Genomic DNA, 121896 nt, shown 5'->3' with positions numbered 1-121896 from the left:
TCTCTCCCTGGTGAGAGTGTGTGATTTTCTCTCCTCTTTTGTGAGAGTTGGTTTGGATTCATCGATAAAAGCTTTCGGGAATTGCATTTGTGGTTGATAGCTCAAACGGAGTTTTTGAAAAAGATGGTGAACACAGAGCAACGATCTATACATGTACCATCGTCAATTTCAACATCGCTTATTTGTCTCATCTTGGCTATGAAGACAGACATGTTAATTTTTTCTATGTTTGTTCGATTCGATCATTCTTGTAGATGCCGTATGGCTATTATTTAATGAATTATTTTCTTTTCTTCAAAAAAAAAAGAAGCACTGGCTAGTAATTGTAACTCCATAACATAAGTCATATTTACAGTTGTAAGAATTTAAAACATTGCTGCTTCTCGTCCTACGATTCTCTTTCTCTCCTCTGATGGCAGATTTTAACTTCGGCTAAAAATTATTACTCCCTCCGTTTCAAAATACATGTCCACTTTAGAAAAAAAAATTGTTTCAAAATTTTTGTCCACTTCAACTTTCAATGTAAATTTATATTTCCAAGATCAACTCTCCTTCACATATTACTAATTTATATTTCCAAGATCAACTCTCCTTCACATATTACTAATTTATATTTCCAAGATCAACCATACACCACATATTATGTTCAATTAATGACCTAATGCACCACTTTTTTCTCACATCCACTTTTTTTAAACTATGCGATTTTTTTAAAGTGAACATGTAATTTGAAACGGAGGGAGTAATATATAATATTACAAAGAGAAAATATAAAAATTATGTTACGTACGTAAACAAACTTAGTTTAAATTTTATATTTTCTTGTATAAGTATAGTCAACCTACCATTGTTGTCTGACTATATTCGTTGAACATAAGAAATCTTAAAAAAATCTATATTACCTACTTGTTATCATATTTAAATTATATATTTTACTATTCATAATAATTTCAAATATGAATAACATATTATTTTAGAATATAGTTAAGTAATACCCGTCAATATCATCGAATCATTCACTTAAAAATTCAACAAATTTCACATTCAAATTAGATAATCAATTTTAACCGACCCAGATGTTGTTATTTAATACAGTTTGAGAGCATATATTGTCTCAAAATCATTAGCTAACCGGAATACATTAGATAAAATTTACTTAAATCGGTCAAAAATGGTATATTTCAATAATCTTACTCTGATTTATTGATATATATATATATATATATATATATATATATATATATATATATATCTTACTTTATTAGGTTGGGTCTTGTTCTCTAATAGTGTGTCAGGACAGGGGTCGTTTGACTATATTTTAAGGGTTTAGAGACGCGGATATTTTAAAAAATGAATTTTTTATGGGGTGTCCATGGACACACAATAATCACTAACTTTCATGAGAATACTACCAATCAAATGAAGCCATTTTCATGAGAATTTGTGCTTAACATGTGCCCATGGACACACACCAGAAAAACTGTTTAAAAACAAATTGAACCGAGCACTTGAAATATAGATCTAACGCTCTTTCCTGACACGGTTGCCAGGAAACATGATCATGTTGTGTTGTGTCGGAAGGTCTACCATGAGCTATTTGAGTTACCTGGATATGTTGAATTCAGGTATGCCAACAAGATCTCGCGTATGTATGTAGTTTGTATATATTTTGGGTAGTTTCATAGCTTATAAGTATGTTGTTAACTTCCACACCACTTGTTTGATTAATTGTGAAAGAGAGGATACATTAGATAATCTTGCTTCCAGGGAATTCTAGCTGAGAGTAAGGCTTATAATCCACTAATTTAACTTTACTTTGTTTTATTAACGACAACTATAGCTGCTAAATTTATCAAAAAGAGAGGAGTCCCTTGTTTATCTGCTACATGGTGGAACATCTGTAATTGAGTTGGATAAAATTAGTCGAAATCAATGGTTCAATTCTTGTGCAATAAAATCTCAATTAGTTAATAATAATAATAAATTATATATTTAGTTGAGTCCGACTATAGGAGATATCATATATTTTAATGTGCAGTAGGGTTTTTTTTTTTTTTTTTTAGAATAAGCAGAGTCCGGCAGGTTGATGAGATAACAAAAGATGTGATGTGATTTAACCCTCTTAATATTTCACAACAGAACAAACTATCAATGTCAACGTGTGTACGTGACAACAAAACCATAAGTGATGACCAGTTACTATAATCGTATAATACATCTCACCTAATATATTTTCTTCTACATTGTAATAATAAATATATTGTATATCTGTTAATATCCTCTGCTGGGTTGGTTTCTGATACTGTACTTTCTAATAAGCAGCAGCCAATTGACCAACATCACCGGATCAAGGGTGGCCTGATTTGTTGAGCAAAAGCCTTCTGGTATATTAGTATATCTTCCCGCTATGGATATATTCTCGTGATGTTTTGGTTTTTTAGTTCTAGTTGCTATATTGTGTGTTTATTAGAATATGAAGGTGTCTGGTTTATCATATATTCGGAGGCAAAACCAGAATTTTACTGAAGTTGTGCCATATTGCATTTTTTAGTTTCTGAATTGTGGAAGGAAACTAAGTTACAAATGTAGATTTTTAGGAGGGTACTTTTCACATAATGATAAATTTTTATTTATACTAATAATTTCATAAACAGTGTTCTGTTCTCTTAAGCTCTTGATTGTTGATTCAAATCAAGCCTCACAAGTCTGTATCTTCTTACTACTGTTGATTGATGATCAGATGATGTTAAACATTCAAAAATATGAACTTCAAAAAAAGGGTTGACTTTAGAGAGCTGAAAAAATTGGCTGTTCAGTGAATTGATGGATATCCAATATACAGTCTGTAACATCTGTTATATGCAACTTTGCATGTATGTGTATTATCTTAAATTGACATTAGAGATTTCCACATATAACGGTGTTTAATTTCCTCCATTTCCAGCTGATGTATTTGTGAACACAAATTACTCAATTCTTGATAAGAAGTTGATCAAATGAAATTTCCGCAGCACATATGCATGAAGAGATTCTTCCCTTTAGGTTATTACATGGTTATGCTGCTATTGATTATCACAACATTCAATTCATGGGGTGTCGCAGACACGGATAGTTTAGAATTGGATATTGGGTTACTGAGTAAGCAATTGCTAGTACTGGCAAAAGAAGAAGACTTCTTTGGATGGTTGAAAAGGATTCGAAGGAGGATACATGAGTACCCAGAGCTTGCATTTGAAGAGTACAAAACGAGTCAGCTAATCAGATCAGAACTTGATTCTCTTGGAATTCAATACACCTGGCCAGTGGCCAAAACGGGAGTGGTTGCTTCTATAGGCTCTGGGAAACCCCCTATCTTCTCTCTTCGAGCTGACATGGATGCTCTTCCTATTCAGGTCTTCTTCTCTACAAAATAAATATGCATACATGTTCGTGAGTCGTGACTTCACATGTATAAGGGGAAGACACTGGGGTGTAAGCAGTAAGCCAATGCTTTCGATGCATGTTAATCAACACAATTACTAATACTTATGAAATGCTAGAAAAATTAGAAAGCATGATGATAAAAGAAAAGTATGGCCGTTTGGTAAAAAGCTTGCTTAGGTCAATTGGGTCCATTGTCATTTTGTCAGTTTCCAGTCTTTGAAGTCACATTATGCCAAGGTCTTGATTATGAGGATGGCAGTGGAGATTGGTTGATTTTGGTGTTCCTCTTACCCAGGGTTTGAGGTGGGTAACAGAGTGGATCGTGCCTAAGCTCTGGATAGTTTACCTTTTACTGAGAATTGTACTCATAAACCATAACTTATCAAGATCGATCCTTTCTAATCTCCAAATTCATTGTAACGTACATATTAAAGAGGAATCTTGTGAAAGAGAGTATAGCATGTCTATGTGGTTAATGTTAGTTGTGCTTTAGTAGTGGAGGAATATGATTATTAACAAATAATAAGAAGATCATGCATCTTCTCTCTTCTTCCTAGTTTCAGTCATGTGATAATGCCGGCAATTTTAAAATTTTTTTTACTCTTGTGAAATTGAAAAGGGTCTGCATTTCTGTTTCTTTTTTAGTCCAATTGTTTCTTGTTAGTTTTATAAAACAAATCTTACATTTACTCCAGGAATTAGTTGTTTTTGTTTTTGTTGACAAGTCCAGGAATTAGTTGAGTGGGAGCATAAGAGTAAAATTGATGGCAGAATGCATGCTTGTGGGCATGATGCTCACACAACAATGTTGCTAGGTGCAGCCAAGTTGCTCCAACTCAAACAAGATAAATTAAAGGTAAACATTATTATATAATCATTTGACACTTGGATGATTTTCGGTAAGTTTTATTGCTCATAAATTATTTAAGGGCTCGGTGAAACTGGTATTTCAACCTGCTGAAGAGGGCCGTGGTGGAGCTTACCATATGATAAAAGAAGGTGCTTTAGATGGGTCTCAGGCAATTTTTGGCTTACATATTGACCCATCCATGCCTACTGGCACAATTGGTTCCAGGCCCGGTCCGTTTTTGGCCGGCGCCGGCAGGTTCATAGCCAGTATTAGAGGAGAAGGTGGGCATGCAGCAAGCCCCCACAGAACTAAAGATCCAGTTCTGGCTGCATCTATGGCTATCCTTGCACTTCAACAGATAGTCTCTCGCCAAACTGATCCATTGGAGGCCATGGTATCTATCCTTTCATAGCAGATAGCAATACATTCCGTGAATTATATATATATATATGTGTGTGTGTGTGTGTGTGTGTGAACTTACTAATATCTTGCTTTGTTGACTAAGTCTAACGGTACTGATTTTTATTTTGCATATAGGTGGTCTCTGTTGGGTTCATTGATGGTGGTCAAGCAGGAAATGTGATACCGGAGATTGTGAAATTTGGAGGAACATATCGAAGCATGAGTACTGATGGTTTTGCCTATGCTCAGCTAAGAATCAGAGAGGTAATTCTTTGAAAACTAGAAAGACACAGTACATGTAATAAATAAAATGTGTACTCCAGATTTACAACAGTTCCATACTTCAATCCTAGCCATAAAAAGAAAAAGAAAGAAGCCGGTACGAATCATTTTAGCAACAGTTCTGAAATTACATATCCGACATCAAGACTAAATATTTCTTCAATCTAATTCTTCATACTAAAAAATATAGCAAGAGTAGGAGAGATAAACATGGGCTATAATTAATATTGTTTGGTCTATCAAGTTCTGGTTGAGCAATTCCTAGCTAGGCACCCATGATCGCGTTATATGTGTTTAGGTAGTACTAATATAAACTTGTTCCCGACAGATTATAGAGATGCAAGCCTCTGTGCATCAGTGTACTGCTGTTGTGGACTTCATGTTGGAAACAATGAGGCCTTATCCGGTGACAGTTAATGACGAACAGATGTATGAACATGCAAAGAGTGTCGGAGAACATTTGCTTGGAGAAACCAATGTGCATCTGGTTACAGGGAGTATGGGGGCAGAAGATTTCAGCTTCTATACCCAGAAGATGGCAGGTGCCTTTTTTGACATCGGGATACAGAATGAAACCTTAAAATCTGGTGGTCTGCACACGCCTCGCTTGATTATAGACGAGGATGTACTTCCCATTGGAGCAGCTCTCCATGCTGCAGTTGCAATGGCTTACTTGGATGCTCATGTTGGGAGGCAATCAAAATCTTAGAAGTTAGACAGATGTATCAACTAGTAAGAATGGTGTAAAGAAAAAGCAGAATGAGAACCAAGTAGTGTATACCTGAAGATAGAAAGAATTGGAATCTCATGTGCGAAAAGATTGTTGGATTTACGAGATATCATTTAAATAAATTAAATCATTTCGAAGAGAAACAAAATTACTATAATAATTAGATTAATAATTTAAAAGTTTTTTACAGCAACTGTAATGACTTATAAGCCTAAGCCTAGAAGGTGGAATTAAAAGTCGGCCAAACATCCATCGTCTTAAATTTTTTAGTTTATTGACACAAAGTAAAATATTAATAAGATAAGAAAAAGAGAAAAGATCCTGATAATTCTAAGAGAAAAGAGTCAAAAGACACATTCACTTGGAGTTGGAACTTGGAACTCCATCATGCGGAAGCCAAGGCTGTTGTGTTATCTACTGTTGTTGCTGACAGTGTCTCTGTCGGAATCAAATTCATGGGTTGGTGCTACCGAGTCAGAATCGGAGATTGGGTTAGTGAGTCAGCAGCTTCTTGACTCGGCCAAAAACGAGAACTTCTTCGGGTGGCTAAAAAGGGTAAGGAGGAGGTTGCATGAGTACCCAGAGCTTTCTTTTGAAGAACATGAGACGAGTCAACTCATCAGATCGGAGCTTGACTCGATTGGAGTTGACTACAATTGGCCAGTTGCCAAGACAGGGCTCATAGCTTCTATTGGCTCTGGTGGGCCCCCTTTCTTCTCTCTTCGAGCTGACATGGATGCCCTTCCTATTCAGGTTTTTTTTTGCTTACATAGCACTATTTGACATGATGCCCTCTTCTGTTTACATGTCTTGTAAGAAAAAGAATACTCCGTGAATCCCAAATTTTGTTTCAAATTTTTTTCCAAACGACGTGGTACAGGTCCGTGATGCTTAGTATGACCGGAACTAATCATACATTTAACAATTTTTGGGATGGCTAGCATTTTCTACCAGAAAATATCCATGTGTACCACATTTTATTCCTATATTATGGTGCTCTTTATTATTGGTATATAAAATATGATATTGTTTCTCGGAAAAAAAATATAATTTTACAATTTAATTTCAATTTCTTTTCTTGCATAAAATTTTATTCCAAAAAAATATATAATTTATGTAGCTGGATTATGATGTCTTCTAAAATGCGTGTCAAAAAGGAGTGAGGTTCTGAATAGTTGGCGCTAAAATATTTCAGTTTAAAATTTAATTTTGGATTGTCTGTATATCTCAGTGTAAACTGTGCAAATGATTTATCACAAACTTAGTTGAACCTATATTTCTCGGTAAAGTTAGAAGCCGGTAGAATTTTTTAATTTGTACTTATTTGAAAAGTTATGTACTATTGTACTGTATGTGAGAGTTGGTTCTTTGGTACCTGACGAATATATCCTGTAGCTGTGGCTAGAAATGAGTGTATATGAATATATGAAAGTTGCAGGATGATGGTCTTTAAACCAAATCTGTGTCGATACACCTATTTGAAATTTGAAGGATGATGGTCCAAAACCAAATATGTTGAAAGTTGTTACTAACATTGTGGGAAGTTTGAGAATGTAAGAACTATTACGGATACTAACCTTGAAATATATAACTTAATTCTGTAGATAGAAATTGCTTATAATCTTTAAAAGTTGGTCATACCTTGTATTAGTTAAATTATAGATAGCAGCAACTTTGGAAGCATATGATGAAATATTAAGCTGTAACCTAAATCAAAAACTTTAATTACATTACTCAAAAAGCATTCCCTTCTATATGTGGCACTTTCTGTCCAGAGATAAGTGTGCATAATAGTCAGAGAAAGCGGGGAGAACTACCCCTCCAAGAGTTCATTTCTACCGAACATGGTTGACTGAATCCTAAAAAAGTGATAACAATATGAGTAATCAGAAAGATTTTACATATTTCTTTTGCTTCTTGTTCTGGCGCCTTTCATAGCGCTCTTCAGAAAGAAAGTTAATTTACTTATGTAGCAATATTTGCATTTGAAAGGAATTGGTGGAATGGGAACACAAAAGCAAAATTAATGGTAAAATGCATGCTTGTGGACATGATGCACATGTTACAATGCTGCTTGGAGCTGCTAAACTACTTAATGACAGAAGAGCTGAGTTAAAGGTAAGCTTAAGGTCCAACTTATGTCATCAAGGACAAGTCATGATTTCAGAAGCAGAACTTGTAGTTCGTATATGATCTCTCATATTTTTGTTTGATGACACTATTGTTTGTAATTATACTGAAGGGAACTGTTAATCTTGTCTTCCAACCTGGGGAAGAGGGCCGTGCCGGTGCTTATCATATGCTACAAGAGAGTAATGTGGACAAATTACAGGCCATATTTGGATTGCATGTTTGGCCAGATTTGCCCACTGGTACAATTGGTTCAAAACCTGGTCCCCTTCTTGCTGGCTCAGCCAGGTTTTCTGCTGTAATTCAGGGGATTGGCGGACATGCAGCTGCACCCCACGAAACTATAGATCCAACGCTGGCCGCTGCCTTGTCAATCATTGCACTCCAACAGATTGTTTCACGAGAGACAGATCCTCTGGAGGCCCGGGTACTTTGTTAAAATTTTCGCAATTTTACATGGATTTAGTCATTTGCATTTTCTTTCATGTTCCCTTAGATGAGGGTGACAGAGTCGATGAAAATAAAACTAGTTATTGGAGGCTATAATGAGACTGTTACATAATTATGTGCATCTGCACTTGAGTAATATTTTTTTCTGATACCATTTAATGAATGTAACCCTTATTTAGGTTGTCTCAGTCACTTTCATGGAAGGTGGAAACACTGGAAATGTAATCCCCGAGAAAGTGAGATTTGGTGGCTCCTATCGTAGCACAACATTAGAAGGTTTACTCTTCCTTCAACAAAGAATCAAAGAGGTACAATATTGTTTAAAATATATTATATAACAATGTTTTATTCCCTAGATGTTTGTATAATTATATATTTGAAACATCAATTTTGAATATCTAAACACAGAAAAATTAGATATATCAAACCAGAATAAGTGAGCTATCTAGCTCCCACCTGCATGATTATGAGCAGCGTTCCTTCCTTGATGCTTATAATGCATCCTGTTATGAACAATCGGAAAATTAGGATTCTAAACCTACAAACTCTATATCACTGTTTGATTGCCTTGAAATTGGTGAAAAACTTGCAGAAAGGTTACTAGAGCCTAGAAGCGAACTCTGGGAGGAATCACTAAGCAAAAGCTAGAAAGTTTGCTAGAAGTAAGGAAACACTTATCACAAATTCTCGCACTCTTGAGTAGGAAGAAAGCTCATATACAAGTGAAAAACTTACCTTAAATGTGTTGAACATCTCTGTATGAAGGCAAGGGAAAGTTAGTCGCTTCATGCTGATGTTATCTTGGCAATTGTCAGTTGTCATTCACACTTAAAATTAAAAAGAAAAATAGTTACCAGCTCGTACTGCAAGATTCAAATGTTTGCATGAATGGCTTTTGGGCAACCTATTAGGCCATGGATTCGTGTACTTTAAGTCACCGTATGCCATGCCTTTTATGGTTTTTTACTGTACACAAATTTTCTTTTCCTGAATTTCTTGCTCCTCACCTATTAATTCATCTGCTAAAATTTCCTCATAAAATTTGTGTTTGCAACTAGTGGTTAGCATGACATCTCTTATTGGGAAGGCACAAATTCTTATCTCGCAAGTTGCTTGTGAATGATTATATAATATTCTTTTGGGACGAACTCGTGGTCTTATATCTACTAATTATGCATATTGCTCTAATAAATGAGACATTCTACTGCATTCTCATCTGTGATTGAACCACACCACACTCACCACACTTCTGCTATTGAACAGGTAATTGAGGCACAAGCAGCTGTACACAGATGTACTGGAGTGGTAGATTTTATGAGCGGTGGTAGCGTAAGATTTTACCCTCCTACAATTAACGATGAAGGTCTGTACGGACATGCAAAGAGGGTGGGCGAAATTTTGCTTGGAAAAAGTAAAGTGCACGAGGTTTCTATGACTATGGCAGCGGAAGATTTCAGCTTCTTTTCTCAAAAGATGCCAGCTGCATTTTTCTTTGTTGGTATAAGAAATGAGACTCTCAACTCAGATAAGCCACTCCATTCTCCGAAATTTGTACTTGATGAGGATGTCCTGCCTATAGGAGCAGCTCTGCACGCCATTGTTGCAATCTCTTACTTGGATGACCATGCTGTCAAAGCTCTCTAGGCACCGAAACCATTTTATCATAACTTTGCACATGAACCTGCAGGGATTTACTCTATACATTGTGTAACTCAACAGTAAATATTCATTGATGAAAACTCCCTACATCATTTATACACAGCAACAAAAAGGTATTAGACCTGGGTAGATTTTTTGTTTTTTATTTTAGAATATAAACTGTTTGGCAACAGTTCTCTTTTCTAAGAAGGGAAAATCTGTAATATCAATTTTCTTTGAATTTCACACTAGAAATATTATACTTGAACTTGGTAACATGTAGTGTACTATTATGTCAAAAAAATAAAGTAGTGTATTTAGCTCCATATATCGAAATGGAATATACATTGTTTGAAGTCTGAAAATAGTTTAGACATTTTTCTAGATATCTCTGATTTATTTAAAAATTAACGATTAATTTTTTATTAAATTTTAAAAAATATCTTACCGATTTATTGATTGAGTACATTTTTAATTTGACTAAAAATCTCTAATTTGCTCCTATCAATTTAAGGTGTATTCTGTTGGATGATGGATGATTTACGTTCTTAATATATCAGCTTTCCTGTCAAAAAAAAATCTCTATTCTGTTGGATGATGGATGAAATACGTTCTTTTTTTTTTTGAAATAGTCGTACTTGCATTAATCAAATCGCCTCTAGGGCAAGGTTACAGATAATAAATTCAGGAGCAGCGTATAACCATTCCTGAGGACCTGACATAGAATAAGCAGCCTTTGTTAACTCATGGGCTACACTATTCGCAGATCGATTTACAAAGACAACTAACACATCCTCAAAGTGTTTAAGTAATTCCCTACAATCCTCCACATGAGTGTCAAAAATTGACTTGCCTTGGCCAGCTCGAATTGCATCTATCAGTACCTTAGAGTCTGACTCAAAAATGCACTTGTTGTGCCTCCACGTTTTCATCCAGGATAATGCTTCTTTGAGGCTCAAAGCTTCGGCTTCCCTTGCATATGCCCGTCCTCTGACTACTGTAGTTCGTGCACGAACAAACCTACCTTCCTCATCTCTGACCACACACCCTGCGCCTATCCATTCATTCCCTTGCCTGCAAGAAGCATCGATATTAACCTTTAGCCAACCAGCGGGTGGTTTAGACCATTGTCGTTGCTGCACCTGTACTCCTCCTGTACGTCGCTCCCCTTGCTCCAACGCCTTTCTCCAATCTGTCAACATGTTTACAGCCAGTGATTTTATGCCAAATGTTGACATATTATTTCTTTCCCACACCCATTTGTTCCGGCGAAACCATAAGCACCAGCATAACAGTCCTATTAGCAGACCTTGTTCTTTGCTTGCAGATTGTAGCGCTCTCTTCAACACACACAACACTGAGTCCCCTTCTTCTGTGTGAATAACGTTCTGAAGTCGTAGCATCTCCCAGATTTCTTTTGCAAATGTACACTCAAACAACACATGAACTGCAGTTTCTGAATTTATTTGGCACCAACCACATCTTGTATCTACATTCACGTGCTTACTCTGCGTCTGATTAACAATAGTAATCCTTTGGTTACTAAGTTAATGAAAGCAAGGTATTACCCAAACTCTGATTTTCTTGGTGCGAAAATGGGTAGTAACCCGAGCTATGTTTGGCGTAGTATACTGGAAGCACAAGAAGTGATAAAGAAAGGAACCCGTAGACGAATTGGAAATGGAGACGATACAATGGTGTGGAAAGATCCTTGGTTGCCCTGTTTCGAAAATGAGAATTTAACGACCACAATGCCAGAGGAGTTACAATATACAAAGGTGAAATCTGATGGATGAGCATGGGAGTAAATGGGACGAAGATGTGTTGAATGATTTGTGTAATGATCGTGACAAGAGGCTAATAAAGCAGATTCCTATTCCTATACGCAGCAGAAGTGATTCCTGGTATTGGATACTAGATGATAAGGGTGAATTTTCGGTTAAAAGTTGTTAGAGCAACTCCAAGGCATTAGACCTCTTAGGTAAAAGTGTTTATGTGGCATCTATGTCGCACATTTTAGATAATAGGTAAAAATTCTAGTCTCCAACCATTACCCCTTAGCAAAAAAATATAGATAACTAAAATTGGGGTAGCTAGAGCACGATTGGATAGCCCGGTGGTTAAGGGCTTATCCTCTGTTGGCCCAGGTTCTGGGTTCGACTCTGGCTCACTTCGAGATTGTCTAAGAACAGATACTCAATTGTAAGGCTTATAAGCCATATTAGTCAAAAAAAAAAAAAAAATTGGGGTAGCTACATTTGTAAAACCTCTAAAGGTATTATGTATAATTTTAGATAATATAATTATACATAACACCATTGGAGTGAACTTAGAACCTCTTAGCTATAATTTTAGATGATTATCTATATATCATATTATAGCTAACAAATATACATAACACCCTTGGAGATGCTCTTATCGATGTATTCAGGGAGAAGCTGAATGTACTGAGAAAGCTTTCTGGAGAAGGATTTGGAGAATGGAATTACCAGGGAAGGTTGTTAACTTAATATGGCGAGCGGCGCGAGATGTTTTACCTACAACAGTAGAAATACGTTCTTAATATATCAGTTTTTCTGTCAAAAAAAAATCTCTGATTATTCAAAAAATCTCTGATACATTATCAGTACATCAACTGATTAGTTTCGATTCTCGACGTTTGCATCATCAGTTTATCAGGTATAAAAATGATTATTTTTTTTTTCTTTTGTATGTTGATGCATTCTTTATACTAGGTATTTTTGCCCGCGCTTAGCGTGCTCTAGGTGCATCCATTAAGATTTTGCTTTTTTTTTTCTTTTTAATTGTTTTGTTGTTTTGTTGTTATATATTTTTTATATTGTTTTGTTGTTCTGTTGTTTTGTTGTTATTGTTTTGGAAATTAGTTACACCAAAACCCTATATATATGTTAAGAGAATATTTTTATAAAATTTCTAAATATTTTATTTAATCAATTATAAATTTTCTATTACTTAAATTTATTTTATTTATAAATGACATGGGTCAAATTAAATTACTAAATTACTATTTTATTATTAATATGAATAAATATTATATACGTCATCAAAATATTATTTTATCAAAAATAATAATTATTTTCATGTGAAACATTGAAAAAAGAAATTAATTTTTATAAAATTCTATTAAGCATTATTTTATTTATCTACATGTCTATTCAAAGAAAAGCTCAAACATTCTACCACACTTGAAAAATCACTTTTTTGGACTGAATAAAATTACAATATACAATTAATAGAATTAATACAAATATTCTCTTAAATGATGATATCAAATAAATTACAAACTCCCTGACCAAAAAAAAGTAAATTACAAGCTCAATTTTATTTTAAATGAAATAATATAGCTCTCTTTCTCCATGTCTCGATCTATTTTTCTCTTTTGCTAAGTGGCAGTAGCTACTTTATATTTAGTCATTCAGGTTCTTTTACTGTCATCAGATCAAGTTATTGCTGATGCAGCCACTTAAGATTTTCCGAGATAATAATAAAATTCTGATAGCTTACCCAGAAAAAAGTCACTGACATTCATATCAATGTTACCCAGAAAAAAGTCACTGACATTCATATCAATGGTGTGGGTCTGGACCAAGCAAATCCATTCATCCATATGAATTTCTATAATTAGAAGATTTTCTGTCTTTGTTGGTTCCATTAGGCAATCACCTTCATGTAACATTAGTGAGATGCACCATATAATCAGATAACATTAACACACGTAACAGAATGTCTTCGTGCAAAGCTAATCTAGGAATACTGAGGTCAAACTGCTAATATCTACTCCAAGCAATCTTGTATAGCTCAATCCAGAGGAATTACACGACCATCATTATGGTATTACTTCTCTCTTCTTTCATTTTGTCAACAACATTTTTCTAAACTTGTCATTAGATTTCAGCTGCTCGTCTGCAACTTCCCCGACCACATCAAGTTTTGTGTTGATGTTGCTAGTATAACTAAGTGGCCTGACATTCCTTGGAGCTGCAAAAGTATTTTTGCTCTTCATCTGCACCTCTTTTCCTCTGAACCCTTGATCAAGATGAAGATGAGGACCTTGTGTGACCGAAACCTGATGTGGTCAAAGTAAAGTACTACAGAATACATTTGACTTTGTCCAGAACAAACGTTGTCTAAAGGTTGTAGGATAATGTTCAAGTTAAAATTCTATATTGGAATGGTTATTTGCACCATAAAAAAATGAAATTGATGAGTTGGGAGTATAAGACGATACCTACTTATGCATCTGCCTGCAGAATGAAATCATGTTGACCGAATTACTCAGAATATAGCTACCTGTGCTTAATCAGAATGAACAAAACTATAATTTTTATTTAAAGAGATATTGTGTAATAATCAATCGAAACAATAGTAACCGATCATGAGGATAGGAGAATACCAACCTGTGGACGGCAATAAGATTCAAGAAATTTGGAGAAGAGAAGATTATTATCAGTTTCAAATTAAATTGAAATCTAGATCTTGTTAAACAAGATAAATGATTTGAAATACCGGATAAAAACTTATTTGTAGTGATTAATATCACATTTTTCTCTGAAACAGAATTAAGAAAAAACAAAAAACAGAACATACAGGTCAGTAGTCTATCCAGGCTTGAAGTCGGATACCCGCCAGTAAGGAGTACTGACCACACCTAGAAAATAAAAACACAATTCTCTGTTCTATGAAATACAACATCCGTAAATGATGATCAACAAAAACCAATAACAATTTGATTGTGCTGATGTCTTCCAAGTAGTACTGATGTCTTCTCCAAAGTCGAAGAAGAAAACAATGGAACATCTATTTATTAGATAATACCAAAGTTAAATGTCATAAAACAATAAAGAAAGTCTTACAAAAAAAATAAAAAGAACCGGAAAATTACTAAAAAGCAGTGCTCACTGAAATATCGTTGTAAAATAAAGAAGGTAATACCCCTAGCAAATTAAACTCCCAGCCAAGCTGCAATACCCCGGAACAATGCAGAAGCCATGTTCAATTTTCCTGCTGAGAACAGAGCTAACTTCTGGTATCAGTGAATTTATCTTGTATTTTAGCTAACTTCTATCGAGAATATACCATGGTGCATATTTAATTACTAAAGTATCATATCTATTACAAACTGGATTTTAGGTGACCAATTTCAAAATAAAAATGACCTGCATACCAGAGTGATGATTATGAACCATAACACTTGAAGAAGAAAATGGCTGTTGACAACAGGATGTGCTTCTGTCTACTGCGTACACATGGAATGTTGATGCTTTTAGTACCTGATTCATGTAGTCGTGTCAAAACACCAGGTTGAGGTGAAAGGAGAACCTGGAGATTCAGACATGTTGTGAGGTGCATAAATCTTCATGCTTTGCGAAGAGAATTGCTTCTCCTCATCATTGATCCCCGGAACGTTAGAGTGCTACTTGGAGTCCTACACTCTTAAGTGAACATGATGATTGAAATTAGTATCGGATCATATAAGATAAAAGAATGATAGACTACTAACCGGAAGTGTTCGGAGACACGTGAGTTCCACCATTAGTATACGGATAAGTCACATAAGCTGCAAATGAAAAGGAGAAGTGAAATTTTTTTTTAGTTATATGGTATAATTTGAGTATAATACTGCGTAGAGGTAAATGACACCTTCTTCTGTTCCTGTAATATTTTTGTTTGTGTTGCCAGTTTCGTCGCAAATTTCAGTGCCAACAGTTTTTCAACACTTGACCTCTACTTGTGCGTCTAGAGCGGTAGATGATATAAACACCGTGAAATTTGGCAGTGTACATGATCCTTCATACTAACCTTAAAAAAATTACCAACTAATGGCGCTTTGCGAGGAGCAAGGAGAGGTTCTTGAGAATTTATCATATTGTTGATACCTGGTCCACGACCTCGTTGCTTGGAAGCTGAACAATCGCACATATATTTGTCAAGAACAACAGACTATGCACATATATTTGTCAAAGCTCTCTAGGCACTATTGGATAAATCTCAGAAACCATTTTATCATAACTTTGCACATGAACCTGCAGGGATTTACTCTATACATTGTGTAACTCAACAGTAAATATTCATTGATGAAAACTCCCTACATCATTTATACACAGCAACAAAAAGGTGTTAGACCTGGGTAGATTTTTTGTTTTTTATTTTCGAATATAAACTGTTTGGCAACAGTTCTCTTTTCTAAGAAGGGAAAATCTGTAATATCAATTTTCTTTGAATTTCACACTAGAAATATTATACTTGAACTTGGTAACATGTAGTGTATTATTATGTCAAAAAAATAAAGTAGTGTATTTAGCTCCATATATCGAAATGGAATATACATTGTTTGAAGTCTGAAAATAGTTTAGACATTTTTCTAGATATCTCTGATTTATTTAAAAATTAACGATTATTTTTTTATTAAATTTTAAAAAATATCTTACCGATTTATTGATTGAGTACATTTTTAATTTGACTAAAAATCTCTAATTTGCTCCTATCAATTTAAGGTGTATTCAGTTGGATGATGGATGATTTACGTTCTTAATATATCAGCTTTCCTGTCAAAAAAAAAATCTCTATTCTGTTGGATGATGGATGATTTACGTTCTTAATATATCAGTTTTTTTGTCAAAAAAAAATCTCTGATTATTCAAAAAATCTCCGATATATTATCAGTACATCAACCGATTAGTTTCGATTCTCGACATTTGCATCATCAGTTTATCAGGTATAAAAATGATTATTTTTTTTTTCTTTTGTATGTTGATGCATTCTTTATATATCACATTCAATATGCTTTATCTGTGATCTATTCAACGACAGTCCATATCTGTGCATTAAATGCCAGATGACCATGCCTAAAATTATACTCCTACCACGGAGGGCAGCAAGATTTCTTTGCGTCGGTGCTGCTAATTGCGCAAAAAATACGGCATCTTAGAGGTGGAATTTCGGTAACAATCGTAAATAAAATAAACAAAAGTTGTGACAAAATTGTTCATTTTAATATATATTTTTCTGACTATAAATAAGTTATCAAACCTAAACTGTAAGAATATTATCTATTAATATATTAAAATTATATATTGATAGTATCAAATCGTAGAAAGCATGAAATATTCCAATTTTCTATATAGATATATACAGAAAATTTAAACGATGAACTACGCTCATCAAAATGTGTCATAATTGTGGGGTTAACATACATGAATTCTTTTTAATGTTAATGCAAGTTAGGGATAATTAATGCAAGTAATGCATGCACATGGTGTACGAATATAAAATACAAGTTTCAGTACCGATACACGGAATTACCGATACCCCCGGATATTAAAATCCAAATCCCCATAAGCTCACCTAATAAGAAAACTAACAATAGTACTAATAAGTTTTTTGAATCTAAATTATTGATATTCAATTTTTATCAGTAAAAGTCATTTAAAAATTAACTATCATGCATAATTTACATCACTCTGTCCTAAATTTTAAAATTAAAAATAAATATGTATATTACTAGTAGACATAGTTGCAGAAATCAGAAATCGAAACAATTCAACCGACCAACTGATTGAGATTGAGGATTTACTAGGATTTATCATAGATTTTTTGCGATAAATCAAAAAAAAATAGTTATATTATTAAATTAATAAAATATTTTTTAAAAATTAATAGATGATTTTTAAATAAATCCGGATCTAATCCCATAATCGAAACAAGAGTTTAAGAAATAAACAGTGTTATAATGAGAAGATGATTCCCTAGACTCTGCCACAAAAATCTCTGAACTAGACAACCTGACATACTAATTAAGCTCCTCTATCATTCCTGTTATTATGGATCTTCCTCACCCTAATTCTCATCAACCACACCACATACACCACTCTTTCCATCACTCATTCTTCACCAAGAAACAACTCACACATTCCTCTCTTTTTCTCTTCTTTCTCCTCGTTATTACTTCTATTTTTATTTTCTCACCTTCGCATTCTCTAACTAGTTTCGCTTTCTTTTCCCGAATCTTACCAAGAAACCAGAACTACTCTGGTTCCAATGATGCCGTAAATAATAATGATTATACGTGTGATTATTCGAATGGGAATTGGGTTCGGGACGAAAATTATTCTAACCGGTTGTACACGGAGGAATGTCCTTTCCTTGATCCAGGTTTTCGATGTCGGAGAAATGGACGATCAGACGTGGACTATCTTAACTGGCGGTGGCAGCCTAAAGGATGTCATCTTCCTAGGTACTACTCCATCTCCATCCGTTTTGAAATATAGGTCGTTTGACTTTTTGACACACACATCAAGAATCTGCATTACTATAATTAATCATATATATGAACTTGAAATGATTATTTAGGTTTATTTGAACCTAGGCGTTATCTTCTCTTACAGCTTCATGTCAATGTGTTTCATTAGCGTAATCTTCGGACTGTTAAAAGATTTGATGTTAATTTCAAATGAAAAAGAATTTACTCGTTTGTTACAAAATGCTGATATTTCTGGATGGAGCTGTTTTAGTTGAGAATGAGAGTAGATCGCTAGCATTAAACATATGTTTTAAGTACATCTACAAGAAGTATCACAGTAATTAATAAAGGTAATACTGTGACACCCAAAACATATCATCACAACGTGATTTTGCAGTCTAGGTATATCCATCCAAATTTTAATTCATATTTTTAGCATCAAATACGTACTTTCATGTGAATAAGTTCACCACATTTTTAGATTCGACTTATTAGGGTGATTATCACTTTTGTCTTATCTGTTTTGGTTAAATCTAAAGCCATGTGAATAACGGTATACAGTTCGCTACGTTTATACTTTGGATTCGACTTCTTAGAATGATTATCACTTTTGTCTTTTCTATTTTGGCTAAATCTAAAACCACGTGAATAACGTCGCTACGTTTATCTTTTGGATTCGACTTATTAAGTTGATTATCACTTTTGTCTTATCTGTTTTGCTAAATCTAAAGCCTTCATAATTATCCCCGCTATAACTTACTAAAGATCTGGAGTGTATAATGGAAATTACAGTTAACGTATTATAATATTATATCATATTTAATTTATAGCTAGTGAACTAACTTTTAATCATTTCAATCTTTTTTTCATTATTTGACACATATTATAATTTTCTTTATAAAATATAGTTTTATAATATATTTTTAAATAAATTTTACTTCTGAATATAAGTTTAAACATTAAATTTATTTAAAAGATTATATGTTCTAAAACAATTTATAAAATGATATTTTGTGAAAGACATAAAATACATGTCGATCTTCTCTCACATATATATACTATTCAAGAAAACGAAGGGAGAATACAACATTCTATTATTCAATTCCTCATTTATTCCCCTTTTAGTAATTTCTACTGAACAGTTGACCGGAAGATAATTTTGGCCTTTTGAATAGGAAAAGATATACAATTTTCGAGCATATGAAAAAAATTATTGAAGGAATAGTAATTTAAATGAAATGTTTGGTCAGTCTACGTGACTCTCGCTTTTATATAATTTGTTTATCACATGTTATTTACACCTAAATTGTCATATAAATTTGAAAAAAAAAAAAGAGGAAAGAAAAGAATTAACAATCTCATTATTCAGACTTCGCGTTGATGCAACTACAATTTTTGTCCAGATTCAACGCGACTGATTTTCTGGAGAGGAGTCGAAATGGACGTATAGTATTTGCTGGTGACTCCATTGGTAGGAACCAATGGGAATCTCTAATATGCATGCTCGCACAAGGAGTTTCAAACATTTCAACAATATATGAAGAACATGGAATCCCTATAAGCAAACACAAAGGCTTTCTCTCAATGCGATTTCAAGACTACAACCTGACAGTAGAGTACTACCGCGAACCATTCCTGGTAGTTATCGGACACTTACCTAAAAACGCGCCAGAGGGGGTCCGAGGCTTCATCAAGGTTGACAAGCTTCACTGGTTTAGTACCAGATGGACTACAGCTGATGTTCTTGTATTCAATACAGGACACTGGTGGAATGAAGACAAAACTGTAAAGATGTATGCATTTGTTTCTTTCTATTTCTCATATCGACAAAGTTATTATCATAAAGTTATGGACTGTGAAAAGAAAGAATTTGCCCTTACAGCTTTCATAAATTTCCAGGGGATTCTATTTTGGAGAAAATGAGAGTATTAACATGACAATGGATATCACGGAAGCATTTCAGAGGTCCATAGAAACATGGAAATCATGGGTGATGCGGAGTTTAGATCCTGAAGCCAGCCACGTCTTCTTCAGGAGCTATTCCCCGGTCCATTACAGGTAAATCACAAATAAGTGCTAATTGTTTACCTTAACATTGAAATGTATAACAATAAGCTTAACATTTAGATCCACATTAAGTTTCATTTCTTGAATATATCAATTAGTGTGCTGCTCATGACCTCATTCCAAATCCTTTAACAAGAGAACAGAACAGAACAGAACAGAAAAGTAGGAAACAGAATTGAAAGGAACCTGAGAAAATTTCTCCTCCCGTGAAAAAAACCTGGGTGCATGACTTAAATAGAGTTCACAAGCTTTCTATTCTTTTCTTCTCATTTTGGAACTCAGGACCCCAGTGTTAATACCATTGCTTGCCTCCACCAAGAATAACATAACATCATGTCTGTAAATTAAACACTGCATGCTGAGTTCAGCGGCACAGACTTTAAAGATGGATGATTCTGCTTAAACAAAGTTTTTTTTTTTTTTGTGCAGGGATGGAACATGGAATGAAGGAGGTCATTGTGATAGTAATACCTCACCGGAAACAAACTACTCAAAACTGGAACCTGAGACATCAAATAATCTGTTTGTTTCCAATGTAATCAAACAGATAGAAAACAAAAGGAGAAAGGCATACTTCCTAAATATCACATATCTGACAGAGTTGAGGAACGATGGTCACCCTTCCTTCCATCGTGAACCAGGCACTCCAGTTGATGCACCACAGGATTGCAGCCATTGGTGCTTACCTGGAATACCAGACACTTGGAATCAAATTATTTATGCTCATCTTCTGTCAAAGGGCTTTAGAACCAACCTAAAGTGAATAGAAATTAGTGTCAGAGGAACCTCGTTAATTTTATGGCTCTTAAGGTTTTTTGTTCCTTCATGATGAATCATTTGGAACTCCACCCAGGTTCACCATAGTGGTTTCCGTATGTTCTTCAGGCTTTTAAGCTGCCTGAAGAAATCTACCCTTTCTGATCCATGTATACAGAATCTGTGCAACAGACAACTCATAGCACCTATAGAGATTCATTTTTGAAAGCATAGACAAGAAAACCACAGCAGAAGAACGAACCAATGCTGGCTTATATCTTTAACTGTTGCCAACATTTTTGCATTGTCGACTGCAGTAAACTACAGGATATGAAGACTCGGATTTTGTTTTATATTAGTCAAGACAAAGAGAGAAGTCGCATCAAGGAACTTACATTTTTTGTGGATAGAGATCTTGCTAAGATTGGTGAATGTATAGATGATAGTCTAGTTATCTTGTGATAGAATCTACAAGGGATATGCCATGAAAGTTCGTCCAAATTCTAATGAATGTTCAAAACTCATTTCATTAACGGATCTTAGACTAGACTCTCTATTCATGTGTGTTTACAACTGGGAACTCTATTTGTTGGAGAAATTAGTGAGAATGATAAAAATACCAAATTAAAAAAGCCCCTCATTATAAAACCACAAACAGATGATCATAACACCACCAGGATCTCTCAGGACTTAGAATGGACTAATAACCCAAAAAAAATTACTTACGAAAATTATGATAGACAGGTAAAGGTTAATAATGTTATGATAAAAGACAGAGCATTGAATTTAATACACGTGCAGGTTTTTATACAGGTGGCCAATTTATATAGATAACGCTGGCAATTTATATATATAAGAATTGATGATTATAGAACTTCAGTTTTAACTCAGTACCATAATTTAGAACATAGAGCAACTACTTCTCCCATTAAAGACCCTGTCTTGATGTTTTGCTGAACCCACTCCTCTTTCTTTCAAAGATATGTCAGAAAACCATTAGAGCCATCTAGAACCGTAATTGACACTCTTTACTCTGCAAGAGCAAAATCATGGTAGTTTACGGAAGGTGTACTTCTAACAATGCTGTTCCTGATCATTTGTAGTAGTATTCACTGGTTTGCTGCTGGTTCAGGGGGTCCCCTAGCTATTGGCATCCCGCCATCATCAAAACGAGCTCTGGGTTTTGCATGGTCAACAAAAATAACACGCCCATTCAATTGCTGCAAGTGATAATGTGTCAGTCCTGTTTAAATAGGAAACTTAAATCTGGAGGCAAATGTAATCACAACCTTCCCATTCATTTCTGTAACAGCTTTGTCAGCTTCATCCTCTGATGCAAACGTAACAAATCCAAAGCCCTTTGATCGGTCAGAAACTCTATCAATTACAACTTTAGCTGATATGTAAAGCAAAAAATGTCACCAAAATACACTTTTTAGACAAAAAAATGCACACAAGTAATACTAAAGCTTAGCGCACCTTCAACTACTTGACCATACTGAGAAAATGCCTCTGATAATCCGTTGTCTGTGGTATAGAATGATAGTCCTGAAAGAAAAAGTAGATCTACATGAAGCCCATCCACAAAGTAAAAAGCTACTGAAACTCTAATTAACCATAACGAATGAAGATGCATAATAACGTGCATATCCTTTACAACTTGTGAATTAGCGAATCAAAAAAGAAAACAGGTTTTTAATTAAGCATAATTTACGCATGATGAGACAATATAAAATGCCTTTATTATCATACACTTCTAAATCGCGCTATAGTGATTGGACATGAGTATCTCGTAATTTTATAGAACATAACAATCCCCGTAGTTTGCTGACCATGTTCTATATCTACTCGCAACCTATTCAAGATATACAACTGAGTAAGTTTTAACTGTGGAATAAGCAACAACTTGTTAGTTGTTTCATCTAACAAACTAACAACACAATGTAGAAGAAACCACAAGCCAACGAAACACTCTTCGGTAATAACCATGACCAGCCTCAAAATTGTGCAACCAACACACTCAAATTCTAACGAACTCAATTCACAATTGTTAGAAAATGGAAAGTTTAAAGCATATTTTTTTAATATGTTCTTGATGTAATTTCCGGGACATTTTCTTAGTGAAATCCATTGAGAAATAGAGTTGAATACAGTGGCTTGAAAGAGCTTGAAATGAGAATGTGATTCATTTAATCTGGACAAATGAATCTGGTCAGTATATCTGATAGATACAGATTCATTGAACCTGGACAAATGAATCTGGTCAATATATCTGACAGATACTGATTCATTGAACCTGGACAAATGAATCTGGTCAGTATATCTGACAGATACAGATTCATTGAACCTGGACAAATGAATCTGGTCAGAATGTCTGACAGATACAGATTCATTGAACCTGGACAAATGAATCTGGTCAGAATGTCTGACAGATACAGATTCATTGAACCTGGACAGATGAATCTGGACAGTGTGTTGGTGGCTTGGTCTCACTATAAATAGTGAGCCTCGACACTTGAGTTGGAGCACGGGAAAAAAAAACACCATTCTCATTCTTCTCTCTTACTCTCTCACCCTCTGCTCCGATATATACACATATACATAATGTTCTCGGGCGAACTGAGGTGTTGATCGCTGTTGATCGTACTCGTGTCTGTGAGCGGTTCGGTCTGTGCTGTTTTATCCTGGGAGCGATATTGCGACTACCCATCACAGCGTAGTGGGGCAATAATCACTTCAAGAACAGTCTAGTCTTCATCGAAGGGCTAGGCGACTCAGCTGTTCTTTATACTAATTCTAGTGACGGTGTAAGGTGCGCCTTTCTCTTCTTTTCTCGTAATTTATCAGTCACTGATTATTGTATATACGATCTTCGTGCATGCTATATTGTTGTGGTTTCGTTGGCCTACTCTTGTTTATATAATATAACTGCTCTATACATTGTTGCTGTGATTTTCACTGTGACTCCCTACAATCTTGAAGTGATTATCTGTTATATTGTGTAGTAAGCAAGATGGTTAATGAGATTGCGGATTCTGTTGTTGGTGGTGGTGCTGGTTCTGGGTCTGGTGTTACTAGTAACATCGATTGGACTACGTATCGTTTTCCACAGCCCATTGATTTATCAGGTATTCCTGATAAATTCGGTGGGGGAGTTTCTTTTTCTCGCTGGCAGAAAAAGATGAAACTGTGGCTTACGGTTAAGGGTCTATGGCCGGTGTTGCAGTATGAGAAACCAGTTGTGGTACAGGAAAAGGCTGAAACCCTTAAGGCCTATGCTATGTGGGAGGAAAAGGATGGGGTGGCTAGGGCTGCTATTCTAGCAGCCTTAACGAACATTCTGTTCGATGTTTACTCATCTGACTCCTACACTGCTAAGACCTTGTGGGAGAAACTTGATCAGACACACAATACTGACTCGCAAGGGTTGGAAAAGTATTCTGTGGCTAAGTTCCTGGACTTCAAACTGGTGGATACAAAATCCATGACTGAGCAGGTGCATGAGTTTGAGACGTTGGTGCATGCTTTGAAGGAGTCCGGAATGGACCTTCCTGAAAAGTTTTTGGTTATGTCTGTGATTGAAAAACTCCCTAAGTCTTGGGAAGAGTTTGCACTCTCCCTGAAAAGGCAGAAGGGAGAGATCACTTGGACTAGCCTGATGCTGGACATCTCTGTGCAGGAGCAGCACAAGTCCAAACAGGGACATGTGATGCCAACTGAATCTGGTAGCTCGAAGGTCAATGTAGTGACTGTGGGACAGAAAAGAAAGTCTGTCGCTAAGAAGGTGAACACTAAGCCCAAAACTGACAAGGGCAAGGCTAAGAAATCAAAGGCCAACAAACCATGTTGGTCTTGTGGACAGGTTGGTCATTGGAGTAAGGACTGTCCTGTAAAGAAAGCAAAGAAAGCTGAGGTGGTAGCACAAGCAAATACTGTGCTTGGAACCACTGATGGGCCTGTGCTTAACATGGTTGTTGGTGAGGCTGTTGCTTCTGAAACCAATGACGGGTATGTTAAGTACAACCCTGAACTATTTTCCACTTATCTGTCTAATGAGTGGTTGATTGATACGGGAGCTAATGTGCACATTTGTGCTGATATTACTCTGTTTGTATCTTATCAACAGGCTCATGGGATGACAGTGACGATGGGGAATGCTAGTGCGGCTCAAGTTTGTGGAATAGGAAACGTGGACCTGAAGTTTGCTTCAGGGCGTGTTCTATCCCTTACTAGAGTTCATCATGTTCCCGAGATTCGTAGAAATATTATTAGTGGAAGTTGTTTAGTTAAAAATGGCTTTGAACTTTCTTTAAAGTGTAATAAAGTAGTTATTACTCAGACTGGTGTGTTTTTTGGCAAGGGCTACTTGTCAGACGGCTTGTTTTTAATAAATGTGGAGCCTGTTTTAGGCGGTTTTATTAATGATATTGCTTCTCCTTCTGTTAATAATATTGAATCATCCGATCTGTGGCACTCTAGGCTTGGTCATTTAAATTTTGGTGCTCTAAAGAATATGATGAACTTAGAGTTGATTCCAAAGCATGCCATTGATAAGAAAACTAAATGTCAAGTATGTGTGACAGCTAAACTAACAAGGAAACCTTTTCATAGTGTTGTTAGGGATTCTGACTTGTTAGATTTAGTACACTCAGACATATGTGAATTTGGTGGTGTGTTGACTAAGGAACACTGTAGATATTTCATTACCTTTATAGATGATTGTAGTAGATATTGTTATGTTTATTTGCTTAAACATAAAGATGAAGCACTTGAAAAATTCATTAGATTTAAAACTGAAGTTGAAACACAAACTGGTAAAGTACTTAAACGTTTGAGATCTGATAGAGGTGGTGAATATACGGGAAACACCTTTAATGAATTTTGCAAGAGCAATGGTATAATTCATGAGGTGACTCCACCATATACACCTGAGTCTAATGGGGTGGCAGAACGAAAGAACAGAACTTTTAAAGATATGATTAACAGTATGTTGATTAATTCGGGGTTGCCTAAGTACATGTGGGGGGAGGCTCTGAATACGGCTTGCCATATTCTGAATAGAGTCCCTCTAAAACATATGGACAAGACACCTTACGAATTATGGAAAGGCAGGAAAACTAGTCTAAAGTATCTTCGTGTGTGGGGGTGCCTTGCTAAGGTACTTGTCCCTGAACAGAAGAGAAAGAAACTAGGGCCGAAAACTGTTGATTGTATCTTTCTGGGCTATCTCGAAACCACTACAGCTATGAGATTTTTAGTATTAAAATCTGACATAGATGGTATAGTGGCAAACACGATAGTTGAGTTTCGTGATGCAACATTCTTTGAGGATGTCTTCCCTATGAAGACTGGTATACCTCAAAGTTCTTCTAGTGTTGATCCTACTCACACATCTAGTTCTATTCCCGATCATGTGGAAAAGATGACAAATGTGGGGGCAGATCCTACTAGTAGCTCTACTCCTAATGAAGTTGAGGAACCTAGAAGGAGCAAGCGTGCAAAGGTAGTTAAGGACTTTGGAAGTGATTTTATCACTTACAATGTCGAAGACGAACCTTTGACTTTCCGACAAGCCATGGATTCTTCGGAATCTAGGCACTGGAAAGGCGCTGTGAAGAGTGAAATTGACTCTATTGTTTCTAACGGAACATGGGAGTTGGTTGACCTCCCTCCTGGGTGTTCTACTATAGGATGTAGGTGGATCTTCAAAAGGAAGATGAAACCAGATGGCTCAATAGATAAGTATAAAGCCAGATTGGTTGCTAAGGGTTTTAGGCAAAGAGAAGGTATTGACTACTTCGATACATACTCTCCTGTTGCAAGATTGACAACGATCCGAATGCTTGTAGCATTGGCTTCCGTACATGGTCTTATCATCCATCAAATGGATGTAAAGACAGCTTTTCTTCATGGTGATCTTGAAGAAGAGATTTATATGGATCAGCCTGAGGGATTTGTTGCATCTGGCAATGAGAGCAAAGTATGTAAGTTAGTCAAATCCATCTACGGCTTGAAACAAGCACCTAGAGACTGGCACAAAAAGTTTGATGACACTGTTTTGACTTTTGATTTTATAGTTAATGATAATGACAAGTGTGTCTACTATAAGGTTAAAGGAAATGAACATATTGTGTTGTGCTTGTATGTGGATGATATACTACTGTTTGGAACCAATATTGAGATTATTAACGAGACAAAGAATTTCTTGAAAAAACACTTTGAAATGAAGGACATGGGTGAGGCGAATGTGATTCTTGGACTCAAGTTGACTCAGTCAACTGAGGGAATAACCTTGTCACAATCTCATTATATAGAGAAATCTATACTTGAGAAGTATGGTTATTCAAATTGTAGAATTGCTAGTACACCATATGATCCAAAAGTTGCTCTTATCAAGAATGCTTCAGGTGTACCTGTGTCTCAGTTAAGATATTCTCAGATTATTGGTAGTTTGCAATATCTTGCTAATGGTACTAGACCAGATATAACATATTCTGTGTCTAAGTTAGCAAGATATACAAGCTGTCCAAACAGAACTCATTGGGATGCTCTAGATAGAGTACTTAGATATCTGAAAGGCACCATATATCTTGGGTTGCACTACAGGAGATATCCGAGTGTGCTTGAGGGATATAGTGATGCAAGTTGGATAGCTAAGAAGTCTGGTTCCAATGGAGTGACTGGATATCTGTTTACCCTTGCGGGTGGAGCAGTATCCTGGAAGTCGACTAGACAGACTATAGTAACTCGGTCTACGTTTGAGGCCGAGTTGTGTGCATTGGATGCCACGGGTACGGAGGCTGAATGGTTGCATGGACTCATGTCTGTGTTACCTGTAGTAAGTCGTCCGCTACCGGCAATTTCTGTTCATTGTGATAGCCGTACAACTATCGACAAGATCAGAAGTGTCAAGTATAATGCTAAAACAAAGAGACACATCCAAGTTAGACTTAAGTCTATAAGGGGTTTGGTGTCTGATCGGACTATTGCTATTGAGTTCATTGGAACTCAAGATAACATAGCTGATCCACTGACTAAAGGGCTTGAGCATGCTGTTGTCCTTAAGTCAAGGTTGGGGATGGGACTGATAACCCATCATGATTCATCTACAGCGGGAACCCAATACATCTGAGAGGAGATCCCTCAAAGTGTATTCAATGTGGTAAACAAGCTGTAAGGGTGGATCGGTAGTACCTTTAACTACAATGTAGATACTCATGCATCTGAGTCTATCCCCTGCAAACCTAAAAGGTACTGACACTGCAAGTATAGCAAGAGTTTTAGAACTCTGAATGGGGTCAAGTCATTTGACGAGATGGTTGCAGTACATCTCTGGAGATGCCCAGCTAAGCGAATGTAATTGTGAGGTCGCAATTAGAGGAAAGGGTTATTCCTTGAAACATTCGACGAACAGGATCGAGACACGACCATTAATGTCTCAAAGCCGTAGATCGGCACCATAGCCTTTGACTTGTCGTCGTCTATGGAGTGTGGTTACACCCAACGGATAGAGATTCAAGGTGAAACAATCCATCTATATCCGGTAGCCATCGAAGTAGGGGACTTAGGAGGGTTCAAACCCGGAAGGGTACCTACTCTGAAAAACAAGTCATGATGAGGACTAATATGCATATCTATATGGATTTGTGGGGGATTGTTAGAAAATGGAAAGTTTAAAGCATATTTTTTTAATATGTTCTTGATGTAATTTCCGGGACATTTTCTTAGTGAAATCCATTGAGAAATAGAGTTGAATACAGTGGCTTGAAAGAGCTTGAAATGAGAATGTGATTCATTTAATCTGGACAAATGAATCTGGTCAGTATATCTGATAGATACAGATTCATTGAACCTGGACAAATGAATCTGGTCAATATATCTGACAGATACTGATTCATTGAACCTGGACAAATGAATCTGGTCAGTATATCTGACAGATACAGATTCATTGAACCTGGACAAATGAATCTGGTCAGAATGTCTGACAGATACAGATTCATTGAACCTGGACAAATGAATCTGGTCAGAATGTCTGACAGATACAGATTCATTGAACCTGGACAGATGAATCTGGACAGTGTGTTGGTGGCTTGGTCTCACTATAAATAGTGAGCCTCGACACTTGAGTTGGAGCACGGGAAAAAAAAACACCATTCTCATTCTTCTCTCTTACTCTCTCACCCTCTGCTCCGATATATACACATATACATAATGTTCTCGGGCGAACTGAGGTGTTGATCGCTGTTGATCGTACTCGTGTCTGTGAGCGGTTCGGTCTGTGCTGTTTTATCCTGGGAGCGATATTGCGACTACCCATCACAGCGTAGTGGGGCAATAATCACTTCAAGAACAGTCTAGTCTTCATCGAAGGGCTAGGCGACTCAGCTGTTCTTTATACTAATTCTAGTGACGGTGTAAGGTGCGCCTTTCTCTTCTTTTCTCGTAATTTATCAGTCACTGATTATTGTATATACGATCTTCGTGCATGCTATATTGTTGTGGTTTCGTTGGCCTACTCTTGTTTATATAATATAACTGCTCTATACATTGTTGCTGTGATTTTCACTGTGACTCCCTACAACAATTACAATATTTAAATTTGAAAAGAAAACATTAAAATTGTGAACAAGGAAAGTGCTTTAGATAAAATTAAAACAATTAAAACATTTAAATATATAAATTTGAAAAGAAAACATTTAAAGTGCTTTAGATAAAATTAAAACAATTTAAAGAAGTCGTTTTAGTTTTGTAATAACTATGGTGTTAAACATCGTACAAATTAATTAACATAAGGAGTTAAAGAAATGAATAGGTACCTCCGACGAAAAGCTTGGAAGCAATACCTCGGCGAGAAATGAAAAGGGGGGCGTTGCTTGAGTTAGGGTTTAAGTATGTAATAAAAGTGCCTGTGTTCTTTAATCTGCCCGATGCCGACAGTCTTTTCATCATCAACGCCGCCGCCATCAAATTGATCAAAACGAACTGAGCTCTGTTTGGTTTTGGTTGGGGCGGGGCGGGGCTAGTTTACACAATTTTTCACATGATTTAAGCGTTATATTTAAACAAATCATTATACTCTTGTTTAACTTAAAATTCTAAAATAGAAATATTATCACTTTATATCAAATCAAATAATAAAAATAAAAGAAATTAGAATTTTTGTTATATAAAAAATTAACTTTCATACACATGCATTTATTAGAAAGTTATAATTATAGAAATATGAGTTTCAAAATCTGACAAATCTAGTAACACCTTTTTATTTTTGTTGTTATTATTGTGATTGGTCCTTTTGGTAAGTGCTGTAATCATTCTTATTTTTCACATTTTTTTCATTTTTGTTTACATATTTTCTTAAATTTCGTGTTCAAAAAAAAAAATATATATATATATATATATATATATAAACACTTAAATAGAATGAGAGAGTATAATCAATTATTTTTAATATATTCAATATCAATATTGATACCATCTATTCTTATTAATAAAAATAAATATTGATGATCTCAGGTGAGTTCTTAGTAATTTAATTTAATTATACAAAGAGTCGTTGATAGTAAATTATCAAGAGATATTAACAGATGGTTTTTTTCTTTTTTCTTGCTATCCCAAAACTTTCTCGTGTAAAAGAATATATCCGAATATAATAGCTGATGTGATGAGTTTCTTTTATTTAACAGAGTTTAGCATCTAACTCCACGACAAACACAAATAATTTGAAATACGTAGAGAATAAAATTTGAATGTTCAATAAAAAAAATACCCATAAGAGGGTAGCCATTTTTTTTCCCATTCACCTATTTTGAAAAAATACAATATATAAAAAACATAACGAGTTCATACAAATAATGAAATAATAAAACTATTTAAAATGATAGAGGAAAAGAGTCAACAAGCTCGTAATTAAAAAGAAAAATTATGAATATATTATAATTTTTAAAGGACGAGGAAGGTGAAATCGAAAATTCATTTAAAACAAGTCATTTAAAAAATTTAACCGAGATCTCCTTGATGAAATATCTAATAAAATAATACATTACAAATAATAAATATCATAAAAATAACTGAATGCTATAATTTCAATAAATATTTAAAATATAAATAAGAAAAAACAAATTGGAATATAATGTATTCAGAGTATCAAGCGATTGAAGTCTTGAAGATGATTATGTATTTCACATAAATAAATAAATTTATACACATCTAGTTGAATGATTCTTTCTTCAATCATAAAGCGAACCAGCTATCATTCTTGCACAAGCGAGTTTCCTACTTACAAAACTCCACTTATTCATCACCGATCTACTTACATATATTCATACATATAATATATATAATATATTTACACACACACGGCCCCTTTGTTCTGTTGGACTCTCCCGACATGGCGATGACTATCGAAGGTACTAATTGATATACACATGTATATGTTATGACTTGAACTCTTGTGTAATTCTGTTGTATTTAATTTTAGTATCAAGATAATTCTGCCTAGTTATTAATTTGAAGAATATTGGGTAATTTGATGTTAGAATAGTAGTAATAAAAGTGGTGTACCAGTAAATTGATGTCATCATGTTTGTTTGATGTTTGATTGAGGCTCAATTGAGCTCTACAATAGGGTTTTTGAGTACTTCTTTATCCCTAGAATTTGAGTTTTGCAGTTGGGTTGGGGTCGAGATAAAGTTACTGTAATTGGGGTTTGATAACATTACTCTGTGCGTATAAGTTATGGGTGATGCAGGATATCAGAATTGAGAATTACCGTGATTGATAACAAGTTTTCTGCTCACCATACAGTATTTACTGTTTTGTTATGTGATAGCAGCATAATTTGGTAAATTGCATATTGGGGAATATACTATTGTGCCATGTTTTTGCTGAAGTACAAGCTCTTTAGGGTGTGGGCCTTGTGGTTCTCGGTGCTTGGTCAAATAGGAGTCGGTATTTAGTGATAAATTGACTTGGAACATATATAATGATAAATCCGGTTTAACACTTGCAAAACAGTGATCCGTGCATGTGCCTTTGCATAGTCAACTGGAAATGTTATGATGTCATGTTTTTCATGCATCATCTTTTGGGTTACCGGTTACGGTTGTGATTTTAAGTGCACCAGCTGGTAGCTCTAAGAATGTAGAAGCTTGTTTAGGGTTGCTCAGTTTGAAAGTTTTCTGGATGGAGTTTTTTACCTTCTTATAAGGTTTGATTTATAACACCATCTATATTGGATGACTAATTAGTATCCTTAGGAAGTGCCTTTATTTGAAAAGATTTGTAAGACAAACACAAGTGTACAAATGCACTTTTTGACTAGTCATGACAGTTCATGCATAAAGATGAAGCAATAATGTTACTTAGGCCAAGGAAGTTTCTCATATCGCATGAGGTTACAATGCTGACTTGATTATCTGAACTAATCTTAATGGTGTGCGCAACGTCTGTTTTCGTTCATTTCTTATGAACATAATTTAAAACATCCAAGCAAGTTTACAATAAAGTTCTTGTAAATTAGGATAAATCAAAAGGAATGTACCGATGTTAATATGCTTTAATCTTGTTAGCTTCTCATACAACCTAGTCTAAGTAGTTATATACAAACTGGTTATTTTTTAATGTTGGACACTACCAGTTTAGGTTATTAACTTCTGTACTTATGGTGTTAGACATAGTTGCATTATTGGTACTGGTACATGACTGTGTATTTAATATTTTTGACAAATTTATTGTGCATATTTGATACTGACTATCTTATGTCCTGGTGTGTTGGTTTGTGTAACTCCTCGATGATGCTCCGTTGCCACCTACAGTGTAAGTTTGTTATCCTAGATTGGTTGGTTCTTTCTGCTTTAGTTTTATCATGAACTCTGAATAGTACTTTTATGCAGGCTGGCTGGACTTGCTTTTATGTTTTCATCCAGCATACTCCTGCAGATATTGGTAAGTTTTTAGCATAGTGGCAGGTGCATGTCTCTTTATTTCCATTTGGTAATTAAATTTGACACTGCGACAACTGTGGTTCTTTCATGAAAAAGAATATAGTTATTCTAATGCTACTGCTTCCCTCTCCAACAAAGGAATGAGCTTATTGATTTTCAGTTGTAAAAGTTCATGTTCTTTAGAAGTTAGTCAACAGAATGACTGGGTATTTTCTATTACCTTAAGAACTTAGTTATCAAGAATGCTATTGATTTGTGAATTGGAGAACTTCAGCTTGGAACATTCCAGCTATTGACTAAATATGCCCTCAACCTGGTTTTAGTCCAAATCTCATTTCCTAATGTTGAAACAAGTAATGGCATGCCCGTTTTCCGCCATAATAATGCATTATTTTTATTACTTGATTTGCTAAGCTGCCCTACCATATTTGTTCTAGATCCTATTATCATTCCCCCATACAGACACACCATGCTTGCTGTATACAGTTGGTAACTCTTTTTTCCATGTCAATGAACAAATCATTTGTTTTTGTTATTTGAAAACATATGCCCACCCTTTTGTCTTTGACAAGGCTTCCTCGTGTAAAAAGGGTGAGGTGGTATGCTTGGGGAAAGATCTTCTTGGTAAATAACAAAGCATTTTTAATTACCGAGACTGTTACAAGAGTAAAACCAGTAGGAAGGTGTAGGAGTTCGTCCACCAAAATGCAAGTCCCCATATATGGTAGGGTTATAGAGAAAAAGGAAAAAGTAATACAAAGCAAAGCACTGATCTTCCTCCTCCCTCCCAAATTTTAAGAATTTTTTTTTTTTTTGACAGAAAATTTTAAGAAAAAATAAAATAACGTAAAAAATAAAATAACGTGTATGAGCTGGGAGAAATTGTTGGGCCTGCTAAGCAAGCCTAACTCTACAATAGTACGATATTGTCCGCTTTGGTCCTAGCCCGCACGGCTTTGTTTTTGGGCACTACCCAAAAGGCCTCGTTCTAATTGGAGTTGTTCTGGCGGCTTATATTCTAGCTTTCTGCCCCTCCCACAACCGATGTGGGACAACTCCTAACAATCTCCCCCTTCACACATCGGGCTCGACACCTGTCGAATTCTGCCTCCAGTTGTGCGATCGGGCTCCCCCTTAAACCCATACTGGAAGTCCGTCTGGCTATCTCGCTCCCCCTGGGCCCAAACTGGAATGACCCACCTACCTTTATCCTTAAGCCCATTCTGGGTAGCCCATCTGCCTCTTCCCAGGCCCATTCTGGAGCCCACTTGAGATTGTTACCGACCGTTCTAACCTCGCTCTGATACCACTTGTTGGGCCTGCTAAGCGAGCCTAACTCCACAATAGTACGATATTGCCCGCTTTGGTCCTAGCCCGCACGGCTTTGTTTTTGGGCACTACCCAAAAGGCCTCGTTCTAATTGGAGTTGTTCTAGCGGCTTATATTCTAGCTTTCTGCCCCTCCCACAACCGATGTGGGACAACTCCTAACAGAAATTGCTTTTAAGCTGTACTATAGGAACTTCAGGTCCTCTGATCTTCAACTATTGTAGTTTTGAAGACTTAATATTATAATGCATTCATATTTATGAGCCCCTTTTTTGAATCTTACAGGCTTGTGCATTGTACAGCAACTGGTGGCCAATGCTATCTGGTAAGTGTAGTTATCGAATGTTGTTTTTGTTGCACTTACAACTGAGAATGTGTGAAAGGATTAATGATGCTTATTGATGTCTCATTGCAGCTCTAGTGTATATTTTGGTGCCAATGCCTTGTATGTTCTTTGGGGGTGGGTCCACTCAATTTCTAACTAGTCGAGATGGTGGGGGGTAAGTCTTTCAATACTTTTGCTTCATTGACAAATTATATTCTTTAAAGATGTGAAATCTAGTATATTTCTATCATATATATATATATATATATATATGTCAGTCGAAGATTATTATTTTGTTAAAATATGAGATCATGATTTAGTAACAAGAGTAAAGAAGTGTGTGAACTTTTCTGAAATGTGTGTTGGATATAGATAGCTAACAAGTCAATTCCTCCATCTCCGACGACACAATGGAAGCTCGTAAAAAAATCCATTTATTTCGAGGGTGGTGTCATTTACTGATCATATTAGTGACTTTAGTGTATACAGCGCCTCCGTTTGCCCTTTAATATGTCTCGCATGGACATTGGCTTCTGTGCAACGAGATGGTGAAATTTGCATTTTTGGTGTATGTTTCTAGATGTGTGATTGATCCCAATTATATCAGAGTTTCAGTATATGCTAATCCTATTATTTCATCTGTCGTCATGTAGTGATCCAAGAGTTGTCTAGTGTAACCCAAAAAAATGTCTGGCAGGATTGGTAGATGTTAACTTGCAGTTCATATAAGTCTTTTCTCTTATCTTATCAACATGTCTGAGTGATGTAATTTTCTTCTCTTTGTTGGATTATGTTATGGCAGATGGGTTGATGCAGCCAAGTTTTTAACAGGGGCATCGACAGTGGGAAGTATGGCTATTCCCATTATTCTTAGGCATGCAGGGTTAATTGAAACTGGGGCTATGTTAATCGAATTCACGTCATTTCTCATTTTTGTTTGCACCGTTTTGTGTTTTCATCGTGCGAGCCTTGATGATGAGTGGTGAGCTGGGCTCAGTTCCAAAGAGTGATGCTAATCTTGTAACACTATCCATTTTATTGTGTTTTCTTAGCATAGTAGATGTAAAATGATAACATATTCGAGACAAATACAATAGAAATAACAATGAACATTTTCGACCATGTAAAGAAAGCTCTACTATTTTTTCCTTCACATTGTTTTTAAGACATGTCCAGCGAGTTTGTTTAGGAATTGACTTGTTGGGAATGTTTGTTTGGTTCCAGTTATGCAAGTTACACTACTCAAATGAGAAAATTTAGATGCACATCATATCCATGTATTTTCATATTAATGTGACTTTGGATTCTCTTTTTTTTTTTTACATTTACAAAAAGTAGTCAAACCTCTGTAAAAATTTACAGCGTAAGAATTGTATTTTGTAAAATGTTGAACACACCTAAAACCAATATGTAATAACTTTTATATTTGAAAATATTATCAATAATATTTTCTGAATATTAGAATTACTTTTTAATTTATAGTAAATCCAATTCAAGCACAAGAATCGGAAATAATAATTATTTAATATATTTTTCGTAAGTATGTCATTGTATAACTAATTCTATATGTTAGTCTTACTGCATTTACATTGAATAAATATGGAGGAAATTACTCATATAATAAAACATATTATAAATATAAATTTTAATAAATTAATAATTATTTTTTCACAATCAACAAATAAAACAAAAATAAACAATTTAAGAATTGAAATAATTTATTTATAACTCAAAAAGTTTGTACAAACTTCGCCTGTTAAAGTCAAAGTCTTCGAAAAGAAAAGTTAAAGTTGAGCGGAGTAAAAAGTATCATATCATGGACACTTCGGTTAATTTATAAAAACGATGTTTAAATTTACTTATAAATAAGAAATATTATTTATTTTATTTTGAATAATTTTTATAATATTTATAAATTATTAGATATAGAATTAATAATATAATCGTAGATTATTTCCAAAATATTTTTTATATTTTTATAAAATTAAATTTTTAAAAAATAATTAATCGAAAAACTAGAACCTTTAATTAACTTATAGGTAGGCTGCACCACCTATATTTAGTTATTATTTACAGTCACACTTCAGAGTTTAGACCAAGCTTTTGAGTCATTTTAAGCTTGTAAATATGTTGTGATAGAATCATGAGAAACAATGAGTTATATGCAATTTGCACTTTTTATGTTTAGACATAATGCACATTCCATCTAATAGTTTTGGAAAATACATTTTGCAGTTCTAGACTTACACTTTGCACTCTTTCCGTTAATTTCTGCCGTTACTGTTAACTTTTGCAGGGGCATTTTGAGAAATTTAATTATATTTAATTAAAATCAGACCTTTTTTAAATTTTCTAACCATCCAAACGATATTTTTCGAAAAACTTAAAGAACGAAAGTTGTAGGGAATAAAAAAATCTTCTTATAACTATAAGGTTCAAAATTTTCGTAACTTTTTTTTATAATTATTCTAAAAAAATTCAAAAGTTAGAAATCTTGTAAAAATGAACAATCGTTTTTAAATAATTATTTAAATCTTGAACCTTATTGTTCTAAAAAGATCTTTTTATTCTCTACAACTTTCGTTCTTTAAGTTTTTCCGAAAAATATCGTTTAGATAGTCAGAAAATTTAAATAAAGGTCTGATTTTAATTAAATATAATTAAATTTCCCAAAATGCCCCTGCAAAAGTTAACGGTAACGGCAGAAATTAACGGAAAGGGTGCAAAGTGTCTACATGTTAAAAGTCTGAAGCTGCAAAATGAATTTTCCAAAACTATTAAGTGCAATCTGCATTATATCCAAATATAAAAAGTGCCAATTGCATATAACTCTAGAAACAAGGGTCATGTTCTAGAGAGAACCACTAACCATAGAACCATAGAACCACAATTTTTTAAAATTAAAAAATATATAATATATTTGTTACATAGCCAAGGGCACTATAGACCCAAAATATTTAGGATAAAAATCATCGCTCAATTTTGATTTGATTGACAACTTTCCAAAATTCACCAGCGCTACTACATCAGCAGCATCGAATCATTCTCGAATCATCAAATCTTCAGCATCTTCGAATCAAGCTTCTCTATAGAGGTGAGAACAGTTTTATACATATACATACATACACTCGTCGATGAACTAACGAAACCATTGATTATACTTGCAGTGCACGAAGAACAGTGCAAACGAAGATTGTGCGATAACAACACAATGGATAAGATTAAGACTAGATGTTTTACCAAAACTTGTTGGTGTTCGATTGAAAGTCTTATCACAAAGCTAAAGTTACGAGTGGGGATATTGAGGTTCACATGCTGAACCTCTGTCTAGAGGAAGTCGTATCCACCATGTTTTCAAGTGTGTTGTCGGAGGTGATTAAAAACAATTATCGTGGAATGAGTATTGATGTTGATATGAAAAAGAATGTTGTACAGTAGAGAGCGTTCGAATTGAATTGTTATTACAAATATAAAATTCCACCATAACTGAAGTGGCACATAAAATTCCACCTTAACTGAACTGCTACATAAAGGTTCATATGCAGAACCTCTGTATATGGGAAGTCAAATCCAACAAGATTACAATTTGGTTGTTTGAAATGACTGAGAATAGTTATGGTGGAAGGAGTGTTTGTGTGAATTGGGGAAAAAGTGGCACAAACAGTAAAGTTCATAGTACGAACCTCTATCTATTGGAAGTCAACACCAACAAGTTTTGGTGTTGATATGAAAAAGAAGGTTGTAATGTAGAGAGCGTTCAATTTGAAGTGTTAATACAATTCTAAAATTCTGAAGCGGCACATAAAGGTTCATATGCTGAACCTCTGTATATAGGAAGTCAAATCCAACAAGATTACAATTTGGTTGTTTGAAATGACTGAGCATACTTATGGTGGGATGAGTATTTGTGTGGAATTGGAAAGAAGTGGTACAAACATTGAAGTTCATATGCTGAACCTCTGTATATAAGAAGTCAAATCCACCAAGTTTACAATTTGGTTGTTCGAAATAACTAAGCATAGTTATGATGGATTGATTATTTGTGTTCATTGGGAAAAAAATGGTACATTACAGATCATCTGAATGAAATATCATCACCAAAGTTAAATTTCCGATGTGAAACTTACAAGTTTCTATTAGCTACCTTTATTAATTTTTGTATCTTCGATCTTGTGAATCAAAGATATAGTGGGATGATTATGTTTGGAGATTTTTATTTTATTCCTCATTACCTAATCGTGGTACAAGGGGTCATGTTCCTCTTAGAAACCTTGGTCCATGAACCCTTTAAATCTTCAAGTATTAATAAGGGTTCCGTAGCAGAACCTTTGTGTATATGCACTTTAAAAAAGGGTTCTGTAGCAGAACCTTTGTGTATATCCACTTTAAAAAAGGGTGCTGTAGCAGAACCTTTGTGTATATTCACTATAAAAAAGGGTTCTGTAGCAGAACCTTTGTGTATATTCACTTTAAAAAATGGTTCTCTAGCAGAACCTTTGTGTATATTCACTTTAAAAAAGAAATCAAGTAAAGGTAAAATTAAAGTACACTGAGATTATAAAATGTGAAGAGGAAATGTGTAAGAATAATAGAGCTGCCAAGATTAGAGGAGTTCATTTTGTAAGAATTATAGTACGAGAGGTTATTGTAGCTGAAGGTCCATCGACCGTTAAGTTCTAATGCAGAACCTCAAAGTCCTGATGTATAAAAATATAGTTGTCATGTAGAAAAGTCCCAATATACAAAAGTCCCTGTATAGTAACCAGTTGGACAATTCTTGAGAATTATCTTAGCCTCACATTCACACTTAAGAGTATTAGTCTTTTTACGTTTAATCGTTTTCTCCTCAAACCTTCCGGCGCTACTACACTCTACATATTTATGTGTCATGACTCCACCTTTGTATTTTGCAGAGTTCTTACGTACAACAAACTCGCATAGTCGTCCATATTCAGTATAAAATTCAAATGCAGCTTCAACATCTGGAAACATCTGATTAACATATGGCTTGGATTTCTTATCACATTTCGGTATCCAATATTCTTCTCCGTCAGGTGATGTGTACTTGTACGAATCCACATAAATATCTTCATTGAGCTCATTAGTCTCCCATGGAATGCTGAGTAGCAGATTGTGATCCGTTATTTTCAACAGATACAATGTAAGATAAACACGTAGATTGTCAAAATATATAAGAATTGGTGTGCAGCAGCAGAACCTAAAATAAAGAGACGTGAGTATACATTCGTGTTTCTTCATGAACGCCCTCCATTGAGTACCAAATGAAAGAACACAGGATGCGGTGTATGGAAAAATATGAAAAACAATATGAAAGTAATACATACAACTAAGTTGTAATTGTTGTTTATGATTGATTTTGATTGATTTTCAATAAATGACAATATATGTAAAATTACACTACTATCTTTATAATTGATTGTACATATTTTATACTGATTGTCATATTATTTTTAAAGATTCTCTACGTTAATCTTGAGCCATTAAATCCAAATGAATCCAACGATTGAGAATTGGTTCTATGGTTCTATTTTAAGCCTTGGTTCTCTCTAGAGCGCGATCCCTGGAGACAATTATACTAGAAAGTTAAAAAGCATTAGATACCTTCAATATTCTACCGGCCAAACTCAGCTTCAGGACAAAGCATCTCCCTGTCTCCTTGTAACTTGTAAGTACTATTAAACTGTGTCTCTCTATCTTAGCATCTGCACAAACCCATGTCTATATATATATCCTCTGTCCACCCTCTCTATCTTTCTTGAAGATTCATGAGAAGCAAAGGGCGGAGCTAAAAGAAAGAAAGATGGCTTCTTTCTCTCTGCACTCATGTCTTCCATCATCATCAATTCACACCTTGAAGCCCAACTCACAAAAAGCTTTGATTTTTATTAGCCCAACACATGTTTCTTTCTTGAAAAACAACTCAAAGCTTAGACTTGTCACTTCCTGTTCTGCAAAGGATGACTCTGCTTCCTTCCCTGCTGGAGATAACATCCCAAGGTCCAATTTCCCTTAAAATAAACATTTTTTTAGTTGGAAATTTATGTAATTGTGATTATTGTAGAGTTTGTAATTCAATTTATGCTTACTTGTGGGACTTGTGTCTGCTTTATTATCACTTATGGTTCAAAAAGAAAATTATTGAAGAATTAATTTGGTCAAGCTTTGTACATTTTAGGGGTAATTTAGTTCTTGATGTGAAGTGCTGTTTTTGATTGAATTTTATTAGTTATTACAATTGAATTTTTCTTGTTTTTGTCATCCTGAAGATGTACTGATTTTCTTATTGACAACAGCTTAATATGTAACTTATACTTTTGTGTGTATGTGGCATAACACCAATACCAGAGGTAAAATTGCTAATGTTTGTAACACACTTTATTTATTAGGCTCAGGTTTTGCGGCTTAAGATATTTGTGTTCTGGATTATATTAGACAAGGAAAGTAAGCTGTGTGGGGAAATATTTTCCCAACTTTTTGAGATTTAAAATTTTTATCTCAGCGTCCTTGGTCTTTTGCCTTTGACTAACTTATGTATGCAATCAACATAAGAAACTGGTAAAATATTTTATGCCAAACATACAAGGCTACTCGGGAAGCTATGATTTATCAGCATTTAATTCTGTTGTAATTATATGGAGGCTTGTGAAGATAATGTTGATGTGTTGCTGGTCTAAATTTTGATTTATGGTGAGATTTTGGGTGAATAATTTGCAGTACTGATGGCATGTGATTTATGATATTTAAAGTACTAGATTCTAGTTTGTTGACACCCAGTGGTATTGCTTCTAGTACCATGGTTGCGAGGATTGTTCTCAATTCTTTGTGGTTCTGAAACGTTCTGTTCTTATAACTGACCTCAAGTTGAATTTTTCAGCAATTTTTGCATAATAGAAGGGCCGGAAACTGTTCAAGATTTTGTTCAGATGCAAACACAGGAAATCCAAGACAACATAAGGAGTAGGCGCAATAAAATATTTCTTCTCATGGAAGAGGTATCACCAAGCCAGTTTGTGCTCTGTATCAGGGACACTTGTTTACTTGCCGAAGCATTCATTTTACTGTTGTATTCTTTTTGTTGAAACTTTTCTCACTCTTGATCAAATGTTGCACTAGGTCCGAAGGTTACGAGTACAACAACGCACCAAACGTTTAAAAGCATTTGACAGTGATAGCATGGAGGAGAATGAGATGCCTGACATTACATCAACTATTCCCTTCCTCTCTCGTATGGTAATTTATAAGTGATCTTTAAAGACATTTCCATTATTTTTACTCTTGGCTTTTGTGAAGATGTGAAAAGTTGTTCTGTTTGCAATGATTTATCTGTCACTGGAATTATTATTAAACCATATGCACAATGATGACCCATGGCACACAAAGGATTCAACTTATTTTCAATTTAACTAAAATACAACTGTAAAGTTTGAAAAACTCCATTTACACATTTTCATAAGCAGTTAAAAATATGCTCGCATTGTTAGGTGGAGCCATTTATATTAGGCTGGAGTTATTTTCTTTCTTCTATAACTACTACAGTAGCATTTTATTTCTACCTCTGACAATTTTAATATTTGTAGCAACTAAAGCTCACATTTACTTAACTACCAGTAGCATTTTATTTCTTCCTGACAATTTTAGTATTTGCATCAACTAAAGCTCATATAAACAAGCATCACTGATATTTTAAGTACTGCACAGTGCTTGAACACACTGTGCTGGAATATATCTGTGGATTTCTTTTAATCAAATTTAGGAAGTGCTTGTAGTATGCCACATTGAAGATGAATAAATGTGTCATTCAATATTTTAGGATAGCTGGTTCGTTTCTGTTTTTCGTTATTTAGGTAAATTATCTCAGCTAACAGCTGCATGTCAATATTTTGCTGTCCCTTGTATATGTTTATGACCTCTCATTTCAAACAGTCAAATTTCTATTATCTTTTGCTTCTTTCTCATAGCTTTTTTAACTTGTTGTAGACGCCAACTACATTGAAGCAGCTCTACCTGACAAGCTTTGCATTTGTATCTGGAATCATCGTCTTTGGGGGTCTTCTCGCACCAGTTGTAAGTTTATTATGCTAAAAAGGCGTTTTTAATGCACGTTTCAGACTGTAGCTTAAGAGACCATCTTTCGAGAGCTTTAGGCCTTGGGCAATCTACTATGTTTGTCAGTGTCAAGTGGGATAAAACATTCTTTTGGTAGTCTTGCATCCTCTTGCATACCATTGTTGATTGGGGGTTGATGTTGCTTATGGTGAATGGTAATGGACATAACTTGCACGTAGTAACCAGCCAGTAAGTGAGGTTAAACTGTTATCATATTCTAAGGTATCCGTACTAATGGTCTCTTATTTGTGATCCATCGACAAAGTGTTTAAAAAGGCAACACATTGTTCACACTATTGGCCCATAGCATAATTACTATATATATCTGTCTTTTTCTCTTGTAGCTAAGTATCATAGTAATTTCTGAACTTGAGGAAGTGGCAGCTGGCAGAATATACCACTTGGCTTATTAGCGTCCGTGTTTATTATTTGTTTAATCATGGTCAAACTTTGTTTGGATTGTACTTGTGAAGTTTTATTTGTTAGTGGCAATTAAGAGTTGGGGGAAAAATCATAATTTAAAATTGTTTTTTAAATGCCAAAAAAAACTTGTATAACTGACATAGAACCAAGAACTCGTTGCTCCAACAAAAAATGTTTCTTGTTTCTATAAGCGACAGAATGTGCTTCACTCTGCCTGACAAGCAAAGCATATCAAAAGAAAGAAAAGACCTTATATGGTTATAATAGCTTTTCATATAGATGTTGCAGTAATTGACATTTAAGTGACAGGTTTGGATTCCAGAAATGCTTTTAGCGTGTAATCCTCTAATGAATATTGTTTTGTATGGTAATAAGTCTAACTACATTCACGGAAACAGATGCAAGAAATAATTTATGCACTAATGATCCTATCTTTCTGTTGAAGTAGGAGTACTATAATTTGTGCCATTGCAGCATTGTTGATTATTGTTTTAGTATGATGTACTGTAATTGTATCAGTAATAAAATAATGTATGCAATATCCTACTACACATTGGTGATCACTTTCACATACCACTTCTGATGGCAGCTTGAACTAAAATTGGGTATTGGCGGCACGTTGTATGAAGACTTCATCCGCAATATGCACTTACCTATGCAGTTGAGGTACTGATAAAACCCTGACCCCCTCAGGGAATAAAATATATGTTTTTAACATGTAAGAGCAAGTCCAATGGTGTGCTATATCTTGTTCTATATCTATTTTATGGAACAAAAACCAAAATTCACTACTCCAATGGTGTTCTATATCTTGTGCTAAAATAGAACAATGCTATAGTATGTTCTAGATATAGAACAAAAGATAAATGGAGTTATAATTGACACCACACCAAAAAGTGAATATAGTGGGATCCTTGGCGTAAAATGAGGTGGGAAAATTGAATTTATATTTAAAAGAGTAGGGTACTTGGAGAATAAATTAAATTTGGAACAAGATATAGCACCGGCCATTGGGGACATGCTGTCAGTCTAGCATCAAAAATCACTTTTTGGTGTTAAATTATAGCAATAGCTCCATCTATTTAGCACAACCATTGAGCTTGCTCTAACTTATCTTAAATAATTTATATTGTATTTATAAATTCCTGTCATAAATATATGCAATTCCAGTTCAGTAGGAGTCCTTTGTAATATATAGATAAAGTTTTGTTTTTTTCTTAATTCAGTCAGGTGGACCCCATAGTAGCGTCTTTTTCAGGTGGAGCAGTGGGGGTCATATCAACTTTAATGTTGATTGAAGCTAGTAATGTTGAGCAACAAGAGAAGAAAAGGTGCAAGTATTGCCATGGAACTGGTAGGTATATATTAGGTTTTCACTAGCTAAGATATTTTTAGCACCTATGTCATCACTTTATTGTTGATCTCAATGGGGTGGCAGGAGAGATAATTCCCCATAATTACAGAATTTTTCTAAATGTATGCCTACATGCCCTTCCTTGAATATTGAAGCTGATCTGTTATGTAGCAATGAAGCTTCTGGAAAGAAGAAAAAGTTATTGTGTTGCCAATAGATGATTAACTACTGACACAATGAAAAAGTATCAGAATTAAACTTTCACAGCAATATATGTATATCAAATCACAGTTGACATGTTAGATAATCGTGGATAGGTGATAGTCTGACAGAGAAAATATATCAAATGGTGTCACGTTTTTTTCATTTTTAACCAAGAACACCAAAGGCTGCCATCGTGTATGGTTTAAAACTTTATTTTGCTTTTTTGGTGATAATGAATCACAAAGTTATGTTTCAGTTGAACTGTTCATGACTCATGAATACTAGAAATTAGCATGGTCTCATGTTCTTGATGCTGATAAGTATTAAATCATGAACCCATAGGTATTATGGATTTTTGCTACCTACTTGTTTTCCGGGACAATTTAAGTAGGAAATCTGTCTTGTTTAGCTAGGAAATAACTACTATTTGTTTATGACCAATTATCTGTGCAGGGTACTTGGCTTGCGCTCGCTGTTCTGCAAGTGGTGTGTGCTTAAATATTGAACCCATTTCAGAGTCCATGTCTTCTGATCAACCATTACGGGCTCCCACCACAAAAAGGTGTACAAACTGCTCAGGAGCAGGAAAGGTAATTCATTTTACCATTGCTGCTTTCATTAGATGGCAAGAAGCCAGCCAAGTAAATACTTACTTTGTAGTGTATTGAATCATTATACTTGTGATATGGAAGACCCGAAGTATCTGTCAAATTGACAAATTCCTTTATTTCCCAGTTTTCATAATTATAGTCTTCCTACTCTTTCAAACACTGCAAGTATGGTACTGATTATAAGTCTTTCAGGTGATGTGCCCAACATGCCTGTGCACTGGAATGTTAATGGCAAGCGAACATGACCCCCGGTTTTATCCTTTTGATTAATGAATACTGAAGAGATTCCACCGGATAGACACACATGATATTACAACATCGGATCGTAGTAGATAATCAAATCAATGGATGAAGATAGTGCTACTGCAACTCTACGAGAGATACAATAAAGAAACAGTATATAGTGTTTAAAGACTGTTTCTTCACTTAAATTTGTAGCATAGCTTGAATTGTCTTTGTGCTAAATACTTAAACTTCTTGTTGAATGTGTAAACTGTAATCTTCTGTCATTTCTATTCAAATGCTAAAAAAGGTTATCATATATACCCTGCTACGCTATAAGTATAATAATAAAAATAAATCTTATAGTTTCTACTAAATTACATCTTAGTTCATCTTTGAAGGAGGGTTCATGCTCCAAGCATCCAAGCTATCTACAGTGATGGGCTCTGTTCCATTGTTGAATACAAATAAATGAGCATTCTTAGAAATTGCTAGTGTTGGATAAACCCTGGATGATATGCATGTTTTTCCTCGAGCCCCAAAACTTTCCACCACTGAATTGTCAATCTGCATCAAAACAAACATAACAGTAAACATAATTTACATTATATATAGAGTGTTGTAACGGAAATCGGACTTAATCGGTGACATGGAACAAGGATTAATCGGATGATTAATTGAATAATTGGAAATTTAATCGGTTCGGTGAGCTACGGAATCATCGACTTCTAGAATAATGTATATAACACATGCAGAAGTGAACTTCAAAAAACAGGGCTCACCAGACTTCTGAGTGAAATCTTATTGTCAGTTAAATCCACATCTACATATCCTGCAAATGATGGCATGTACAATCCTTTAGCCAAAGAGGACCTGTTGAACAAACATATAGCCTTGGTGAATCAATAGCCATATTAATATGTTTAGGAGTGACCAGTTCACATCTTTACTCTGGAATACTGATAAACAAGTATACCGTTTTGCATCAGAACACATCAGAACTTTGTGCTTCTCTTGAGTCTTGAATATCCGAAAGAAGACAGGAGTATATTCTTCGAGCTTCTCTGAAGCCAAAGTCAGTAGCCCGAATGGTCCGAGACCTCCAATAACAGTTGATCCCATCAAGTTGCAGACGTCTTGAGCGTCTAAGTTCATCCATTTAGGATCGAATGACTCAGCTTTATCTAAGCTCTCAAATGAGAACGTTGCATCAACATCTGCCTGAACAGACACAAATTGTTGGAAGCATTATGAAAATGATGCACCAAGTTTAATGTCATTTTTGGAACATGAACAAACCTGTGCAGCTGTTATTCCTTTTACTTCGACATGATCTCCCTCGTTGATTTTTTGTTTTCCCATCTGTACTCTTGCTCCGCGCAGTTGTTCTAGTTCTTCGATTGGCCACTGGATCAGTTGCCTTCCACTTGGATCCAGCAAAACTGTCCTCGGAATTAGCTAAAAGAATATGCATGTAATCAGAACTCAGTTAATCTCAAAACAGAAAAATTGCAAGTTCTATAACATTGTAACCTAGAGGATCTTTATCTTCTAATAGTACAAATTACCTGAACTCCAGCCCAACCCTTTTTAACATCATCATCCCGAGTATCAGACTCATTAGCCCAACCCCACAAAATTCTTCGATTCTTGAGAGGATCAAAGAAAGTTTTTGAAGCATAAAAGTTACCATAATCATATCTCAATCCTGCCCAACCATCAACTGATGTATTATCCGGAACATACCTATCCTTGACACGATCATACGTTCCAATCGTGTAGTACTCATATCTAGTTTCATCCAGACTAACCTTCAACACATGCTTAATATTCTCCCCTCTTTCAGACGTATCCAGCCCTTTCGTGCTTTCTTGAGCCACTGGATAAAAATCAGGACATTCCCACATTCCTGTGTTGGCCTTAGAATGCAAAGGATGTGGGGACTTTGCCCAATTCATGAAATCTCTGCTTCGATACAAATAGGCCATTCCTCTATGTTTTCTCCTGCTACCTACCAGCATTTTCCAGTGGCCACCATCAAACCATGCAGTAGTAGGATCACGAAAGGCAGACGAGTTCTCACTATGGGCTGTAACCAATGGATTGTTGTCCGGTTTTATCCATTCACGAAGAAATGGATCGGAATAATTAGCAGGAACAGCATAGTTTTGGACTTGGGTGGACTCAGGTTCAGGGGATACTATACCAGTGTAGAGTATGATAGGTTTGTTACCAGGAAGAATTGTGGCTGATCCTGACCAGCATCCGTATTTGTCAAAGGGCTTCGAAGGGGAAATTGCTGTTTCGAGTGCAAGCCAATTGATCAAGTCCTTTGAAACAGAGTGAGCCCATACAATGTTCCCCCAGACAGCACCTTGGGGATTGTACTGATAGAAAAGATGGTAATAGCCTTTGTAGAACATTGGTCCTGTAATTGTCCAAACAGAATCGACAAACATGCTATTTATCATCTAATCGAAATTTTAAATTTTCAGAATTTGTTAATCAAGATATTAATATATATGGCTTACCATTAGGATCTGTGGTTTGTTTTGTTTATTCACCAGCATTGACCATGCAAGAGAGAACAAGATATATTAGATCATCTGGAGCTTGAGTTCTTCATTAGTAGCTCATGAAGAGAAAAAATAAATGCAGATTATAAAACAACAAAAACAGAGAACAATGCAGATTACAGAACAGGACTACAATGCTAGGAGCGAACTGTGCACTTGTTTGCTAAATCGATGCATGATCAGATTATACTTTTTCTCCACTTCACATAAGGTTGATGTCGATGATTCAAACCTTGTCAGAAACTACGGTGCATTTGAGAGTGTGTTTAATTATGCAATTGTTGACAACTACTGATTCACCACTCCATATGAATTACGTGCCAAAGTTATGCAATTGTTGGCAACTAGTGATTCACCGCTCCATGTGAATTACGTGCTATGTACGTGCATGAGCGTGTTTAATTATATACATAACATACCGTTGATCCAATGCTTCTTAGGTTGAAAATGGTAAGCAGGTTTGTGAACTAGCTTGACATTTACAGCAGGAACAGATTGAAATTCTAGAAAAACTCGGTGGGTTGATTCCACGCCATTGATATCTAACGAGACGAATAAGAAAATCGATAGTAATATTAATACGGTATAGTTGCGAGAAAAAACTAGCGCCATTTTCTTGTGTGGTAGATGATCGAATGATCATGCAATGGGTGTATATATACACACATATTAGGTCAATACGTGAGAAGAGATCGAGAAGAGTATATAATGCAGAAAAGAAACAAAATCTCGTCGAGATACTCTCCCTTGATTATGGAACTGCAATGCAAGGCAAAGGACAGGTACGCAGAAAATTATTTTATTATGAAAAACAAATTGGATATGTGTTTCTGCTATGTTTACATTCTCCTTTGTATATTTTCGATTTTATAGATATAAATTATAAACATCTTTTTATACTCACGTAAAAATCTTAAAAAAAATCATAGTATTTCAAAAAATGAAAAATCACAGGACGACGAGTTAGAGTTAATCTGAGTTTCTATGTATATAATCTTGTACATATCCTCTGGGGTGTTACGTGCAGTGCACAGTGTTCTAAAAATCCCCGATTTAACCGATAAATCCCCGATTAATCCCCTGCAAGGTCGGTTACCGATCCGATTTTTGAAATCCGATTAATCCTTATATATATTTCATAATCGAATTATATGTGATAAATTATTAAAATTAAAATATCATATTACTTTAAATATGAATAATTATAGGGTTTATGAATATAGTAAATATATTAGTTACTAAATAGCTAATATAATAATAACTAAATATTACCGATTAATCCCCGATTTCCGATTAATCCTTAAATCGGTAGTTCAGCCGATTAAGTCCGATTCCCGAAGTGCATGATTATTAATTTATTATCGCACCTGACTATATAAATGATATGATTTGAGGGTTTTTTAGAAATCTCGAGAGATGATCCGGTTTATCTATGAATCTCTTGATTTATTTAGGGGTATACTGTGCAGTATAGCTGAGTCTGACAAATGTTTAGGTATGCACGTATTACGGCTCCGTATCATTTGTAACCACTCTATTCAACCACTTTTCAAAAGTAACCAGTTTTTTTTCGAGCTTTCAAAACTAACCAGTCTAAATGAGGGGAGAAAACGCGACCCAAACCAAAAAAAATTTCCAGTAAGGGTCGCGCTTTGAAAGAGCGACCCAAACATAAATATATAAGTATGGGTCGCGCTTTCAAAGGGCGACCCATATGGGTTATTTTTAAAAAAAAAAAATCAAAAATCAGAAAATATTATTTCAAAGGGCGACCCATATTATTTATATTATAATATTTTATAATATAATTTATATAATGATATAATATAAAAATATTTTATATTATATAGTGATATATATATATATATATTTATATATTTAATTGAAGTTTTAGTAAATATTTATATTATAATATTTTATAATATTATTTATATAATGATATAATATAAAAATATTTTATATTATATAGTGATACATTATTTGTGATATTATATTTTATATTATTATATTATGTAATGATATAATATAATATTATAGATTGTCATATTTAAATATTTAAGCTCATATAGATTGTACTTAAAAGGTAATTCGCATTACATAAACTTAAACGAAACAATACTCTTACATAAACTGAAGGGAAATTACATATGATTAAAATGAGAACATGACATAAGTTCTCAATCCTGAGTGAGGTCCACAATATAGTCGGAATCATATCCTTCATCATCATCTTCATCGTCCTCAGCGTGAGCATCATCGTCTCCACCATCATCAGCAACACCGCCTTCCACTTCATCTTCATCGACCCACGGGGTAGGCATTTGCACTCGACGGCACTGATAAGTTACATTGTCCACATCTCCCCACTCGGCCCAAAATCTGGCTTCCTGACTTCCCTCGAGTTTAGCCTGCAGTGCGGCACACTCTTCATCGATTTTAGCCGCATAATACCTCATGCGAGAATCACCAAATGGGATATCCATCTCACCCATCTCACGATGGCGTTGAAAATAGAGTTTGTGAACTTCAGGGAATTTTCTGTTATGGATATCATCTTCCGCCTCCGTCATCACCCAATCTTTGCCCCTTCTAATCCTCCTATAAACATACCTGCAAATATAACGGAAGAGTTTGTTCCACTTCTTCACGTTCTTTTGATGTTCAACCTCGAGACGTCTCTCTTCTCTCGTCTCCTCTATCATTTTCTTGATGTCAAAGTCAGTGCGCATCCGTCCCAACGGTGGCCGAGTTTTCTTTTGTTGCACGACCGGTGGTGCCTTGCTTTTAGGAGCTGGTTTAGGTTGGTTGCTTCGGTTGTTGCGCATCCCTCCCAACACAAGCTCCGGCTGTCTCCTATCTTGTTGCTGTTTGAGGCGTTTTTCGCAGCCGGGGGTCATTGGTGCTTTCCCCTTATCCATTGGTGCCTTGCCCTTATCCATTTTCAGCTTAAGTGATGAGTGAATTTTGTGTTTGTTTAGTTGCTTGTATGTGTATCAACCATAATGAAGACCTATTTATAGGCGAATGGATTATTGTTTAGCTGAATATATTTAAAAGACTTGTCAATTTTTGAATTGACAAGTCCTTTAAATGAGCTGAATCTTTTCTTTCAATGCATGCTATGGTTTGGCAGTATGAAAACGTGGGTCTAATCTATAAAGTGAGAAACTTTGTACAGTCTAATCTTTACAGTGAGGCACTTTACTTTTGCAGAACCTTTACTTTATGACCTACTGTACACCATGTGACCCTCTGCATTATCAGATACTACTGTTGATCATGTGAATATCAGCATTATGAGATACAACTGTTGATCATGTGAATATCAGCATTATGAGATACAACTGTTGATCATGTGAATATGAGCATTATTTCGTTGCTTGCTATGGTTTGCCAGTGTGTAGTCTAATCTATACAGCCTTTCTTTTCACATCACTTTACTTTATTATATATTGTCCTTTAACTGAGCAGAATCTTTTCTTTACAGCCTTTCTTTTGCCAGCATGTAATATCTTGTCCCGAATGCTTCTGTTTCCTTGAAGTTTATTTATTGCTTCAACACCATTACATTAAATTAATTAACAAAATTGGATTAACAATAAAAAACGAAAGAAAAATACAGAGTAACAATAAAAAACAAGGACTGAAAAGGAAAATACAAATTAACAATTAAAAACAAGGACTAAAAAGAAAATGGCAATTAAATTACACAGTAGGGTCAACATTGTACAATGGACACCTTTTACTACGTCTAGTGTGTCCTTCTTGCTTGCAGCGGCCACATTTGTGACTTGTACGGGAACTGTCCATCTCCGTGCGTATTCTGACGGATTGACCCCTTTCTCCTCGTTTACGCCTTCTCTTTCGCAAGGCCTCGTTCGGTACCACAGTTCCAAACATTCTCCATTGCACTGGCAAATCAATATCCCAATACCCAGTTGCTGGTAATGGATATATCATTGGCTCCCACAATTTCAACAAAGTAGAGTTGTAGTGGAAGGGGCCAATCCACTGTTTCCAGTTTAAGTGATTGTGGTTGCAAGCAGCAATCAAATGTGAACACGGTAGGCGGTGGCAAGCCCATTTCCCGCAAGTGCATGTACGCTGAGTTATGTCAACCACCTGCGTGTTCCCGCCCTTATTGCACCCTTTTACCATGTACCTTTGCGTCTTTACGGAGAACAAACCGGTTCCTCTATTAAATGTCTCGACCCGGTGTGTGTTAGCTTTGGATGCAATCTTCTCCAACTTATTTCTCGTCCTTAGACAAAGTTCATGACCCTCCCCAATGCCCTCAAGCACTGCGTTCCTCTCCTTATTGACCGTCCTAACAGTTTTATAAAACATGAATTCAATCATTGCGGTCACAGGTAGGTGCCGAGCCACGCGCACGTTACCATTAAAGCTCTCCGTGATGTTTGTGGTAGCTTGGCCGAAACGAGCGTGGCCTGTGTCATGACAAATAGTCCAGAGGGCTGGACTTATCCCTAGCAACCACCTCAAGCCTTGAGGCGAAAGCTCTCCAATCTTCTTCATGTAGGCATCATATTTCCTAATCTGTGGCATATTGCCGGCTAGCCACATTAACATTTTAAGCTCCTTTCCCGGGAATGCCTTGGAGAAGTTGCTCCTAACATGATGGAGGCAGAATCTGTGATAGCCCATCGGCGGGGTAAAACCACTCGCTTCGTCATTCATTGCAGCAAGGATCCCCGTCGCACGGTCAGATTTAATACAAACCCCCAATCTATCTCGGCATACATGTCTACGTAAAAGACGTAGAAACCAAGACCAATTTTCAGTTGTTTCCTCATCAACAAGGGCGAAGCATATGGGATATTGGTGGTTATTAGAGTCGACTCCCACCGCGACCAGCAATTTCCCATTATACTTTCCCTTAAGAAATGTACCATCAATGGAAATAACTGGCCGTGCATACTGCCAACCATCAATCATTGCTTTTAGGCACCAAAATGCACGAACAAATGTCGATGTACCCCTCTCTTTATGATGTGGAACAACCTCAACCACAACTATACTTCCGACATTTGTACTGGCCATGACATTAAGGAACCGAGGGAGCTCGTTGTAGGTTGTCTTCCAGCTTCCATAAACGCTTTCCATGGCGGCCATCTTCCCCCTCCATGCTTTCAAGTAACTAACCAAATGGTGGTACTCATCATTGACCATTGTGATGATGTTGCTTACCTTCAATTGAGGGGTCTGGGAGATCTGTTGAAACAAAATATATTAACATTAACGATGAATAATAAACGATAATATTTAGACATATAATGATATCCAAGGTTGTAGGACTTACGTAGGGAGCAACCACATAGCCAATCATTTTTGCTGAAATTTTGCGGTGGTCCTGCGTGGGTCTATCCAGTAGGCATGTGTGAATCTCTGGACATTTAGTTATTTGAAAAAGGCCGTGGGACTTCTTCTTCGCGGCCCTTAGCTTCCACTTGCAGTTTGAAACCACACATTTAACTTTGTAGACTTGCGTGGAGCTTTTCTCCACGATGAAATTTCGATCTGTACTTATGTGTGCATGTTTCACAGCAGCTATGAGCACTTCCTTGGTAGCAAATAGAGCTCCTTCGGTCAACTCATCGTTGGCGGGATCAAACCCGAGTGACATAACTGCGTCCTTGTTGGACACAATCACAGGCTCGTAATCCTGGGATCCAAACCATGCAGCTCTAGGTTCATGAATAGACAATGCCTGTGTTTGCAAGTGCATGTTTCCCTCTCTTTCTTCATCGGAATCAACCTCCGAAAAATCTTCACTTTCCGGAACATCCTCCTGTGATAGATTCCACTCCGAATCGTCACTGCTGCTTATGGCTCTTTCCGAGCCATACTCTTCATCATCCTCCTGGTTCTCCAGTGCAAGAGCTATAGCTGCACCTCTTTTCGGGGTTTGACGAGCCGGTGATGGCTGTCTACCACTCAAATCGTCCTCGTCCACAACCTCTTCAACAACAAAACGACCCGTATTACTCGAGCCACCACCATACTCTCCAATCGTCCCGTAGTTGTAGCCGCTAGACCACCCTTGCATGCCCTGGCTTTGTCCATAGTTTCCCCCATAATCGCCTCCAAAACTCCCACCGTAGTTTTCAACATAATTTGAAACTTGGCCACCTGCAGCGGTTTGTCCGGTTTGTCCATAGTTCCCCCCATACTCGCCTCCATAGTGTTGGCTGGGTTGAGCAATACTCTCGGCCTCGATAAACAATGATACGTCTCCACCCAAGTGAAATCTCTCGGGGATACTTAACATCCTACGAACATCGTCGTCCGATTTAACAGACTTCACAAAGAACCCCGAAACGAGGTTACTAACCCCGATTCGAGGATATTTCACACTAAGCTTGACATCCCAATGATGCCTACTTATATGCATCAACCCGAACACCATATCTCGTAGTTCTTCAAGTGAGCTGCTCAATTTCACATACATCATTTCTTTCGGATCTAAGGTGTAGAGAACATCGTTATCTTGTTTTATGATTTCACCTCCCCAGAAGAAATTGACGTTTACGTAACCGTCCATCTTTGTTTTGGTTTTTTTGGAGTGGTTTGCTTTTGGTGGTTTTGGTTTTCTGATAGCTTGCCAATGAGGTTTTTTCAAGTGATGATGGTTTTGTGGATAGGCAACCACAAATGCTTCAGCTTTTAAGGACGAATTTCAAAGTTAACCACTGTGCTTCAATAGTGCATGCAATTTTTGTGTCCACTTATTGGTATGCAGTCAATCTATCAATGAGCAATAAAGTAATGAATGATTCTCTGAACAAGCTACTGCATAAATCCATTGATATTATTGCATGCTGCACTATGTGTTAAATGTGAGGATGTGACAATACGGAAAAAGCTATTGCACACTGTTTAAAAACACATAATTGCATGACTTTAAACGAGCTCATAATTGCAAACAGATGATGCACACTTTCAAAAAAATCATAATTGCAAACAGATGATTTGACCATACGTTTTAAATTTTTTTCACACTCTTTAGAAAAATACATTAAATAATATACATATATACACACATATATATAATATATATATATATAAATAAATAAATATATATATATATATATATATATATATTTCAATCTTTAATTTATATATATATTTATTATTTACATTATATATTTTATATTATATAACCGTTAAATTAAATTGAGACTTTTAAGGATGAATTTCAAATGCTTCAGCTTTTAAGGACGAATTTCAAAGTTAACCACTGTGCTTCAATAGTGCATGCAATTTTTGTGTCCACTTATTGGTATGCAGTCAATCTATCAATGAGCAATAAAGTAATGAATGATTCTCTGAACAAGCTACTGCATAAATCCATTGATATTATTGCATGCTGCACTATGTGTTAAATGTGAGGATGTGACAATACGAAAAAAGCTATTGCACACTGTTTAAAAACACATAATTGCATGACTTTAAACGAGCTCATAAGTGCAAACAGATGATGCACACTTTTCAAAAAATCATAATTGCAAACAGGCTTGAATATTTGATGCAGATTGCTTTCTCTACTTAATGGATTTGCAGAAAAACGTCCTCTCAGCAAAAAAGTGAATATTTGAGCAGTAACAACAGGCTGGCTTATTGAATTCTTGAATGATTTCAATGAAGTTGGCAGCTTTGTCCAGTGTTAAATCAATGTTTTGTAATAAAAAGCTAAAAAACCTACTGCCTTAGATGTGACCATACAATCAAAATTATTTGCACACTCCTCAAAAAATAATTCTCTGCATCACATTTTAATATTAGGTAAATAAAACTTTAAATATTAGATAAATAATTAATAAACTATAAATATTAGGTAAATAAAAAAATATTAGGTAAAAATTAGATAAAGGAAAAAATATTTCCGAATTAAATTAAATTAAAAAATATAATATTACAATCTATAATATTATATTATATCATTACATAATATAATAATATAAAATATAATATCACAAATAATGTATCACTATATAATATAAAATATTTTTACATTATATCATTATATAAATTATATTATGAAATATTATAATATAAATAATATGGGTCGCCCTTTGAAATAATATTTTCCGATTTTTGAATTTTTTTTTTTAAAATAACCCATATGGGTCGCTCTTTCAAAGGGCGACCCATATGGAACTTTTTACAGCATGGGTCTCTCTTTGAAAGAGCGACCCCAACGGGGTTTTTTGTGTTTGGGTCTCTCTTTGAAACAGCGACCTGAACGGGGTTTTTTGTGTTTGGGTCGCTGTTTCAAAGCGCGACCCGTGCTGTAAAAAGTTTTTCGTTCAGGTCGCGTTTTCTCCCCTCATTTAGACTGGTTAGTTTTGAAAGCTCGAAAAAAAACTGGTTAGTTTTGAAAAGTGGTTGAATAAATTGGTTAGAAATGAGAGGGAGCCCACGTATTACCTGAGTTACGTGTTAGGTATGTACAAACTCCGTTTTTAGGGCATTTGGAATTTGGACTTAATTACCATTTGGTATATGTACATCTAAGAAAGTTATACCTTCCTTCCATTGAAACTACATGGAAGTACAATAAATTTGTTTGGCTACCAGAAGGGAGTTTTGTACTCCTCCGTCATATTGTTTAACTAAATTATAAATTTATTATTTAATACATTTTAAATAATTATTATACTTTTATTTATTAAGAAAATAATTTGAATAATGTTTTTTCTATATTCCTCTTTCTTATAACATTGGTCTAATATGGATTTTATATAAAAATTTGAATATAATATTATTAAACAAAAATAATTATTTAAACTTATTCAGTTTATAATAAAGTTTTGACAAAATATTATTATTAAAATGTTATTATTTCTCATCGTTTTTTTGTTAAACTAAAAGAATATATTCTATATTTTTAATAAAGAAGTATAATTCAACAATAATATTCTCAGTTAAACATAATAATAGTAATAATAATATATAAATTAAATCTAGTTAACTAATTATCATTATTATTATTTTAAAATAATAATAATAACAATTATTATTATTATTTTTTTTATTCTCGTATCAAAACATCGTTCTATTTTAGTGCGTAAAAATCGATCCTAACAATGATTTTCTGATTGAATAAGAGATACTCCTCCTAACACACAGTTCCGCTTCTCTTTGATATCCTGACATCTTTTTGGGTCAGCTCGGTCTCGAGACAGTGGTCCAAGAAGCAAGTAACCCGGCCCATACGAAATAACAAAGGCGGGAATTCTTACCGCCATTACACACCCAAGCCACTCCATCTATATACACAAACACATCTGCAGCTACTTTCAAACGTTCCTCTTCACTCACTTTAATCACACACGACGCTTCAATTAATCAGGTAAATCACTCAATTATACGCATCTCTAATCTCTATAATTGTTTCCATTTTATTTATTTTTAATCATCAAACCTAGGGTTTCATTCATCATTTAAAACACCAATTATTCAATCACATATTGGTAATACAACAAAATAATTAAGAAAATGGCGCTATCAATTTGATTATGCCTGTATGTATTTTGTTGATGTTTTTATTTGTGTTTGTGTTTGAAGGAAATGGATACATCAAATCCAGCGGCATTTGTTAACGGAGAGCTTCTCCGGATGTTTGTGGGACGGAGAGTCCGCACTGTGATTCAGGTTTTACGCACCGATGGAGGTGGCGTTGTGGGGAAATCCTGCGATGATCAGCAAATTGTAGTGACAGGGCAGCTTCCGGCGCCTCTCACTACGTTTGTCGAGATCATCGGGATTGCTGATGGGGCTCAGTCTATTCGTGCTGATATCGGGACTAATTTTGGGGATAATTTTGGTATGATTGAGAATTTGGGATAATTTTTTGATTTCGATGAATTTGGGGATTAGGTTTTGGTTTGTATGTGATTTTGTTTTTTTGGTTGTTTTGGCAGATTTGCTGAACTATAATCAGCTTTGCAAGCTTGCGAATGGGGAGTACAAGCACCTGTTTATTTGAGGCGAGGTGGTGATTGTTACTTTATGTAATGGGCTTGTGGTGATTGCTACGAAGAGACTAGTGTTTTAGATGGAATATAGTGGTAATGTTAATGTAGGTTATTATGATGCTTATCTTTGATATTGGTTTTGTCGGTTTTTGTCAAGTAATATATCAATGGTGCTTTTTCTATTTCTGCAAGTATAACAATTTATGCCTTTCTGGTATTATAGTGTTCCATAGTTAACTACTTCACATTATTTGGGTTGGGTCTGAGAAGTGCTTGTTTGTAATATTGTTTATTTTGTTAATGTGCTTTCCCCAAGTTTTGCCATTTGTGCTAGTTCTAACATGCTGAGTGAGTCCTATGTTAAATTGTTAACTTATGAATAATGCTGCATAGAGTGTTTCTTGGTGGATGCTGAATACATGTGTATCAGTCATTCTGCCGAGTAAGATGGAAACTTCTTAATAATTAACAGAGTTAGAGATCTGTAAATTAAATCTTATATTAATGTTGTCATGTGGTTCTTTTTGGTCCAAGTTGTATACTTATGAGTTGCTTAAGAGGTGCACCCTCTCAGTGGCGGAACTAGGACTAAATTCCAGGGGGGGCTCAAATTCGAAAGCGCAGCTGAGTAAGTTGTCGTGGGTTCGCGGCTGAATGAATATATAGTAGTGAGATTTTGAGCTAGGGGATTGTCAAGTGAGTGCGTATGACTTATGAGTGTATCTTTTTGAATGTACTCCCTCCATCCCAAATTAGATGATCCTTTTGAGAAAATTTTTTATTCCGAAATAGTTAGGTCTCTTTTTTTTTCCATGCACATTTATCAACAATCTTCCATTCTTACCCTTTCTTATTTAGCATTTCTAATATACTATCTAGCTAATGTTATAGAAAGTCAACGCAATAAATATGGGCAGAAATAGAAAAAAGAACAATCTTTTGATACTCTTTAATATACGTGAAATGAGTAAAAATCTCATCTAAATTGAGATGAAGGGAGTATTTGTTAATCTGTCTTTAAACTACGAGCAAGTCCAAAGTAGAGAGAAAAAGAGAGTATGCATAAAAATTTATTAGAAAATATAGTATAGAGCAAGGAAAGAGAGGTGCCTTATAAATAAGATCGGAGGAGGTTGTCCTAATGATACAAGGCATCACTAGGACATTGTTGGATCAACATTTTTCATCAAATACCCTAAATTATGACTTAGGATGTGTTATAAGGTATCTCCTGGACACATTCTAAGTGCCCTGAATTATGTGTTATAAGGTATCTCCGGGGCTCAAAAAATTATCCGGGGCTCAAAAATTTTCTTTTCTTTATTTTATAATATATCTATGACTAAAATAAAAAAAAATTATTAAATTTTTTTGGTCTAGCCGGGGCTCAAGCCCCCCTCTGCCCCCCCCCCTAGTTCCGCCCCTGCACCCTCTAGGATAGTAGCACCTCACCTTAACATCTCCTAAGAGCAAGTCCAACAATGTCATTGGAAGTGCCCTATATATATAATAAAAAATAATGTCCTAGTGATTTAGGACATCATTTTAATATAACAACTCCAACAATATGCCTTATTATTGTGCCTTATTATTTAAATAATAGTATATTTGAATTATAGTTGGAGGGAAGTGAAAAAGAAAGAGAAGAGAGGTGTGTTGGAATGTGAGTAAGCTAATATTTTATTGATAGAAATGGTTTAGGGCATGCATGATTGTGCCTCAAAAATAAGGCATTTGTTAGATGTCCTAGTGTTTTGAGGCACCACTAGGATACTGTTGGAGTACCATTTTACTTCAAATGCCTTAAATTTTGATTTAGGACATGATTTTAGGGCACCTTTGGACTTCTCTAAGAAATGTATGTTCAGTTGAGGAGAATCCCCAGTGTTGTGACCTTCGTAAGATGTTGTCGTGCACTCGAACTAGAGTAACCAGATCAAACTGGACTGCCTTTATGTAAAAACCAGGACAGATTGTTCATACTAATTTTACTTGCACGCTGTGTACTCCTCGGGTTTGTAAAAGGAATTAACTTGCTCAAATTATAAACAGATTAGGATTGCCAACATTGCATTTATCTGGCGAATTATACAGTTCAGGCGTGTGAGGTAACAACTTGCAAGTCAAAAATGATAATTGCATATTATTAAGGGGTTAGGGATTCTAGTAAATTAGCAAAATGGTATTAGCATATTTCACCTGTGTTTAAATAGGTCATTATAATGTGTTTATTTTAGAGGCCATTTGGTTTGTTAAGTGTTTATTGTTTATAAATAAGAAGTTAGGATTCTCAACTTTATTTTGACTTCAAGTCGAAGTTGACTTATAAATTCGTTATATAAATTTATCCGATTTATACATAAGCGAAACGAGCTAAACACCCGATTAGAACGAAACTCTTCTTTGAGCTATGTTGTAAACATTGCTAATTGTCCAAATCTTATATTTGGAAGGTATAGTTTAATTATTCATTTGTTGTGGGACCACACCGGACCCGCAGACCACTCGCAGTTGTAGAATCGTCAAAGCACAAAGACCATTTGCATCTTCTGGTTGGCGTGCAGGGCTTTAACAGTTGTAGCATTTTGGATGTTTCTTGTCAAAGCTTTTCGTCATTACTTTACCCCTTTTGTATATATTTTCTAAGCATTTATAAGATTGGTATCGGCCACCGGAAAAAGGCATTTAATGTTTAAATATTTTATATGATTGTGAGGAACGTATTACTTATTTTTAAAAAATGGACTTGACCAAGGATAAAGAGTTCCTCGACCAAGGTCTGAATCTGTTATACTTTTAACAAATATGCATGTAATTTAGTTTACATTTAGTGCTTATACATCTGATTGCTAAGAAGTCCGCAAAACAGTTTGAACATAACTTTAATCTTTAGAAACTTTTTTACCCTTTTAGTTGAATAATTGAACATGTCTAAGATTCGTTTTGAGTTTTACTTTTCGTAAAGACTCAGCCTGATGTACCTGCTTGCTCACGAGTTTTTTCAGGAGAGAAAACAAGTGAATGTAAATGAAAGTAAATGAACTTTCACCTCACTTTTAAAAAGAAAATTTTGGAGTGAAATTATGTTATATTTGTATTCATTTTCACTTGCTTTCCTCCCTTTAAAAAACTCGAAAGCACAAATAGGAGTGAAAAAGTTATATAAGTTTAATTCCTTTTCAGTTTTTTTCCTCCCTATTTATAACTCGGAATCGGGGTCTTAGAGCGTTTATGTAAAACTTGTCGCATATTATGCTTAAATAATATTAATTTTATTACTTGATTATATTATAAAAATAATATATAATTATTATATTAAATTGTTAAATAGATATACATTATAATCAAGAGGAATATCGATAATATATATTTAATGATTTTTAGCTAAGAATTTTGTAAAGTTGAAAATGCTTTTAGAGCATCTCCAACAGTGTTGGCTATAATCGTTGGCTAAATTGAACCTGTAAAACATTATGTAAAATTTGCTGAACCTGTAAGAGATTGTACTTCAATGGTATTGGCTATACTGGTTGGCTATAATTTAAAAATAAAATGTTATTAATATTTTAGTTTGTTAAAATAGAATATATCAGTTTAATATGGTAAAAAATGATGTGCAATCATCTCACAGATTTCTTACAGGTTCGACAAATATAACCATCCACAGGAGGTTGGCTAAAATTATAGACAATAGGTTCATGTGGTTCTTACAGGTTCGACAAATATAACCATCCACAGGAGGTTGGCTAAAATTATAGACAATAGATTCATGTGGTTGGAGTATGATTTTTTCAACAGATTGGCTAAATTTTTTATATTTGAAATGTCAATTCACTTTTTAGTTAAAGGGTTTGTATGGTTGGAGATTCTCTTAGTTGTAACGTCTTCCCGATTTACAGTTATATCAATCAAGCAATCATAACCCTCAGCCCTCAACTTTCATAAATCAGCAAAACAAATCGCAAACTTCTTGGTATGAATTTCATAACTCAGTTTACTTGCTCAATAAGATAGTACTTCCTCCGTCTCATTTTATGTGACCTCATTTTCTTTTTATCTCATTTCTTTTTGGGACGTCCTAAAAAAATCAACCCATAATACTTACTATTTTTGAACACTATTTTTCACTATTACACCCACTACCTCTATATTTTATACTCTCTTTTTAATAAATAAACACTATTACACCCACTACTTTCCTCCATTATCTCAAATCTATTACTCCCTCTGTCCCATTTTAACTGCTTTTGACTTTTTTACACGCATTTTAAGATGTTAAAAAAATTACATCTAAACGTAATTATTTTTTATAAAATTTATATCAAATAAAAGTTTAGAGTCTAAACTTTTATTTGATATAAGAATTGAAATTTTTTATTGAGTGTAGATATTGTTTTTTTACACCTCAATATACGTGTTAAAAAGTCAAACATCAGTTAAAATGGGACAGAAGGAGTATTAAATATCGATAGGTTCCACCATTTTACCCACTTTTCAACTACATTTACTATCTTTTTCTTAATCTCCGTGAAAGTCAAACCAGCTCATACAAAATGGGACGGAGGAAGTAAGAAACAAATAATTTTGGTAAATATTATTGACTTCCCCACCAAAGAGAAAAGCAAGCGGGTTTACTTGGAAAGTTGATATACAACCAAATCGCACCACCCACTAGTATTGACTATCCCCCTTAATTTCCATAAGTCAATCTCACAGACTACAAATCACAATAATCTTTCAGCTACTAATTCAAATTTTCTTCACCCAACACGCACAAGTAAAGCATTTCGGTGTTTGATTATAAATAATTAGTTAAATTGAATTTGTAAAATATTATGTCAAATTTGTAAAATTTAAAAAAGATTATATTCTAACAATATGTGTTATATATATTAGAAATGATATATAATAATTATTTTTAATTATAAATAAAATATATTATTTTAATATGATTTGAAAACTTGTTGTCCAAAGAGATTGAATATAATTATAGACGAGAATGATTGCTCATTCAAATTGGTTTTATAGGCACGGAAATGCTCTTAACTTCTTAACCACCTTCATGCACATTGCTTTTTAAGCTTACCAGCCACCCCCTCTATTTTTCTCCGCTCTTTTCTTCTCTAAACTACAAAATTTCCAATCCATTTTCTCTTTAGGTTAGCCTAGATGCCGCAGGTCGATCTCGAAGCCTTGGTTGCAGTTTGTAGAGTCGGGAGCAGCGGCCGCAAGATTGCATGCGAACCACTTGATGAAACTGATCACAACCATGTCGAAAAGCTACCCGACTCAATTCTGTTGTCCAGAAACGCGGAGTTCGATTGGCTAGACCGTAACGCTGTGCTGGAGCGCAAAGATTCTGCTAAACGTAATGCAGCTATTCGTAATAACTCCAAGTCAAGCTCGCAGAGGTTCGCGAAGAAGCCTAAAGCTGTGATCATAGGATTGCCGAAGACTCAGAAGAATAATCAGTTTGATATGCGGAGAAGTAAAGTGACTAATGTTAGATTGTTTCCTCCGAAGAGGTCTGAGTCGATTGAGAAGGCGAGGGCGCAGATGAAGGAGCCGTCGTCGCCTAAGGTGTCTTGTGTAGGCAGAGTTAGATCCAAGAGAAGTCGACGTCGTAGGCCAGAGGCAGAGGAGAAGGCAAAGCAGGGGAAGAAAAAGGGCTTTTGCGCGAATTTGTTGGCGTTGTTTGGGCTAAACAGGGGTGATCGGTCAGTTATTAAGGCTGATGGATTGTCGGGGACATGCAAGAAGAAGGCAAGAGAAAACAAGGAGAGTGTAGGGCGGAATGAGGTGGTGATGGCGCCTGGTTTGGGAGGAATGGCGCGATTTTCATCTGGCAGGAGGTCTTATGAGATGGATCAAGGCGATGGAGCAAGACTGTCCGGTGATTCAGGACGAAGCATGGAACTTAAAAGGTGTGGATCAACAAGGCGGAATTGAAGTCATTTGTTTTAGTAATATTTTGCTTGTTTTGTAGCTGTTGTGACTTGGAACTGATTTGTTTTTGAATGAGCTGCTGTCGTTTTACTATTGAATTTGGTAATTGAACTCCAAAATTTACAAATTCTGCGAAAATTTAACAAAGAAAAAATCCCTGTTGAAGAAGGAACTCAGAACTGGAAAATGAAAAGCCTCATATTAGCCTCGTAGAAGCTCTAGGCACTTGCGAATTCTTGTTATTTTTGATGAAGTTACATTAGCTAGCACACATATACTCCGCTACATTTCTCTTTGTATACATATATATGTAGTACTCCCTTACTGATCTTCATCATAGAGCTCAATTACTCGTCCGTTTAGTGGTTGCACGGGTCTTGCATTGCGCTTGCAAGCAATATCCAGAGGACCCCTCAGGGCGTCTACTTGTTGTTTAGATATTGACCTTACCTATAGGATAACCCCGAGTATGTTAATGAATTGATAAGAAATTTAGCGAATGAACAGCTTCTACAGGATGAATCGCGTAAAAGTAGTACCTTGCCAAGAATGTTCCAGATGACGTTCTCAGTGCATGGGGGAGTGGTGAAAGAACCTCGGTATCTGTAATATTTGTGGCTCTTTCGCCTCATTTGCTTTGTGCTAAATGTTGCCAGTACAATTTCAGGACCCTCTTCTCTTTTAGCATAGCGATCGTATGTCAGTTCGGCTAACTTACTCTGTATCTGTTTTCATATATAAAATTGATCACAAGCTAGCTAGTTAAAATATGAAGACTTTCAAATTCTTTATTTTTCTAAAACAGATGTATTTGATCCGGCCAAGTGCTGTGATTAATACACAGCAGATGTGTACCTTCGCGAGTAGAGGATCAGTATCACCGTCCTTGTAGAGAACTGCAACAACAGCAATGCTGCCATCATCGGCCTTGTGAACTATATGAAGCTCCGCATCCATTCTGTTTTAGCAAGACGAGTTACACAACTGTAAATCAGATACAGATTCTGCATCTTTGTATATGAGATGACTGAACATTTTAACATAATAAAACTGCAAGTAGAAAAATAAACATCTGAAATATGAGGCTCTAGTCTATAATCTCTATGTTCTTATAACAACTTCCTCTCTTGTGCATATTACACATTCCCCTTAATATTTATAATATTTTATTAGGGACAATATATTAGTCAGATCACTATCATTCTCAAATTGTTTGTATAATCCCCTAATTTATTCCCATATCGTTTAAAAAATTCCTGACTCGGACAAGTGGATCAGCAATAGGGCCAGAGGATTTGATTGCAAAACCTCTTCTAAATTTGAGATCTGGTGCCATGTTAAGTTACCAACTCAACCAAAACTAGTTAACAGAAACCTCAAAATAAGTCATTATTTTTATATGTATAATTATTCAGCAGTACTGTATATATAGGAATTGCTTTGTCAGGTCAAAATAATTCTTCACACAAAACAAAGGGGTATATCTGCAAGTTGCAGATACAGTGCACCCGTGTGTAGACAAGTATTGAACTCCAGATCAAGTATACCCCTCTTTACATGTTCTGCTTGTGACCTTATGTAGTTACAGGAGCAGACCACATGGCTATTTTTTTGCTCATATAAATGTTCAAGTTCTTGTTGAATAATGAGTGTGAGTATACCTGGATTATTCATAAACAGAACAAACTCTAACGATTCCAATGAAATAACAATTATTAAGTAACATTAGACTTGTCCAAAATTTTTTTTAGAAAAAGTGAAATCAAAATGAACATACAAGCGTCCATTAAGTCGGTGCTCAGACGGAGAATGCCAGTGCATCTGCAGAAGAGTGTACTTTTTGCCGTCTATGCTAAATCCTCCAACATTTCCATTAAAACGTATCTGCATTATAAGAATCAAGTTGGATATAAGAATTAAGTTGAATAATGTCAGGTGTCTTGAGATCTGTGACTGATTGAGTGGATAACAGAATAGTAAGAAGATGAATGATACATGCAGGAAAACAAATTACAAACTAACCCCAACATTGAAACCATTATCGACCAAAGTAGCATTTGAAGCGTGATAGACTCTAATCAAAGGTTTCAGAGTCTTATCAAGGAAAGCCTTGTGTGTAGCAATGTCGATTGGAGACTGAGCTTTTCCATGAGAGCATAGTGAAAAGTTCGGGTTTAAGCTAGCCCACTTGTTAGGCCCGATACCTCCAGTATAACCAAATTTATTTGCCTCCTGCATCTCTGATCCATTTAAAAACTTGCACAAATGAGTGAAAGGTTTAATATTTAGAGTCAATCTCAAAGAAAAACTTGGAGATAGAATTAGTGTGTGTGTGTGTTCATATTTTCCTACATAAGAAATATCCATCACACTCATGGAACTTAATAATACCAAAAATTTACTATACAATATATTTAGAAATAAGTTATTAATGATCTAGTCCAATAGATAACTAATAACCTTACATGTAAGTCATGTAAATAGCTAAGAGGGTCATGTATTAGAAGCCGCAGCCCCTAGTATCCTAGGCTCCTAGGCCACTTCAGTGCCGGTGTATACAGGGAGGGGGGGGGGCGAGGGAGAGAAACAGAGGGTGAGAGATCCTTACTTTGAGAGTAATGAACAGAAAATGCACTGTTGAGCATGATAAAGGACATTGCGAGGAAGAATGAGAATGCTGAAGAAGCCATTTACTTCGTACCAGAGCTTGCTAGCTATGATGTTACACTTCTGCAAGTTATTGCTGATGGGTAGAATGCACTATATACCTGTATATATAGTGAGAACCTCAGAGTGCCTACTATGAAGTCAATCTCTCGTCTTTGCAAGTCGATTCCAGGTAGCTCTACTTATTTTGGTGGATGGACCATCTCTATATATATGTGTAGCCATTGAGCATCACAAGAAACAACTTAATTAATGTCCTTTCTGATGTTGATAACTAGTGGACACAAGCAACTTAGGTGAAATCTATTTTATATATTTATTTGAAAAAATAGCAGATGAATTTAATTCAATAATGGGAATTTTGATGCTATCCATGGTGATTGCATTGTGCCAGTCTCTCCTTTGTTTTTAGCTTCAAGTTGCCTTATCCAAAGTTATATCAGGTAACATCAGTAGTAACATGTCATCTCGACTATCGACATAATTTTTAGAAACAGAACTTTAAATCCTGTACGACTGTATCAACTCGAACATGACCTGAAATTATAATTTAATGAAATTTTATTCTGTCATATAAATGTTATCAAATCTGAACAAGGTTTGAGCATGACCACACTCCTCGAACCCTAATATTTTAATCGTGTGCATTACCCTAGACCTACATTTAACAATGATGAGGGACAACTCCACTGAAGAACAGAAAATAAACAGATAGTAGTTTGTGATGAGCAGTAGAAGATAGTGAAAGCTAATGCAGAGTTTCTGTAGAAGCCACAAGATCTGTGGTGAGCATTACTTCCAAGGAAGAAAAAAGTTGTGGGGCAAATTTTGTAATGTTAGGCATATCTTCTTTTTTACATATATTCCTCCTAATCCTCATAAGTGGTTTACATGTTCTAGTTATTGTCTTGTAGACTTGTAGCATATTCCCAGGTGCAGTAGCAACCTCCCCCTGCTGCGATCTTTCGAGCACAGGGTCTTCCAACCTACAGGCTGGTATCGCTTACCTGAGACACTTGTCTTCAGGTAAAAGGCTAAAAGCAGAAGTGAGGGACAGGGCACAGTATATTACAGTAAAATTAAGCTTCATATATGAGACTGGTATCACTTACTGGAGACACTTGTCTTCGAATGAGAGGCTAAAGCATAAGTATGGGACAAGGTAGAATATGTTACAGTGAAATTAATCATACATAAATGCAGATGATTTATAGGCAAAATTAGCAAAAACTTAAATTCTTGTTATAGAGCAAGAATAGAATTAATGAAACACAAGGTAAAGCCGTAAAACAATGATTACTGAAATCACAGATATTGCAGAGTTACCCGGCTTGTTATCGACTTCAACATATTTAAGCATTCACCCTTCAATGAAATTTCTATCCCTGCAGTCAGTACATAAGATATTGATGACATAACAAGAATAAAATACCACAATTGAGAGACCCACACTAAACGTGTCACCAGGTAATTCAATCACAACACATTGCTGCATGGTAGTGCTTTGTATAATTAAAGATGTTCTGGTTGTTTGTCCTAATCAAGGCAACCAGAATGTGCCTGCAGAATGCACTATGGTTGGTTCATCTGTTTTCGTCGGAATTTAATAGGAAAATTTTAATCTGTGTCGTGGGTATAAGATTTGTGAGCCATATATGTTGCGTCTAGCGCAATTCATTAGAGTAATGTGAAAAGAACATGACAATCTCAACAACATAGCCTTCTGCTAGCTTGCTCAAACAAATTCCAGTTCCTACAAAGATGTTGAAGTGTCAGATTGCTTTTCAAGCATTATATAAAATACTAATAGCATTTTATCTTTGTATGTCTGGGACTGAGACCGAACTTCTAAATTACCTGGATATGTGTATTAAAATTTCTGGGACAGCTCCGGAAGTAAACATATAAAAGATGAAAACGCTAACAAGTAGCTTAGAAACACATACCTGTTAGAATATTATATGATCCTGGTAAGTCCTCCTCATAACAACTTGAGGTTTTGGGAGAACTGGTCACCTAACAATACTTGAATACAATCGAGCATGATAACCTGAACTAACTTTAGGAATATTCTAGGATATTCTTAAAATCGCGATTGAGAAAATCATCAGCAAGATAAACAATTTACAAATGCATGGTCGGCTCGTTTAGTAAGTGCATGTCTTCTTTTACCCCACCACAAATGAATATGGTCCAAAAGGAGACTACCACCTTTTTCAGCTTGGCCTAAAGCACAGGCTTACAAGAGGCGAGTCTGGGGGAATCCATTGCCCATTTGATAACAACCTAACATGAGAAATTCTCCAGTTTACACATTAATTGAAACCCCAAAAGTTCTGGTCTGAGCTTCAATTGGATATCGATATGCTTCCAAAACGAACTGGTAGGCCTATCTGAGAGACCATCTACTAGTAAAGTTTAAGGGACCATTTTGGTTATGTAGACAACTCTTCTGAAGATGCAGTTTTTTCAACATGCCATTATATTGACAACAGCTAGAAACAAAATACTAAAATTTCTTTGCACTGTCATTCAAAAGGAATAAGAAATTCTGGGCAAGATCTAACCCGAACCCTTAACTTAAATGACTATGTACCTTTAACTTAAACGACTACAAAACAATGAGACTCGATTATACACCATTAGCTTTGTGATCATGTACCAGGAGTCCAGGACACAAGAGTATTGGGACATTATATAAAGTATCAGTTATTTAAAATTTATCGAATTTGTAGAATATTATGTCCCGATTATATTAATTGTTTATACTTAATTTCCCTGATATCGGAGATGCTTTAGATCAATTTGCTGAACTAAATTGAGTTTGAGAGGATCTTTAACAAATCACTATTCAACGGGACTGTGATGTTTTCATTGAGGAAATTAAAATCTTTTGCATTCAATTGATTTACAACATCTTTACTGTCATCTGGTGATTATCCAACGGACATCTTGTTAACTCTATTGGACTATTGGAAAAAGTTTGGCGCCAATGGGCCGGAATCCGTCTTCCCAGGCCCAATACAAGCTGTCACTCGGAAACTCTAAAAATATTAGAGCAGTCGAACGCTGTCCTAGCAAATGCACTATAAATATAATAAAAAATAGTGTTCTAATGATTTAGAACATTTTTTTCATACATGAACTTCAACAACATGTATTATAATTGTGCCTATTATTAAACTAATAATTTATTTGAATTAGAATTGGAAGGAAGTGAAAAAGTAAGAAGAGAGATACATTAAAATGACGGGAAGTTAATATTTTAATGAAAAAATTAGTTTAATACATGTTTAGAAGTGCCTCAAAAATGAGGCACGATTTCTTAGTAGTTGAAGGCACTAGGAAATTGTTGTAGCATACGTTTCATCCAATTGCAGCATTGTTGGACTTGCTTAACAGTTACTTCCTCAAAAAAAATTTCTTAACTATTTGATACTAACACTTAAATATCTGATAACACAGTTAATGTAATTATTTTCTTTAAAAAATATTTAACTAAGAATATACAATTAATATAATTTAAAAATGTAAATTTTTGAGTAGTGATTTTAATGTGTAATTAAATATTTAAAATATTTTATTGAAATATAAAATGACTTATATTTAAAAATAAATTGATTATTTTTTTTAATACATGAAAATTTTTGTTGGTTACGAAATTTCTGCAAGTGACCAATATTATTATTAATGAATTTTGAACAAAATATAACTAAAAAATCCGAATATTAAGTTATCTAGCCACGCGTCCATTCTGGTAAAGCTGGCTTAACCTCTGAGTGCCACGTTGCCAAATCCCTCAACAATCCAGCAGGTTCTTGAAACACCCCTCTAGAACATTCCAGCAAGGCAGCAACTACTTAATTCCTCTATCTACACACAGTTCTGTCCAGAAACTACACCACTTGATATAAATAAGCAGAGCTCTACAATAACAAATCATATAAATATCTTGACAAATAAAAATGGAGAGAACATCAGAGCACAGGAGAGAAAAGGTGGTGATCCCAGCAGTGAGCCGCGACGAAGAAGGCCGAAAGCGCATGGAAAAGATCGAGGTGGACTCGGGGAACGTGGAGACGATCAGATACGTGGAGAAGAAGCTGACAGACAAAGGCGTGCACAGGATGGATCGTCACCCGAGAGACGGGCTTCCGATAGGGCGGCAGCCGAAGGGGGGGCACGGTGGTAAGTATACGTGGGAAGGGCCGCTAGGGTTGGAGAATGAGGAGGATGTGGAGTCGATACCTGTGGCTTTGGATAAGAATGATCCTAATTATGTTGAGGAAGAGGAGGGTGAGGAGGTGGTGGGGCGTGTTGAGGTGGCGAAAGTTGCGCAGGGGAGTGAGGGTGTTGCCAGACTCGAGGTTAATCTCGAGTCTGGTTAACCTGCGGTGACGGAACCAGAATTTCGGAATATCCGTGTGTATATTTTTCACTATTTCAGGCTTGTGATGTTAAAGTCAGGTTTCTCTGCTCTTGTAAAAAATATTTAGTAAATTTAATAAATAAAAGTAACTTTGTTGTGTATTGATGACGGTGAAAGTTTTTTTTATCAGTACAAACTTGTTTGACAAAAACAGCAACAACCGGAACAAATCTCATCACAACTTTAAACTTCATATTTATTCATTTTCAATTTTATAAATGAAGTGATTAATCTTTAAATATTAAAGTCATCTACTATATTACTCAATATATGAAGTTGTAATGCATATAAAACATAAATTGTTTTATTTATAAAATGAAGTAATAATTGGAAATGAAATGAAGACATAAAATGAAAAAAGTGAATAATAAAAATGAAATTATTTTATTTATAAAATTGTGATTGAATATATGAGAATGGACTAGCCAGTTGTGAAGACGTTTTTCCTGTTAATGAGTGCCCGTGGACTGTAATCACGCTTCTAAGCCTAAGCGACACAATGCGGATTTATCCATAGAAATGGCGAGCTCACAGAAAAAAGTTTACGATCGAGTGTGGCTGTGCTTTATGACTTAACTTAATTGAGTTATGTGATAACTCGGAGTCACTCGGTCTTTTTAGATAATTTTAATTTATTAATAATTTATGAATTATTAAAAATATGATTAAAATGTGATTAAAGAATCTAAACCTAACTTAAAATAAAAAATATTTAAAACTCAGGCTTTTAAGTCCAGATATCTCCAAGAAGGGCTGATTAATCACTCTGGTTTATATTGTATTTATAGTTCTTTTTCTTTGAAAGAGTATTTATAGTTCTTTTAGTTTAATATACGTTTGTTGATTAAAAATAAATCAATAGCTGCCTTGCACGGGTGAAACTAGTAATATGGTCATTGATCCTCCAAGCAGGGTTATTTTTCTCAATCTCAAGGGAGTAGATGTGAAAAGTCAAAATCAGGCACTGATTCATACACAGTCTCTCACGAAAATTAAAGATAGTGGATATTGGGTAATTATCCATTCATGATCGTGTGAACAACGAAGGCAGAATCTAACCTAACTTAAACAGTCGAACTGTCGAAGACATGAATTCTTTCATCGAATTTCGCCCGTCCTAAATCTGACTGGATGATAAGTCGAGATTTTAACACTGAAATTATGTTCAAAATTGGAGTATTATTTTTATTTAAAATTATTACTCCCTCCGTCTCTTACAACTTTTCCTACTTTCCTTTCAAGGAAATTCAAAAACTTTTCTCATTTCTATTTCAGTACATAAAAAACAAAAATAAAGCAGAGACACATATTTACAGATTATGGGGGTGTTTGGCTGGGCTTTTAAGCCCAGCTTCTAGCTTATAAGTCAACTTCTACTTATTTCGTAGTGTTTGGGTAAAGAAATTATAAGCACTTCTGGCGACTTATAAGCTGGAGTTTTGGAAGTTAGAAATACTAGCTTTTTTCTTGACTTATTTTTTTTTCGAAATTTAACTTCACAACGATGTGTATGATCATTCTAAAAGATAGTTTATAATATTTTATTATTATTTTAGCAATTTTTATACCTATTAAGTCGTGAATTTTAATGAATTTATCCAAACACTTAAACAGCTTATAAATACAAAATTACTTTTCATTTTTAATCAAGAAATCACTTAAAAGCAATAAGTAACCCCTATGTCTATATATGTATGATATTCTAATATAATCCATCTGTATGTAAATGGTAAGTTCTGATTGATTGTTCAGTATTATTTTTTGTAAATTGATTGGTTGAAAACATTTATGGTGGATTGGACATATATTATCCGTACAAAATCTCTTAAAACTAGGAGAAATGTTTAAAGAACCCGAGAGAGTATAAATAAAATATATTATTTTAAAGTGATAATAGATGATTTGAAATCATTTAAATGTAATCTATAATTGTTACTTCCTCCGTCCTCTTTTACATGTTCATTTTGACTTTTGGCCAGTCAAATTGACTTTATTTTGACTGAACTTTACATGTATCAGATAACTGAGAAAAATAATAAAAATTATATCAATAGAAAGTATATTTAGTGTATTTCAATATGTAACTTTCAGATTTTAAAAATAATAAGTAAATAATTTGTAATGTTTAGTCAAAAATTGATCAATTTGACTCTTCGAAATGCAAAATAGACATGTAAAAGGGGACGGAGGGAGTATTTATGACATAATTTATTAAATTTTAACTAAAAATTTAGAAGGTGAAAATAGTCTATGCACGCAATTAGTATCTTTGAACAGTGTTAAACGGAGCAATGAGAATGCCCAAGGGATGAGGCGTGACATATGGTAATTCGTATTCCTCAACTCCATTACAGAGCTTCCCGCACCTTCTGCTTCAACTTTGAAGCATTCGTAATGTTAACATCATTATTCACTAAATCTTTCTACAATTACCCACCACCACTCATTGTATAGAACAGGCACTTTCTCTGTTTCCAATTCGTTAAATTCACCACCTTTTGCTTTGTTTTAATTATTAGCTTCCAAGTCTTCCACTTGATGCTTTCCATACTACTGTAAATCTGCTAATGGGGTAAAAGTATCGCAACTTTAGTTACCACTTACCACCACTAGTTGCTGCCCAGTCATAAAACATATTCTTCTCGTGTTGCTTGGTACAATCGGTCAAGCATATACTCCCTCCGTCCCAGTCAATTGTATACAGTTTCCTTTTTTGGATGTCACATCATTTCTATACATTCCCAAAATAGCAACTTTTTATAATATAAAACACTATTACACCCACTACTTTCTTCCACTATCTTCATTCTATAATAATAAAAACACTATTACACCCACTACTTTCCTCCACTATCTCAAATCTATTGTATTAAAAATAAGTGGGACCCACCACTTCACCCACTCTCCATCTAACTTTACTCATTTCTTACACTTTTTCTTGGTCTCCGTATCCAATCCCAATGTATATTATTCATTGGGACGGAGGGAGTACTCTATTTCTCGCGAACCACGTACAAGATGTCAGAGACTCAGATGTATGATCTCATATTCTTAATTATTTGGTGCTAATTTCAATTTCCATGCATGCATGTGAGGAATCAGAAAGTAAAACAATGGACTTATGTTAATAAGCATGTTATGGTTCGCGTTGGTTGTAGTGGCCCTATCGGATCCTAACTCCACTGTGACAAAGGTTTCTGGTGATAGCGCACTTGCTGTGAAACAGGCATGGAACAGTCAGTAACTGTGACCCCTAATGGATACCTTGATTGGCTGGAAAGTATTCCATTTAGGACTAATATTGAGATTGCCCTGTTTGGGAACTTGGATTTCATTTGAAATCCTGAATTTGATCAAATGACATGGTTGGATAGACAAAAAAGGTTGGATTTGAATTTCATTAGAAATCTAGGACATTTAAATACTAGTATGAAGCTGAGAATTTGAAATGACACCTCAAATCTTGTCATTTGAAATGAAATACATGTTTTGGCAAACACAATCACACCTAATGTAAGGTAGGCTTTTACGATTGTCTAAATTATGAGCATACCACTGAGGTCAGGGAAACTTGCCCTCTTAGACTCTTTCTTAGTAATAAGAGGCTGAGGTCTGATCTTAGTGGAGGAACTGCGACAAGAAATATATAATGATGATCCTTCCCTGACTATCTTATTTGTTGATGGAAAGTAGAACATTAAAAATTTACATACTATGTGGATTTCTTTATTTGCATTTTTGTGTAAAATAGTAACAGACATGCCAGTATGCTCTTTACAGCAAAATAGCAGCCAAAATCTGAAATGGGAAACAACAGAAGTTAATAATTTCTTGCTATTCAATATTGTCATTAATTTTGTAAAGAAAAAATGAACAAGAAGATAGGCATTAATCCAAAAACACAACTTTGCTAGATATAATAATCATTATTCATTCATGAATATCATCATTATATCCATAAATGCACATCAAATTGGTTTTGTCGGCCCTCTGACATGTTTAAAATTTCAGGATTCAATAAAACAAGTTTCAATCTGATCATGATTAGAATAAGTTTGAGGTTTAAGTGCTTAGAGGCCCCAGGTTAATCTGTAATATCAATATATTACAGGGGTAATCTCCTATCAGCGGTTCTATAAGTACACTTGATTTTCTTCTATCTTTATAAACACACACAAGAACCAATTACAGCAAACGAGTGATACATGAATATATTTAAGAAATACAGATACTGAGCAAAGCATATTAACATAACTATGGGAAATTGCTTTTATCTGCAAAAGATCAGGTCCATCAAGGTCATGAAGGCAGATGGTGAAATACTTGAATACCAAGCACCGATGAAAGTACATCAACTGTTAGCAGAATATGCAGGTCATGCAGTATCCAAGACAATGCCAGTGGTGAAGCCTCTTCAGCCAGATGATGATATGCTTTCAGGTCAGTTATACTATCTTCAACCACTTCGGGTTTCTTCACTAGTATTTGAACAGAAAAATATCCAACATTCCAATTCGAAAGTAGTAATGTCAAAGAAAAGTGCTGGAGTTTTAAGGATTAAGCTGGTGATTAGAAAAGATGAGTTGGAATTGATGTTAAGAAAAGGAGGAGATTCGGTCAGCGATATGGTTTACCAGATACAAAAGATACAGAGGGCTAAAACAGTCGATAAGCTGGATAGGGAAGGCCCTGAAAACTGTAAATCATGGAAACCGGTGCTGCAAAGTATCCCTGAAGTGAACCAGTTTCTCTAACACAATTTTAATTACTTGCCACAAAAGTAAATAAGAAAAGTGTATTGAGATTTGTATTATTTAACGTCATAGATAGTATTACTTCGTTTCTGCCAAGTAAGTCTGAGTAGTTTACAAATGATGCAAATATAATTATCTCATCTGGCAAATATATTTCACCTCTGTTCATACATAAACATAGTTTCACCTATATATTGATTCCTTCCAAGTTCCGCAAATCAAATAGCATAATGCTTCCACACTGGACCACTATTGAATGTTCAAATCCAATAGAAAGACAATGCTAAAGACAGCCTAGCCTCAAAATGTATAACAATAATATAACGCAAAGGCCATGTAATTATGCGCGAATGTCAGTACTGGCAGATCATAAACAGTAGAACCACAAGTGCATGAGCCTATATGGAAATCATAACACATTTTTTTGCTTGTAAGTTTACTTAGGTGCTGCTAGTGCTAGTATTGCATACACCATTATCACGAAATTAACGGGAGTGCTTGTACTCTTAAGGCAAAAGACTACATATACAAGTGATCAAAATAGTGATGGAACAGTATGCTTGTATGAAAGTTGAAACCACTTACCTCAGTATTGAAGAATCGTCTTCCCCTTTCTCAATTGACTAATTATTCACATATACACAGACATCAGTTCAAACATTTTGTAAGTGATCACAGACTTTAATTCTTTCCTTCTGAACTTGTAAACATACACAGATATGGTGTAGCCGTGTAGCTATAATATTCCATGTTGATCTAATGATCACATGCCAATACACAATGAATCGATTTGTGTCAATAACTTGAAACGGAATAACCACCCGTAAGAGGAGGATGATGATGACATTGATGTTTTATTAGCAGTTTCGAAGGCTACATGGGTTCAGCCGTTCAGGGGTGTGATATGCTAAAGTGGATACGCAGCATGGTCATGCGTGTGTGAGGCATCGTCCTGCTTTGCAGTGCGGTCATGCGTGTGTGAGGCATCGTCCTGCTTTGCAGTATTTTGGGCCACTTTGTTCGAAACTAGAATATTTTTTCGTGAATTATAAACCAAAACGAAGTATATATATATATATATATTTTTGACATAACCAAAACGAAGTATATAAAATAGTTCTAAGAAATTTTTATATCTAAGATATTTTTACCAAAATCGAAGGCATATATTGCTGTAACTTCTGAAAAATTAATAAATTAAACTATTTTAAACAATATAATAAGGATCTTGATAAATAATAAAATTTATAAAATTTGTTGATTTAAGATTACTTTTTGCAGGTATTTAGTGCACAAGCCATCTAGCAACTTCATAGACAAATATTATCTAATATTAAATATTTTTATCCCAATATTATAAATACCTAGATAATAGAATAAATTTTATAAATTCATAAAATTTGTCAATTAAACGATATATATTTAAGAAAACAAGAATATTCATTGAAAACTTGAATATTCATATATAATTTTCTCCAAAAAAATATGAAGAGGTGACATTAACATTTTGAGGCTATTTAATGCGCTAATTTCAGCAACTACACTATTTACCAGCTTATGAGAGAAAGTATTATAATTTATAAAAATTATTAAAAAGATGATTATAAGATGATCAGATAAAATTATAATCTTATAAAATAAATAAAGATATCCAAAAACAACAAATTTTTCAAATAAACATGACCAGCAATATATAAATTTTAAGACACATTTTGCAAGATACTCCCTCCGTTTTTAAATATAACTCGCTTGCTTTTTTGACACACAATTCTAAATCCTTTGAACGGATAGTTAAAATCATTATTTTTAATTTTTTTTTTCTGAATTATAATATTAATCATATATTTTTATTCAGAAAAAAATTTGAAAAATAATAATTTTAATTATGCGGTTAATACACTTAGAAGTGTCCTATATTTTAAAACCGAGAGAATATGAAACTTGGAAAATACATATATTGGAAACTACAAATCCCGAACCGCATTTAACTAGTTCGCGTGTCAAACATAAGACGCACGCAGACGCAGGCAAATAAGAAAGAAAGAGAAGGCAAACATTTCTCGTTGAAACACCTCCACACAAAAGAATCTTGCTCAAACATCTCCACCCACCTCCTCCCTCTTCTTTTCTCAGATTCAGCGACAACAACAGAAGCCCCCGTAAAACATCAAACAAGACACGACAAGCCGCTACTGTTGTGTTGTGTTGTGTTTTCCAAGACAACCATGTCTTCTTCATCCAGATCGTTGATTAATCGCGCGGTTCCGTTTATTACATCTCGAATTCGTGAGAATAGTCGATTGATGATAATTAGTAGAAGAGGAAGATGTTATTCATCTTCTTCCACCGAGCCTCTGTCTGAACCTCAATCATCATCCTCCTCCGAATCTATTCAGATGACAGATAATTTTGTTAGGGTATGAATTTATTTATTTTTTGCTGAAATTTTGATTGTATTTTTTATTATTCGATTCCTAATTGTGGTGTTATGCTTCTTTGGTTTATTCGGCTTTGCGAATGATAGGATTGTTTTTGGATTAATATAATTCAGGTTGTCTATATTATGTGTAAATGAACTTATGTAATGTTTATGTGTCTTAACTTAAATTATTGATCTTCTTTGTACTCTCCCCTTGAATAATCAGAAGTCGGAACAATTTTGAATATATCCTGGCTGAAGTAGAAACATATATGTACAATCTTACTCTATCAAATTAGGTTTAATGTAGCTCAATGTAACATTATTAGGTGCTTACAGGTACAACTTATAAGTCCTTGTTAGTGCGTTGATATGCAATATTCCCGGACTCTATATTTTCGTTGTCACAAACGAGTATTGTCCATAGGACATAGGTGTGGCTAGGATATCTGAGCTGGGTCCATTTGGTACCAAACACTTCACTCTCTAGCAGTTAGCAGTCCATCTGTTTGAGATAAAGCCGCATGGTATTATGCATATTATCTAATAAATGTAATATATTTAATTTATACTTTAAAAGTGTTTAAAATATCTAAGATTGTATAAATTCGTGTGTGCTATAAGGTAGAATAACTATTCCTGTACCAGTGTCCAAATTTTGATTTATATCCACAATCCTAATATCTTCAAAATTGAGAATTTGACGCTTAAATCCACTCTCCCCCATAGTCGAGACCACAATAATATTGGTCAGCCACTAGAATAGATTGAGAAAACTAGTGCCTAAAGCTTGGTTGGATTTATCAAAAAACATTTTGAACATACAATAGTAATTTTTGATAGCAGAACGACTTGTATTGAATTTCAAATGTCATTTAAATTTAACTAATTAGGCAATCATTTGCTACAATATGATTGACTTTAAGATTGCTTACAGAGGATGAAAGAATTACAAGTAGACGAAGACAAAGAGAAAATGCTTCGGTTAAGCATAGAAGCTGGTGGATGTTCCGGGTTCCAATATAATTTCACGCTTGATGATAAGACTACTTCAGATGACAGGTTATCTCAGTTATCTGGTTATCTTACGAACGTTTTACTCTCATAAATGAGCTCAGTGTAACCAATTTAAGCTTTATCCTCTCCATAAATTGACCTAAATCATTATCTATTGCGTTTCAATTGTTTTATTCATCTCAAGTTTATTTAATTTCTTATCTCGTTAGGATATTTGAGAGGGACGGTGTTAAACTGGTGGTAGACAAAATTTCATATGACTTTGTAAAAGGCTCGACTGTTGATTATGTGGAGGAACTGATACGTTCTGCATTTCAGGTAACTTAAATGTCTTAAATGTTCATGTCAAACATCATCTCTTTCATCTGCAGATCTGGATGTCTCATTACTATATATGTATATTGCTGGTGGATAGCCTGTGAATTAAATTTTCATCTATTGCATTTACTGCAAAATGGTGTGATCACTTCCAACTTCCAAGTGATTAATAATATTGATAATGGAGAGCATTGACGTTTTAAAATCTGTACTAGCAGTCCACTTTTCTGCATCAATTTTGGTATTGGCTCTTCATTACTTTTAAAGACACAGAAATTTATTAAATATATTTTTTACTATTTGAATATTTACTTGATAAAGATGATATATAGTTTGGCATTTTCTTATAATTTGTGAGGCTGATTCTCTCATATTCTGTGAGTATAGTAGAGCATTGGGATTTCACTTTAGAGCTTATCAAGCTAATTACAGTTACCTGTCCTCTAAGCCTTAGTTTCCCTACAAGTATTTAAGCCCAAATATTTCGCATGTGCCCCGTATAATGTTCCTTCAATCAAATTCCATTAAACTGGCCTGCAGCATATTAAATACATTAGCCCGATTTAGCTTACAGAGTGTAAGATCTAATATTGTCTAGGTGGATAACTTTTAGGAACTGGTATTTATGGGTTTATATATGAAAATGATGTTTATCTAGGGATCAAATATGAAGTAAGAACTGGACAAATCTTGAGGTAAGGAAATTAGTCCCAGAATTATGAATAAAGAAGTTCATATCTTTGAGCAGATTCTAGTATAAGGATCTGGTCCTAAACTTTCTGCGGTGAATGCTGCAATGTAGTGGCAATCTCAGACCTAAAATTGTGTTATCTTTCCAAATTTCCTAGAAGCCTTTCTCCATATTCCCAGGCCTTCTATTTTTAAGAACAAGCTAGAACTCTCTAGGTATATTAGTAGTCCAATACCTTGCTATAATAAGTTTCAACGCAACAAAGGTTGTTCGCAGAACTAAAAACAACAGAATGGTGTGGAATTAGACATGAGCTGTTTAAGCTTGCGCTTTTATATTAAAACATAAAACCTTGCCATTGTAGTTTTTTATTAGTGTATAATATTTGGGTTTGGTTGTGTGTGGGAGATGTCCAGGTCAATTATTTTATAATGACAGGAAAAATATTAATATCCTTCCTGCATGTTATCTTGATGGGTCAAGTTAAAACAGATTTTAGCATTTGATATGTGTGTATATGTTTACCCATAAGGCTCTACGCAGAACATTCTAAAGCTTGAGGAGCTAAGAAATAAACAATAACAACCACTAGATTTGGATCTATTTAAATCAAAATGTTAAAACAATAAGTTATGTCACTTTTATAATTACTGTAGATAATAAACACTATTTTAATCTGTTGTTCCTATGCTGAATTAAAATGTTTTACTCCTGTAATTAATACATTGCTGCAAATCACTCTGTCATTACTGTGATTTTTTCATATACGATTCTTTAAAATCTCCAATTATCAAAATATATTAAGCAACTTATGATGTAATTTTAAATACAGATTTACAAACCACTTTTAACCATCGATGTTCCTGCAAACTAACTGTCTTATAAGCTAGGATTTTGGAGTGAATTGTATGAATCAATATTGTTGCTGTTGCTTTTCGAAAAAACTAGATGAATTTGTCCGAGACTAAATGATTATTTTAGTCAAGATTTTAAAAGATTTGTGAAATGTGAAATGGCTCAGTTATCAATGGTTCGGCATATCAATTGTGCTAAAAAGGCTAGGGTTTAAGGACGGATTGTAGAACTGGAGATATTTGAACTGAATTTAAATTAATATATTGGATAAGATGGTTAAGTATAAGGACTTGATAGAATGTTTATCTCGATATATATGCAGCATTATAATCGACAAAAGATGAGCTAGCATATTCTTAAAACGTATAATTGGAATATTTTTTTGCTTTTCTGTGTTGAAGATTGCAGGGCCACTAATTATGCAAGTCAATGTAACTGCAAGTTTGCATTAGTTAAAAAGATATGGATATGTGGTGAAAATGATATTGTGCTAATATTCTTGTGTGTGTATCATTTCTAGTTCCCATTTGAACCTAAGGCTATGTACAATGCATGTAATATTCTTTTCTGTTGGCAAGACTTAATCGAAGTAAGAACAAAAGGGTTTTTATGCAAACCTGTATGGTACCTTGGTATATGATAGATGAATGTTATCTTGGTATGTGCAGGTGGCATCAAATCCAAGTGCAGTTGGTGGATGTAGCTGTAAAAGTTCCTTCATGATAGGATAAAGTGTTGTTATCGATACAAAAAAAAAAAGCAACTATTTTTAAGAGCATAATAGTTGAAATATCATTGGCTGGCTTCACTTGTACGAAAGCCTTGCCATATTTATTTGATAAGTTAATTGTTAAACATTGCGCTCAGTGTAAGGAGATACAGAGTAACCTGGGTGTGTACAATTTTTGGGAACTTATAATTCCTATATCTTATAGTTAACTTGGTATAGTGTGTAAAATTTGATGTCATAACTGGTAGTCTATTTCTAACACCTGATCCATAATGATAAACAATTTTACTCTGTATATTAATTTCAGTCCGAACCGGTTCCATATGTTCTCCAATATTGTTTAGCCGGCAATTTAGTTGGGTCTGTTGTGGGTATTCTCTGATGATGTTTCACCGGCATTGGCTGCTAGTCGTGCCTGCAAATCAATATCTCCATGGACAGTGCCTGCAAATCAATGAAGAGAAATGGAGAGAAAAAACATCTGATATTGCATAACCCTGGTTTGTCATCATCAAACTCTTTTGTGCTCATCAATCACTGACTTATTTCTCACGCTAGTTGCAGTGAAGTTTTGAGAAGTTGCCGGAACTTGAAACAAGTCTATGACTGACTATATCTTCATATTCATTACGGCTGAATGTGTTTGGTCTTTGGTGTTTTCGCAGGTGGGGATGGGTCTAACAGTCCAAGATTGGACCGGACCTGTAAAAATTCAGACCGAATTAGATTCCATATATATAATATATTTTAATTATATAACTCCTTAATTCACCTATTTTAAAGGTAAAAAAAATAAAAATCCATCATATATAAGTTATGTTTAGTGAAGGAATAATAAAATAATTGAATAAGAAATATTAATATAATTAGTTAAATTATTTATTCTATGTCATACATTAATAAATCAAAATTCACATTGTTTTTATCGAAGGAATATAAGATGTATAATTATTCTTAAATTTGTATTAACTCAAAAATAAATAGTTTATTTCTTTAAAATAAAACTAATACTACATAAAAATAAAAATTAAATATAAATATCATGCAATCAGTCCAAACTGGTCCGGTCCAAACTTCGATCTGAAACGATAATGTTTTGGACCTTTGTGAAGCACTGAATATAACTAGTACTATAATGGATTGGGCACTATGTGAATCGTTATCATTTTTAAATTTTTGTGTAAATGTAAAATAAAAAATCCGAATCAATGATTCTTAATTTTTTGTGTCGATGTAAAATAAAATATCTAAATTAATGATTCTTAACTTTTTTGTGACAGACGATCCATCAATATTGTTGTACATGAATTAGCTCGTAGTATTTTTTTTTAACAAGGATAATAAAATTCAATAATAAAATGTCATACGGCATCTACATACATAATCAAAATTGAACAAACGCGTAATAATATCGCTGTTGAATCATTCCGTCTTAGATAGGCAACCAAACGATTTTTTGAAGAGATATATACATATTGTAATTCTCCAATTGTTGTTCTAAGCAATCGACCATAGATGTATCATTATAATAACCTTCATCATCGAATCAATACCATCAAAATCCTCCGGATCTAGAATCTCAGACATGATGAACAGTAAAGAAAATCAAAATCAAACTCTCACACAAGGAGAGACCAATCAAACCCCAAATAAATTGGGAACTTATTGAACAAAAGCAAAAGATGAACAAAGATCGCTAAAAGAAAAAAAAATTGGGGCTTTCACCGGTAAAAGCCGATGGAAGCCCCTCAGATTACAGAGACGGCTACTTCAAGAATAGAGAGAAAAGAGAGAATAGGGTTTTGAGATTGGATATTCAATAAAGTTATGTTCCTATCGATGTAGGTAGAGTCTTTTTTTTTTGAAAAAGGAAAATAATTCAATAATGAAAAGCCATACGGCATCTACAGATATAATCGAAATTGAACAAACGCAGAATCATATCGCCGTTGAATCCTTCCTTCTTCGGTAGGCAACCAAGCGATTTTTTGAAGAGATATATACATGCTGTAATACTCTCAATATTGTTTTGAGCAATCGACCATAAATGCATCACCATACAAACCTTTATCATTGAATCAGCATCATGAAAATCCCGCAGATCTGTAATCCCGGACATGATGAACACACAAAACCCAAACAAAAATCAAACTCTCACAGAAGGAGAGACCAAACAAAACCCAAATAAATTGGGAACTTATTGAAGAAAACAAGAGATTAATTAATAGTAAGAAAAGAAGACAATATTGGGGCTTTCCACCGGTGAAATCCGATGGAAGCCCCTCAGATAAAAGAGACGACGACTACTTCAAGGTGAGAGAAATTTAGGGTTTTGTATGTAGGTAGAGTCTTTTTTTTTTTTTTTGATAATGAGAATGAATCTCAACAAAAATGATCCGGCAATTCACCGTGATAATTCTTTCATTCAAGAAAGCTTATCATCTAACCATCGGACATGCAAGATGACCGGGGAAATTTAGATAATAAAACTTTAATGTCCGAAAAGAAAAACCCGTCTTCTTCCAAGCATCCTGAAATTATAAACAAAGGAAACAAGGAGAATATAAGTCTATATATATATATATAACTGATTATATATATATTATTAAAAAATAAAGGATAATATATCCAATAACTAATAAAAATTAACATCATGTGATAATCATTCAACTAGTGAAAAAGGAAATTAAGTAAAGTCTCAACCAAAGATGGATCTTTGGTGAGACACTAATGAAAAAGATAATATACCGAAAATATAATATAACAATTATTAACAAGCCAACAAAGTGGCACATAATTGCAGCCAACAAAGTGGCACATAAATGCCTCTTACAAGCCAAAAATAAGCCATCAATCATGGCCACCCATAAATGGTACAAAATTAGCCATCAATAGATGCACAATTAACGTACGAACTCATTAAATGACGACGACTACTTCAAGGTGAGAGAAATTTAGGGTTTTGTATGTAGGTAGAGTCTTAGTTTGTGTTAACGTGAAAGGAATGAAATGGAGAGAGAAAGAAATAAATTTTGTACTCTAAAATGGTGTTAATAAAAAAAATGTATATACTAATTTTCATTCTATCAATCATTCCAATCTTACTATTTTTGAAGAAATGTTCATTCCATTTTTCCATCAGATTTTTTCACAATCTTTCTCACAAAAAATTTAACTACATTCATATTTTGTCACTATTATTTCATACTTTCTTCTTTCTCCTTAAAACTTTTATATAATTTTTTATTCAATTCTCCCCTCGTCCCTTTCCATGGAAGGAACACGGCTTTAGAAAGTGATTTAATTCAATGAAATTTTCTTGTTCTTAAAAAAAAGAACTTACTTTTATAATGAGAATAATACCTTATTTAATAATTTTTATAATAATTTTAAATATAATAAATTATTATTTAAAAGATATAATTTCCTTTTTTTTTTTTTTACGAAATTTAAAAGATATAATTAAGTTAACAGCCAACAAATAGCGTGGCCGCCACAGGCAACTCGCTAGTCCTGTAAAGAAACCTGGTCAGGGGTCACACCATCCAAAAACCAAGAACAATTAGGTTTATAGTAACTCTTAACATAATGGCATCAGTTTCAGAAGACAACCTAGAACTCCAGGAGATTCAGAAGCTCGAAGGCCACACAGACAGAGTGTGGGGCCTCGCCTGGAACCCCACTTCCGGCGCCGACGGCGTGCCCGCCGTTCTTGCTTCTTGTAGCGGCGACAAAACCGTGAAAATCTGGCAAAAAAGCCCCTCCACTAGCTCTTTTCACCTCAAGGTGCTTGATTCTTTAATACCCAACTAAATCTTTTTGTCTGAATTAATGTCTATTCATGGTTCAGATTGTATCGAGTTGTAATTGAACTTGGTTTTGTGTAATTGCGGGATGAATGGATTTTTCGGGCTATGCATTGTTTGGTAGCTGGAGGTAGTTAATTACTGTTGGCATAGACATTAATTAGTAAAAGTTATAAAGATTGAATTTTTATGTGGTAAATTGTTTTTTGGCTGTTTGTCTTTCTTTCCGGGGAGCTATGGAATTTGGATCAGTAATTTCAGGGCTACTGGTTTTATTGGATAACAATGATTCTTTGATCAGTGATCATAGTAGGAATTTTATTCCATTAGTTTTATGTCGCAATGGTTTAGTAGAATAATAGGATTAGATGATTTGCCGCTAGTCCAAAATCGTTGCAAGTCAAACTTACTGTTTTGTGGTTGAGGCCAGGGGAGTATATTTTCTATTTTAGGACCTCGGTTTTAAGACTTCATTTGTCGAATATAGTTGCAGTTGATATAGGAATGTAAATGTTTAGGTTTTACTGTTAAAGCTCATTGATTTAGTTGTTGGGAGAGGGTGGTGTGTGAGAAGGTTAGAATAGCTTTCATCCCTACAGCACATGCTTATCACCGGAAGCATTTTAAATTTTGAAATAGTTTGTTTTGCTTTACTTTTTCTATATAAAACATAACCTCTTATCCGTTCTGCATTTGATGTGCCACTTCAATACATAGACCAAAGTGTTAATCTTATAGTATCAAACATTCAGCGGACAAAATCAAGATCTGCTTTCTATCTATTTTTTCCATAATTAAAATGATTTGGGTTCTTACTTGTCATTGTGTCTTGTTATATCTCTTAAACCTTATATATTCATATACGTGTACACTGAGGATTGCAAAATAATGTTATTATTTGCCAGTCAGTGGTGTACTTTGTTTTGTAATGTTACATCCATGAATTTTGCAGGCAACTATTGAAGAGACTCATACTAGAACTGTTAGATCATGTTCCTGGTCACCATCTGGTAAATTATTAGCAACTGCAAGCTTTGATGCTACCACTGCCATCTGGGAACAGGTTGGGGATGACTTTGAATGCTTGGCCACCTTGGAGGTATTATTAGTGGCAACTTCATTGTGAAAAATGTTAAAATAATTTGTATAGTCTGTACTTGCATAGGTTGCATGTATTACTACATGTTTTTAGAATTATTGTCAATTGTGACAGGACTCACAAAGATGCTTACGTAAATTTTGATCTTCATACATATACCTTTCCAAAGTAGTGCTGTGGTCATCTTATTGTGTTCATGTGTTTGTACAGGGTCACGAAAATGAAGTTAAAAGTGTTTCATGGAATGCATCCGGCTCCCTCTTAGCTACTTGTAGCAGAGATAAATCAATTTGGATTTGGGAAGCTTTGCCTGGCAATGAATTCGACTGTGTTTCAGTCTTACAGGGGCACACACAAGATGTCAAAATGGTCCTTTGGCACCCTTCCGAGGATATATTATTTTCATGTAGCTATGATAACACTATTAAGGTACATATGATGCGAAATCCTATCCGTGTAGCTGCTTCTGCACTTGTTTTGACTGTAGAGGATGATACCAAGAGTGAAAATAATGAACGCTACTACATGCAGGTTTGGGCTGAAGACGGCGACAGTGACGATTGGCATTGTGTTCAGACTTTGAAAGAAGCAAACAAGTACTACCTAGTCCTTCTTTATCTATATTATACTATTAAGCCGAAACATTAAAAGTTTTGGTGAGTCGGTATTTGAGCCGGTTTATGGGCATGTTATTTTATAACATGTTTTAACAGGTCTCTTTAATTATAACTAAGACATATGTAAATATACTCAATAAAAAATCTGCCGGGCATATATATTACACACACACACACATATGTATGTATGTATTTTGACGGGCTAAACTATTAAAACCTTATTTGAACATGCCCAATAAATATATATTAACCCAGACACGCCTATTAATTTTTAAAACCCTATTTCAATTAAAAAAAAACACATATTATTCCAGTATGAATGTATCTACAAAATCAAGTTAAAAAGTGAAATATAGACAATAAAAAAATATATATATAATCGCACGGGTTATAAGGTAGTTTATATATAAGTTTCCACGTGATTGTATTTTTGTGCTTTAAGTTAAAACCTTAATCGGTTGCTATGCTCATAAGTTTAACACTTAGGAACTGGGACAGTTATGGACCTCTTGTTCCCTCTTGTCATTTTTATGTTAAATTGGAAAATATGAAAACACATGCACCATGCATCTTTAGCAATATCATACCACATTTTGGATTTTGGACTTGATTACATGACCTTGAGGGCATTGGTCTACTACTATGTGACCAAGCAAAATTGTTTGACACTTAAAGAAATTGTTAATTGTGCCGGTGTAGCAACAAGATTTGTAAAAATGTATGATAATAGGTTTTCAACAGTTATAAATGTATGTATGTATGTATACACACACACACTAGCTTATAACCCGTGCCATGCACAGTTGTTCTTTATTGTTTTTCTTATTATATAATAATAATAACAAATAATAATTTTATATAATTTTTATAAATCTAATGTCAATAGTAAATTATAATTTTTAATTAAATTAAAATAAGATATTATCTACATTTTTCATATATTTAGAACTATCTAGGTGCAATATGGAATTTTAGATGATCATACTGTAAATTATGCTTTTTAATATAGCGTGTTACAATTATGCTGTGGTTTTTTGCAGTGGACACTCATCTACAGTATGGTCTATATCTTTTAATGCCACTGGAGATAAAATGGTTACTTCAAGGTATCAACCTTCTAGCATACTCGCACTATCCTTTTTTGATTATATATATACTACTATAGTGCATTCTTGTTTTATTAGAATGGATATATTCATATGTGCGTTGCTAATGTAGCGAGGGTTGTTAACTTTGTAGTGATGATCTTTCCATAAAGGTATGGGGTGCAGACATTGTGAGAGTGCAGTCCGGTGAGGGCTATGCACCTTGGTAAGGAACATGCCTACCTAGAGTCCTGAGTTCTATTTCCTAGAATCACTCAATTTATTCAATTAGTTTGACCTGTAGAATCTAGATTCTATTACATAATTATTGCGCTTTGTATATTTCTATGTTAAGAAGTTAGTTTGTGTTCATAAATTTGTCACTTCAAAATGTTCGTGTTTAATTAGAATTTTTAGTCGACCAGTACTATCAAAAGGCCCAGGGTTTAATTTTTGACAACTAAACCATATAGTACAATGATTGTTTGTTTGAATTTTAGAAGGTTGAGGGCTTCAATATCTGAGAACTACACATAACAACCTTGTATTGATTTGTTAGTGTATGTCACCGACTGCTAACACTGTACTGTATAATCTTGACATAATATTCATTTTTGAAGTATTGGACCCTTGGAAATAATTTTTAGTTGTTCTTGTTTGTATTATATAACTTTTAAGAGTTATAGTCACTTCTTTGATTATGGAATAATAATTACCAAGTGATGATATTTAGCTATAATAGCTATTGCTATATTTTAGCATCAAAAATTGATTATAGTTTAGCAATTATAGTTCAACACATTATTTTTTGTGCTAAAATTGCACCGTGACTCCAATGCAAGGTTCTAAATGTAACTATATTTTCCATTTATGACTACATGTTTTGTTCTGGTATTCTCTTTAACAATTTGCATTTCTTTGTATCGCATTTTGGGTGATATGGCAAATATAGTACCATCTATATTTTGTTCTATATATAGCACCAACTATAGAGCACAGTGTGTTGGATTGATAAATATTGTTTTTGTTGTCATAATATAGATATAGCACCATGTTCAGCACACCGTTGGACATACTAACAAGTTAGATATGGCCTTGAAATAAAACTATATTGGATTGAATAAAAACTGATTGTTTTACAGATTTTGGGATGCAAAGTTTCACTTGTAATGGTCTACACGAATGCTGATCAAATATCTGTATTTCGGTGTTTCAGGAAACACCTTTGCACTCTATCTGGCTATCATGATCGAACAGTTTTCTCAGTCCATTGGTCAAGGTAATGTTAATATATCACAGACACATATTTACTCCATAAACTTTTTGCTTTATGTGTGTTATAATGAACATGTTAATTTTGACTTCAGCAATACAGTTATGTGCTTCCTTTCAAGGCTACACCCTCTAACCTGCACAAAAGAATATTTATAAAGAAAATTTTATAATGTAATGAAATGAATATATAAGATTTGCAGGTTCATAAATAATACTGTCTGGTTCAGATTTGGTGTCATGGTCTAAGTTGCAGTATGTTGTATGTATTTTGATACATCCTACATGTAAGATTAACAGCTAATAATGCCTGTTTTCATACTTCGTTTTCGAATTGGAGCTGCCTGAATTATAGAACATAGTTTAGATCCATGACTTCTAAAATGGGAAAAAAATGCAAGTTTTTGGTTTAAATGTAAATGCTTGCTAGTAGGTAATTTTTTTTGGATCTCAGTAACTTTAACAGTCCATCTCTTTTAAAATTTCTGTCTTCATTTGTTTCTTCCACATACAATGACAGAGAAGGAATAATTTCTAGTGGAGCAGCAGATGATGCTATTCGTTTATTTGTTGAGAATCAGGATGACTTGGTATGTTTATATTTCTATTTTATTTCTGTCGGTTTTGCTTTCAATAATAAAGTTTACTGCTAGAATGATTCCTATTTTTTTTGTGTACATCGTGGTAACATTGCCCCCTTTTTCCTTGGTGATATAAATAACTTTATATTAACACTATAGAAGGTTCGTGTTTTACTTTTTTGGAGCTGGATTTTCATAAAATTTATGGTACTTTGATTCACTGTAATTGTACCTGCTCAGATATTTCTGACCTCTATTTTCCAACAGCCAACCCCCTAAACACCACACTTAGACACACAGAAGGGGAACACTTTATAAGTTAGATCCTTGATTTAAGTACTGATTTCTACCACCACCATTAAGATTTTTTTGGCTATATATTGTCTTCCTTATTGCAATGTTGGCCTGTTCATGCTTCACATCTCATCAGAACTGCTACCCTGCTACTTAGCAATAACCCTTTTTCGATGTGTCTTTATGTTAATGCGCCTTATTTTTTGAGAGATTAGAATGATTTCCTCTGATTGTACAAAGTCCTAGGATACTTATTGTAGGCTCATGTTTCTTATAATTATAAGCCAGTACCATGGTCTTACCTTGCTTCTGAGTTCAGTTCGAGTTTGGAGGTCCTATGGAAAGAAAACGGAAGGGGATTGATCTTCTGATATTGAGTTTATTAAAGTATTATAGTCTGATTGTCTGAGTATCAAATTGTAAGGGAAACAATATTGAAATTATAAGCCATGTCTTGTTTTTTGTAAAAGGTAAGCAGAGTGTCTTGTCAGCAAATTAGAAGTCAGAACTTGGAATACAAAAGCAATTATGAACACAAATTTGAAATGGGTTATGTGCAAATTAGCTACACTTTTCTTCTTCTTTGCAATGGTTCCTGGTGCAGAATATTAATTAACTAAACATTTACTGCAATTAACTTATGCTGTTTCTGGATGGATTCAGTGGAATTTTGATGGGATATTGTACTATACTACTATTTACTTGTTAAATTTAAAATTTCCATTCCCCCTCTATTTTATTCCTATAAATTTAAGCTAGACCTCAAACTCATTAATTTGAGAATGAAATTTCCATTCTTTTCTCTACTCAGGTCCTTCTCAAACCTCATCATAGAAAATTTGCACTATAATCTTTTCACTCTTCCTCCTACATCTTTTGCTGCTTACCTCTATCTTATTCAACTTTTCATTTTGTTACCACCTCATTCCTTTCCTTCCAACCAAATGGGCTTTAGACTTTATGACGGAGCTGATAAGTCATAAAATGCTGAGTATCAAAGGTCATTCAAACCAATAACATGAAGGCTATTGAAAGTAGTGTTGGTGGTACAGTATAACAAGATAAATCATATATAATCAGCTGTAAGTTTGAATCAATAGTCCTTATTATGAATTTGAGGTTCAAAATTTCTGTGAATATCCTTGAGTTCCACTGACCTCTTTGATGTTTTTGCATTGCATTAGTGCCACAATAGCCATGTGCTTCTTGATTTGCTAAATTATTCAGCCAGCCACTTTTTTCTTGTCAGAGTTGTAGCTGGCCATTAATTGTATTTCAATTTACTATGTATGTACTGTGTAGTGTTGACGGGAAGCTAAACTTCTAGAGTTCTAGTCTCCTTACTCCCGAGTCGTGACACCATAAGCTCTATTGACCGGGGCATCTCAGCCAATTTAATGAGCTTTGCAAGATACATGCAACACAGCCTACAGCTTATGTTCTGCTGATATTTGTTTTACCTGGAGCTCTGTCCGATTTGAACCTTCTTATATCTAGCTGTGCCAACAATTGTGTTGCATGTAGTTGGATAACCGGAATGTGTGTGACAATGAAATGAATTTGTAAAGCAAATTAGAGATGGAATGTATAAGAAATGATATGAGAGTAATTGAGACCACAAGTAGAAAATAGTAAGTTTGGTTGTAAATAGATAGGGAGAGAAGAATGAACATTCTCTTTTAAAAATTAGTGGAACATATGAAGCTCAAATGATTCTGCAGGAAATTACTAAAATTCTATGCATCTAAGTAAGTGGAGCTCAATACTTTGTTATTATAATACATTCATGGCCCAAGTACATATGAATACTCTACTGAAGATACATATATTCCATTCTTCTTGTACATTAGAAACTGTAAGATTCTTGCAAAGCTCAACCTTTTCCTTTACTATTTGCAGAGAACTTTACAGTTGACTGAACACATGCATGTTATCATTGAAGCTCGAATAATAGGCTCTAATACTATAATGACTGTTCTATGATTCCTGATTCAGTCACAGTGTCTAGGAGCAGGCTGTTTGTAATCCTGTTTAGCATTGCATTAGAATAGCTTTTTGTTCCGTTAGTGAAGTTCGATAAACAGGAGATTGATTATTTTGTGCTTTGAACGTATATGAGTCTGTACATGCTCTGGTCTGTTAAGGAGATTATCTTCTCTAGTTTCTGTAATTTAAGTAGAACTGTCCCTATCTTTCCCCTTGTTGAGCAGAAATATAGTAAAAATTGGATATTTCATGACTCTTTTTGTCACAGGGTGATGGACCTATGTATAGATTACTTTCGAAAAAGGAGAAGGCTCATGAACAGGATGTGAACTGTGTGCAGTGGGGTTCCAAGGTAATATGTTTTAAACCATGTATCCACGGTTCTACTAATATATGAATTGAGGTGTATGTCATTTCACAGCCTCGTAAGTCATACCTAGTACTACTAGTTATTCCCTAAATGTAAGATACTTGAGCTATTATATACTTTGTTAGTTAACTCATGTGCCTGAAGATGGTGCGTTCTGCTATAGTTGGATTTGGTTCAACATTAGAAATTCTAGTTCATTAGATTTTGCTATGCAACTCATTTTTCTTCTCAACTCCCTTACTGGTTAAATATATGATATATTTAATACAAGTTTCAAGTACAAATAGTGAAATACACAGTAAGATATATTTTGTTTCATGTTAGCTACATGGAAAGATTGACTGAAAGTTTAGGACCGTGTTAAACATAGTCTTCAATGGTCAACTATACCAAGAATGGGGTTCAAGTTTATATCGATAAATTTAATGATATCAAGTCAATTTGCAGTACTATGAAGAAAGTCTGGTAAGCAATTTCTCTTTAACGTATGTTTCTGTTGGATCTTTCTCAGGAGAGCGGGCTACTTGCCTCTTCAAGTGATGATTGCAGCGTTAAGATATGGAAGTTGGGTCCTCGCCATTAACATATATACACAAAATACAGCCAGCATTAAATGTTGTGCCATATATGTGATTTGCACATTTCAGCAGTATTCTATACTGTGTGATTCATCAAAAGTGAACGGTTGTAATTTTTATGGCAGAACATTATAGTTACCATTGTTTTGTGACAATAAAATAGTGCGGGGTAGGCAGTGCAGTTGTAAGTTTTGATCTTAGCCATGCTAATGAAATTTTGGGTTTCTTCTCCTTGCTATTGTTTCCTCATTTCATACATTGCATAGTTGCATATATCCCTTGAATGATTTATATTAACAATTTGAAACTGCACTACAATATGAGGAAAGAGTTTTGGGTTGTCCTAAGTTGGCACTTGGCACCAGAAGGTGAAAGGCTATGCAACACCATCAATCTCTTCTAATCCGAAACCCTGTCGTGCAAGTGCTTGATAAAGTGTGAGGACATCTCCCTTGTAATATATTTTGTTATAATTAATAACTATTTAATACTATCTTTTTTTTTTTGATAAAAAGGAATCAATTCATTAATTAAAAGCCATACGGCATCTACAAATATAATCGAAATTGGACAGACGCTGAAGAATATCGCTGTTGAATTCTTCCTTTTTAGAGAGGCAACTAAGCGATTTGAAGATGATGAATATATACCTTGTTTCATTGTTTCCATTTGATTGGTTTTCACCTGACTGTTCTGAACAATCGACCATAAATGTGATTCTATAATAACTTTCAAGCCTGAATCAAACTCATAAAAATCATGCCGATCTATAACCTCGGTCATGAAGAACACCAAAACAAAACAAATCAACTTTCACAACAAGGAGAGACTAACAAAACTCAAATAAATTGGGAACTTATTAAATGGAAAATAAGATTGCAAAACAGTAAAATAGAAAAAAGAAATTGGGGCTTTCCACCGGTGAAAGCCGATGGAAGCCCCCTCAAAAATCTTTAATGGCGGCTAGGGTTTAGAGAGGGAGAGGGGAAGAGAGAGGCGGTTCTTAACTATTTAATATCTTTTAATTATATTATAAAATATTGAAATTTTCAGGTATAGGTAGTGTTTTAAAATTCTCCGTTTTATTAAAAATTCCTGATTAATATTTAAAAAATATTTTTCTGATTTACACACTTCGATTAGACTAAAAATCTCGATTGAAAATTTTACTGATTAATTCTTAAAAATATTTTTATTGATATACCTAATTAGATTAAAAATCTCTGATAAATTCTTGATAAATCTCGAATCAACGGGTCATCTGATTAGTTGTGATTATCGATATATATGTAATCCTAACTTCTCATTCCTAACTTCTATCATCCCTACAAACATAATATAACTATTTTAATATCTTGAGGTACCAACTACCAAGACTCCTGTAAAATGGATCTGAGATATTATATTGCTAATTAAACCGGATCTGAGATATTATATTGATAATTAAACTAGAAGTCTATGAGCCATCAGTTTACAAATTCATTTGTCGAACAAATTTGGAGTACAGAATCATAAGATCTCAAACCTAAATAATGAAATGTAGTGACTATCCTATTTGTTGGTCTAATACTCTAATTTGAGTTCACATAAAGTATGCATATCTAACTAGCTTGTACTTTCGGCTCAAGAACATCAACTGAACAAACAAATCAAGAAGAAGAAAGCAATCACTTCTGTCTGAATGCAGAGTCTCAGTTCCCATAATTACTTTATTCATTCAAGCATAACCACAAAAAAGTAGCTTAATATATTGTCTAACACATTACTATTCCATTAATAAAGCAAACCAACAAGTTGATCAACACTAAACTAACATCTGTTCTCTAATATCCTTCTGCGAAGTGGAAGATTATTAGCAGACCTCGTAGTAGCACGCTGTTGCATAAGAGCAGCCCTAGCCGAGAGCACGCTGCTGTTACCCAACGAAGCATCAAATGCAGTGCAGTCTATCCAATTCTTCAGCAAATTCTCCTGACCCCATGTATCTGGAATCCACACTCGCCCACCCATCTCCATCCGATGTCTCTTCAGCCTCTCCCTCCCACTCTCATCCTCAGCATCACGTCTGCTCGAACCTGCCACTGTCTGCAATGCGCCTACTTTACTAGGTTTGGGGGGCTGATCACCCTGAAAAACCTCCTCTTCACTACAGATCTCCAAAGTGAACATGTCTTGTTTATGTTTTTCGGGTTGAGGTTCGTGATATCCGGCATCATACTTAGAGCTGCATGGAGATTTCTCGAGATGAGAAAGATTTGCAGGTGTAGTTGAAGCCATTCTTGTTGGTTGTGTTTTGTTGGTGCGGAGAAGGGTTAGATATAATGAGGAGGTAGGAGAAAAATGAGTGGGACATTAGGTAACACGTAAAGGGTTTACAAGTGCTATGTTTCATGTATGGTAAGTGAAAAGAGAACGTGTCTTTACTTAGATGGGATCCGCTATTGGCGTATTGTGTGGTGCCTTCTTCTTTGCTCTCCTAGTTGTCTCGTCTAGAAACATAAAAATCAAATCAACTAGAGGCTGCGCATGCCTCGCCTGTCCTTTGTTTTCGTCTTCTTCTGGTCGTAATAAAAGTGTTACGTATGATTTCTGATATTTTTTCTTCAATGCATGAAATTTTAAATACGAGATCAAAACATCAAATTTAATGGACTGCATCTCCAAAGTATAGTGCATGTTTTTGTCCCAGTATAGTTGCCTCGACCCGTTCCAAGGCGAATGCCATAGAGTTATGTAAATGAATAAAAAAGAAGCGGAGTGCAGTAAAGTAAACAAAAAATCGGGTGAAAAATGACTTTTGAAAATGTCGGTTAACTATCATTTTAATCGGTCGAACAAAAGTCAATCAATTATAAAATATTAAATTTGGAAAAAAATATTTTTAAAATTTTAATATTTGATTTGATAAAAATGAAAAATAATAAAAAGATGTAATGTTTGTGTTATAATTAAACAATATATATAAATTTATTAAAGATATATGTTATATATATATATAATAAATAATATTTTTATGATATATACATTTAAATTATTTAAATTTATAAGACTGTAAATCAAAATTATATGATAGAATAATTATATTCAAAATAATATTAAATTAATTTAGTGACACTAATCAGGCAACCACACTTTCGGTACTTCCCAATTTCAATTCCCGGACTCTGTCATGAAACTTAAATATTTAAACAGTACCTCATTTCAATATCTGAGCAAGCATCTTGTGAAGGATTCAAAGGATCTAACTTCAATTATACAAACATACGCTAAAACCAAACAAATCCACAAGGGCAACCAACTTCACGCTCAATTAATAGTCTCAGGGTCACTATGCACATTCTTAAGCAATCATATTCTCACAATGTACTGCAAATGTGGCAATCTGGACTATGCATTCAAGGTGTTCGACAAGATGCCTCAACCAAACCTGGTTTCTTGGACAGCTTTGATATCTGGGCTTTCTCAGAATTTGGCATTTATGGACGCAATTATCACTTTTAGAGAAATGGTGGTTGCTGGTGAAAGCCCGAATGAGTTTGCGTTTTCGAGTGTCGTTCAGGCTTGTAGTGCTGTTGAGTTGGTAGCCATGGGGGAGCAAGTACATTGTCTTGCATTGAAAAGTGGGTTTAGTGATGAATTATATGTGGGTAGTAATTTAGCTGATATGTATTCGAAATGCGGGTTCATGGGTGAAGCTTGTATGGTCTTTGAGGAAATGCCATGGAAAGATGAGGTGTCTTGGACTGCAATGATTGATGGGTATAGTAAGAATGGTGATTTTGAGGAAGCGTTGTTAGCTTTTGTTAAGATGAGGAGGGAAGATGTTGTTGTTGATCAACATGTTCTTTCTACTACATTGTGTGCTTGTGGGGCGTTGAAAGCTTGTAGTGTTGGAAAATCTCTTTACTCGATTGTTGTAAAATTGGGTTATGAATCTCATAGGATTGTAGGCAATGCTCTAATAGATATGTACTCTAAAATGGGTGACATGGAAAGTGCGACTATTGTGTTTGGGACCGACTTTGGGAGTAGAGATGTTGTTTCCTTTACTTCTCTGATTGATGGATTTGTAGAAGCGGAAGAAATTGAGATGGCTGCAAATTTTTTTATTGAGATGCAACGGCATTTGATTCTACCTAATGAGTTCACTTTTTCAAGTTTGATCAAGGCATGTGCTCACCAGGCTGCTCTTGAACAGGGGATCCAGCTTCATGCCCTAGTGTTTAAGTTTAATTTTGCAGAGAATCCAATTGTTTATTCATCTTTGATCGACATGTACGGAAAATGTGGCTTGTTTGATCATTCGGTTCAAGTCTTTGAGGGGATCTGTATGCCGATTGATATTGCATGGAATTCGTTGTTGGGTGTCTTTGCTCAACATGGTTTAGGAAGAGATACAGTGAAAGTTTTTGATAGAATGACCAAGGCAAAAGTGAAACCAAATTCAATTACCTTTGGGAAACTTTTAACTGGATGTAGCCATGCAGGATTGGTAGAGGAAGGATTGAATTACTTCTATTCCATGGAAATGACTTATGGTGTAAAACCTGGACCAGCACATTACTCTTGTGTAATTGATATGTTTGGTCGAGCTGGAAGGCTCAAGGAAGCTGAAGAATTTATCAGTAGCATGCCATTTGAGCCAAATGCTTTTGGATGGTGTTCGTTTCTTGCTGCATGCTGGATATGCAATGATATTGAGAGGGGCAAATTCGCAGCAGAACAATTATTGAAGATTGAGCCTGAGAATAGTGGAGCCCATGTATTGCTTTGCAATATATATGCAAAAGGACATCGATGGGATGATGTAAAGAGAGTTAGGAGGTTGATGAAGGATGTGAATGTTAAGAAAGTACCTGGTTACAGTTGGGTTGATGTTGATAACAAAACCCATGTCTTCGGAGCTGATGACTGGTCTCATCCTAGAAAAGAAGATATTGACAAGAGGCTTGATGGTCTTTTTAATGAGATAGTAGAAGCTGGATACATTCCTTGTACGGATTCTATCTCACTCGATGTGGTAGACAGTATGAAGGTTAAAATGCTGCATCGTCACAGCGAGAGGATAGCTATTGCATTTGCACTTATAAGCATGCCTAGTGGGAAGCCAATCATTATAAAGAAAAACCTAAGAGTTTGTTTTGATTGTCATTCTGCAATTAAATTCATTTCTAAAGTTACAGGGAGAAAGATAATTGTCAGAGATAATAGTAGGTTTCACCATTTTGTGGATGGATCTTGTTCTTGTGGCGGTTATTGGTAGATATAGAAGTCTTGGTGTAGAATTAACATTCATTTTTTCTGATTACCAAACTTCATCCATGGCAAAGGAGCCATATGATATCACCAGTAATTGCCTGATTTCATGCCCGTCCATCAGGCCAGTAAAGGTGCTGGTTGGCACCCGAATGAAAGGGACTTCTGCAGAGAAGAAACTGAAATTGATCAAAAGATTAACTAGTTAGCATGACTGCGGTTTGGTGGTTTACACATTAACTGGAATTCGATTAGACACCGTCATCAAATTTGAGCAAGGTCCTGCTCCTTTACTTGATCCATCCTACAGAAGTTGAATAGATGAACACAAAAATTCTCAGCAAGCCCCTTTTCAGCCAACTACAAAACGAGGTTTAGAGCTACAAAATCTTTCAAAAACAGTTGCAAACTGGCAGGAACCAGGAGCCAAGAAGAGAACTTCATTAGCTGAACTGAACTCCTTGCTATTAACACCGCATACTGGGCCATCATGTGGTGCCACCATACCAAGTAGCTCAATTCATTTAAAAAACAAAACATAAAAAAAAAAGGTTTTGGTTGGGTACTACTTACTAGTAGTATGTCAAAATAACATATTTTCATATGATAAATAAAGATTCTTTTTAATTTTATATTGGGTCATGGTTCTAAAAATTATGATTTGACCGATTGATCAATGATTAATTTTTTGTGAGATGTCAAATAATTTAATTTTTGAAATCCAATAAACACTATATATATTTTTTTAACTAATATGTTATACAATAAATTAAATTAATATATATAATATTTTTATTTTAATAATTTATAACGTGCCTTATGTTTAGTTCGATTAATACCGATTTCTGATTTTCCGATACCAAATAAGTTGAAGCAGCTCTCATTTAAAAGTAATTTAATACTATCTTTTATTCTATTTGTTTCCTTAAAATAATGCTAATTTGAAAAAGTAAATGAATTCATCTTCAATTTACTTTTTTCTTTCCTAAATACTCATCTTTCTACTTTCATTTATACGAGACCCAAATAATAAATTTTGTACAAGATTACGAATCGACGATACATACATGGCAACCAAAATTGCTGCCAAGGCCGCCGAGGCGATCCGTACGCCGGCTCGCCGGCAAATCTTATCAATCACTGACGCCGCCGCCGCCAGAATCCGGCAGCTTCTCGAACATCGCCAGCGACCTTTTCTCAAACTCGGCGTCAAGTCTCGCGGTTGCAACGGCTTGTCCTACACTCTTAACTACGCCGGTTCGTCCCCTTTCTCGTATCTTGAATAGTTTTAGCGCGAGAACACGGAGAACGATTACTATCATTTTTTAGAATAATTATTATGAATATTATTTTATAAATTTGATATGTCGAATTATAGAAATTAAATGATTTTATTGGTTTTGATATGATGACGTAAGCTCTTTGATTGATGTTAGATATTTGTTGCTTAATTAAATGTATGGAATAAATTACACGGTTTCGAATTGTTGTGATTGAGGATTGGCTTGTTGTTGTGGTTTGGGATTAGATGAGAAGGGAAAGTTTGATGAAGTCGTCGAGGAGAAAGGCGTGAAGATAGTGGTTGAGCCGAAAGCTTTGATGCATGTTATTGGAACCAAGATGGATTTTGTAGACGACAAGCTAAGGTACCTTTGTTTCGTAATGTTTAATAATTGGAGTCTTCGTTTATATTTTTGTGAGGCAGATTGCTTCGCTTTTTGGATTTTGAATTTATAATTTTGTTTAAACTTTAAAAGTTAGAGTTACTGGCACGCATATAGCTCTACTGCTTATAGTTACGTATATTGTATAATCGCTAGTGAGTAAATTTTATAGCTAGTTGGTCTATTTTACTCTTAATTCAGTTCTCTTAATTTAATATCTCCCTGGTAGTATGTTTTAGCCATCTTGTTTTGTAACTTATGCAAAAAGTATGAAATAACACATTCTTGTATTCACACATTTAATTGATCTTGTACTTGACTGAATCACCATCTGATATCCCTTCACTAGAGAAAGTTAAGTTTACATGAGAACTCCCTTTTCAAATCTAAAGGGCCATGGTCCATGGCTTTGGTTTGAACTTTTGATAGGGTGTTGGGCCTGTTAGACAAGAGGTGAGATAATAAGTTTGCTTCAGCATTATAGTTGTAAGAGAGGTTGGTATGAATTCACTGGTCAGAGACAGAAATTTGGGCAGAAGGTGGTTGGATCCTAGGACTCGCCAATTTGATGCAGGACATGTGCAGAAATGAAGATAGTAGATGGTAGGCCTGGTCCTGGCAGGGCATCATCTAAACAAAATACTAAAATACTCTTCGATATATTATAAAATACTATTTAATTATTATGCACAAAGCTTACTCTAGTGTTAAGACTTAAGATTAATATGAAATATCTTTGCATATAGTAGTAGTAGAAAATTGGACTTGGATATTGGATAACAAGAGAAAAATCCTAAGAATCATCTAGATTGTTAATAGAGTAGTATGATTATAGATAATTTAGACTGCAGAACATTCCTGATAGATGATATCGATATCTGTGTAAAAGACACGTTATATGAATAGTTTTGTGAAATGATTGACAATATTATTACAACTTTTTCAAAAGATTCTCTAGGAGAAGGTTGCATAGACCTTTATGAGAATGTACATTTTGTAAATATTTTTTTTTTTTTGTGAATTTATACAAGCGAGATCTCTTCTTTTTTTATTTTTCTTTTTGAGCTGTAGGTTATTCTAATCCAGTGGGCTTGTTATAAATAGTTCCTGTGCCAACCCTCGGAGGGTACATGCTATGAATACTTGAGGTCCAAATAAATAGCTGAACTGCTATCTATCACCATGCATGATTTAATTTAAGTATAAATAACCTATGTACTATGAGTCTAACATAAAACTTTATTTACATAATATATATGTAACAGAATAATGAAGTAAAAATTACATCGCTAAATTTTATGAAGGGGCGGTGTTCTGATAGAATTGAGCTGGAGTAATTTGAGGTGGCAGAGTTTGTTCACTCAGATCTATCAAATGCATTAAGCCAAAGCATGGGAGAATCTGTTTCCTGTGCTAGCTAGATTTTAGAATGATTGAGCTCAACCTAGTGAGAAATGCCTATTGAACTGTTAAAGAAATTGCAATACTTGTAATCTGACATGAACATGATTACTCAATTTGACAGCTGAGATTTCGGATCACAGGAAGAAAATCACAGAGAAAGTGCATATCCTCCAGACTACAGTTTTATCTCTGTACATTTTTGAACAAACATTAGCAACGAAAGAATCACGATCGGAATTTGTAAATACAAGTAGAGTAAGAACAGATGACAGATCAGCCAATGTTTTGGCTAAAACTTATTAAATTAGCGGCTCCTAATAGGTAATATGACATTGAAACAGCTAAAGTCACTTAAAATGAGCGCAATAGAACAGATTTATGTAGAACCAGAGTAGTCAGAGTTGTAAAGATGATTCTCCATAAAATCATGACAGCAGAGAATGTTCATTTACACTGAATCTTGTTTTATTGGTGTAGAAGTTGATATACTGAAAACCTAGTTCAGATGAAAAAGTCATAGTGTTAATCGCTTAATATGCAGAATATGAAAGAGATATTGAGGCTTGAGGTGCAAGGGGGAGATATTAAAGGCTTTTCTGGAAATTTTGATTGGATGTTATATTGCGATTTCATAGCGAATCCGTTAGATCAAATTAGTGACAAACACTTGCAGGTTAGAAAGCAAGTTGATGATGGGAAGTCCAATGGAGAGTACCATTTTTGAAATTAATTTCAAATGAAAGCGTATTCTATAACTCCAACCATATGAAACCCGTAGCTAAAAGTAGATAAAAGATACTATAAATAAAAATTATAGAGATGTCTAAAAAAAGTTGAACTCCTTTAGGACAAAACTGTTGGCTATAATTTTAGCCAACCTCCTGAGGTTGGCTATTTGTGAACCTCTAGAGACTTGTCACGACCTGTAAATAGATTCTACATCATTTCTTACAATATTATAATAATAACATACTATTTTTAAAATATAGCCAACCATTATAGTGGAAACAGAAAGCCTTATAGGTTCAGCAAATTTTAGATAATCAGTATTTTGTATCACTTAAGTTAACGCTGTTGGAGATGCTCCTAATGTCTCCTGGTGGTTCTCTTGCTGCTTGGCACCTAAGACTTGTACTATAATTTGAAATTGTTACTCCTCTAATGAATTTCAGGATCGGTGAAATTGTCTAATTCACTAATACAGTTCCTAAACTTTCAAATTTACTGCAAATTTTATCCATACAGTTTCATATATCAGAAAATTTTAATTATTTATGTTTACAGAATTGTTTCTATATAATTATATTTACAAGATCATCCCTAAAGAAAAAAATATAAACAGAAAATTTTAACACAAAAGAGTGCAATAATAACTGATTTGAAATATTATGTGTTGCACTAAGAAAAGATCCAAAGTTATCTTGGACTTGCTTTGTTGTGTCGACGTTATAGACGATTATTATATGTTTATATTATTTACACTAAGGCCTTTGATGCAGTGGGTGAATTGACAAATTATGTTCTATATTTCTATGAGTTCCAACTGGAAGTTAAAACGATTCCAAATAGTCCTGTAAATTATTTAGTTGTATATCATTGTGAAATCAGTTATGCAATTTCGAATTGATGTATTGAATGGTATAACTTAATAACATACCTGACATCTTCAACTTAAAATTTTGTTTGCCCCAAAGTAATTTATCCTCTCTTCCCTTTTAATTATTTGGCTTGATTCGCATCTGTTGACTCTGTACAGCGGATTTTCTTATGGGTCCTGTTCTCTGTAGCTTGGATTTTGGGTGTTTGGGGTATAAGGTTATGGCAGTAGAGGATTGTTGATAGCTAGAAAGTTTCTTTCTTATGGTTTTTTTGGCACCTCTCTCTTCCTACTATTTTACTATATTTCGTATTTGTATGCATGTTTCTTGATATTATCTTAGTCCTCACTATAATTAAATGTTGATATTTACTTTTTCTTGCTTTATATTGTTTTCTTATGTATGTGTGTCATCATGTTTTGAAGCTTTCATTATTAGGAATGGAAGTGAGGTCTGTGTACAACTAGATTACTTGGTCAGGCTATAGGTCTGCAGCATATACTTTAGTACCTAATTCATTAGGCTTCCGTTATATGTCACAACATTTGGTAGAAAGGAGAAAGCTGTGCGACTGAATTAACTTACTCCACATCACTGATTTTGGCATGTAGTCATGTACCATAGTTGTCTATTTCCATTTGACGATGATATTTGTCTCGTCCTTGATAACATTTCATCCTTTGGGAATATATATGATATAGTAAAACCTCTTTTTAAGTCTTTTTAGCTCATGTGTCTTATCATTTGTATTTTCTGCACCAGAGTCGCTGTATTCTCGTTTTGTTCACATGATCTTCGGGTCAGTATATACTTCTAACTGCAGTACTGGTTTTTAGCACGTAGAATGTAGTCATGTACCATAATAATTGTCTCACCCTTGGGCGGTGTTTCATATTTAGGGAAAATACATGGCATATAGCAAAACCTCTCATTAAGTCTTTTTGGCGTGTTTAATACCATATTCATTTCTGCACTGATGTTGCTGCAGATTCCTTATCTGATTTCTTTGAATTTAATACTCAGGTCAGAGTTCATATTCATCAACCCCAACTCAAAAGGGCAGTGTGGCTGCGGCGAATCATTTATGACTACAGCTAGTAAAGAACAATCATGATTACACTGTTGTATGGTACACAATCATAGGGCATTTCAGTAATGCAAGAGATACATCATCTTATGAGCAGTCTAAAAATTTGCTTTACAGCAAATAATATCTTGTGATGCATTGTCAATTAGTACATACAGTGATACTTGTACAAATATGTAGTCCATTTTGTGCACTCTTGAAAAATTGTTGTAAAAGTTTCGATGCTCTGACAGATTGAGCACTGCCACAAAATTCTATGTAGGATACTATTGGCCGGAGTGCCCATTTATATGACCCCTATCGTTACATGGTTCTATAAATCCTAATAAGAATCATCGTCTTGATTCGGTCGATTAATCCCCGCAGGTACAAAGTGCTTTTCCAATTTGACGATTCGATTTTTAAAATTAACCAGTAGACTGAATACTATAATACATCCAATTGTTAATACTGATTTCCTGATTTGTATGATGCTTATAGACCATTCCTTCAGAAGTTCATGCAAAAAGAACTGCTAATTTTTATGATGCTTATAGACTATATTCCTTCAGAAGTTCATGCAAAAAGAACTGCTATTATCGCTGTGTACAACACAGGTACAAAACATTGTTCCATGCAAATACACAAGTACACCATTATTGCACATATTATACCACAAAACATTAAGACGTTGAAATACCCAGGAAACTACTATAATTTTCAACTTATTATATATATTGCAACGAGCTCCCATCAGCTTCCGATTCAGTAGGGACAGCTGTAACTCCTCTTCAACGGTGCCAGTGTCTCTTTCGCTTTTTTGTGAATTTTGTTTCTTGTTGCCTCCAGCTGCTGCATATAGTTCAAGACACATCTCTGAAGTAAATATACAAGAATACGAAGAAAGCAAATTGCTAGAGCTTAAATTACAAGTGACTCGATTGATGAGTGAACAAATGCTTAGTTTAGATAACACACACCTCCTCGTGGAATAGCATAATCTGATTGCACCATTTCTGCAAAATCAGGTTTATAAGCTCTCAACCAAGAGTTGAGATGCTAGTTTGTAAGTGAATATGCATGATTCAGCTACTCTACTCGGAGGAATGATTACAATCCCACATTACAGTTGCAAATTATTATGACAAATTACTGATGATTTAAACATTACCTGCTGATTAGCTCTGCTCTCTGTCTCTGTCTGTTCATGGCACAAGAAAAGGGAGTCTTGTCAGATAAAGAGATGTTATAACACAAACTTGCCAACAAATTGCAGCTATACCGCGATCTTGTATTTAGTACTTACCAGCCTTTGCCTGAGGTACGCATTTTCATGTTTTAACTGATTCAGTTCGGCTTCAAGTTCAATAGTGTATGCCTGTTTGAAAGACAAAATACAAGAGGACATTTAGAAAGTGCTTCGGAAATAAATGTTGGAATTTAAATATATGAAAAGAGCTGTACATGTTTTCTTGCTCTAGATCTTGCAGCCGACTCCCTATTTTTAATCATCCTTTTTTGCCGCCTTTCAATCACCCTCTCTACTGGTCCATCTATTATCCGCTTCCGCCCTGGCTTGTTTGTACCTATCCCATCTGAGGAAACAGGACTCATTTCTCCAAAACTTTCAGTTGCACATGCACCATTAGCCACTCCCCCGCCATAACTCACCGCAGGTTGGTGTCCGATTGCGCTACTCTTCCCACCTGGCAAGCAAGTTGTTACAGTTCTACCACCAGTTTGTGGCTGCGGTTTGAATGGAGCAGGGACACCAACACTGCCAGTACCGCCGCATCCTATAACCATATAGTTAGACGCTGCTGTACTGTCGCAGTTTAGGTACATACCATAGGGTTGAGGCTGAGGCTGAAGCTGAGGTGGAGCAGGTTGAGGTTGAAGCTGAGGTGGAGCAGGTTGAGGTTGAGGTTGAAGCTGCGGTGGAGCAGGATGAGGTTGAAGCTGAGGTGGAGCAGGATGAGGATGAAGCTGAGGTGGAGCCGGATGAGGATGCGGACGATGCTGAGGAACTTGTGCAGCAGCACCTTCTTCACGGACTACCCCTGCCTTGACCAAAAAATCCTCAAGTGTCATTTCTCCATATGTAGGCTCCCGTTGCTTGGAACCAGCACGGGGAATATTGTTGGTGCTCTGTTGAGTTTTACTGATCTCAGACCACACTTCTTCCACTGTCCTTAGGCACAAAGGTGCTGGAACACTCAGTGATCCTTGTCTTGTCAAGTTCCTTTGTCCTGCAATATTGCTGCTCTCATTCGGGGTTGTACCATAGTGATATTGTGGATTCATGTTCGTGACACCTGTCTTGGCCTCCGCTGCGGGCACCATTGTGTTGGCATTCTGTGTTTGCGCTTCAATTTCTTCTGCAGTCCAAATGCTCCTGAGGAACTCATCCATATTCATGGATCCAAAGCTTTTTCCATCACTTGTAAGAGTATTCTGAAATTCATCCAGAGTAAGCGAGTAAATTGATGACTGACGGCCCAGTGAAGGAAATGAATTAATCCTGGGCTGTTCTTGCTCTTCAATACGCAGCGCGGATTCAACCTCGTGATCAGACTGATCATTGACTCCTTCCATTCCTTAAATTCTTGTTAGAATTTCTTCTCAAAATTTTGTCAGTTCTGTTGAGACATTGCAGACAAGAAAGTATTTAATAAAAAATAAAAGGAATCCTTCAACTGAAGATCCTGTCGATGAAATTTATATTGCTGGTATAGTGGTTCATGGCAAGAAGAAATTTCTACTTCAACTCACATTAAAAAGACAAAATGGCATTGATCCTTATCTACTACACATCAAGTTTACACACCAATCAAATGCTCTTCGTAAGCTCATATACTACACCTATCAAAATACTATATATGTTTGAATTTACGATACCTCAGGCCTCAACAACTTTGTTTTAGGGCAAATCTTTACATTTTATTCCACTTGAATACACTTCGAAACCTTAAGTATATCTATTCTGGGAATATATTGTTAATTTCCTTAAATATGATAGTCCAACAAAATAAAAATACTATAATCATATGAGACATAATCCAATAAATCTCATATTATGTAGACAAATCAATTCTTATATAGATCGAATTCTGAGCAGAACATGTAGCCATAGTAATAAATACATCCATATTCAGCTAGTCTGATGTTCATAACAATCTGATAATTACATCAAACACTTCCCACTAATCTACTAATTACTCATCAGTTATTACTAAATATCAGATCTAATTGCAAATTGAATAACATTTAACCAAAATCAATACCAGATCCCTGCTTTGCATTAACAAATTTATGCAAGATTATTAACATATATTAAAGAAGTTGGTATACTTACTTGTTGTATGCTGAAAACTTTGTGCAGAAAAACTTGAAGCCTTAGGCTAAAACTTCAATCCCTAGATATATTTACACCCAGCCACAGAGAGATGAAACTTAGACAGGAGGAAATGGATACAGCCTTTGCTAAGAAGTGCTTGAGTTTTCTTGCCGGTGATAATTTGTATGGATATGAAATTCATTAAAAATGAAGTTATTTTTTATAGTAATTTTAGTGATGATAATTATAGATTTATACATATAGTTGTAAAATAAAATAATATTAAAACATGCACACAAATTTATACTCAACATTGAGTTTTGATTATTTTAAAGAGCTAAATTTGTTATAAAAATACTGAAAACTAGAAACTATTTTTGCATGAAAGAGGTTGCTTACAAACGAACACGTGTATGTATGAAACAGATGGCACTAGAATAGACATTTGTTGACGCGTGTCCCAGATCTCTGCATGGCCTTCTGTTACTTTATATTTTATATTTAATATAAATAATATACATCCTGTTATATTCACACATGATGGCTACATTCCAGCCTCATCTCAGACTTCTATAGCTTTTATGGGCCGAACTAAAAAGCCTTGGGCTGTATAGAAAGGTTGGCTAATAAAGGCCCAAAACATAAAACCTTCTACGTGCCAGTCTCGTAGTTTTCTGGGTAATGCAAGAAATCAGAAGAATGACTGCTGAGTATGGCCGCGCATAGCCGAATCTCGTTTTATCCGAATTGAATTTAATTTTTTTTCTCAAACACTGATTCGAGCTTTCTAACCGTTAAATTATGATAATTAAGATCGGTTCGTTTATTAACGAGGCTATTGGGCCCCAAGCCCAAGAGGCCAAGATGGGACAAGCCAGGCAAAAACTCACAGCAAGGGAGTCTTAGAATATAAGATCCTGGAAAGGGCCATTCTCTAACACCTTGAGGTTTTAGGAGAATTAGTCACTTAACATGGTATCAGAGCTCAGGTTGGTAGAGGACTCAGGTTCGATCCCTGCCACTCCCAATATTCTCACAATTTATAGTGGCACGAATGGCAAATTAATGCTCCAAAGATGAGCGCCCGTGATCCACTCTTCGACTCATAAATGGGGTTTTAGAGTAACTGGTTCCTTGACAGGGAGTTCAGGGAAACAGTGGATAGCACATGGGGAGCGACTATAAATAGGAAACAGATCGTAGTAGAGGTTGGACATTTGACACATAAGATAAATTTGCAATTATTTATATCCTTACAAAATCATTACTCCCTCCGTCCCACCAGGTTCTTTACGTTATTTTTTGGCACGTATTTTAAAGTTCCTATAAAATATATTTATATTATATATTTATTTTTTTTTAAAATCCTGAAAAAATAAATTTGACGTTTAAAATTTTATTCAAAAAATGAAAAATTAAAAGAACATTATTGAACTATATTTTATAAAAATCTCAAAATGCGTGTAAACAGTGCATATAAACATGCGGGACGGAGGACGTAGGGGTTGGATACTTGGATCTAAAGATGCTCTTACTTTACAATCGGACATTCGGACTCGACCCGGAGAGGTGATGTTAATAATGACCCCTGACTCCTGAGTAGGCAGGGCCCACGAGTTGTATCGACAAGAACTCAAGAAGTCCATTATCCACAAATATGCATTTATATGGATGAAATATCGATATGCACGTGATTTGCTGCCAAGGCACATTGCTCAAGTTCTTAATACGGGAAGTCAGACACCCATATTCTCTGTTATTGCCAATTTTAGAACTATTGTGAATCTCTTTTTTGAGGATGGCAAGAGTACTGAATTATTTTAAATTATGTTAGCACAGAATGACATGACAAAATGAAATAATTTAATAACTTGATTAATATAAAATATAATCATATACTCATTCTTTTACAGTTTTCCGGAACACATATTAAGATTTTAATAAAATATTGTTCTATGATTTATTTTAAATTTTAACTTATGTGTGAAAATTTAAACAATAATTTCCGTGAAAAAAAGATTCAAAATTAATTTATAAAATTATACTATTATAAAATTTTTAATATAGGTGTCAAGCTGTCCAAAACTTAAACAATTTAACTGGGAATATAAAATCCATCTCATTCATTATTTCATAATCAAATAATGAGATAGAACTGATTCGAGACCTCTGGTATTTCCCTCTGTTTTTCTTTAGCTTTGAGATGACCGCTCACCACTATACTAATATATACAAAATAGCCGGTGGAGTCACTTTATGCCTGGAGCACTAAGCAATATATAAGTCATGTGATCTGAGAATCAAGATTTGAACGTGTAGGTCTATCTTTTCTCAATAGATTTCTTTAAGGAGTATAGTTCATGTCTATATTAGGAATAGTCCCTGGAATGGTGTCATGCAAATTATACCTAGCATTACCCGAAATGAAAAAGAAGGGATTCTCCTTGTCCATTTCTGGTGTTCAGGTAGAAATAGATCTCAGATTAGCTCAATATATTTCCTTTTCTGTTGGGGAGAAGAAATAAAAATTAAAACCTGACAAATGGCTGAGTTGGGATCCAACATTTGTAGTTAAAGATGTGCACACACACAAGCTAATCATTTTATTATAGTCCGATCTGTCTCATATTTTAAGTGTTTGGGCATCTCGACTAGTTGGATGCAAGTGCAAACGTATGCCTAATTAGTGGACATTTTGTTCTTCTTTTGATAGCTGACATTTTGTTCTTTTCCGATCTCAAGATAATCCTCCTCCGTTTTTTAATATTTGACGACTTTGGGCACGTATGTTTAACTGCTTTGACCGAGTGATTAAATTTATTATTTTTTAAATTTTTTTTCTAAATAAAAATATATAATCAAAATTTTAATTCAAAAAAAAATCAATCAAATATAATATTTTTTAATATTCGGTCAACTCACCTAAAGATATGTGCCAAAAATCAAAACGTCAAATATTAAAAAAAGGAGGGAGTAAGTAATACTCCCTCAGTCCCATGCCATGCACAATATCCGAGTATAATATTAAATTATTGATTTTAAATTTTACCAGAGAAGATATTTATATATAATAAATAAAATAAAAAAAAGTATCTTTTTAAAATCAAATTCTGATATAATAATCAAAATCTTAAACTGGCCCAAGACATTGATCAATACTCAATAATATCGTCAACTTTTTTTTTTTTTTTTTTGACGAAATAATATCGTCAACTTTTAATTCGTCATTAGAATAAGAACCGGACAACATTAGAGGGTATATATAGCAGATTTTTGAAGCATGTATACATATTCTATTGTATATGTAAATTGTAGTAAGCATATAGCGCTCTTCTGGTATATATATAACAGTAGTACACTAGTACTCTGGTAAACTTAACAAAAGGGTCTGGTACACTCTTTATAAGCATGTGCAGATACCGGGCCGGTTTTGAGGGAGTGCAACAAGTGCAACAGCACAGAGCCCGTAAAAATTTAGGGCCCCTAATTTATGAATACTTCTTTCTATCTTTTGGTATACTCATGAGAAATATAATATAATATTAATATCTTTTTAATTTTTACCATTATTTGATTCAAACACTAATCAATTCTCAACTCCCAAGACCCAGCCATGCACGTCTCTTCTTATTCTTTCTCTCTCCCCACAAACTACTCCCTCCGTCTCAATTTATAGGTCCATTTTGGAATAAACACACATATTAAGAAAAAGGTTGGTTAGATAGAATCTTATCTCATGTATCATTAATTAGTGCATTGATAAATGAGAATATAGTTGAGTTTCAAAAAAATCACAATAAATATAGTGATTTAGTGCATTGAGAAATGAGAATAATGTTGAGTTTCAAAAAAAATCACAATTAATATGTAGATAAATTTGTATTGAAAGAAGAGAGGGACAAGTATTTTGGGACAAGTTTTTTTTTCCAAAAGGGACCTATAAATTGAGAGGGAGGGAGTAGTACACTGTACAAGCAGTAAATCCCACACGGCCACACACATATTTAAGTCTAACTACTAAAAAAAAAAAAAATTCAGTCTAATTTTGTTAATGATATTTTGTTATTTTAAATATATTAAAATTTTGTTTTGTCAGGGCCTTATTCTTAAAGTCAGCATAGGGCCTCAAAAAAGTCCCCGACGGTCTTGTGCAGATATATATATATATATATATATATATATATATATATATATATATATATATATATATATATATATATATATATATGAAGCCAGAATGTTACTGTATAAGCTGCTTGTGATGCAATAAAGTAAAATAGCAATCTGCAATGGCCGAATTACATCTCGAAACATATCTGTAATCATCAAAAATAGTTAAGCTATCCTAGAGTAACCTAGTGATTCTGTATTTTATCATGATTTATGAGAGGAATTTTTTGATAAATTGAAAATTTTAATTAAATCAAAATATAATTAATAAATTAATCAAATATTTATTAAAAATTAATCAAATATTAATCTCAGATTGTCTAATAAATTGAACATATATAGAACACTGACCCTCTAAATTTGAACACACAATTGCAAACTCTGTAAAGTTATGCACATCATTGTCTGGCGTCGACCAAATGCATGTGTGCCTCTTAGTTGGATGAGTATAATCGATTTTCTTAGAAATATTGTGAATAAGGGGCCCCGGGTCCTCTGTCTCTTTTAGGGTTTCTGAGAGACTAAAATGTGTCGCTAGTAAGATGCCATTATTGTACTAGGTAACATGCAAAATTGTACTCCTACTATTGAACTTATATAGAGTAGATTAGTAAGTGGTTCTTAGGTTTCATATTAAAAAATTATTTGTCATAATTACAAATAAAAAGTAGTTTTCAGGAAATATGATGTTTGACTTTATTTTTAAATATAATTTTCAGAAAATACAAAATCAGAAAATAAATTTAAAAAACGAAAAATACAAAAATGTTTGGCTGCCCTAAACACATTAGTAGATATTATTATCCCTATGTGGGATCTGTTAAAAACACCTGAATTTTGTCGGATAGCTGCTAATTCTTTATCTCAATCCTTATATAAAGAGTTTTGTAGCATCTGATTGGTGGAAGCACTCATGCTACTTTTGTAATTTAAATATTAATCTTGTTGCTTATTTCCTTAGTCAAAAATAAGTCTGTATGTACTAATCAAACTGTTATATAAATAACAACAGCCCCTTCAACAATCTAACAAATCCATCCCCCATCAGTTCTCCTATTACCGAGGAGCTGCCTACACATACTCTCTCTATAAAACACAACACAAACACAGAAATCGATGGCGATCAGAGAGTTAGAACCATTGATTGTAGGAAAAGTTATCGGAGATGTGCTGGATCATTTCATTCCTTCGATAAAAATGTCCATCACTTACAGCACCAAACTAGTCTGCAATGGTCATGAGCTCTTTCCTTCGGCAGTTAGTGCTAAACCTAGGGTTGAGGTTCATGGTGGTGATCTCAGGACTTTCTTCACCCTGGTAAAACAATTAAATAGCTCTAGCTACATGTAAATATGTTCCTGCAAGTTCACTATATATTTCTGTTTTATATAAATCAATTAATTTATCTGTTTAATTTGTGTATGTACAGGTCCTGACAGACCCGGATGTTCCAGGACCTAGTGATCCTTACCTGAGGGAACACCTCCACTGGTATTCTTCAATATCCAGCTTAAACTCCAGTTTAAATCTGCTAGTTTCATTTCTTTTTCGTGTATATCATGAGCTTTCTAGCTAGACATGTTATACCAAATCTGACTTCTAATTTTAAGTCAGTCTACAGATTTAAAAATATGCAGTGCATGTAAATGAGATCTATATGCATCCTCTACTTTAAATGTATATTATAGCTAGACCTTGATATTCTAGATGGTTGCGCTTAGACCTGCATCTGAAATAATTTATAGATTTTAAAAAAATGGAATATTTATGCATTAATGATGAATATATTAATATTTTTCAACTGGAATAGAATTATATTATCATATTCGACTCATATATTTCTTGTAAATATTTTAATGTGCAGGATAGTGACAGACATTCCAGGCACCACTGATGCAACATTTGGTAATGCAATAAGTATATACGAATATTGACAAAACCAGATTAATTATAATTAAATCATGTTGTTCTAATACTACTATATATCCAAAAATATGTATGATGAACAGGAACGGAGATTGTGAGCTATGAGATCCCAAGGCCAAACATAGGGATACACAGGTTTGTGTACATTTTGTACAAGCAGAGTGGGAGGCAGACAGTGAATCATCTCCCATGTTCAAGAGATAATTTCAATGCTCGACGCTTTGCAGCTAATAACAATCTTGGCTTACCCGTGGCTGCTGTTTTCTTCAATGCTCAGAGAGAAACTGCCGCCAGAAGACGTTAATTAATTACTTAATTATTGTCTAATTAATATTGCCAGGACAATCAACCTAAAAACCCTAGCTACATGCACAGGCGGCAGAATAATTAGCAGGCTCGGAAACTGCGTGCTTTAATTAATTACTGTACTAATCTTTTTGGACTTTTGATTGACCACTGTTTTATTCTACTCTTGGCTAGGGTTGTGCTAGCTCAGGTGTAGTACGGACTACTACTACAGACTGATGAGTAGTACAGAGCCAGCTTAAAAGAATAAAAAGAGAAACTCTCCCATTGGTTCTTGTGTGACGGATTTGATTGGTTGGTAATTTTGTAGTGTCTCATAAATTGCCGGAATATCAATAATTTCTTTTTGTACTTTATTTGTGTGTTTGAATCAAACTATTTTATTGTAATTATATTGTAGTGTTAAGATAAAAACTTTGCCATGATTATTTTTCTTTTTAACTAATGTCAGCGTATATGTTTATAACCATGCATGATAAAAAGACTTTCTCAACCATAGAAAGGTGGAGGTTAAGTTTATCTCGATCCAAATCTAATATTGAACTGGTATGTGTAGTTTGTGAAATCCATGCCGAAATCTAAATTTCAAATTGAATTTGAAATTCAAAATTCGAATGTAAATTTAACTCCTGGTTTTTAAATTTTGATTTAGATTTAATTTTTATAATTTCTAAAAATATTTAAGTTTGCATTTCATGAAATCTAAACCAGTCAAAACTCGATGATGATAATATATACTCCTATTTGAAGGTTTCTATAAAATATAATTTCATATTAATTTTTAAATTTTTTTAAAATATATAAAATATTATGAAACTATGCTTTATATTTTAGGAAGTTCAAAGTGTGTGCCATCTTCTGTTATTCTAAGTTGCATGTTGGCCTACTCAAAAATCCCTTGATAATTGTGACCATATTTTATTTCTCAAAAACAGTTTCTTACTTGTACAAAATATATATTAATATCTTTCTGAAAATAAATATATAAATATAAGTATACTATCGCTGTCCCATTTAATTTTATACGTTCACTATTTGGCACGCAGTTTAATGTTTCCATAAATATAATTTTATAACTTATTTTTAAGATTTTCTTTTTCCAAATAAAAATTTAATGATTAAATTTTTATTCAAAAAAATATTAAAAATAAATTATAAAATTATATTTTAAAATAATGTTAAAATGAGTCCTGCATGGAGTAAAATATGATTACATCATCGAGTAAAATATAATTACATGATCTCCTTCACCTTTGTCAGTCGGCTATGCTCCCTCCGTCCTCAGGCACTGAGGTATAAAAAAGAGATAGTGGAGTAAAAATAGTGTGAAAAAGAAGAAAAAGTAAAAAAATAAAGAGCTATTAACTATTTTAGAAAAATTTTATAATATAAAAAAATGAGTGGGACGTCTAAAAGAAAAAACGGTAAAGAATCTAGAGCGACGGAGAGAGCACGTACATGTAACTAAGCCTGCGTATCACATCAGTTGCTTTACCGTACCATATACCAACAGTCATTATTGTACTTGTGTGCAGTTTGCTCACTCGAGTAAGTTGGAGGGAAAATTTTGCTTACTGTATTAATCTGCTCAACGTGCGGCCATTATCATCTTTTGCCTTGCCGTTTATAGTTATGTTTACATTTCTTATCCTTGATTAATCGGGACAACTGTGAGGGTTTGACTTAATTATAAAAAAAAGAGTTTACTTATTTAATTAAAAAGTTATTAATAATTGAATAAAAATTTGATTTGTGTGTTTGGATAATTTTTTTTATTTATAGCACGCTAGTATAAAAATTTTTATTATGAAAATAAATTACTATAAATTATTTTTAAAAATAGTTTTTATATTTTTGTAAAATCAAATTTCAAAAATTAAAATAAATTATTAATAAGTATGGATTTTCAATTTTCAAAGTTTCTTTGTAAATTAGAAGTTGACTAATAAATTTTTTATATAAAAAATATCAATAAATTTCTTAGACTTATAAGTTCCGAATACCTTTACCGTTTACATGTGAACTGACAGCCAAATCAAGCTGTCAAAGGCATCTCCAACCGTGATCCAAAATTCAAATTTGAGGCTGCTCCAAATCACTCCAACTGTGGACTAAAAAATGATTGGATCAGTAATGGTCCAAATTTGAATCACTAATATTCACTGATCCAAATCTTCTTAACATTAAAATATTATTACTTTTATTATTTGATGATTTTGTTAATGTAATTAAAAATATATTAATTAATATTAGAATATAATTAAAACAACGATTAATTATAAATTAAATTTTCAAAATAAATAAAATTTCAATATACAAAAAATTTCAACAATTTATCAATTGCTACAAAAAATTCAAAGATAAATATTACTCATCTTGAACTTCGAAATGCACTAATTAAGGATTTGTGGGAAAAATATACTAATTCTGAAAAATTAGTGTTTTCATGTACTATTTTGTTATTTTACACCAACTATAAGAAAGATTGTAGAAGGGGGGGTTGAATACAATCTTTTACAAATTAAAAGATTCAAGAAGCAATACACTTAATCACAGTAAAACAGAAAACACCAAGTATTTAAAAATACGGGTGGATTGAATGATCCACCCGTGAGATTTTATATAGAAGAATCTGTGGATTGATTACAATTCGCACAGCTGCTGGTTCATCACTCAAACAAGTTCTAACTCTCAGATTTTTCTCTCAAGTAATTTGAACAGGTTCAACTGATGCTTCTAACTTGGTTATATATTCCAAGTTTTACAAAGCTTTTAGCTAGATTACAAAATGCACTCTAATCTAAAAACAATGCTGCACAACTTTGTCTTATGCATGCTTTCTGAGATGTCTTCATCTTTGACCATCATCTTGATTTGATCCAGATTGCACTGCATGAGATAAGTATGTTTCTGCTTCTTCTTTATTTTCCTAATTAGGCTTCCATGTCTATTTTAGTGTAATTCGATCCATGTGATTTGTCAGACTTAAGCTCTAGTCACTTTCAACTGCTCTTTGCTTCATCAGTTGAAAGTTCTGGTTACTTTCAACTGCTCTTGACTTTATCAGTTGAATGCCAGGCTCATCAGTTGAATGAATTACAAAGTTCATCAGTTGAATGCTGTTCTAGTCTCATCAGTTGAATTACTCAGCATTATCAGTTGAACACTTTGTCTTCAGTTGAATGCTTGATTTTCATCAGTTGAAACATCATCCAGTCTTCATCAGTTGAATAGTTACATCTCATCAGTTGAATATCCTTCACTTAGATAAAATTACATGGCATTGGATATTTACAATTAGCCATCCTATTCTACCCATCCGTTGATAATTCCCAAAGACAAGAGATATAACAATTACAACTGAAATTTGATAAAGATTCTAAGTAAGACATGTTACAAAATGTTTATGTTATCATCAAAAATTATTGATTCCTAACAATCTCCCCCAATTTATGACTGGAGAAGATGCAGACATAAATTCTACACTTGATGATAACAAAACATTAATAAAATGAAATGCAGAATTTAAATACAAGAGTTAGAAAAGTTTACAGATGATTATGCTCCTCTAGACTGAGCAGTTACTTGTTCCTAGAAGATCTTCTTCTTCTGGACTTAAGTTTTTCTTCAAGAATATTAATCTGTTTCTGAAAGATCCTGTAGAACCATTCTTCATCACTATCTTGTCTGTTGAGCTTTGATTGGAGAGTCTTCAGAGTATTCAAGCTAGCAACCTTGAGTTGATCTTTAGGTCTGAAAAATCTCCTAACACCTTGATTGTCCCTAAATTCCATGACTGGAGTAGGTTCATGGTGAATTTTCTTTCCAGTGTAGGGAATTTTCAGCCTTCTTTGCAGACTAGCATCTGAGGACCATTCCTTCCTGATCTCAAGGATTCTCTTTAGTACCATTTGCTTTGCAGGTGGTGTAAATCCTCCTGTCCTCTTCATAGATCCATATATTTTTGTTAAAGAGCTGAATCCCTCAGAATTCAGAACTCTGTGAAGAGGGCAGATGACATCACCTTTGTTTTTGTAAGAGAATACCAATCTTTCAGGTAATTTTGAAGTTGCTTCTACTCCTCTTACTTCTTGAAGATCATCCAGCTCCAGCTCCAACTCAGAAATTTCTTCAATGTTAGCAATAATGAGATAGTCATCAGGATTTTCAGGTTCTTTTGGAGGTTTAGGAGGGTTAGCCATCCTCTTAGCCACAGACTTGACTTTCTTCTTGGGCTTGGAAGTTTCTTGAACAAGAAAAGCTGGAATTGGGATATCTTCCAAGTCAATTGGCTCCTCCTTTGGCATTATTGGCTCATCATGGAAGTTGACATCTGGATGTACTACTGTGGTGTCCTTGATTGGATAGGAAGGCTTTGAGATAGGCTTTTCTGGCACTTCTTCTCTTCTCTTGGCTGCCTCAGGCATCTTAGTTTTAGATTTGACTCTCTTTTTCTTTGGAGAAGATTCAAGAGGCAATCTTTTCTCATTTAGAAGCTCAGCTGCCAACTCCTCTTCCAGCTCAATAGCATACCTTTCATCAACCTCTATTTCTTGATTTAAAGAGAGTTGAGATTCAAACTCCTCTTTTTCACATTCTCTGGCCACCTCTTCAGCTTTTGCAAATGAGTAGTGAGGATGGCCAGTTCCAATAAACAGCTTTTGGCCTTCTCTGTAGATGATGGCAAAATGAGCTTTTAAAGCCACATCTGTACAGTCTTTGTAACTTTTGATCTCTTGGCCCAAAAGCTTGTATTCATTGGTTACGGATCTCAGATCTGTATATCGATCAGCTAAGCTCTGATACCAATTGTTAGGTCCAATCAGACGTAGAAGGGGGGGGGGGGGTTGAATACGTCTTACCAATTTCTTCGATTTAATTTAATTGCGGATAATCTTTGTTTCAGTCCATGTTAAATCAATCGTAAATAAATAACTCCAGCAAGTCGGGGAATATTCTTGTATTAGAAATAATCCTCGGGTGCTACAAATTCCAACACAAGTGTCGGCTGCAGAGACTACAATCACTCTATTACAAACTCTCGATAAATACGATCTTCTAATTGAACTCTCGAGAACGTGTATAGTGTGTGCACTTACAAAGTGTGTAGTTGTTTTCAAATGAAAACATCAACCTCTATTTATAGGCTTTCCAACAACTAACCATGGTTAACGAGTTCGTCCTGGACGACTTCGTTTAATAAAAATAAAACTATCTCCAAAGAACACAGGAGATTGGCGCCACTTTCATATACATATATATATATATGAATATATGTATAGCTAAGTTGCGCTCCATATATACATATATGTATATTCCAGTGTCTTCAAATGTGAGAGTCAAACTTGGCGCCCCCTGGTCAAAGTTTGCGCTTGTACAGGCATTCATATGTGACTTGAGATAGAATAATTGCTTGACCACAGAGTTGATTCAGTGTCAAGCGCAATGTTTGACTAAGTCAAACCTTGCGCTTTGACATGGTCAAACATTGCGCCTCTTCACTTGGTGTTCCCCTGTATGACTTAGAAAGATTAGAGTGAAGTTGCGCCTGGGACAAGATCTAGGGTCGCAACCTTTGACTTGGTCAAAGGTTGCGCTCCAACAGTGGCCATACTTAGTGACTTAGAATTCTTACAGACTTATACTGTGAAGAGGAGAAGCGCAGGTTTTGACTTTGGTCAAACCTTGCGCCTCAACTCTTACACAGTATAATGACTTAGAGAAATTTCTCAAGTCATTCCTTTTTGCATGAATTAAATATATACATATATATATATATTTAATTAATTGTGATAAGTTAATTACTTGAATTATTTAACTTCAAATAATTCACAATTAATATATATATACATATATATATATTTAAGAAGTCTTTTGGCAATAAATCCAGGAGCATCTCGATTGACTTGATCAATTAATTCGTTGATCGAATTCATTGAATACTTTCGTATGCTCTGACGTCCTGTGCACTGGTCTGGTTCACGAACGACTCGAACTGAAATAATTCCTTGAATCCTTTGCTTGATAATATACTTGATCAGTCATTCCAGGTTAGATGTTGCTTCGATAAATTTGATTATAAATAATCAAATTAAATATACTGGAATCTTCTGGTCTTTGATACTTGATCTTCAGGCAATCTTGATAACAGAAACAAATTGAACTTTATTCTTCACTGAGGCTTGAACATGTTAATGAACTTCTTCCAGTGGACAGATGCTCGTCTCAGATATCTTGATTGACTTTGTCTATTCGTATCGAATCTCCAACCTGTAGATTCCTGTATTATACTTACGTATTGTTTCCTGTCTTTTGATGTGTTGAGTTATCGTAATTACATTTACGTTACATTATGCTTTACAATCTCCCCCTATTTGATTGTTAGAGTTCGACAAGCAAATCCTTTAAGAGGATAACTCAACTGACACAGTGAAAAAGCATACTATTTTAAACAGGAAATAATACTAAGTACAGTCTGGATTATATCTTACATTTTCCAGAAATCAAAAGTAAATACAAGCAGCCATTGTTCCTCTAGCCTGAACTAATCTTTCCTTGGTTTCTTGGCTCTTGCATTAATCAGCTTCTGCTCTGCTTTCCTCTTTGCAGCTTCCTCTACTCTCTTCTGAGTAAGCTTGTTTTCAATCTCTTCAATCCTTGCTGTAATGGTACTCAGTGCCACTTGCTCCAGTGTATTCTCAGGTGGAGGTTGCTCTAGATTTTTCTTCATCTTCTCTAAAGTTTGCAGGTGAACCATCTTCTTCAACTTCTTGAAAGTGACATTCATCTCCATTCCTTCAATTTTCATAATGATCCTTGATGGATGAGCACGAACTCTAGAAGTGTTGTGGACAGTCTCTACAGCTTTTCTTATCTCCAGAAGATCAACCAAATCTTTGAGCACACTCTTGTCTTCTTTTACCACTGACCACTTAACAGCTGCAACTGCACGAGTGATTCTTTTGGAATTGAGTTTTCCAATCTCTGTGAGTGGTATAGCAGTGACTTCAGAGTCTTTCTTCTTCTTGAATATTACAGATGTAGGATTGTAAGTGACAACAGGTGCATTTGGAATTTCAGGAGCTTCAGGGTCTAGTGGAGGCAGTGGATATGGTGGTTGACGATTGATGGCTGATAAGTCTAATTCTCTCAGAGCAGCAAAGTTCAGACGATAGGCATATAGCAGTTCAGCAGTTAGTCTTCCCTTGCTAGTCCTTGAGCACTTCTCCCTGACTTGAGCTTCAAGATATTTCAGTATACGAGGATTGTATCACGCCTCCTACGCTTATCACTCACCTACGCTTTTGCAGCATGCCCCCTTCGGGCAATACGGCTTTCTAAACGCGAAGCAGCTGAGCGATAGCTCTTCGATCGCTATATTCTTGCGATAGCGAAGGATCGAAGAGCGAAGTTACGGCTTTAGGCGAAGAGCGATAGCGAAAGCCTTAAGTCTTATTGTTTTGTTCCCGAACAACGATCATTCATTACGGCCGGCCCGACCAAAGACTGAAAGCCCGGTCCGGGCAAGCTAGATTATGGAACTGATCTGACCGAACT

The 121896-nt window shown here is 34.6% G+C and overlaps 21 protein-coding genes across 27 annotated transcripts; 14 read left to right on the top strand and 7 right to left on the bottom strand.

Moving 5' to 3' along the window:
• Positions 1 to 1487: 1487 nt before the first annotated feature.
• On the top strand, positions 1488 to 5835 carry LOC108214621 (IAA-amino acid hydrolase ILR1-like 3). 3 transcript variants are annotated; one of them, XM_017386721.2, is made up of 7 exons: positions 1488 to 1625; positions 2323 to 2384; positions 3012 to 3392; positions 4154 to 4279; positions 4353 to 4667; positions 4811 to 4939; positions 5286 to 5835. In XM_017386721.2, the coding sequence occupies exons 3-7, from the start codon at positions 3021 to 3023 to the stop codon at positions 5664 to 5666; spliced, it is 1323 nt and encodes a 440-aa protein (XP_017242210.1). In that variant the 5' UTR covers positions 1488 to 1625; positions 2323 to 2384; positions 3012 to 3020; the 3' UTR covers positions 5667 to 5835. The 3 variants fall into 3 exon arrangements, with proteins under 3 accessions (XP_017242210.1, XP_017242209.1, XP_063945547.1); XM_017386720.2 differs by having other exon boundaries at positions 2945 to 3392; XM_064089477.1 differs by lacking the exon at positions 1488 to 1625 and having other exon boundaries at positions 2231 to 2384; positions 2945 to 3392.
• A 115-nt stretch (positions 5836 to 5950) lies between these two features.
• Positions 5951 to 10173, top strand: LOC108214622 (IAA-amino acid hydrolase ILR1-like 7). Its single transcript, XM_017386723.2, has 5 exons — positions 5951 to 6440; positions 7680 to 7805; positions 7930 to 8244; positions 8447 to 8575; positions 9531 to 10173. The coding sequence occupies exons 1-5, from the start codon at positions 6075 to 6077 to the stop codon at positions 9909 to 9911; spliced, it is 1317 nt and encodes a 438-aa protein (XP_017242212.1). The 5' UTR covers positions 5951 to 6074; the 3' UTR covers positions 9912 to 10173.
• A 379-nt stretch (positions 10174 to 10552) lies between these two features.
• On the bottom strand, positions 10553 to 11308 carry LOC108212100 (uncharacterized). The gene has a single exon (XM_017383831.2). The coding sequence runs from the start codon at positions 11306 to 11308 to the stop codon at positions 10553 to 10555; it is 756 nt and encodes a 251-aa protein (XP_017239320.1).
• A 6357-nt stretch (positions 11309 to 17665) lies between these two features.
• On the top strand, positions 17666 to 21513 carry LOC108192520 (protein trichome birefringence-like 9). Its single transcript, XM_017372746.2, has 4 exons — positions 17666 to 18159; positions 19569 to 19958; positions 20065 to 20223; positions 20662 to 21513. The coding sequence occupies exons 1-4, from the start codon at positions 17747 to 17749 to the stop codon at positions 20993 to 20995; spliced, it is 1296 nt and encodes a 431-aa protein (XP_017228235.2). The 5' UTR covers positions 17666 to 17746; the 3' UTR covers positions 20996 to 21513.
• A 233-nt stretch (positions 21514 to 21746) lies between these two features.
• On the bottom strand, positions 21747 to 30036 carry LOC108203685 (small RNA-binding protein 11, chloroplastic). Its single transcript, XM_064090888.1, has 4 exons — positions 29805 to 30036; positions 22468 to 22536; positions 22278 to 22384; positions 21747 to 22208 (listed from the first exon to the last, which is right to left on the bottom strand). Exons 1-4 carry the CDS (start codon positions 29950 to 29952, stop codon positions 22098 to 22100), a joined length of 435 nt encoding a protein of 144 aa, XP_063946958.1. The 5' UTR covers positions 29953 to 30036; the 3' UTR covers positions 21747 to 22097.
• On the top strand, positions 28527 to 35736 carry LOC108215081 (vacuolar protein sorting-associated protein 55 homolog). Of its 2 annotated transcripts, none has more exons than XM_064090889.1 (5): positions 28527 to 28545; positions 32880 to 32931; positions 34544 to 34583; positions 34674 to 34758; positions 35386 to 35736. In XM_064090889.1, the coding sequence occupies exons 2-5, from the start codon at positions 32899 to 32901 to the stop codon at positions 35567 to 35569; spliced, it is 342 nt and encodes a 113-aa protein (XP_063946959.1). In that variant the 5' UTR covers positions 28527 to 28545; positions 32880 to 32898; the 3' UTR covers positions 35570 to 35736. The 2 variants fall into 2 exon arrangements, with proteins under 2 accessions (XP_063946959.1, XP_017242906.1); XM_017387417.2 differs by lacking the exon at positions 28527 to 28545 and adding an exon at positions 31179 to 32802.
• Positions 35737 to 40208: 4472 nt separating this feature from the next.
• LOC108215199 (protein ORANGE-LIKE, chloroplastic) lies at positions 40209 to 45843 on the top strand. Its single transcript, XM_017387585.2, has 8 exons — positions 40209 to 40601; positions 41479 to 41596; positions 41718 to 41834; positions 42582 to 42668; positions 43723 to 43799; positions 44360 to 44487; positions 45145 to 45281; positions 45495 to 45843. The coding sequence occupies exons 1-8, from the start codon at positions 40405 to 40407 to the stop codon at positions 45570 to 45572; spliced, it is 939 nt and encodes a 312-aa protein (XP_017243074.1). The 5' UTR covers positions 40209 to 40404; the 3' UTR covers positions 45573 to 45843.
• LOC108215200 (beta-fructofuranosidase, insoluble isoenzyme 3) lies at positions 45818 to 48712 on the bottom strand. 2 transcript variants are annotated; one of them, XM_017387587.2, is made up of 7 exons: positions 48520 to 48712; positions 48056 to 48064; positions 47093 to 47952; positions 46824 to 46982; positions 46501 to 46745; positions 46307 to 46397; positions 45818 to 46091 (listed from the first exon to the last, which is right to left on the bottom strand). In XM_017387587.2, the coding sequence occupies exons 1-7, from the start codon at positions 48710 to 48712 to the stop codon at positions 45909 to 45911; spliced, it is 1740 nt and encodes a 579-aa protein (XP_017243076.2). In that variant the 3' UTR covers positions 45818 to 45908. The 2 variants fall into 2 exon arrangements, with proteins under 2 accessions (XP_017243076.2, XP_063946686.1); XM_064090616.1 differs by lacking the exons at positions 48056 to 48064; positions 48520 to 48712 and having other exon boundaries at positions 46307 to 46380; positions 46475 to 46745.
• Positions 48713 to 51266: 2554 nt separating this feature from the next.
• LOC108221853 (uncharacterized) lies at positions 51267 to 55161 on the bottom strand. Its single transcript, XM_064088780.1, has 2 exons — positions 53421 to 55161; positions 51267 to 53332 (listed from the first exon to the last, which is right to left on the bottom strand). The coding sequence occupies exons 1-2, from the start codon at positions 54660 to 54662 to the stop codon at positions 51806 to 51808; spliced, it is 2769 nt and encodes a 922-aa protein (XP_063944850.1). The 5' UTR covers positions 54663 to 55161; the 3' UTR covers positions 51267 to 51805.
• A 2172-nt stretch (positions 55162 to 57333) lies between these two features.
• On the top strand, positions 57334 to 58348 carry LOC108213272 (replication protein A 14 kDa subunit B). The gene is made up of 3 exons (XM_017385049.2): positions 57334 to 57473; positions 57689 to 57947; positions 58045 to 58348. Exons 2-3 carry the CDS (start codon positions 57692 to 57694, stop codon positions 58107 to 58109), a joined length of 321 nt encoding a protein of 106 aa, XP_017240538.1. The 5' UTR covers positions 57334 to 57473; positions 57689 to 57691; the 3' UTR covers positions 58110 to 58348.
• A 4919-nt stretch (positions 58349 to 63267) lies between these two features.
• On the top strand, positions 63268 to 64047 carry LOC108210677 (uncharacterized). The gene has a single exon (XM_017382057.2). It carries the CDS (start codon positions 63268 to 63270, stop codon positions 64045 to 64047), a length of 780 nt encoding a protein of 259 aa, XP_017237546.1.
• Positions 64048 to 64224: 177 nt separating this feature from the next.
• LOC108210675 (alpha carbonic anhydrase 1, chloroplastic-like) lies at positions 64225 to 67026 on the bottom strand. Its single transcript, XM_017382056.2, has 6 exons — positions 66653 to 67026; positions 66067 to 66284; positions 65822 to 65928; positions 64900 to 65002; positions 64584 to 64769; positions 64225 to 64494 (listed from the first exon to the last, which is right to left on the bottom strand). Exons 1-6 carry the CDS (start codon positions 66732 to 66734, stop codon positions 64366 to 64368), a joined length of 825 nt encoding a protein of 274 aa, XP_017237545.1. The 5' UTR covers positions 66735 to 67026; the 3' UTR covers positions 64225 to 64365.
• A 3567-nt stretch (positions 67027 to 70593) lies between these two features.
• LOC108213647 (uncharacterized) lies at positions 70594 to 71241 on the top strand. Its single transcript, XM_017385449.2, has one exon. The coding sequence runs from the start codon at positions 70677 to 70679 to the stop codon at positions 71097 to 71099; it is 423 nt and encodes a 140-aa protein (XP_017240938.1). The 5' UTR covers positions 70594 to 70676; the 3' UTR covers positions 71100 to 71241.
• A 4155-nt stretch (positions 71242 to 75396) lies between these two features.
• On the top strand, positions 75397 to 75894 carry LOC108212099 (uncharacterized). The gene has a single exon (XM_017383830.1). The coding sequence runs from the start codon at positions 75397 to 75399 to the stop codon at positions 75892 to 75894; it is 498 nt and encodes a 165-aa protein (XP_017239319.1).
• Positions 75895 to 77884: 1990 nt separating this feature from the next.
• LOC108211393 (iron-sulfur assembly protein IscA-like 2, mitochondrial) lies at positions 77885 to 82138 on the top strand. Its single transcript, XM_017382987.2, has 4 exons — positions 77885 to 78311; positions 79251 to 79375; positions 79540 to 79648; positions 81863 to 82138. The coding sequence occupies exons 1-4, from the start codon at positions 78120 to 78122 to the stop codon at positions 81923 to 81925; spliced, it is 489 nt and encodes a 162-aa protein (XP_017238476.1). The 5' UTR covers positions 77885 to 78119; the 3' UTR covers positions 81926 to 82138.
• A 3280-nt stretch (positions 82139 to 85418) lies between these two features.
• LOC108215003 (protein CIA1) lies at positions 85419 to 93843 on the top strand. The gene is made up of 10 exons (XM_017387304.2): positions 85419 to 85710; positions 86683 to 86829; positions 87040 to 87258; positions 87361 to 87425; positions 88487 to 88552; positions 88686 to 88757; positions 89748 to 89810; positions 90324 to 90393; positions 92933 to 93016; positions 93546 to 93843. The coding sequence occupies exons 1-10, from the start codon at positions 85513 to 85515 to the stop codon at positions 93615 to 93617; spliced, it is 1056 nt and encodes a 351-aa protein (XP_017242793.1). The 5' UTR covers positions 85419 to 85512; the 3' UTR covers positions 93618 to 93843.
• A 1578-nt stretch (positions 93844 to 95421) lies between these two features.
• LOC108215004 (protein BIC2) lies at positions 95422 to 95889 on the bottom strand. The gene has a single exon (XM_017387305.2). It carries the CDS (start codon positions 95887 to 95889, stop codon positions 95422 to 95424), a length of 468 nt encoding a protein of 155 aa, XP_017242794.1.
• Positions 95890 to 96761: 872 nt separating this feature from the next.
• Positions 96762 to 99256, top strand: LOC108212097 (pentatricopeptide repeat-containing protein At4g33170). The gene has a single exon (XM_017383829.2). It carries the CDS (start codon positions 96782 to 96784, stop codon positions 98873 to 98875), a length of 2094 nt encoding a protein of 697 aa, XP_017239318.2. The 5' UTR covers positions 96762 to 96781; the 3' UTR covers positions 98876 to 99256.
• A 573-nt stretch (positions 99257 to 99829) lies between these two features.
• On the top strand, positions 99830 to 104941 carry LOC108211086 (iron-sulfur assembly protein IscA-like 3, mitochondrial). The gene is made up of 3 exons (XM_017382584.2): positions 99830 to 100125; positions 100397 to 100514; positions 104558 to 104941. The coding sequence occupies exons 1-3, from the start codon at positions 99936 to 99938 to the stop codon at positions 104646 to 104648; spliced, it is 399 nt and encodes a 132-aa protein (XP_017238073.1). The 5' UTR covers positions 99830 to 99935; the 3' UTR covers positions 104649 to 104941.
• Positions 104942 to 104986: 45 nt separating this feature from the next.
• LOC108213288 (ABSCISIC ACID-INSENSITIVE 5-like protein 1) lies at positions 104987 to 108164 on the bottom strand. Of its 3 annotated transcripts, XM_017385067.2 has the most exons (6): positions 107956 to 108164; positions 106065 to 107239; positions 105907 to 105978; positions 105772 to 105801; positions 105581 to 105616; positions 104987 to 105452 (listed from the first exon to the last, which is right to left on the bottom strand). In XM_017385067.2, the coding sequence occupies exons 2-6, from the start codon at positions 107193 to 107195 to the stop codon at positions 105366 to 105368; spliced, it is 1356 nt and encodes a 451-aa protein (XP_017240556.1). In that variant the 5' UTR covers positions 107196 to 107239; positions 107956 to 108164; the 3' UTR covers positions 104987 to 105365. The 3 variants fall into 3 exon arrangements, with proteins under 3 accessions (XP_017240556.1, XP_063946527.1, XP_063946526.1); XM_064090457.1 differs by lacking the exon at positions 105581 to 105616 and having other exon boundaries at positions 104987 to 105449; XM_064090456.1 differs by lacking the exon at positions 105581 to 105616 and having other exon boundaries at positions 107956 to 108160.
• Positions 108165 to 113119: 4955 nt separating this feature from the next.
• Positions 113120 to 114780, top strand: LOC108213286 (CEN-like protein 2). The gene is made up of 4 exons (XM_017385066.2): positions 113120 to 113424; positions 113537 to 113598; positions 113972 to 114012; positions 114117 to 114780. The coding sequence occupies exons 1-4, from the start codon at positions 113224 to 113226 to the stop codon at positions 114335 to 114337; spliced, it is 525 nt and encodes a 174-aa protein (XP_017240555.1). The 5' UTR covers positions 113120 to 113223; the 3' UTR covers positions 114338 to 114780.
• Positions 114781 to 121896: the final 7116 nt, after the last annotated feature.

This window comes from Daucus carota, chromosome 3, assembly GCF_001625215.2.
Source record: "Daucus carota subsp. sativus chromosome 3, DH1 v3.0, whole genome shotgun sequence".
NCBI lineage: Eukaryota > Viridiplantae > Streptophyta > Magnoliopsida > Apiales > Apiaceae > Daucus > Daucus carota.
The sequence above is the reverse complement of the archived record's forward strand: the minus strand, read 5'-3'. Positions and strand labels throughout refer to the sequence as shown.

What these genes read in the sequence shown, in the direction of transcription:
- LOC108212100 (XM_017383831.2), bottom strand. Translation starts at nt 11,308, where the DNA reads ATGCTACGACTTCAGAACGTTATTCACACAGAAGAAGGGGACTCAGTG.
- LOC108210677 (XM_017382057.2), top strand. Translation starts at nt 63,268, where the DNA reads ATGCCGCAGGTCGATCTCGAAGCCTTGGTTGCAGTTTGTAGAGTCGGG.
- LOC108215199 (XM_017387585.2), top strand. Translation starts at nt 40,405, where the DNA reads ATGGCTTCTTTCTCTCTGCACTCATGTCTTCCATCATCATCAATTCAC. An exon ending in GCTGGAGATAACATCCCAAG is followed by an intron (nt 40,602 to 41,478) that starts GTCCAATTTCCC and finishes TGAATTTTTCAG; the next exon opens with CAATTTTTGCATAATAGAAG. An exon ending in TATTTCTTCTCATGGAAGAG is followed by an intron (nt 41,597 to 41,717) that starts GTATCACCAAGC and finishes ATGTTGCACTAG; the next exon opens with GTCCGAAGGTTACGAGTACA.
- LOC108215003 (XM_017387304.2), top strand. Translation starts at nt 85,513, where the DNA reads ATGGCATCAGTTTCAGAAGACAACCTAGAACTCCAGGAGATTCAGAAG. An exon ending in ACTTTGAAAGAAGCAAACAA is followed by an intron (nt 87,426 to 88,486) that starts GTACTACCTAGT and finishes GGTTTTTTGCAG; the next exon opens with TGGACACTCATCTACAGTAT. An exon ending in TTGAGAATCAGGATGACTTG is followed by an intron (nt 90,394 to 92,932) that starts GTATGTTTATAT and finishes TTTTTGTCACAG; the next exon opens with GGTGATGGACCTATGTATAG.
- LOC108213286 (XM_017385066.2), top strand. Translation starts at nt 113,224, where the DNA reads ATGGCGATCAGAGAGTTAGAACCATTGATTGTAGGAAAAGTTATCGGA. An exon ending in CTGAGGGAACACCTCCACTG is followed by an intron (nt 113,599 to 113,971) that starts GTATTCTTCAAT and finishes TTTAATGTGCAG; the next exon opens with GATAGTGACAGACATTCCAG. An exon ending in CACCACTGATGCAACATTTG is followed by an intron (nt 114,013 to 114,116) that starts GTAATGCAATAA and finishes TATGATGAACAG; the next exon opens with GAACGGAGATTGTGAGCTAT.
- LOC108210675 (XM_017382056.2), bottom strand. Translation starts at nt 66,734, where the DNA reads ATGGCTTCTTCAGCATTCTCATTCTTCCTCGCAATGTCCTTTATCATG. An exon ending in CACCGACTTAATGGACGCTT is followed by an intron (nt 65,003 to 65,821) that starts GTATGTTCATTT and finishes TTGCTAAAACAG; the next exon opens with AATGGATGCGGAGCTTCATA. An exon ending in TCTGGAACATTCTTGGCAAG is followed by an intron (nt 64,495 to 64,583) that starts GTACTACTTTTA and finishes GTTATCCTATAG; the next exon opens with GTAAGGTCAATATCTAAACA.
- LOC108215081 (XM_064090889.1), top strand. Translation starts at nt 32,899, where the DNA reads ATGTTTTCATCCAGCATACTCCTGCAGATATTG. An exon ending in GCATACTCCTGCAGATATTG is followed by an intron (nt 32,932 to 34,543) that starts GTAAGTTTTTAG and finishes TGAATCTTACAG; the next exon opens with GCTTGTGCATTGTACAGCAA. An exon ending in CTGGTGGCCAATGCTATCTG is followed by an intron (nt 34,584 to 34,673) that starts GTAAGTGTAGTT and finishes GTCTCATTGCAG; the next exon opens with CTCTAGTGTATATTTTGGTG.
- LOC108213647 (XM_017385449.2), top strand. Translation starts at nt 70,677, where the DNA reads ATGGAGAGAACATCAGAGCACAGGAGAGAAAAGGTGGTGATCCCAGCA.
- LOC108213272 (XM_017385049.2), top strand. Translation starts at nt 57,692, where the DNA reads ATGGATACATCAAATCCAGCGGCATTTGTTAACGGAGAGCTTCTCCGG. An exon ending in TAATTTTGGGGATAATTTTG is followed by an intron (nt 57,948 to 58,044) that starts GTATGATTGAGA and finishes TTGTTTTGGCAG; the next exon opens with ATTTGCTGAACTATAATCAG.
- LOC108212097 (XM_017383829.2), top strand. Translation starts at nt 96,782, where the DNA reads ATGAAACTTAAATATTTAAACAGTACCTCATTTCAATATCTGAGCAAG.
- LOC108214621 (XM_017386720.2), top strand. Translation starts at nt 2,997, where the DNA reads ATGAAATTTCCGCAGCACATATGCATGAAGAGATTCTTCCCTTTAGGT. An exon ending in TGGATGCTCTTCCTATTCAG is followed by an intron (nt 3,393 to 4,153) that starts GTCTTCTTCTCT and finishes TGACAAGTCCAG; the next exon opens with GAATTAGTTGAGTGGGAGCA. An exon ending in TCAAACAAGATAAATTAAAG is followed by an intron (nt 4,280 to 4,352) that starts GTAAACATTATT and finishes AAATTATTTAAG; the next exon opens with GGCTCGGTGAAACTGGTATT.
- LOC108192520 (XM_017372746.2), top strand. Translation starts at nt 17,747, where the DNA reads ATGGATCTTCCTCACCCTAATTCTCATCAACCACACCACATACACCAC. An exon ending in AAAGGATGTCATCTTCCTAG is followed by an intron (nt 18,160 to 19,568) that starts GTACTACTCCAT and finishes ATTTTTGTCCAG; the next exon opens with ATTCAACGCGACTGATTTTC. An exon ending in GAAGACAAAACTGTAAAGAT is followed by an intron (nt 19,959 to 20,064) that starts GTATGCATTTGT and finishes ATAAATTTCCAG; the next exon opens with GGGATTCTATTTTGGAGAAA.
- LOC108213288 (XM_017385067.2), bottom strand. Translation starts at nt 107,195, where the DNA reads ATGGAAGGAGTCAATGATCAGTCTGATCACGAGGTTGAATCCGCGCTG. An exon ending in GATCTAGAGCAAGAAAACAT is followed by an intron (nt 105,979 to 106,064) that starts GTACAGCTCTTT and finishes TCTTTCAAACAG; the next exon opens with GCATACACTATTGAACTTGA. An exon ending in TTATGCTATTCCACGAGGAG is followed by an intron (nt 105,453 to 105,580) that starts GTGTGTGTTATC and finishes AACTATATGCAG; the next exon opens with CAGCTGGAGGCAACAAGAAA.
- LOC108215200 (XM_017387587.2), bottom strand. Translation starts at nt 48,712, where the DNA reads ATGGCGCTAGTTTTTTCTCGCAACTATACCGTATTAATATTACTATCG. An exon ending in AGGGTTGGGCTGGAGTTCAG is followed by an intron (nt 46,983 to 47,092) that starts GTAATTTGTACT and finishes ATATTCTTTTAG; the next exon opens with CTAATTCCGAGGACAGTTTT. An exon ending in AAGGAATAACAGCTGCACAG is followed by an intron (nt 46,746 to 46,823) that starts GTTTGTTCATGT and finishes GTGTCTGTTCAG; the next exon opens with GCAGATGTTGATGCAACGTT.
- LOC108214622 (XM_017386723.2), top strand. Translation starts at nt 6,075, where the DNA reads ATGCGGAAGCCAAGGCTGTTGTGTTATCTACTGTTGTTGCTGACAGTG. An exon ending in CAGATCCTCTGGAGGCCCGG is followed by an intron (nt 8,245 to 8,446) that starts GTACTTTGTTAA and finishes ACCCTTATTTAG; the next exon opens with GTTGTCTCAGTCACTTTCAT. An exon ending in TTCAACAAAGAATCAAAGAG is followed by an intron (nt 8,576 to 9,530) that starts GTACAATATTGT and finishes GCTATTGAACAG; the next exon opens with GTAATTGAGGCACAAGCAGC.
- LOC108212099 (XM_017383830.1), top strand. Translation starts at nt 75,397, where the DNA reads ATGGGAAATTGCTTTTATCTGCAAAAGATCAGGTCCATCAAGGTCATG.
- LOC108211393 (XM_017382987.2), top strand. Translation starts at nt 78,120, where the DNA reads ATGTCTTCTTCATCCAGATCGTTGATTAATCGCGCGGTTCCGTTTATT. An exon ending in TGACAGATAATTTTGTTAGG is followed by an intron (nt 78,312 to 79,250) that starts GTATGAATTTAT and finishes GATTGCTTACAG; the next exon opens with AGGATGAAAGAATTACAAGT. An exon ending in AAGACTACTTCAGATGACAG is followed by an intron (nt 79,376 to 79,539) that starts GTTATCTCAGTT and finishes TTATCTCGTTAG; the next exon opens with GATATTTGAGAGGGACGGTG.
- LOC108215004 (XM_017387305.2), bottom strand. Translation starts at nt 95,889, where the DNA reads ATGGCTTCAACTACACCTGCAAATCTTTCTCATCTCGAGAAATCTCCA.
- LOC108221853 (XM_064088780.1), bottom strand. Translation starts at nt 54,662, where the DNA reads ATGGACGGTTACGTAAACGTCAATTTCTTCTGGGGAGGTGAAATCATA. An exon ending in GCTATGTGGTTGCTCCCTAC is followed by an intron (nt 53,333 to 53,420) that starts GTAAGTCCTACA and finishes TTGTTTCAACAG; the next exon opens with ATCTCCCAGACCCCTCAATT.
- LOC108203685 (XM_064090888.1), bottom strand. Translation starts at nt 29,952, where the DNA reads ATGGCGGCGGCGTTGATGATGAAAAGACTGTCGGCATCGGGCAGATTA. An exon ending in TTCCAAGCTTTTCGTCGGAG is followed by an intron (nt 22,537 to 29,804) that starts GTACCTATTCAT and finishes TTTTTCTTTCAG; the next exon opens with GACTATCATTCTATACCACA. An exon ending in TTACAGAAATGAATGGGAAG is followed by an intron (nt 22,209 to 22,277) that starts GTTGTGATTACA and finishes TATCACTTGCAG; the next exon opens with CAATTGAATGGGCGTGTTAT.
- LOC108211086 (XM_017382584.2), top strand. Translation starts at nt 99,936, where the DNA reads ATGGCAACCAAAATTGCTGCCAAGGCCGCCGAGGCGATCCGTACGCCG. An exon ending in CTACACTCTTAACTACGCCG is followed by an intron (nt 100,126 to 100,396) that starts GTTCGTCCCCTT and finishes GTTTGGGATTAG; the next exon opens with ATGAGAAGGGAAAGTTTGAT. An exon ending in TTTGTAGACGACAAGCTAAG is followed by an intron (nt 100,515 to 104,557) that starts GTACCTTTGTTT and finishes TTTAATACTCAG; the next exon opens with GTCAGAGTTCATATTCATCA.